Below are 140,549 nucleotides of genomic sequence, written 5' to 3'. Positions count from 1 at the left end.
GTTGGATGGGATCTGGGCAATCAGGAATTGTTCCCTGGGAGAGGCTGGGCTGGAATTGCCAGAGCAGCTGTGGCTGCCCCTGGATCCCTGGGATGTTCAGTTCCAGGTTGGACACTGGGACAGTGGGAGGTGTCCCTGCCATGGCTGGGGTGGCTCTGAGGGCTCTGAGGTCCTTCCCAGCCCAAACCCTTCCAGGATTCCCTGTGGAAAGCCCAGTCAGTGGTGGGAGCAGGGCAGGAGCCTCCTGCTCACACAGAACTCCCCTCAAGGCTGCACAGCAAAAAAATCCTGAGGTGCTCTGCTCCCTCCCTGCCCTGAGCCATGGGCTGCCCTCCCCGAGGATGGGAGTTGGAGAGATCTCTTCTCAGGGAGGATTTCCCCATGGAAAGGGAGCTCAGGGATTGGCACTGCCCAGGGAGGTTTGCAGTGCCCATCCCTGCAGGTGGCACCTGGAGGTGGCACTCAGGGTGACAAGGTGGCCATGGGGACAGCTGGGACTGCCTGGGCTGGGAGGGATTTTCCAGCCCCAGGGGATTGGGGATCTGTGAGCAGTGAAAGCAGAGGAGGAGTTCTCTTCCATCACCTCACAGCAGAACCAGTGGCCTTGATGGGCGAGCACCTTTCCCTCCTGCAGAGCTCCTTTCCCTCCTGCTGAGCACCTTTCCATCCTGCTGAGCACCTTTCCACCCTGCTGAGCACTTTTCCCTCCCGCTGAGCACCTTTCCACCCTGCTGAGCACCTTTCCATTCTGCTGAGCACCTTTCCACCCTGCTGAGCACCTTTCCACCCTGCTGAGCACCTTTCCCTCCTGCTGAGCACCTTTCCCTCCTGCTGAGCACCTTTCCACCCTGCTGAGCACCTCTCCACCCTGCTGAGCACCTTTCCCTCCTGCTGAGCACCTTTCCCTCCTGCTGAGCACCTTTCCACCCTGCTGAGCACCTCTCCACCCTGCTGAGCACCTTTCCCTCCTGCTGAGCACCTTTCCACCCTGCTGAGCACCTTTCCATCCTGCTGAGCACCTTTCCCTCCTCGCTCCCTTACCCTCGGCAGACCCAGGGCTCCAGGGACACGGCCCAAATCCTCTCAGCGCCACGAGAGGAAGGGCAATTTCCCGGACAAAAGGCTGGAGTGCCGCTGTGACAGGTCACTCCACACGAGCATCCCCCGCTCCGCCTGAAGAGGATCCCGCTAAGTAGGGACAGAAAACGGGACAAGGTCCTGACCCCCGCCCGGGGCGGCTCCTGAGACATCTCGAGAGCCACGGGGAGCGGGGCCAGCTCCGCGCGTCTCTGGGCAACTGCGGGGGAATGTCCCCGCTATGGCAACCCCGCGGCCGGGCCGGGCCAGCGGCGAGCGCCGGCGGAGCTTGGTGGCCCGGGAGGAAAGGTCAGGCTGCTCATTCTTCACGGGCTGCAAATCCCCGGGAGCCCCGGCCGCGATTCCCGGGGCGGTGCCGGCACCTGCCCGGTTCTGTATGGCTGAAACTCCGGTACCTGCCCGGTTCTGAACAGCTGAACCTCCGGTACCTGCCCGGTTCTGTGTGGCTGAACTCCGGTACCTGCCCGGTTCTGTATGGCTGAACTCCGGTACCTGCCCGGTTCTGTGTGGCTGAACTCCGGTACCTGCCCGGTTCTGTATGGCTGAACTCCGGTACCTGCCCGGTTCTGAACAGCTGAACCTCCGGTACCTGCCCGGTTCTGTATGGCTGAACCCTCCGGTACCTGCCCGGTTCTGTATGGCTGAACCTCCGGTACCTGCCCGGTTCTGTATGGCTGAACCTCCGGTACCTGCCCGGTTCTGTGTGGCTGAACTGCGGTACCTGCCCGGTTCTGAACAGCTGAACCTCCGGTACCTGCCCGGTTCTGAACAGCTGAACCTCCGGTACCTGCCCGGTTCTGAACAGCTGAACCTCCGGTACCTGCCCGGTTCTGTATGGCTGACCCCGGTACCTGCCCGGTTCTGAACCTCTGGTACCTGCCCGGTTCTGAACGGCTGAACTCTGGTACCTGCCCGGTTCTGTATGGCTGTGCTGAACCTCCGGTACCTGCCCGGTTCTGTATGGCTGAACCTCCGGTACCTGCCCGGTTCTGTATGGCTGTGCTGAACCTCCGGTACCTGCCCGGTTCTGTATGGCTGAACCTCCGGTACCTGCCCGGTTCTGTACGGCTGAACTCCGGTACCTGCCCGGTTCTGTATGGCTGAACTCCGGTACCTGCCCGGTTCTGTGTGGCTGAACTCCGGTACCTGCCCGGTTCTGTATGGCTGAACTCCGGTACCTGCCCGGTTCTGAACCTCCGGTACCTGCCCGGTTCTGTATGGCTGTGCTGAACCTCCGGTACCTGCCCGGTTCTGTACGGCTGAACCTCCGGTACCTGCCCGGTTCTGTACGGCTGAACTCCGGTACCTGCCCGGTTCTGAACCTCCGGTACCTGCCCGGTTCTGTACGGCTGAACTCCGGTACCTGCCCGGTTCTGTATGGCTGAACTCCGGCACCTGCCCGGTTCTGTATGGCTGAACCTCCGGTTCTGCCCGGCCCAGTGTGTTCTCACCACACCTGAGGGTTCTGTCCCCACCACTCCTGATCTGACCAGCCCCACACGAAGCACCTGTGCCAAACCAGCTGTGCTGACCCATTTGGCACCTCCAGGAGGTGAAACCACAGCCACCCTTCCCTGTACCTGTCCTGGGGTGACCGAGGGGACACGGCAGCCCTGAAGGGGCTGAGACAAATCCTGCCCTGTGCTCCCCTCCTGGCTCAAGGCGTGGCTTCACTGCCGCTCCTGACCCAAAACCTTTCACTTTGCAGGCTGGGACGCGGGGATGGGCAGGGCCCCCCATAAAAGCATCCCAGGATGGAATCACTGCCGTGATCCCAAGTCCCTGCTGCCAGGACAGTTGGTCCCCCATCCCAAAGCCGTGCTCCCTCCTCCCAGACACGCTCAGACATCCTCCCTCCTCCCGGGTAAAGCCCGGCTCAAACAGCCCCTGGGCAGGGCTCAGCTCTGTGCCATGGCTGGGATGGAGCTCCCCCTAAACCTCCCCAATTTCGGGACCAACCTGCGAGGGAGAACCGGGGCTGGGACCAGCCCAGAGCCCTCCCCGGCTGTCCTGGGCTGTTCCCAGCGCAGGTTTCCTCCTCCTTCGCTTCTCCCCCGGAATTCCGGCTCCAGTGCCACGTCAGAGAGCTCCTGGCAGTGCCACACCCGGGACAGGGTGGGATGCAGGTAAACGGGCCGGAATGTCCATTTCTGAGGAGCAGCAGCTCTGGGATGAGCACAGGGATCGCTGGAGGCTCCTCCAAGCGCAGTGTCCCGAGCTGGAATGGTTTCACAGCGCTGGAAGGGCACTCGGGAATATTCCATGGATAAATAAACTCCCCACCTTCCCCAGGTGAGTCAGAGCCCAGCCCTGATCCTCCTCCGAGGGCACACCTGGACAAATCCCAGCGAGGAGCAGCAAGGCCTGGCCCTGTCCCAGGGTCTGGAGCTGCCAGACAGGACTTGCTTGGAGTTTTCTTCCTTTTTAACCAGGAAAAAACGTTCTGCCAGCTCCTTAAATACTGCCAGGGGTTCCTGCAGCTCAGGATCAGGTTCATAACCACGCAGAGAGGAGCGGTGCTGGAACTGGGGACAGTTCATTTTCCCCAGAGGTTCTGCTCTGTGATGGATGAGTTTTATTTATCACTGTCAAACATGCCGTGAAATTATCCCAGGGACATGAATATGCAGCACACGGGGATATGGGATGTTAGAGGTGATCAAGAAAAACAACATCACTTAGAAGTTTAAAAGGGATATTTTAGCCTTCATTAAGAAATCGCTTTCAAATTATTTGAAAACCGCTATGAATACTCATGAGACTCAAAAGATTTAGAGCAGAGCGTTCAAAGGAGCCTGTACAAGAGATTTGTGTAAATGATTCCTTTAGCAGCTCTCATCTTGTCTGTTTGGAAACTCGGGATTAGGGATTCAATTGTTTTTGGGGAGGAATTTGTTTAAAAGTAGTAATAGACTAAATAAATAAATAAAATAAATAAATAGCAGTTATCTGTTCAGCTGGGCCCTGCAGGACAGGGACATCTCGGGAACTCCCAGCTCTCAGCTGCACTTCTCATGTCCTGAGCCTGAATTTCCACACACAGGGAAAATCAGTGCCCTGAATGGGAGGAGGCAGAGCTGGGGCTCTTCAGGCTGGGGCTTTCCCAGCTCCCTCCTCCTCCTCCTCCTCTCCCATCCCATTCCTGAACTCCTTGGGCTCAAACCTCCCCCTTTCCTGCAGCCACCTGCTTTACTCACCCCCTGCTCCGAGGTGTAAAATCAAAGAGCAGAACCCACAAAGGTGGGAGGGACCTCCAAGGTGACCCAGCCCGACCTTTGCCCGGTGTCTGTCCAGGGCCAGATGTTCCAGAGGCTCCTGTCTGTGCCTTGCACTGCGGAGTCCTGGCTGCTGGCAGCAAACCAAATCCCAAACCCCAGCCCAGGCTCCCTCAAGAACCTGGGGCAGCTCAGCAGAGCTCCTGCCCTTCCCAGCACCTGCCAAACACAGCCCACCCCAAAAACAGCACCGAACACATCCCTCCCCAAAACCAGCACATCCCAAACACATCCCACCCCAAAACCAGCACCCAGCACATCCCAAACACACCCCACCCCAAAACCAGAACCAAACACTTCCCAAACACACCCCACCCCAAAACCAGCACCTCCCAAACAAATCCCACCCCAAAACCAGCACCCAGCACATCCCAAACACCTTTCCACCCCAAAACCAGCACTGAACACCTGCAAAACACATCCCACCCCAAAGAGAGCATCCAAACACATCCCATCCCAAAAAGAGCATCCAAACACATTCCACCCCAAAACCAGCACCAAACACCTCCCAAACACATCCCACCCCAAAAACAGCACCCAGCACCTCCCAAACACCTTCCACCCCAAAACCAGCACCTCCCAAACACATCCCACCCCAAACCAGCACCAAACAGTATCCAAACACAGTCCTTCCCAAAACCAGAACCAAACACCTGCAAAACACATCCCACCCCAAAAAGAGCATCCAAACACATCCCACCCCATAAACAGCACCCCACACATCCCAAACACCTTTCCACCCCAAAACCAGCACCTGCCAAACACATCCCACCCCAAAACAGCACCCAGCACATCCCACCCCAAAACAGTACCCAGCACATCCCAAAACCAGCACCCAGCACATCCCAAACACATCCCACCCCAAAACCAGCACCAAACCCATCCCACCCCAAACCCAGTGCATTTTCAGTGACCAGAGCATCCAGGACTCGATTTTGTTGCTCTCTGTGGTGTCACCCCGGCTCTCCCAGCTGCCCATCTCACGGTGCTGCAGTGCCCATCCCTGCAGGTGGCACCTGGAGGTGGCACTCAGGGTGACAAGGTGGCCATGGGGACAGCTGGGACTGCCTGGGCTGGGAGGGATTTTCCACCTCAGGGATTTTTGGGGATTTACCCTGAGAAATTCATCCTGTCCGTGGCGACTGGAACTGTCATCAGAAAGTTTCACAAAAGACAATAAGAGAGAAATAATAAAGCAAAAGGTTGTGAGGGCCGGGTGTGTGGCGCTCAGCCAAGAGCTCACCTGCTGTTTTGGAGACACCCCTTAAATTTATTAGCTCGTTGCATATTCATAGACCCATCATGCATCTCTAAACTTTTCTACAAACTATTTTCCATATTCCAGGAACTGCTTTACATGGCCACTCCTTGAGTCTGCCTTTTTAGAGCGTGCATGTCTCTTGGCTCTGGTTTTAATTTATTGTTCTTATCAGTCTGAAGTTGGGCTGTGGATTTAATTTTTCTGGATGGTCGGTGCTGGTAGCTGTGTATCAGCAGGCAGTTCACTTTCCACTTTATCAGCCCGTGCTACTGCTAAGGAAAACCAGCTCTTAAAAACCATTCCAACACCACACACACAGTACCCACCTGGGAAAAGCCAATACCATAACAAAATGAAATATTTGTGACAAAAAATATTTATGACGATATTATAACAAAATGAAAGCAAAACCCAACTGCAGCAGGTGCAGAGGCTGGTTTAGGGGCAGCATGGCTGCAGGCCATCCCATCCCACTGATCCCATTCCATCCCACTGATCCCATCCCATCCCACTGATCCCCATCCCATTATCCCACCCCATATCCCACATCCCATACCCCACATCCCATATCCCATACCCCACATCCCACATCCCAATCCCATATCCCATACCCCATACCCCATATCCCATACCCCATACCCCATACCCCATATCCCATACCCCATATCCCATACCCCATACCCCATCCCATATCCCATATCCCATATCCCACATCCCATATCCCATACCCCATTCCCCATTCCCCATCCCATATCCCATGTCCCAATCCCATATCCCATACCCCACACCCCATATCCCATACCCCATATCCCATACCCCATACCCCATACCCCACACCCCATATCCCATACCCCACATCCCACACCCCACAACCCATATCCCATACCCCACACCCCATATCCCATACCCCATATCCCATACCCCATATCCCATACCCCATACCCCATATCCCATACCCCATATCCCATACCCCATACCCCATATCCCATACCCCATATCCCATTCCCCATCCCATACCCCATATCCCACACCCCACACCCCATATCCCATACCCCATATCCCATACCCCACACCCCATAACCCATACCCCATCCCACACCCCATACCCCATCCCACACCCCATATCCCATATCCCATATCCCATCCCATACCCCATATCCCATACCCCATATCCCACATCCCATATCCCATATCCCACACCCCACACCCCATTATCCCCCATCCCTCTCCCTGTCCCTTTGTCTCCATAGGTGCAGCGGGAGGGAGGCGGGAGGAGGGGCGGGGAGCGCAGGGGGGTCAGGATTTGATGATTTCATATGGGCAGAGGTTATTGCTGGGGCCGTGCCAGAGCCGTCAAGCCGAACCATCTGGGTTCGGGAAGGTTCCGCACTTCCCAGGGCCGGCTCCATATGGGCGGCTCTGCGGGCGGCCCTGCCCTCTCCCGGCCCGCCGTGAATCGCGCTGATTGTTATTCAGGTGGGATGGCCCGGTCATGAACTGCACTAATCAAAAAACAAACTGCACCAAAACACTGCGGCTCACACGCTGGCGCGGGCCTCCCCCTGACCTCTGTTCACCAGCCGCCACCAATGGATGTCACGCAGGTTGTTCTTCTGGATTTTTGCACCTTCCACAGTTACCAGACATCTGTGTAAATCCCCACCCCCTCGTGTTGGGCAGCAGGGTCAGTAATGTTCAACAATTCAACGTGGGAAGTCTCACTGAGGAAGTACCAGGCCATAAATTTCCTCCAACAAGAGCCACCTATCAAGCTCGGCCTTGTTAAGAAGCTTCCCAGATATTAATCACGGGGAAGGAGCTCCGGGAGCGCTGTGCCGCGGGAATGGAGCGGGAGGAGCTGCACAGGGAGCTGTGCCCTCCTGTGCCCAGGAGCTGCACAAGGAGCTGTGCCCTGCTGTGCCCAGGAGCTGCACAAGGAGCTGTGCCCTCCTTGGCCCTTCCCGGGTTGGAGCTCCGGCACTTCGGGGCGATGCTGGCGAGCAGAGCAGCTCAGGGTGCTCTGACATCTCTGAAATCTCTGAAAATCTCTGAAATCATCTCTGAACTCCAGCCCGGCTCACCCTGGGGGCGGCTCTGCCTCGGGAACATCCCCTCGGCGCTGTGGAATCGGGACAATTACCGAGCACTGCGCCCCTGGGGCTGCCCTGGCGCTGGCATCGGCCTCTCCCCGGCTGTTCGGGGCTGTTTGTGTCCCAAAATCTCCCAGAATCCCCAAATCCCTGAGGTGGAAAAGCCCTCCCAGCCCAGGCAGTCCCAGCTGTCCCCATGGCCACCTTGTCACCCTGAGTGCCACCTCCAGGTGCCACCTGCAGGGATGGGGATCCCAAACCCCCCTGGGCAGCTCTTCCTCCCTTTTCCATGGGGAAATTCCTCCTGCCCTCGCTCTCCGTGTGACCATGGGCGTGAGGAGCAGCTCGGGATGCCGAGGGTGGCGTTTGAGGCGGGGGCAGTCCCCAGTCCCCCCCTTCCAGTCCCCCCCATGTGCTGTGCTTGTTCCCACCTTGGAATTCCCGAGGGAATATCGCACCTTCACCCCCAGAGATCTCACTCTTTGGGGATGTAGCTCCTGCTGCCTGCCTTCCTTCACTCTCGAATAAAAGGGTTTGTCGGGACTGGAAGAGCCCAGGAAAACACAGCCAAACATTTTAGGGCCTGTTTGGCTTTGTTCATTTTTATTTTTTAAAAAGGGAATGATCTGGTTCGAGGATTACAGGATTGCTGAAGTGCAGGGGCTTCTCCCTGCTAGGGACAACCGAAGGAAAGCGGTGGCTGGGACGGGAGAGAATAAAGACAAACCACTATTTTAATCTCTTTTATCTGCAGAGGACCCGGCGAGCCCTCGGAGCCCCCCATGAGTGCAGGGTGAACAGCCGGGCCATTGATTTGGGGCTGGGCAGAGCCACAGCACCCCTGACCCCTGCGGGGCTGGAGCCCGAAATGAATTTATGCTCCTTTAATGGAGATCAAGCCACAAGGGGAGAACATAACTCAGCCAGACAGTTCTGCTCCGGCCTCCCCTGCCTGCTGAAGAGCAACTTTTCCCTCCTTGTGAAATAAAAAAGCCCTGAGAGCCCAGGCCCTTGAAGCACTCGTGGTGCTGAGAGCCTCATCCCTTTCCTTGGACAGGGAGCAGCTGGAGCCCGAGGGCAGCCCGGGGAGCAGAGCTGAGCTCCGCAGGGCAGGAGATGAACCTCGGCCCCTTGGGGCAGCTCGGGAGGGTGGAGGGAGGCTTTGGAACCCCTGGTGTGAGCACATCCCACTAATCCCAGCGGTTCCTGGTGTGGATCCGGGGAAATCAATCTGGGAAATCGGGGAAATTTGGGAAATCTGGGAATGTGGGAGATGTGGGAGCCTCCGGAGCAGCCCTGGGTGGGAGGATGAGCGGTTCAATCCCCTAGAGGGAAAAAGCCGCTCCTCTTTTCCCAAAGTTTGGCAAAGCTGGCAGGACGGGCACGGCGGTGCCACCCAGCCCTCCTGGCACCTGGGCACGCACAAAGCCCGGCCCGGGCTGGGCCAGGGTCCCTTCCGAGCCCTCCGAGGAATGCGGGGCTGCTGCCGCGTCCCCTCCTTACCCCCACAGCTCTGTTTTTGTGAGCCCGGCAGAAAATGACACTTTTTCTTTTGCTTAATTAAGTTGTTCAGAAGAGGGCTGGGCAAACAGTTGCGTCTACGTGGGGAGTCCTGAAGGGCAGAGAAAGCGCTGGGCGTTGCCAACATAAAAAGGGGGATTCTGTTATTGTTTGGGTGTAGACGGGTCATTTTTTCAAAGTTACTGCTGCCTGAGTGACCACAACCCTGCCGCAGCGGCAATGAAAGGACATAAAGCTTCTAAATGCAGCTACCTTGGGCTCCAAAGTGGGAAGAAAAGAAAAAAAAAAGAAAAACCGAACAAAAAAGCCCGGACGGAGCAGCGCTGATTTTCTGTCTCCGCAGAAAGCGGGGGCTGATTTCCATACGGAGCAGGGGGATTGGAGCAGGTCCCTCTGGCTGTGCTGTTCCAGGGTTTGGGTGGCAAAACTGGAGCCAGGGGAGCTCTAGGGGCAACGTGCTGAGTGTGTATCCCCATCCCTGCTCAGCATCCTGCTCCTTACCCACCCCTGCTCAACATCCTGCTCCTTACCCATCCCTGCTCAGCATCCTGCTCCTTACCCATCCCTGATCCTTACCCTCCCCTGCTCAGCATCCTGCTCCTTACCCACCCCTGCTCCTTACCCATCCCTGCTCAGCATCCTGCTCCTTACCCACCCCTGCTCCTTACCCATCCCCAGCCACAGGGAAAGGCCCAGGAGCAGCTTCCAGCCCCTCTGCAGCCGCCTGCACTTCCCAGACCGCTGCTATCCCAGGCCTCAGGGATGTTCCCCACATTTTGTCCGGTCTGTGGCCCTCAGAGTTCAGTGTCCATGTGCTGCCTCATGCTCTGAGATGTTTCTGGATGTTTCACCAGCGGGTTTTCAGGGTGGTGAAAAGTCCAGCATACAGATGGAGCAGAGTGAGGATTCTGCCTCCACTGGCACAGCTGGGATTTCAGGGCAAGGTTCTTCCCCAGAGGTGCTGGGCACTGCCCAGGCTCCCCAGGGAATGGGCACAGAGCTCCAGGAGCTGCAAGGGATGCCCAGGCTGGGATTGCTGGGGGCTGGGCAGGGCAGGGCTGGGGCTGGGTGATCTCTAGGGGTTTTTCCAGCTCAGGATGTTCCATGGTGCTCTGGCTCCAGCTGAGCCGTGGTTCAGGGGAAGGCAGCCCTGCCCGGCCCTGCCCAGCCCTGCCCTGCCCAGCCCTGCCCTGCCCTGCCCTGCCCTGCCCTGCCCAGCCCAGCCCAGCCCTGCCCAGCCCGGCCCTGCCAGCCCCGGTGCCTCAGGCTGGGTTCCAGCCCCAGGAGCTGTCTGGAAGCCGTGTGCCGTGTCCTGTGTCTCCGTGTGACCCGGGACCATCCCCAGGCTCACTCCTGGCTGGGATGAAGCCGCCACAGGGGATTTGGAAGGATTCGCCCCGATTTTTGGTGGAAGTTGGTGTGGGATGCGTGTCTGACACCTTGTCCAAACCCAGCTGCTCTTCCCATGCCGGGTATGAATTCAGGTGCCAGAGCCCGCTGAGTTCGGAGCCCTTCTCTGTTTGAGGAGCTCTCCAAACGCCTCCCTCGCTCTCCTGGGCTCTGTGCAGCCCCAGGGTGCAAATCCCCACATCCCTGAGCCCACGGCATCCCCGGGGCTGCTCGGGGGGCACCGCGGGGACCCTGCGCTGCTCCCCCCGCCCGCGGCAGCCGCACTTTATCTCCGGCAGCTCTGAACTCCAGTTCTGCCTCTCCTTCCTCCGTCCCCGCTCCCTCCCCGCTCCCCCGGCGCTGGAATTGCCGCAGGTTCCCGTGCTCGTCCCTCTCCAGCTGCTCCTGTTTGTCTGGCCTGCGCTGCCGGCGAACAGAAGGCGTTCCTTGACACGGGAACCCCAAAAGGCTGGGGATGCTGCGGGAGAGGAGCATTGCAAGGGCTGGACGGGAGCCACGGCCCCGCTCCTCCCGGCAGGACAAAGAGCGCGGCTCGGCCCGGCCCCGCGTTGTGCTGACGGCCGCACAATCCTCTGGCACGGGCACGTGGAGCAGAATTCCAAAATCGCACGTGTGGGCAGCAGGGAGAGGGGATGGACACTTTCCGCAGGTGCTCGGCCAGTGTCCCCTCATTTGCATACATTTGCATGCTGTCAAACAGTGCCTGACAGAGCCTCTGAGAAGGTCTGGACTCAGCCCAAACCTGTCAGGGACTTTCTCCTTGCCAGTCAAGGTTGGCTTGGGTTGCAATTAGAGGGAGGAAAGGAACGCTCCTGACATTGCCGCGGAGCAAACTCTGCGTGGGGGGAGTTTCAGAGGAAAACGGGCATTTTCTTTGGGGGAAAAACCCTCCGGTGTGGCGGTGTAGGGGGAAAGAACGGGGGGGAGAAAAGGGAATTTGTTTCTTTGGTGTGGAGGAAAATCTCTTTTTCCCTGCTCGGCTCCAGGGAGAGCCGCGGCCCGGGGGGAGCTCTGAGCGCTGTAAAACAATAAATCGTGAGACACGGAGCTGGCAGAGCTCTCGTACCTGTGCTGGGCAGCCCTGCAGGGAAATCCCGGGATGAGCCGGGCCGGGCCGGGCTGGTGCGAGCTGCAGAGCACAGGGGCACCGAGCGAGCCCCGAACCAGCCCCGCACAACGGCAGGGCACGCAAACACCTCATCCCGACCGAGGGGGAGAGCAGAAGGGACGATGAGGAAATGTTTTGGAAGCCCACACCCCTTTTGCTTGTTGTTTTACATATTCTTCCCTCAGCCGTGAAAATTTCATACTTCATCTTCGCCCGGCCGTGGCCACAAGAGTTTCACGAGCCGGGCACAATAGGTTCTGTTTATTCAGCCACAATAAAGAGCTTGTTTCACTCCGGACTGCAAGTGGCTGAGCCATCTGGCCCATATCTCCACAGTAAAACATTGTCCGTGGCACAAAAAATGATTGCATCCCCAGGACAAACTGATGTGACCTCGGAATAAAGGCTTCCTCTGAAGCTATGATATCATACTGCGGAGGGGACACCGGCACAATGGAATCTGCTCCCCCAGAGCACAAGTGAGATAGGACTATTTAAATCCAATTTTACAGGAGACTTTTTGTCCTCGGTGGCAAAGCACCCAGATCCGACGACAGCATTGAAACATCTTTTTTTATGCACTCTTAAGGCAACAGAGCGGTTCTGTCTGGCCTTGGCAGGCTCTGGAGCTCGCTGCGGAGCCCAGGAAGCGTCGCCCGGCACCTGCGAGCTTTTCTTCCAACAACATCGGGCTGCTGGGGCAGCACCTGCAGCTCCCGGGCCCCCGGCACAAACAAGCGCCTCTTTCTGCTCCGTGCCAGGCGGAAAAGGCCGGAGAGCCCGGGCTCACAAATCCCGGCGGGGCTGCAACAAGGAGCCTCAGCACGGCTCTACCTGAATGGGAACTGCTGGGGCACGGCCAGCAGCCGGGAACAGCCCCACAGCGATCCCAGAGCGGGGATGGATACCCGGGAACAGCCCCGCAGTGATCCCAGAGCGGGGATGGATACCCGGGAACAGCCCTGCAGTGATCCCAATGGACACCCGGGAACAGCCCCGCAGTGATCCCAAAGCGGGGATGGATATCCGGGAACAGCCCCGCAGTGATCCCAAAGCGGGGATGGATACCCGGGACAGCCCCGCAGTGATCCCAAAGCGGGGATGGATACCCGGGAACAGCCCCGCAGTGATCCCAAAGGGGGGATGGATACCCGGGAACAGCCCCGCAGTGATCCCAATGGATACCCGGGAACAGCCCCGCAGTGATCCCAAAGGGGGGATGGATACCGGGGAACAGCCCCGCAGTGATCCCAAAGGGATGGATACCCGGGAACAGCCCCGCAGTGATCCCAAAGGGATGGATACCCGGGAACAGCCCTGCAGTGATCCCAATGGACACCCGGGAACAGCCCCGCAGCGATCCCAGAGCGGGGATGGATACCCGGGAACAGCCCCGCAGTGATCCCAAAGGGGGGATGGATACCCGGGAAGAGCCCCGCAGTGATCCCAATGGACACCCGGAACAGCCCCGCAGTGATCCCAAAGGGATGGATACCCGGGAAGAGCCCCGCAGTGATCCCAAAGGGGGGATGGATACCCGGGAACAGCCCCGCAGTGATCCCAGAGCGGGGATGGGTACAGGGAACAGCCCCGCAGTGATCCCAAAGGGGGGATGGATACCCGGGACAGCCCCGCAGGGATCCCAGAGCGGGGATGGATACCCGGGAACAGCCCCGCAGTGATCCCAAAGGGGCCATGGATACCCGGGATTTTTTATTCCTATTCCTATTCCTATTCCTATTCCTATTCCTATTCCTATTCCTATTCCTATTCCTATTCCTATTCCTATTCCTATTCCTATTCCCTATATTACTATTACTATATTACTGTTACTATTATCACCACTTCTTAGTGTTTATCTTCCTTTTTCTTTTGCTGTTAGATTTGGGATTGAAGCACGAGAGATGAAGTTTTGTGTTTGGACTCGGTTGTTTATTAATTGTTATCTATAGCACAATGAGTGCTAAAACACTTCTAGCTAACAAGCTAAAAGCGAAAAAATTGATGTGGATCTTGCGTGTTATAAGGTTTTTTAAAGCCTAATTGTTGAATTAAAAACTAACAGCTACATTATTTTTATTTTTGGCCCTGTGACCTGCACTGAGGGATTTTCTGTCCAATTAAAAAATACCCCATAAAACTAAGGAGAAGGAACAAGAAGGAAGAAGCCAATGCCCTGAACGTCCATCCTGTCCCATACCCATTACTATATTGTAAACCCCAAACTCCAAACCCTTCACCACGTGAGGTCACACACTTCTGTTGAACTCCACACCCTGATTTTAACTCCACACCCTGATTTTAACTCCACCACTCAGATTTGGAAGCTTTTCCCAAGTCCCCATGAGCAGTGTTGTGTTGGGGTCAGTGCACACAGCACAGAAAACCAAAACCCCGGGTTTGGGGTTTGGGGGTCGCTGCTGCAGGGCTGGGGGTGCCGGGGCAGGACAGGACAGTGCTGAGTTTTTGGGGATTTGTGGGATCCAGGGGAATTCCCTGCACGCCCTCCCGGCTCTGGGAAGGGCTCCCGGAGCTCCCTCCCCGCGTCCCCTCGGGGCAGGATCGCATCCCTGGAGAGCGGGAGGTGTCAGAGGGGATAAAAACAGAGCATGATTTCACTTTGTCTGTGAATTATTTCGTGGTGGTAAATCTGGGATTGCCGAGATGGAAAGCAAACCTCATGCTGGGCACAAAAAAATTCCTTTTTTCCACCTCCCTGGCGCAGCACCTGCTCCTCCCTCACACCAGAACCGTCCTGACAGTGAAATGAAAACAAAACCAGGAGCAAACCATCCTGCCCAGCTTTATCCTGGCTCTTTGGAGCTGAATTCTGACCGGTTCAAAACTCTCTTTTCCCTTTAGCAGAAATCCCCTCTGCCCATTTCCCTCCCCTCAGACACAAAAGTGCTTTTTATGAGCCAGCACCTGAACCCCAAACTCCACCTTCCCCTATGAAAATACACTCTGCAGGCCCAAAAGATGTGTGCAGGGTGCCAGCCACACACACCTGGCTTTAAAACCCCCAAACTGCCCTGAATCCCCGGGAAACGCTGCAGGAATTTGTGCTGGCCGTGGTGACAGTGGTGACTTTGTGGTGACACTGGTGAATTTGTGGTGACACTGGTGACTTTGTGGTGACACTGGTGAATTTGTGGTGACAGTGCCAGCACCCCGGGAGCTCTGCTGAGGCTCTTTGGGCTGGGCTCCTTGGTCTCTGCAGGCAAGGACACAGATCCCACTGGAAACAGCCCCAAACTGCTTTTAGATGTAAATACAAACCCCATCATGCTGGAAGAAGGCTTTGCCAGGCCGAGTGTTGGCTCCTCAGCAGAAGAATCCATTTAAATGTAAAACCCCATTTTCTGGAGAAAGAATTATCAATAAAACAGAGCCATTTTTTGGTTTGGTTTTGCTTTTTTTTTCCCAAAGAGGTGGATTGTGTTTTGGCAGAAAAAAGGCACCTTTTCCTTTTGCTCTTTACTTTCTTCTTCCTTTTTCCTGCCTTGAAGCAGGGATTTAAACACCTCGTTGCAGCATCTCAAAGATTATCTCCTTGGAAAACTCCCTGGAGGAAGGACAGAGCTCCCCAAAGACAACCTTTTTTTGTTTCAAACTCCTTTCATTTCTGCTCTCCCCTTTCTGTTCTGTCTCGTTTTAATCCCCCTGAGCTGCAGCAGGAGCCGAGTGCAGCCCTGGATGTGCAGAATTCCCTCACCTCAGCCCAACAGCTGCACACAGATATTCTGGCCAGGGTTGGAAGGGAGGATGGACTTTGGTTTGCTCTTGTGGCACAGTGTCAAACGTTTCATTGCATTTTAAAAAGCTAAAGGGAACTTTTTAATGAGGTCTCGTTTTGTGACTCCTGGGCAAGGCTTGCAGCAAGCAAAGCTACTGAAAAAAAACTTAATTTGGATTTTCCCTTCGGGGATCTGGAGCAGGTGGGGCTTGAGAGAGACTCAGAATCCCAGAATCCCAGACTGGTTTGGATGGGAGAGACCCCAAATCCCACCCATCCCACCCCAGAATGGCAGGGACACCTCCCACTGTCCCAGTGCTCCATCCCCAATGTCCAACCTGCCCCCACCCCATTCTAGGGAGCAGAAATGATGGGAACGTGCTGGAGCTTTTCCTACCTGTTCCACACACCCCAGCACGAGCTGGGTCAGGCAGGGAAAGCACAAGGAAGAGAAAAAGGAGAGGGGGAAAAGTCACCTTGGAAGAAAACAACTGGGGAGATGCTGGCTGCAGCTTCCCACCCCCAGCTATTCCTCACTCACCCCTGGCACCCCTCAAGTGTCTTTAATTTCTCAAATCCCCAAATCCCTGAGGCTGGAAAATCCCTCCCAGCCCAGGCAGTCCCAGCTGTCCCCACCTTGTCACCCTGAGTGCCACCTCCAGGTGCCACCTGCAGGGATGGGCACTGCAAACCTCCCTGGGCAGTGCCAATCCCTGAGCTCCCTTTCCATGGGGAAATTCCTGCTGCTGTCCCCCCTGAGCCTGCCCTGAGCTCCCTTTCCATGGGGAAATTGCTGATGCCAAACCCTCCTGGGATATCTGACAGGAGGGGGGTCGGGCTTTGCTGCCCTGCCCAAGGGAAAGGAGAGGAAATGGCCTCAAATGGCACCAGGGGAGGCTCAGATCAGAAATCAGAAATGATTTCTCCCTCCCAGAGTGGTCAGGCCTTGGGCTGAGCTGCACAGGGAGGTTTGGGTCACTGGAATTGTCCCGGAGGAGCCTGGATGTGGCCTTGGGCAGGGTTTGGGGAGGTGCTGCTGCTGGAATATTCCCCTTTACACCCCCCAGTTCAGCCACATCCTCCTTGTCCCTCATCCAGAGCTGACAACATTAAACCTCCATTTCCCCTGGCTTTATTTACAGACTTTCCCCTTTAACATCTCCCCCTAACTCCATAAAACACCTTCCCAATTCCTGGTGGTTTCAGCTTCTTCCACCCTCAAAATCCTCCGTTCTTCGACTGATCTGAATCTAAAGCAGCATCCCTTGCCTCTGGATATGTCCATTTAATATATCCAATGCGAGCAGCCAACTGCTGTTCTCAAAGCCTATCTGACAGATCCTATTCACTTTCAAAGCAGCTCTCCATGGTTTGAATAATTATCTTTCATTTCCCCCTTTCTGACACTTTTCAATGATTTGTTGACATCTGAAGAGATATGTGCAATCTCACAAGAGGCAGCTGGACTTTCTCCCCAAAAGATACAAATACAAAAAGGATTCCCATACAGAATTGGAAATAACGATGTTCTTTGCAAATGGAAGCCTAAATCTGCATTTTAATGGGACATGTTTTTAAAAAGCGGAATTCATGAATAACCCTATGAGTTTTAACTTTTTCACTGCCAGGGACAAAGCAGAACCACCCCCGGGAAGGATTCCTACCTTCCCTTTGTCCGGTTTGCTTTCCCAGCATCTGCTCCTGTGGGGGCTGGAGATTTCCTGCAGCACCTTCCTGACACGAAGCTGAGCATGCAGCTCCCAGTCCTGGAATTTGGGACCCTCAGGGCTGGAAAACAAGGAGCCAAACTCCCAGGAAACTCACACCTAAATACCACACCCATGGAGGTCCCAATCCCCATCCCAGGGGTGTGGGCACTGCCCAAACCCTGCAGGATTTGTCCTGCAGCACCTCTGGGGATCCTTGGGAACGTTTTGCAGATGGAAAACAGGGAAAAAGGGAGCAGGATGCAATTCTCAGCGAGGAGCAGAGCAGGATTTGGTGACTGGGAACATCCAGCTGGTACTGGGCACCTCACCCATCCCTGAACACCCATCACTGAACACCTCACCATCCCTGAACACCTCACCATCCCTGGCCATGCTTTCCCTGCAGAACTGCTTTTCTCCCTTCCACCCCAGTTGTTAAACGTCCCTGGAACCCTTAAATAGCTTGATCCCCTTTTTATCTCCCACTGAGCAGTGCAAGGAACAGAGAGAATTCAGCAACAAGTTCTGGGTTTTGTTCTCAACTTATAAAGTCTTGGGTTTATAAGTCATAGAATCACAGAAAAGTTTGGGTTGGGAAGGACATTAAATCCCACCCAGTGCCACCCCACCATGGCAGGGACACCTCCCACTGTCCCCAATGTCCAGCCTGGCCTTGGGCACTGCCAGGGATCCAGGGGCAGCCACAGCTGCTCTGGGCACCCTGTGCCAGCCCTGCCCACCCTGCCAGGGAACAATTCCTGCCCAGGATCCCACCCAGCCCTGCTCTCTGGCACTGGGAGCCATTCCCTGTGTGCTGTCCCTCCCTCCCTTGTCCCCAGTCCCTCTCAGCTCTCCTGGAGCCCCTTCAGGCCCTGGCAGGGCTCTGAGCTCTCCCTGCAGCTTCTCCTTTCCTTCTCCCAGCCTGTCCGGGCTGTGCTGTGTCCCAGGATGCTGGGAGGGGTTTCTCTGTGTGCCTGAGGAAGGTTTCTGTGTGTCCCCCTGTCCCCTTGTCCCCCTGTCCCTGTGTCCGTCTGTCCCCGGGGAGTGAAGGCGCGGCCGCCCCGCAGCGCCCCCTGCGGGCCCCGCGGCGCCACTGCCGGCCCGGGCGGGACGAGCGCGCTCCCAAACCCGCGGCTCCGCTCCTTTCCCCTTCCCTCCGCTCCTTTCCCCTTCCCTCCGCTCCTTTCCGCTCCTTTCCCCTTCTCTCCCCTTCCCTCCGCTCCTTTCCCCTTCCCTCCGCTCCTTTCCCCTTCCCTCCGCTCCTTTTCTCCAGGCTGAGCCCCTTTCCAGCTCCCTCAGCCCCTCCTGAGCCTCCAGCCCCTCCCCAGCTCCGTTCCCTGCCCTGCACACACGAAGATGATTTTTTGCTCCAGCAGGGATTTGGTTTCTCCCTCTCTGCAGTTGTGGCTCGGGTCCACCCGGGCTGACCCGGGCCAAACTCCAGCACACCCTGGCACGCTCACCCGCCTTCATTTGTAGCTCAGCCCAAACTCCTGAAGCTCAGGGATGTCCCCACCGGGATTTTTCCACATGACCTATCCCAGCTTTAACGCGGCTCTGGCCCTCCCTGCAGCTTCCCCGCGGTTTTGCCAATTTTTTGGGAGCATGAGCAGCAGGCAGCAGTCCCAGCTGGTGTTTGCTGCGGAGGGAATGGGGCAAAAGCAGCCTCAGGAGGTGCCAGCTGGGCAGCACCACCCAAATCCTGCCCCGAGGGCAGAGGGGTCACTGGGATGGGATGGGATGGGCTGGAAAATGTCACTGTCCCTGGGAGTGTCAGAGGTGTCTGGATGAGCCCCTTGGGACAGGGTTTGGGTTTGGGGGTGCTGATGGGGCTGCCGGGGTGGGGCTGGGTGATCCCGAATAATTCCGAGTTCCTGTAATCACCGAGGAACGCGCTCGTTTTCCTTCCCGGCAATTCCAAAGGAACAAATCCCATGGAACCCTCAGTGAGTTTGGAGCTGATTGGGCTCACGCGCTGCTTTTCCAAACCCTCTGCCAAATTTTGCACCAACACTCGCAGGACCTGGGGCTTGACAAGGTTTGGTCAAACGGCCTCGATGATCTCAGAGGTTTTCCCAAGCCCAGCGATTTTGGGATTCCGTTCCTCAGGGATCACCGGCCTCCTGCCCCTGTTGTGCCACACCAGGAGCCTGAGCAGGGTAAATGCTTTTATTTCCCCTCCTTTTCCCTCTGGCTGTGCCTCATTACCGCGTTCCACACAAGTGCTTTCCAGAAAAACAAGCGGACCCGTGGTGTCTGCGCCGCCAGAATCCCGCAGGGAGCCCCGAAGCTCCCGTGGAGAGAGAGGTGGGTTCTTGTTAGGCCCTGGAAAGAGGCTGGAATGTAAATGTGCGCTCTCGCTGCAACACGCCTAATTGCCCATAAATGTCATTAAGCCGAGAAATGTTTTCCACCAAATTAACTTTGGCTCGCGGTGTCTAATTAGCCGGAGATGCTGAAAGATAACAACTTATCAGTCACTGTTTAACAAACCATCCTTAATGGGGCCTTTCTTGTGGCGAGCCAGGTACCGCAGCTGGCACCGGGGCAATTAAGGACAAAACCTCGGTGTCGCTTCCCACCAGGAGCGTTTGACAGCCCGTCCGCAGGCCAGGACTTCGCGGGGATTGGTTTGAGCTTGGAAGAAGCAACGATGATTTTTTTGTTTTGTTTTGGTTTTGTTTTTTATTCCTCTCCCCGCGTGTGCAAACCTCGCTCGCTCCTTTCCTGCTCCCTCATATCCAATCCAGGTCTCCCAAAGCAAAGGGTTTTCCATCCGAGTTTTCAAGTCTCCAAAAGGAGAGGGATGAGCTGGGAAGGGATGGTTAAACCCTCGCGTGTTCCCGTGTAAATCCGGGGATATTGCGCTCCCCACAGCAGAGGAAGCTGGGGAAGGGAGGGGTGATGAAATCCCTTCAAACCCCTCGTGTTTTGCTGGGATCTCTGTGTTTTTCCCCTTTCCAGAAGGAAGTTTTCCCTCGGGGGAGGGTGTATGAGGGGATGGCACCGAGGGAGCTCCCGTGCATCACCCGCGTTGTTTTCCACAAGGTTCTGCTGCAGGATGGAGCTCGAGAGGAGAAAATTCACCCGAGCTCTGGAACTGCTGTGTCTCAGCCGCGATCTCCCACCAGAGCTCTCGACTGATGAGTTCATTTCACGCTGTCCTTGCACACAGATGTTTATTCCAGCTCTTCACATGATGGAAACCCCCTCCCATTCCTGCTTTTTCTGCCAAATAACTTCCAAACTTTCTGACTCCTTGCTGAGCCCTGGTGTGAATAAGCCCAGCCGGTAAATCTGTAATTACTTGTGCACAACAAGCTCCTGATTCCTAAAACGCAGCGATGGTCTTCAGCATCTCCCAGATTCTCATCCCTGTGATTTCCGAATTTTTATCCATTAGGAGATTTAACATTCATTTACTCGTGTTGGTCTTTTCCTTTCCTTTCCTTTCCTTTCCTTTCCTTTCCTTTCCTTTCCTTTCCTTTCCTTTCCTTTCCTTTCCTTTCCTTTCCTTTCCTTTCCTTTCCTTTCCTTTCCTTTCCTTTCCTTTCCTTTCCTTTCCTTTCCTTTCCTTTCCTTTCCTTTCCTTTCCTTTCCTTTCCTTTCCTTTCCTTTCCTTTCCTTTCCTTTCCTTTCCTTTCCTTTCCTTTCCTTTCCTTTCCTTTCCTTTCCTTTCCTTTCCTTTCCTTTCCTTTCCTTTCCTTTCCTTTCCTTTCCTTTCCTTTCCTTTCTTTTCCTTTTCCTTTTCCTTTTCCTTTTCCTTTTCCTTTTCCTTTTCCTTTTCCTTTTCCTTTTCCTTTTCCTTTTCCTTTTCCTTTTCCTTTTCCTTTTCCTTTTCCTTTTCCTTTTCCTTTCCCTTTCCCTTTCCCTTTCCCTTTCCCTTTCCCTTTCCCTTTCCCTTTCCCTTTCCTTCCCTTCTTTTCCTGCTGGATTCCATCCAGTAACACCTCTACAGTAAAAACTGTCCAATCTTCACCCCAAAAAGGGATTTTAACCAAACACCCACATTTTTCCCTTAAACTGGAAGACCGTGGCCTTGCTCAGTTTAATCACGGATCCACCAGGATGTGATGGAACAAGAACAGAAATCAAATCCATGCCAGCAGAGAGGGGGATGCATTCATCATCCCCACAGCTGGGTTATAAATCAGGATTACATTCCTTGTGGCCCGGGAGGTTGTTTTAACCTGGGCACTGAAAATTCCTCACGGGCACCGCAGCTGTGCCACCCTGCAGGACAGGGAGCCCGTGTCACAAAGCTGGGAGCTGTAGGGAGCTGCAGAAATCACAGGCCGGGAGGTGCAGGGCGGTTCCTGGGATGTGACACAGCCTGCCAGGGGGATGGGCAGCCCCGAGGGGGGTGCAGGGACACCCAGGACACAGCTCTGGGGTCACACCGGGGTTTATGGCAGTTTTCCCTCCCCATTCCTGCCCTCTGCCCAGGCTCCATTGCAGCTCAGGGTTATTTCTGCCCACAGCCACGGTTTGTGCTGGCACAGGAGGTCAGCCAGAGCCTCATCCCCTGCAGCCTTTATCCCACGGGGAGTGGGGCTGGATGAGCTGGCACTGCCTGTCCTGAGCCCTCTGCACTGCGGGATGTTCCTGAAAAACGAGGGATGTTCCTGAAAAACGAGGGGTGTTCCTGCAGGGGAAGGGATGTTCCTGCAGAAGGGATGTTCCTGCAGGAGAAGGGATGTTCCTGCAGGAGAAGGGATGTTCCTGCAGCAGAAGGGATGTTCCTGCAGGGGAAGGGATGTTCCTGCAGGGAAAGGGATGTTCCTGCAGGAGAAGGGATATTCCTGCAGTGGGGATGTTCCTGCAGCAGAAGGGATGTTCCTGCAGGGGAAGGGATGTTCCTGCAGGGAAAGGGATGTTCCTGCAGGAGAAGGGATGTTCCTGAAAAACAAGGGAAAGGGATGTTCCTGCAGGAGAAGGGATGTTCCTGAAAAACAAGGGAAAGGGATGTTCCTGCAGGGAAAGGGATGTTCCTGCAGGCAGGAGAAAGGATGTACCTGCAGGGGAAGGGATGTTCCTGCAGGCAGGAGAAAGGATGTTCCTGCAGAAGGGATGTTCCTGCAGGAGAAGGGATGTTCCTGCAGGAAGAAGAAGGGATGTTCCTGCAGGCAGGATAAGAATTTGTTCCCGGCAGCAGAGGGATGTTCCTGCAGGCACGGCCCTGCTCTCTGCCTCATTCCAGCCCCACTTCCCAAACACATCCCGGAGGTTTTTCCCCTTTTTGTCCTCTCGCTGGATCCCTGCTCACCCTGCTCATCCCAAAACCTTCCCAATTTAACGATTTGAGCTTTTTTCCCTGGAGCCACCCGGGGGGAGCAGCCCCTTCCCGTCTCTGTCCCAGGAAGTTGGGATCGAGTTTCCCTGGGGACTTTTCCTTCCCGGAGGTTGGGATCGAGTTTCCCTGGGGATTTTCCTCCCCGGAGGTTGGGATCGAGATTCTCTGGGGGATTTTCCTCCCCCGGAGGTTGGGATCGAGTTTCCCTTGAACTTTTCCTTCCCGGAGGTTGGGATCGAGTTTCCCTGGGGACTTTTCCTTCCGGAGGTTGGGATCGAGTTTCCCTTGAACTTTTCCTTCCCGGAGGTTGGGATCGAGTTTCCCTGGGAATTTTTCCTTCCCGGAGGTTGGGATCGAGTTTCCCTGGGGATTTTTCCTTCCCGGGATGTTGGGATCGAGTTTCCCTGGGAATTTTTCCTTCCCGGAGGTTGGGATCGAGTTTCCCTGGGGATTTTCCTTCCCGAGCCTTTCCCAAATCCGAGCTCAGCCTTGGCCATTTCCCAGTGTTCCCCCACGGCTCTCCCAGGATTTTAACGCCACTGTGACCCCAAATCTCCTTTGGGGCTGAAAGCAGCACAGGACAGGAGCAGCATTCCCTCCCAAACCTGGGGCCAAAGTTTTTTCTTTATCCTGGGATTATCTGACCCCCAGGGAGCCTTGAACCAGGGCTGTGACTGCAGGGCTATCCTGTATAATTCCATTTTCCTGGAATAAAGGTGAAGGCTCTGATGGTCTTTTTGCAACAGGTGGGGTTGGGAAAATCTCCGTGTCACCTTTTTTGGGGACAATCCTCTAAAACCCTCACATAAACAAAAGAGTTCAAGGAATTCGGAACCAAAAATACTCCAGAGTGGAGAATGCCCTGAAGTGCTGTGGAAATATTTGGGTTTACACTGAGATAATTTTAAAACATTCCAGGTGAAAAGTAACAACCATTAACAAAGGGACATTCAAGCTTTGACTGCTATCTCCCAGGAAAAAATGTCTGTGGTATTAAAAAAATATAAAATAACTTTTACTCTTAAAAAAATAATAATTCTGGGGGAAAGTGAAGTTTGGCAGAAAATTCTCTATTGCAAAATTTTAAATACTCAGCACATTATATAAAATATAATACATTTTATATATATAACTATAACTATAAATATTTACACATCTAAAAATACCCACAGCTGTAGGTCAGCTGCAAGATATTTTGAAATGGACGGTGGAATTAAATTTTTTTTAAAATAAATTAAAGTAAGTGGAATAAAGGTAATTTAAAGAATATTAAAAGAGCTAGCATTTGGAAATTTGGAGTAGAAGTGGAAGCTTTGACTGTAAGGTTCATCCAAAGGAAATTGCTGATTTATGTCCTAAAACTAAACATCCTTCCTGAGGTTATCTTGGTCTCTTCTCTACCTGTAAACTGCTTTGTGCCATAGACAAAAAAAAAAAAAAAAAGTCTAAAATGGCCAGCGGTTTATGTAACACGTCTTTTGCATTCATTTAAAATGATCTCATTTGAAAAATTAGAATTATCTGAATTATTTTTTTAGCTTCACCACTATGAGTGAATCCTTCACTCTCAGGGTTTCGCAGAGCAGATATCGAGGTTTCTGTCACCTCTGTCACTGCAGCTCTCCCGGCTCGGCAGGGAAGGGAAAAGTCGGGAAGCTGAGAGAAGGAAATGAAATTCTCCATGGAATCATTTAGGTTGGGAAGACCTTTAGTCCGACTCTAGTGCTGGGTGTGAGGATTTTGAGAAGCTCCACATGAAAACTCCCGGAGTTACTCACGGAACCATGGGGTGGGTTGGGTTGGGAGGGACCTTAAAGATCCTCCAGTTTCCCCCCATGTCCCAGCTGCTCCAAACCCCAGCGTCCCTCCCCTGGGCACTGCCAGGGCTCGGGGCAGCCCCAGCCGCTCTGTGCCAGGAAAGAACATCCCCGAATTTCCCTAAATATCCCTCTGCACTTCCCAGCAGTATTTATTTATTAACCCCCAACTTGTGCCACTCCTCGCCAGCTCTGCTGCCCAGCCCCACCCGAGCCCGAGGCTGCGGGGCCGGACCTGTTGCTGTCGCTGTCGCTGTCACTGTCGCTGTCGTGTCCCCTCCCGTGTCGCTGTCGCCGCCGCTGCCCCCCGCGCGGCCGGGCTGGCCCAGCCTCATTAGCGGTGATGTTTAATTGAGCCCCGGCCCCGCCAGCTGCCGCTCGCCAGCCTCATCTGTGCGCTAAGTGCTGCTAATTGTCCCCATCGGCCACGGGGACCGGGAGTGTCCGTCGGGCAGGGACATCCCGGAGCTCCAGACCGGGAGTGTCCATCGGGCAGGGACATCCCGGAGCTCCAGACCGGGAGTGTCCATCCCCAGGGACATCCCGGAGCTCCGGACTGGGACTGTCCATCCCCGGGGATCAGGAGTGTCCATCGGGCAGAGACACCCCGGAGCTCCGGCCCCAGGGACCGGGAATTTCTATCCCTCGAGACCAGGAGTTTCCATTCCCCCGGGACAGGGAGTTTCCATCCCTCGGGACCAGGAGTTTCCAGCGGACAGGGCCATCCCAGAGCTGCGGCCCTGAGGCACCGGGAGTTCCCATTCCCCGGGACCGGGAGTTCCCATTCCCCGGGATCGGGAGTTTCCATCCCCCAGGACCGGGAGTTTCCAGCGGGCAGGGCGGTCCCGGAAATCCCCATCCTAAGGGATCGGGAGTTTTCAGCGGGCAGGGCCATCCCAGAGCTCCGACCCAGAGGGACCGGGAGTTTCCATCCCTTGGTACCGGGAGTTTCCATCCCCCGGGATCAGGAGTTTCCATCCCCAGGATCAGGAGTTTCCATCCCTCAGGATCAGGAGTTTCCATCCCTCAGGATCAGGAGTTTCCATCCCCCAGGATCAGGAGTTCCCGTCCCTCGGGATCAGGAGTTTCCATCCCCCAGGATCAGGAGTTTCCATCCCCCGGTACCAGGAGTTTCCATCCCCCGGTACCAGGAGTTTCCATCCCCCGGGATCGGGAGTTTCCATCCCCCAGGATCAGGAGTTTCCATCCCCCGGGATCAGGAGTTTCCATCCCCCGGGATCAGGAGTTTCCATCCCCCGGTACCAGGAGTTTCCATCCCCCGGGATCGGGAGTTTCCATTCCCCAGGATCAGGAGTTTCCATCCCTCGGGATCAGCAGTTTCCATCCCCCGGGATCGGGAGTTTCCATCCCCGGGTACCAGGAGTTTCCATCCCCCAGGATCAGGAATTCCCGTCCCCCGGTACCGGGAGTTTCCAGCGCTGTGACACCGGCCCGTGTCACACCTGAGCAGTTCCGGCGGGGACGATTCCAGCACCTGGGAAGTTTTGCAGCTCAGGAATCCCGAGCAGAATCTGTCACGGCCGGGACAAAGGAGGAGCGGGGATGTCCCGGGGCTGCGGGGATGTCCCGGCCTGGCCGGGCTGGCTCTGACCCCGCCGGGCTTGGTTCTGATCGCTGCTGCTCTCGGGGGTTCGGTCCCAGCAAATCCTGAATCTTAGAGCCGAAGGGGAAATTCCCAGATTTCCGGATCGTTTAAACACGCTGCTTCTTCAAGCATTGCAAGGCAGCTCCCTGTCCTGAGGAGTGCAGGATTTAAAAGGGGATTAAATTTCAGATCTTGAATTAAAGTGGTCCTCAAAAAAACCCAGATAAATACACAGATAAAATATAGCCAATAATGTCAATGAATAGCGGATCAGCTGTAACAATAAATGATGTCATAAAGAAAAAATGGGCAAAATTCGGGTTTTTCTGTGCACAGCACATCCGTGTCGTGATAGTAAAGGAGCTTTCCTGGATCTCTTGAAAAGAAATTCCCTGATATTCTGTAAATGCGTTCCAGGGTTTATTTTTTTTAAGAATACATAGTTATTGTAAAAAAAAAAAAAAAGAGCTATTTCTGAGCTAAACCTCCCTCACCACGATCCCACGAGGATCAATTCCTTTCCACCAGCACCTCCCCATCGTGCCTGAGCTGAGGGTTTTCCCTGCTCCAGGACTCTCCAGGGATAGCCTGCCTTTTGGAAAACCAGGAATTCTCCCCGGAGCACAGCTAAAGCCCTGCTGGGACAATCGTTCCCTCGGGAACTCACTTCCCATGGGCTGCGATGCCATTTTCTCCTATTCCCAAACCCCTCCCTGCAGCTCCAGGTGTGCCCACAGGACAGGACACTCCACACCCATCACCCCTCCTCTCCTGCTCCATCATCCTCCCCGGCTTAAAAATTCCCCGGAGAGCTTGTGCTGCCTCCGTCCTGGCTTTTCCAGCCCTTCCTGAGCCAAGCTGGGTCTGATCCCGGGGAACAGGAACCTCCAGGAACCCTTCCAGCCTAAATCCAGCCTCGGGTAAAGCCCAGCCCGGGCATTCCAAGGGAATTCAGTGCAGGGTTCAGGGAAAAGGAACAGTGAGCTCTGATCCCCGGGGGCAGCCCTGGAGGTGAGGACATCCCACCTTCCTGCAGCCTCTGGGAGGTTCAGCCTCTCCACTGACCGAGGAGATCCCAAAAATCTGTGGAAGAGCAGGAGCACGAACCACACACACAGCTCAAGGCTCTGCCAGGGAGGAAAATCCCTGTCTGGCAGAGTGGATTTTTCCCAAGATTTCCCCAGGCCATCCATGCATCCAGCTCGGGGCAGGAGCACAGAAAGGCAAAGCTGGGAGGGGTTTAGGAGTGGTGGTTGAAGGCTCTCACAAATTTTACTTTTTCTTTTCTTTTCTTTTCTTTTCTTTTCTTTTCTTTTCTTTTCTTTTCTTTTCTTTTCTTTTCTTTTCTTTTCTTTTCTTTTCTTTTCCTTTTCTTTTCTTTTCTTTTCTTTTCTTTTCTTTTCTTTTCTTTTCTTTTCTTTTCTTTTCTTTTCTTTTCTTTTCTTTTCTTTTCTTTTCTTTTCTTTTCTTTTCTTTTCTTTTCTTTTCTTGTGATAAAGTCATCATGGAATGGTCTGGTTTTGGAAAGGGATCTCAGAGCCCATCCAGAGCCACCCCTGCCATGGCAGGGACACCTCCCACTGTCCCAATATCCAACCTGGAACTGAACATTGCAGGGATCCATGGACAGGATCTGCTCTGGCAATTCCATCCCAGCCCCTCCCAGGGAACAATTCCTGATTCCCAAGATCCCATCCAACCCCACAGTGAAGCCATTCCCTGTGTGCTGTCCCTGCAGCCCTTGGGAATTGTCTCTCTCCAGGTTTCCTGCAGCTCCTTCAGGCCCTGCAAGGCCACCCTGAGCTCAGCCCAAAGCTTCTCCTGTGCAGGCTGAACAATCCCAGCTGTGCCAGCCTTTCCTCCCAGCAGAGCTGCTCCATCCCTCTGCTCATCCTGGGGCTCCTCTGGGCTCTCTGAGCAGCTCCAGCTCCTCCCTGCGCTGGGCCCCAGGGCTGGATGCAGACAAATCCTAAAAATCAATTCTGGATCATTTTACCAACACCCCCCTCACATTGCTGGGATGATACTCAGGGAGGAGAATAACAGGAATGAGGGATGTGATCTGCAGAGGAGAGTGGTGCTCCTCAGCCCTGCTCTGGGGGATGAGCTGGTTTAAAACACAGCAGGTAAATAAGAGTGAGCTGTGATCTCAACCACGGAATTCCAGGGGTGCTGGGGGGAAATGGAATGTGGCTTTAAAAACCTGGAACACTCAGCTTTTATTCAGGAGTCAAACCACGAGGAATCCCTTGGTGCACGCAGAAGCGATCCCAGCCCAGGATTTCAGGAGAGCTCCAACAAGAACCCCTCGAGCTGGAAGCTCTTGGAGCATCATTCCTCATTCCATTTCCTTTTCCCCCTTTTCCCACCTGTTTCTGCAGCCACCCCCAGCAGCAGTGGAGCAATTCTGCTTCAGGCTTCAGTCCCTGCTGATTCCCAGATTCCCAGAATGGAATGACAGAGCTGGGATTGTGGGTGTGTGGTTTGGATAGAAGTGTGTGATATCACAGTGGGGAAAACTCAAAGTTTAAGGGTTTAGAATACAGTGATATAGAGAAAACAAGATGGAGGATTTAGGGCAGAGGTTTCTTTATTCTTCAGCTTCTTCTTCCTGGGTCTGGGTGATATTTTGTGACTGGGTACAAAAATCTGCATTGTGGGTCATGGATGATTGGTTGTTGGGTTAAAAGTAAAAATAATTTAGGTGGCATTTCTTCATTGGACAATTTGTCCTTAAAAGTCCTTGTAGAGAGAGTTACAGCTCCATTTTTAGTGTGTGTGCTTGAGGTGCTGCAGAACTCAGGGTTTGTGAGATGTGATATAGACAGGAACAAATAAACACCTGAGTCCTAACAAGAAATTCCATCTCAATCATTTAATCCTGACCCTGGAAAAAGAAGATTCCCACTGATCCCTTGGTAAATAAAAGCAGAGTCCCTGGAAGGCCAAAGATCCAAAGAAGTTCCCTTTTAATGCAGACCTAAAGCTGCCCCATCACAAAACTCTTCTCTTTGCCTCGCCCACAATTTCTCTTTATTTCCTTTTTGTGGTTTTATTTACTCAGTTAAAGATTATCCTGACAAAGGAAAAGAAGGATATTTTATTTTTGAAGCATTTTAATATTTGAGGATGGAATGGATGAAGCGTTTTGTGTCTGAGGATGCTCTCACCACCCTCTGGGCAGTGTCCAGAAGATCTCACTGCTTTAAAGCCTCCTGATGAACTTCTGCAGCAGAAAATGGTCAAATGGTGAAGTCAAAAACTGGGTTTATAATTCCAAGGCTGCCCTAAATGTTTCACTCCGGTGTTTGAGTGCAGCAGTGAGCAGCTAAAAGATCAGTGTGGGTAATTTCTATATAATGAGACAATAAATATTATATAAATAGGGTTAAATATCGCATAAATATTATATAAATTTTACATAAATATGATATAATTATTTTGTAAATATTATGTAAATACTCTATAAATAGTATAGAAATATTGTAGAAATAGTATATAATATTATATTGGTTTTACATTATTATTATATAAACATTATACAAATATTATATATTATCATATTTATATAATATAAATATTATATTCGTATTATAGAAATGTTATATGAATATTATATGAACAATATATTAATATTATATGAATAATATATGAATATTATATATATTATATATTATCATATTGATATAATATAAATATTATATTTGTATTATATAAATGTTATATTAATATTATATGAATAATATATGAATATTATATGAATATTATATGAATATTATATAAATATTATGACTTAAACCCCTGATTTTTGCCACATTACACCGAGACCCACGAAGAGTTTTAGCTCGATGAGAGAAAGGAATTTCCAGCACGGAGTGTCAGAGCTGAGCAGGGGCCAGCGAGCATCAGCATCCCTGCCTGACATCCTGGCAGCTTTTCCACAACACTAAAACCTCTCTCTGAGATATTTTGATCGCGGCACAGAATAGAAATTTTTCCAAGCAATTGATGGAGCAATGTTAGATTTATAGAGATCCTCTGCTGCGGCATCACTCGCACCAACAGCAGAAAAATGGTATTAAAAAAAAAATAAAAGGGGAAAAAAAGGAATAAAAAAGGAAAAGAGCTTGAAGTGTTAGAGTACAGAAGTCGAGCTGTCCGGAGCTCGCTGCTGCTGCGGAATCCTCGATGTCCGTGATCCCCTGCCCGGGGCCGGGCTGGGGCCGGAGCGGTGGCAGCGAGAGGGACGAGAGTGGCAGGAGCAGGACCAGAGTGGCAGGAGCAGGACGGGAGTGGCAGGAGCAGGACGAGAGTGGCAGGAGCAGGACGGGAGTGGCAGGAGCAGGACCAGAGTGGCAGGAGCAGGACGGGAGTGGCAGGAGCAGGACAGAGTGGCAGGAGCAGGACAGAGTGGCAGGAGCAGGACGGGAGTGGCAGGAGCAGGACAGAGTGGCAGGAGCAGGACCAGAGTGGCAGGAGCAGGACCAGAGTGGCAGGAGCAGGACAGAGTGGCAGGAGCAGGACCAGAGTGGCAGGAGCAGGACAGAGTGGCAGGAGCAGGACCAGAGTGGCAGCTTGGCACGGTGCTGGCAGCGGGGCCGAGCCGGGCCCGGGGCCGCCGCTCCGCGCTCCGACAGCTGAGGCCGCATCTGCCGCGGGGCCCGGGGCCGCTCCATGCTGAGCCGCCAGCTGCCACCGAGCGGGGCAGGGCACAGCCTGAGAGCCCTCTGAAACCACCTGAAAACGGCTTTTGGAAATGAAAAATAAATCATCCGTAGGGGCGCGGTGTGACCGGATCCGCGCGGTTCAGCGCATCTTGCGCGCAGCGCCCGCTCGGTGCGGGGCTCTGTGGGTCCCACACACCGCCGGAGCAGCTCCCGGCACGGCAGGGCAGAGCCTGAGAGCCCTCTGAAATCACCTGAAAACGGATTTTTTTTAATTAGAAATGAATCATCTGTAGCGCAGATCCGCTCGCTTCAGCGCATCTTGCGCACAGCACCCTCGCAGTGCGGGAGTCCCGCACAGGGCCGGAGGAGTTCTGCGGCACTGCAGGGGGTGATCGGGCTGAAAACCCCCTTAAATCACTCTAAAAACGCTTTTTTATTTAAAATAAACCATCTGCAGGGATCAGGTGCGATCACACCCGCAGCGCTGAGCGCATCGCGCACGCAGCGCCCGCTCGGAGCGCGACTCCCGCACACGGCCGGAGGAGCTCCGCGGAACTGCAGGGGGAGAGCGGGCTGAAAACCCTCTTAAATCACCCGAAAATCGCTTTTTAAAAATTAAAGCTAGGTAATGTGTGGCGGCGCGATGGGATCCGCGCCGTTCAGCACATCCCGCTCGGTGCGGGGCTCTGCACATCCCGCACACGGCCCGAGCAGCTCCGCAGGGCAGACCGGGCTAAAAACCCTCTTCAGTCACCCCAAACCAGCTCTGTTTTGTTCTGTTTTAATTAAAAATGACCGCTCTGTAGCAGTGGGGTGGCACAGGGGACACGGCGGTCCCTGGGAGCGGGGCCAGCCCCTCCTGCCCGGCTCTGCGGGGAAACGGGGAGGGTTTGGCCATCCTGAAACGCACCGAGAGTCTGTGGGATCGGGCTGTGCTCACATCCATCGCTCCCTGCCCATCCCTCGGGGGTGGTGTGGGACGGGCAGCACTCCTGGGACACAAAAATCACATTTTTTTTACCAATGAGAGTCTCAGAGCAGCGCTGAAATGGGTGCTGAACGAGAGAGAATGAGAGCCAAAGGCTCAGGAGGATCTTCCCGGGGACAGATTCCGAAAGTTCCCGGCCTCCAGATGCCTCTGGCTCGGCCACAGCTCCCCTGGAAGAAACCCGGGGATGCTCGGAGCCTGTGGCTTTCAGGGAGGTGTAATTAGCCCTCATTAGTGTTTTTTACCTAAATGGAAGCAGAAGAACCCCACAAAACACATCTGAGCTGCCTTCAAGTATGCCCAGGTCACAAAAAAATCCCCTGAGTAAACAATGTGAAGAATTTAAAGACTCTCTGACAGTGACTGGAAAATCATTTTCCAAAATATAAATTCCTTTTTTTGTGTGTGTGTATATAATGACTGCAGCGATATTCTCAGCCTGTCCTATTTTCTGTTTCTGGGTGTCAGGATTATTCTGGTGCTGAAGAATCACAGCCAAGAGGGGGCAGGGTCAGGTGTGCTCTTGGATTTTGCTTCTGTCCCCTGCCAAATCGTTGAGGACAGAGGTGTAAGAAACATCAGGGGACACCGAGCTAAATTCCTGGAGGCAAAGTGGAGGAAGAAGAGGCATCCTGGGATCCCTGAGACTGGAAAATCCCTCCCAGCCCAGGCAGTCCCAGCTGTGCCCTGTCCTCACCTTGTCACCCTGAGTGCCACCTCCAGGTGCCACCTGCAGGGATGGGCACTGCAAACCTCCCTGGGCAGCCCCTGCCAAGGCCTGAGCTCCCTTTCCACAAAGAAAATTTTATCTGAGTAAAAAAAAAAGCTTCCTGGAAAGGCAGCTTGATCCTTGGGAATTCAGCAGCACAAGGTTTGAGGTGGATGATTCCACCCCACTCCCCTTGCAAGGGACAGGGATGGGGACACATCTGTGGCCACTGAGTGCCAGGTTCTGTGTGGCACAGGGTCCAAAGTCTGGTGTCCTTTAGACAGGACAAGAGGGAACGGCCTCAGGCTGGGCCAGGGCAGGCTCAGGGGGGACAGCAGCAGCAATTTCCCCATGGAAAGGGAGCTCAGGGATTGGCACTGCCCAGGGAGGTTTGCAGTGCCCATCCCTGCAGGTGGCACCTGGAGGTGGCACTCAGGGTGACAAGGTGGCCACAGCTGGGGATGGATGACCTGGGAGGGATTTTCCACCTCAGGGATTTGGGAATTTACATTTATTTAACCAAACCCCACCTGAACTCTTAGCACTGGTTTGGTCTCCACAGGCAGAACCCTCTGTGCAATCAGATTAAATTAATCAGATTTTGATTCCCAGAGTCCCTTCTCCCAGACATTTGTGGGTACAGAAGGAAGCATCATTTCAAACTCTTTCTTCCCAAAGGGTTCTAAAAAAGCTCCAGGTGTAAGATAACTTTTAAATGCTACAGTTCTAGGTAGTTTCATATTTTATTTTCTTATCTGACACCCTGTATGGAAAAATTAAAAATCCATGCTGGACATTCTGCACCACAGAGACTTTTGCACCAGGATCCTTCCATACTTTTAAAACCATCAACCCCTCAAATATTTGTGGTCCTGCCAGTTACTTTTTCTGACAAGGGAGGAAATATCAATAGAGAAAAAAAATTCTGTATTAATCCAGTCCCTCCACAAACCCCTGGCCCCACAGAACCCTGCAGCAGGATTACCTGTGCTCCACTGAGCAGCCACACCCCAGCACAGGAGAGGCTCCACTCGCTGTTTTCTGCCACATTCTGAGGGATTCTACTTTAATTAAACCGAGATTTTAGGAATGACCTCTAAACTTCCTGAAAAATCAAACCAGGCTGTCCTCCAGGCCAGCAATGACTTTCATCTGATGCTTCTCGTCTCGTGTAATAAATTCACAGATGGACCATCCTTGTCCTTCCAACGCCTAAGAATAACTCCTAAGTACTGTTCCCAGGGGATTTGGTCTGGTTTACACACATCTGCTGAGATACGTGTCTTTGAGCCCAGATTAAGTCTTTGTTTGACGATATTTGAGCATTTGTGAAACTACTTGGCAAGAATGTCCTGATTTTATTCATTCAAACCATGTGCTGATGGTTGCCGGTGGGATCCCGACACCTCCCACGGAATCGTTTCACTCCCAACCTACCCACAGGGAAAGGGAACGGCGGAGAACGGGGCATTGTGTCACCCTAAAAAATCAGTTGTTCTGTTTTCAGACATATAAATTTTGTATTCAAACCTTTTCCTGCTCCTGCTTTGCTGCGTCAGCCCCGAGGTGCAAAACCTGCTCTGCTGCCGGCTCTGCCACACCCAGCAGAGGTTTGTTTGCATTTCCCTTTTGTGGTTGAGACAGGACAGGGAAAAAACACGAGAAAAACTCGGGATTTCATACCGAGGGTGGAGAAAAGGAGGCTCAGGGGGGACCTTGTGGCTCTGCCAGGAGGGGCGGGGGGGGGGGGGGTCGGGCTCTGCTCCAGGAACAGGGACAGGAGGAGAGGGAACGGCCTCAGGCTGGGCCAGGGCAGGCTCAGGGGGGACAGCAGCAGCAATTTCCCCATGGAAAGGGAGCTCAGGGATTGGCACTGCCCAGGGAGGTTTGCAGCGCCCATCCCTGCAGGTGGCACCTGGAGGTGGCACTCAGGGTGACAAGGTGGCCATGGGGACAGCTGGGGATGGATGACCTGGGAGGGATTTTCCACCTCAGGGATTTGGGATTCTGCCATAGCAAAAACAAAACTTGTTTTCCAAAGAACTCGTGGTCCCTCCAGCAGCCCCCCACTCCCAGGTGACTTTTTGGACTTTTTTCCACCTTTCCTGAACCCCTGAGAGTTTGACAGGAGCTGCAGGGCTGGGGGCTCTGTGAGCACAGGAACCTCTGCACAAGCTCTCAGCAAGTGTCACCTGTCCCCACTGCCTCTCCCCCAGCTCCTGTCACTCCATTTATTCCAGCAGCAGCCGGGGAGGAGCAGCCCCTGCTCCTCACACGAGGTCCTGCCAGGTCACTGCAGCCAGCACAGTGACCCTGCTCACCCCAGGCCAGGCTGGACCCTGGGGCTGGAGCAGCCTGGGACAGTGGGAGCTGTCCCTGCCATGGATGGGGTGGGACACAAGAGGCACCACTGTATTGCATTTTATTTTAGTTTTTTGCTAGGGTTAAGATTAAAAGCACAAGAGACTGTATTTCTTCTTCTCAGGTGTTTATTAATTCTTATTTATATTGCAGTGAGATCTACAGCTAACAAGATAAAAATGGAAATACCTTTTTCTTTTTACGTGGCCTTTTAAGGGCAAATTGTCCAATTAAGAAATGCCACCTAAATTATTTTTACTTTTAACCCAATAACCAATCATCCATGACCCACAACGCAGATTTTTCTACCCAGTCACAAAACATCACCCAGACCCAGGAAGAAGAAGGTGAAGAAGAAAGAAACCTCCGCCCTAACACCTCCATCTATATTTTGTGTATATATATATATATACACATATATATATATACATATATATATATTATATATATTCTATATTCTAAACCCTTAAACTCTGGATTTTCCCCCCTGTGCTATCACACACTTCTATCCAAACCCCACACCCACAATCCCAGCTCTATCATTCCATTCTGGAAGCTTCTCCACAGCTCCAAGGCAGAGTTCTCCTGGGGGTCAGTGCACAGAAAGTCCCAAATTCCCAATTTCCAGGGTTCCAAGTGGGAATCAGGGAATCAGCAGGGGCTGCACAGACAAACCAGGGCTCCTCCAGAGCCTCGAACACGAACAAGCCCGGGTTCTGCTGGGCACTGCAGCTCTTCTGGACGCTGCTGCAGGCTGGAGAAGCAGGGCTGTGCAGAATTAAGGTGGTGCCACAGGTGGTTTCTGCTTTCTCAGCCGTGCTGGCGCCACAGGAAGCCCAGACAAACAAAGTCAGGCGCTTTGGCAGCCCTGTGACTTGTCACATTTAACCACAAGAGCCAGCCCGGGCTGCTTGGAGGCTCTGTCCCCAGACACTGCTCCCCACAGCACGGAAATGCAGCTTGGTGTGCACTCTGTGCCTGGGGACAGGGCTATGTGACACTTACAGGGACGGGGACAGGGACAGGGACAGGGACAGGGACAGGGACAGGGTTACTGTGACACTTCCAGGGACAGGGACAGGGCTATGTGACACTTACAGGGACAGGGACAGGGACAGGGACAGGGTTATGTGACACTTACAGGGACAGGGACAGGGACAGGGTTATGTGACACTTCCATGGCCAACTACAGGGTTATGTGACACTTACAGGGATGGGGACAGGGTTATGTGACACTTACAGGGACAGGGACAGGGACAGGGACAGGGACAGGGACAGGGTTATGTGGCACTTACAGGGACGGGGACAGGGACAGGGACAGGGCTACTGTGACACTTCCAGGGACAGGGACAGGGACAGGGACAGGGTTATGTGGCACTTCCAGGGACAGGCACAGGGACAGGGACAGGGACAAGGACAGGGTTATGTGACACTTACAGGGACGGGGACAGGGTTATGTGACACTTCCAGGGACAGGGACAGGGACAGGGACAGGGCTACTGTGACACTTCCAGGAACAGGGACAGGGACAGAGTTAGGTGACACTTATAGGGACAGGGACAGGGCTACTGTGACACTTCCAGGGACAGGGTTATGTGACACCTCCATGCCCAAGGACAGGGTTCTGGTGACACTTCCAAGGACAGGGACAGGGTTATGTGACACTTCCAAGGACACGGTTATGTGACACTTATAGGGACAGGGACAGGGCTACTGTCACACATCCATGGCCAAGGACAGGGTTATGTGACACTTCCAGGAACAGGGTTCTGGTGACACTTCCAAGGACAGGGACAGGGACAGGGACAGGATTATGTGACACTTCCAGGAACAGGGTTATGTTACACTTCCATGCCCAAGGACAGGGTTCTGGTGACATTTCCATGCCCAAGGACAGGGTTCTGGTGACATTTCCGTGGTTGGTGGCTCCAGGCGCAGCTGCAGCAGGACCTGCCCTGCTCAGGGCGGTGCAGGAGCTTTGGGAGGCAATGCCCACCCAGGGCTGCTCCCTGCCCAGTGCTGCCCCAGATCTCGGAGCAGAGCTGTGCCCTTTGTTCCACAGAATGCAAAACTCTGTGGTTTAGATCCCCTGCAACCTTTGTGCTGCATTTTCTTACGTTTGCAGCACTCCCTGCTGCAGAGTGGGAGTGAAGTTGGTCAGGAGCTGGGGTTGGCTGATTCTTCTTCCCACTCAGGAGATCTGAAACTTCTTCCAAATTTGTACCTTTGAGGTACTTGGTTTCAATCCTAAAAAATAAGAAGTGATCACAGAATCCTGGAATGTCCTGAGCTGGAATAAACCCCCAGGGATCACCCAGCCCCAGCCCCTCCAAAATCCCAGCCTGGGCATCCCTGGCAGCTCCTGGAGCTCTGTGCCCATTCCCTGGGGAGCCTCTGGGGGAAGAACCTTGCCCTAAACCCACCCTAAATCCCTCCTGGCCCAGCTCCAGCCTCTCCTTGGTGCTGTCCCTGTGCCAGGAGCAGAGATCTGAGCTGTCCCTCAGCTCCTCTTGTGGCCCCTCCAGACCCTTCCCCACCCCACAGCTCTAACAAGCCCAAATATCTGGGTATGGGTCACAAAGTCGGATTTCAAATAGGGACTGGTTGCACTGAGGTGATTATTCAGTGTCCCAGAAGTGTCCCCAGGCTGGTCAGGGCTGACCCAGCCCCTCTGGTTCCCTGTGAGGGCAGCTCCCAGGGAGGGGAGGAAGGGCTCCAAGGGGAACAGGGAGATGCTGTGGCTGGACAAGGATCTCCTGAAGTGCAGCTCACCAGGGCCTGGCTGCGATCTCCTCCTTGGGGATGAGGGTTTGGGTCTCAGGGATGGGGTTAAGGGCTGGTCATGGAGGGGCTGGGACTGCAGGTTCTGGGATTCTTTGAGCAGGGCAACAGCAAATGTGGCTTGGTACTCAGGAATCCTGCAGGGTTTGGGAATGCAGAGCCTGCCTGCCAGGAGGGGCAGAAAGGAGGGGACAGGGACAGGAGGAGAGGGAACGGCCTCAGGCTGGGCCAGGGCAGGCTCAGGGGGGACAGCAGCAGCAATTTCCCCATGGAAAGGGAGCTCAGGGATTGGCACTGCCCAGGGAGGTTTGCAGTGCCCATCCCTGCAGGTGGCACCTGGAGGTGGCACTCAGGGTGACAAGGTGGCCATGGGGACAGCTGGGAATGGATGACCTGGGGGAGATTTTCCAGCCCCAGGATTTGGGATCTGTGGAGCAGAGGAGCCGCCGGAGAGAGCAGGGGATGGGAGGTGCTGGAGCAGGGCAGGAGCAGCGGGGGCTCTGCAGGTTCTGCACTCCCCGGCTTTATCCCAGCACAGGGTGTTATCCCGGTCTATCCCGGTCTATCCCAGCCCTCGGCAGTGCCAGGCCGGCTCCAGGGAGGCAGGGCAGGGTCGCAGCCCCGCACTCGGGCCCGCCCGTCCATCCCTGCACCGCCGGGGGCTGCTCCTTGTCCGCCTGCCAAGGGGACGAATCGGCCGCACGATGTACCTGGAGCAGATGGGGCTTCATTAAAAGGGGGTTTCATTAAAATGGGGTTTCATTAAAAGGGGGCTTCATTAAAATGGGGCTTCATTAAAATGGGGCTTCATTAAAATGGGGTTTCATTAAAATGGGGCTTCATTAAAATGGGGTTTCATTAAAATGGGGCTTCATTAAAATGGGGCTTCATTAAAATGGGGCTTCATTAAAATGGGGCTTCATTAAAATGATCCCACCCGGCACAGGGTCCCTCCGGCCAGCCCGGAGCCCGAGCCAGGAAAAGCCCTGGGCAGCACCGGGATGTCACCCGAGCTGTGTCCCTGCCTCTCCTCTGCTGACACCGCAGTGTCCCCACGCTGGGGACACCGGGGGACCCCAAAGGCCAAGGACGTTCCCTTCCAGCCCAGGGGAAGCAGCAGGAGTGGCTCTGGAGCTGAAATCCTGCCAGGAAAGCGCAGCTCGGGACAGGTCACCCGTGGTGGCTCCGCTGCCGTGTCCCCCTGCACAGGGAAAGCTGCAGGGTTAATTCGGGAGTGCTCCGAGCAGATGGGGAGGGATGGAGCCAAGGAGTCACCGAGGGCTGCAGGGAGGCTCCTCACACCAGCAGAGGACAATCTCCTCCTCATTTCCCAGCCCACAGGCGCCAGAACCATCCCTGAGTCCCCGTGTGCCTCTTTCACAGAATCCCAAATCCCTGGGGCTGGAAAATCCCTCCCAGATCATCCATTCCCAGCTGTCCCCATGGCCACCTTGTCACCCTGAGTGCCACCTCCAGGTGCCACCTGCAGGGATGGGCACTGGCATTTCATCCCAAAGCTGCAGGAGTTGTTGGTTGTCAGCCCTGGCTGCGGCAGTGCCCCCATTCACACCGAGCATCTGCCGCCTTTCAGACTCACACACACTGCCTCACTTTCGTCCTTCACCTTTTTCTCAGCTTCAATAAAATCATTTTAAGGAGAGTCTCAAAGTCCCTCACACATCTGAATTCCTAAACAAGGGAGCCAGCGTGGCTTTGCCTTCAGAGCAATGGGGCTCAGTCCTTTTCTGCTCTCACCTCGCACTGCCCAGCTTGGAAATTTTAAATTTGCAAAACTGAAAGGATAAAGGAATGTGTGGGAGTTGCCCAGGGGGGTTCTCAGCAGGAATTTCCCCATGGAAGGGTGGAGAGACCTTGGCAGGGGCTGCCCAGGGAGGTTTGGGGTCCCCACCCCTGCAGGTGCCCCAGACCAGGATGGACGATGGGGCTGGGAGCAGCCTGGGACAGTGCACAGTGGCACTAATCAGCTTTAAGGTCCCTCCCAGAACACCTTCTGTCACCCTCTGATTCTCCTTTCTGTGATTTTTTATTTCTCCCCACAATTTAGGATCCCTTAGGGATGGCTCAGGTCACTGCACAGGCACCACAGGATCAAGAGTTTGTTTTCCCTACAAATCAGGCATTTGGGGTTTGAGCTGATCTTTGCTTTTCAGGAATTGCCAACTCCCTTTGAAGGTTGGGATTTTCTGTTCAGGTAAATCAGGAAATTTCTGTTATGCTGAGTCAAAATTAATTAGCTGCTGATGTTTTAGACTATTTAAAAGATGGGGAAATATTCCCTTCTCTCCTCTGTTAAATGCAGGTTTATGGGATGAGCAGGCAGCAGGGCAAGGTGGAGATCATTGACATTTCAGTCTAAGCAGTCACCTCTGGGACCTGGGGGCCACCACAGGAGGTCACAGCCAGGCAAAACCACGAGGAAAAACTCGTGAAAGGAGAACAGAGGAGAAGGGTGGAGAAAGGGGAAGAAAGAAGAAATATAGGAGAAGGAAGGAGAAGGAAGGAGAAGAAAGGAGGAGAAAGGAGGAGAAAGGAGGAGAAAGGAGAAAGAAGAAGGAAGGAGAAGAAAAGGAGAAGGAATAAAGGGGAAGGAAGAAGGATGGAGACCTTTTCCTTTCCCCTGCTCTCTGGTGCTGGCCTAGCCTTTCAAACCAAAACCTCGTGGCACAAGGCTGCAGTCAGAGCCTTGGGACGATCTCTGGATCTGGGAATGCGGGAGGAGCCACATCCCCAGGGAAAGGAACCTGGAACAATCCCCAGGGAAAGGGACCTGGAACCATCCCCGGGAAAGGGACCTGGAACCATCCCCAGGGAGAGGAACCATCCCCAGGGAAAGGAACCTGGAACCATCCCCAGGGAAAGGAACCTGGAACCATCCCCAGGGAAAGGAACCATCCCCAGGGAAAGGAACCTGGAACCATCCCCAGGGAAAGGAACCTGGAACCATCCCCAGGGAGAGGGATCATCCCCAGGGAAAGGAACCTGGAACCATCCCCAGGGAAAGGAACCATCCCCAGGGAAAGGAACCTGGAACCATCCCCAGGGAAAGGAACCATCCCCAGGGAAAGGAACCTGGAACCATCCCCAGGGAGAGGAACCTGGAACCATCCCCAGGGAGAGGGACCTGGAACCATCCCCAGGGAGAGGAACCTGGAACCATCCCCAGGGAGAGGGACCTGGAACCATCCCCAGGAAAAGGAACCATCCCCAGGGAGAGGAACCAACTCCAGGGAAAGGAACCTGGAAATATCCCCAGGGAAAGGAACCATCCCCAGGGAAAGGAACCTGGAACCATCCCCAGGGAAAGGAACCTGGAACCATCCCCAGGAAAAGGAACCTGGAACCATCCCCAGGGAGAGGAACCATCCCTAGGGAAAGGGAACTGGAACCATCCCCAGGGAGAGGAACCTGGAACCAACTCCAGGGAATGGAGCCTTCCCTCAGTGTCCCAGCCCAGCCCGGTGTCCCCAGCCCAGCCCGATGTCCCCAGCCCGGTGTCCCCATCCCGGTGTCCCCAGCCCATCCCGGTGTCCCCATCCCATCCCGGTGTCCCCATCCCAGTGTCCCCAGCCCATCCCGGTGTCCCCAGCCCAGCCCCGTGTCCCCAGCCCGATGTCCCCAGCCCGGTGTCCCCAGCCCTGTGTCCCCAGCCCAGCCCGGTGTCCCCAGCCCTGTGTCCCCATCCCGGTGTCCCCATCCCGGTGTCCCCAGCCCAGCCCTGTGTCCCCAGCCCTGTGTCCCCATCCTGGTGTCCCCATCCCGGTGTCCCCAGCCCAGCCCTGTGTCCCCATCCCGGTGTCCTCAGCCCAGCCCGATGTCCCCAGCCCTGTGTCCCCAGCCCGGTGTCCCCAGCCCTGTGTCCCCAGCCCAGCCCGGTGTCCCCAGCCCTGTGTCCCCATCCCGGTGTCCCCATCCCGGTGTCCCCAGCCCAGCCCTGTGTCCCCATCCCGGTGTCCTCAGCCCAGCCCGGTGTCCCCAGCCCTGTGTCCCCATCCCGGTGTCCCCAGCCCTGTGTCCCCATCCCAGTGTCCCCAGCCCATCCTGGTGTCCCCAGCCCACGCAGGAGCTCCAGCCCTCCCTTCACCTCCCTGGCGCAGCGCAGAGCTCGGGTCATTAATGATTCATTATCTGTACCCCTCCGTGTCCCTTTTGTCCCGACTGTCACAGTGTCGCTCTCTGGCTGTTTACCGTGGATTATTGGCCACTAACGCTCTGTAGGGCCTTTCAAAGGAGCTGTTTACTCCGAGTCAATAACGCATTGAGCACCAGGAGTTAATGCTCTCCATCCTCAGCTTCAGAGGCTGCACAAATCCCACGGCATTGTTCCTGCGGATTTGGGCTCCAGCTCCTGCTCAGCCCTCCCTGCAAATCTGCATTTAATGCCGGGCTGGATGGAAATGAGGGGCTGACATTTCCGTGGCTGGAAACCCAAGAACTCCATGGAATATACCTTTAATGTCATTGTCAGCACGGAGGGGGAGCTGGCTGTGTTTGGGTCACAGGGCAAAGGGGAAGGTTTGTCTGCAGCTGGAGATTCCTGACCAGGACAGGTGCTGCAGGAGATGCAATCCACCCAAAATAACCCAGGGCTGTGCCAAGGGCACAAGGGGAGACTCCTTAAACTGAAGGAAGGCAGAGATGGGTGGGACATTGGGCAGGAATTGTTCCCTGGCAGGGTGGGCAGGGCTGGGTGGGATCTGGGGCAGGAATTGTTCCCTGGCAGGGTGGGCAGGGCTGGGTGGGATCTGGGGCAGGAATTGTTCCCTGGCAGGGTGGGCAGGGCTGGCACAGGGTGCCCAGAGCAGCTGTGGCTGCCCCTGGATCCCCGGCAGTGCCCAAGGCCAGGCTGGACATTGGGGACAGTGGGAGGTGTCCCTGCCATGCTGGGGTGAGATGGATGGGACTTAATGTCCTTCCCAACCCAAACTTTTCTATGATTCCATGATTTTATAAGTCAAAGACTTTATAACACAGGACATTATAAGTTGAGAACAAAACCCAGAACTTGGTGAATTCCCTCCGTTCCTTGCAATGCTCAGGGGGGATAAAAAGGGGATCAAGCTATTTAAAGGGTTCCAGGGACGTTTAACACCTGGGGTGGAAGTGAGAAAAGCAGTTCTGCAGGGAAAGCATGGCCAGGGATGGGTGAGGTGTTCAGGGATGGGTGTTCAGGGATGGGTGAGGTGTTCAGGGACGGGTGAGATGTTCAGGGATGGTGAGGTGTTCAGGGATGGGTGAGGTGTTCAGGGATGGGTGTTCAGGGATGAGTGTTCAGGGATGGTGAGGTGTTCAGGGATGGGTGTTCAGAGATGGGTGTGATGTTCAGGGATGGTGAGGTGTTCAGGGATGGTGAGGTGTTCAGGGATGGGTGTTCAGGGATGGGTGTTCAGGGATGGGTGAGATGTTCAGGGATTGGTTCGGTGTTCAGGGATGGTGAGGTGTTCAGGGATGGGTGTTCAGGGATGGGTGTTCAGGGATGGTGAGGTGTTCAGGGATGGGTGTTCAGGGATGGGTGAGGTGCCTAGTACCAGCTGGATGTTCCCAGACACCAGATCCTGGCTGTTCTGTGCTCCTGCCTGAGGATTGCATCCTGCTCTCTTGTAATCCAATAATTTGTGGCTCAGAGAAGGGAAATTAAAATTATTTCATTTCTAAGCTAAACACCCAAGAAGTGCCTCACTAAGGTGCAGTTTCACCTGGAAAAAACCCAGCTAGCACTTTGATTTCCCATCTCCTCCCTTCATCCCAGGAATATTAACTGTGGAATTCTGTGAGGGCAGAATTCAGAGTTCAGCAAAGGCTCTGCAGGAATCACTGTCAGAGGGTTCAAGGCTTTTAACCAAAGCATCACAGGTTGGGCACATCCCACTGGGAAAAGTCTGAAAGGGAGAACCAAGGGAAGCACACCCAGAAGAGATCGACTGGAGTATTAAATACATTTTATCAAGGTTAATTGATTTAAGGCATATAGGTTGGAGTATTAAATGTATTTTCTCAATTAATTTATTTAAGGCATGTAGATTGGAGTATTAAATAGATTTTATCTATTAATTAATTGAAGGCATGTAGACTGGAGTATTATATGTATCTTATAAATTAATTGATTGAAGGCATGTAGATTGAAGTATTAAATAGATTTTCTCAATTAATTGATTTAAGGCATGTAGACTGGAGTATTAAATGTATTTTCACAATTAATTGATTGAAGGCATGTAGATTGGAGTATTAAATAGATTTTATCAATTAACTGGTTTAAGGCATGTAGATTGGAGTATTAAATGTATTTTATCAATTAATTGATTCAAGGCATATAGACTGGAGTATTAAATAGATTTTATCAAGGTTAATTGATTGAAGACATGTAGATTGGAGTATTAAATGTATTTTATCAAGGTTAAATTATTTAAGGCATGTAGATTGGAGTATTAAATAGATTTTATCAATTAACTGATTTAAGGCATTTAGACTGGAGTATTACATGTATTTTCTCAATTTATTGATTGAAGGCATGTAGATTGGAGTATTAAATGTATTTTATCAATTAATTGATTCAAGGCATATAGACTGGAGTATTAAATAGATTTTATTAATTAATTAATTGAAGGCATGTAGACTGAAGTATTACATGTATTTTATCAATGAATTGGTTTAAGGCATTTAGACTTGAGTATTACATGTACTTTCTCAATTAATTGATTTAAGGCATGTAGATTGGAGTATCAAATAGATTTTATCAATTAACTGATTTAAGTCATTTAGACTGGAGTATTAAATGTATTTTCTCAATTTATTGATTTAAAGCATGTAGATTGGAGTATTAAATGTATTTTCTCAATTTACTGATTTAAGGCACATGAACCCTGTCCCCATTTCTGTCCAACTGAATTCTCCAGCCCCGATGGGATGAAAGCTCTGGGACAGCAGAACTGCTGCAGGCCCCTGGTAAATCCCAAATATGTGCATTTAAGTGTTAAATACCTCAAATATGTGCATTTAAGTATTAAATATCTCAAATATGTGCATTTAAGTATTAAATATCCCAAATATGTGCATTTAAGTGTTAAATATCTCAAATATGTGCATTTAAGTATTAAATATCCCAAATATGTGCCTTTAAGTATAAAAAATCTCAAATATGTGCATTTAAGTATTGAATGCTGGAGATCAGTTGCATCCAACCCCCCTGATAAATTCTGGTAAGACAGAATTATCACACTGATCCGTGGGGAGCAGAATAAAGGAACCAATAAAGGTTATTTGGGAAGGATAACTGGATTTTTGCTGGCCTCCAGGTTAAAGGCAGGGGACTCCTTGAAGAAAACACAGACTCTGATTTGTTCCAGTAGTTACAGCACAACAAGATAATACAATAAAAATTATTTCTTCTTTATCTTTTAATGAAAGAACATTTCCCCCAGGAACAAAATCCAATCTCACCACAGAAAAAAGCCCAAAAGTGAAATACAACTAATGAAATTAATATTTTCTCCCTCCAAAAAGAGCTTTTTTCCTTGAATCCTATGAAATATTCCAAGTACAAAGCCATCCCAACCCATTTTCCCAAAAAGCTGCTGTGGGTTGTTTTCAATCCACACTTTCACAATGTGTTGTGACAGTTTCAGTGATCAAAAAAGTTATTTATAATCTGAGATAAATTTTCTTTGGTTTGGGCAACACAAGAGGCCACAGTTATTTGAGCCACTTAGAGATGTGGAGAGGATTAAGAATAAATATATATAAATAAATAAATAGATTATAAATACAATGCCTTGATTACCCTACAGGGAACTCAGAAATAATTTTATCCCATTTATTTCTACCAAATTTTACATTTTTAGGCACACCTCACCTGATGGAACAGCTGAAAAAAAATATTTACAAAGCAGAACTGGGATCAAACAGAGTAAAAGAGAGAAAAGTCTTTTTTGAAAGGCAGAATTGTTTTATTGTCATAACCCAGAGAAGAATTTGGGGCACAGGGAAGTAGAGAAATGAGGGAGAAATTAGAGAGAAACAAGAAAGAAAGAAGAAATAAATTAGAGAGAAATTAGAGAGAAATTTGACTGCACTAAATGAAATAAACTGCATTTAGCATAATGGGAATGCTTTATAATTATTATTTATTATAGTTATTATATTTATATATAGTTATTATTTATAGTTATTATTTATAATTATTATATCATTATAGTATTGTATTATTATAATTATACATTATACATTATGTAATATGATTAAATTAAATTATTATAAATGTACAATTTATCATATATTTACTATATATGTATAATTTGTTATATTTATATAAAATTAATTATATTAATATAATAATTATAATATTAAATATACATTAATATTATATTTATAATATTAATTATAATTATAGTAATAGAATAATTATACTAGTTATGTAAATATATTATACTAATATATTTATATTTATCGTAATTTATATTAATTCACAATAGTTTTATTAAATTAAATTATATAATTGAATTAATATAATTAAATATATACATTATATAAAATAAATATTATATATTATCTATCATATATTCTATATTCTGTATTCTATAGTCTATATTATATATATATCTATGGTTATTATATTTCAATTATAGTTATATTTCCATTATGATATTATTATATTTTAATCGTTTATAATTACATTTATTATTTCTAACTGGCCCAAAGCCCGTTGGTTTTGAATAAATCCTGGGTGTAAATCAACATGAAATCCTCAGGAGCTCCATGCAGAGATCCCAGTTCAGGGCTGGCTTGGTCTGAATCCCAAATCTCATAATCCTGGAATCCCAAATTTCAGAATCCTGGAATCCCAAATCCCAGAATCCTGGAATCCCAGAGTTCCCGAGGCTGGGAGAGCCCCCCAGCATCCCTCCTGTCAGGGAGTTCTGGCCCCCCCTTGACAAGTTAAAAATGAAGATCTATTTCTCTTTTCATGAGGCTTTTAAAGGGCTTCTCCTTCTTCTTCCATTTCTTCTTCTCCTTCTTCCATTTCTTCTTCCATTTCTTCTTCTTCTTCTTCTTCTTCCATTTCTTCTTCTTCCATTTCTTCTTCTTCTTCCATTTCTTCTTCTTCTTCTTCCATTGCTTCTTCTTCTTCCATTTCTTCTTCTTCCTCCATTTCTTCTTCTTCCATTTCTTCTTCTTCCATTTCTTCTTCTTCTTCCATTTCTTCTTCCATTTCTTCTTCCATTTCTTCTTCCATTTCTTCTTCCATTTCTTCTTCTTCTTCCATTTCTTCTTCCATTTCTTCTTCTTCTTCTTCTTCTTCCATTTCTTCTTCTTCCATTTCCTCTTCTTCTTCCATTTCTTCTTCTTCTTCCATTTCTTCTTCTTCCATTTCTTCTTCTTCTCCTTCTCTTTCTTCTCCTCCTTCTCCTTCTCCTTCCATTTCTTCTTCTTCCATTTCTTCTCCTTCTCCTCCTTCTTCCTCTTCATCCATTGAGCTAAACCCACCAATCTAAACCATTCCTCCTACACCTATCAGAGCTCAATTCTAGAGTACGAAAGTGGGGTCAGCCCTTACATACAATTCACACCCAGAGTTCTATTTATTCATGGAAATGGTTCAGCTGTTTTATTAGAAATGCAAGCCGTGTTCTGCTATGGTTTTGTTGTGTCTGGGGCTGAGTCACTGAACTTTAAACCAGGCTTGGACCTTAAACCAGGCTTTAGGGCTTTTTACTCTCTTAAGGCACTTAAAGCATTTTCTTACTTATGTAGCACTAAAACTTACACTTCTACACCGTGTCTGTGTGGCTTAATAATACTCACACTTACTTAAAACTAAAATTTACACTTCTATTTCATGTCTGTGTGGTTTAATAATACTCACACTTACATAAAACTAAAATTTACACTTCTACTTCATGTCTGTATGGTTTAATATTTTAATTTCTCTAAAGGCTTTAATTCAATCCCTGCATTCTTTCCTGTGACGGACGCAGAGAGGTTTCTATTTTATATTTTAACAATTCTATTTTACACACCAAACATATTTTATACATTCCATCACAGGATCAGCAGATCCAGCTCCGGGAGTGCAAAACTCCTGGAAGTTCCAATAATTACCCACAAAGAGTCCGTGCTCCTCTCCCCTAATTACAGAATCTGCCCACGCGTTCACCAAGGCAGCCACTCCTTAATTGGAAAAAGTCAAGGGCAGAAACTAATTAGCAGCATTAATCAAAAGCAGAGGTCTAATGATGATTAACAACACATCCCCACTACAATGAATCCTTTTAGTGGGAGGTGGTTCCAACTGTAAAATTAAAGGAGGAGTTTTACAATAAATGTTTCCAATTGCCATCTCCTGGCAAAGCTCTGCAGCATTTCCTCAAAATAAAGAGAGGGAATATCTGAATTTTCCATTTTTTTGTGAGCGTTTGTCCTGTTTTGCTAAAAAAAGAGAAATTCCTGCAGTTCCCAGGTCACTCTCCAGATGTGCCATGGCCACAGCAGTCTAGCCCAGAAATTGGGAATTTCTGAGTTTTCTGTGCTGTCTGGCACTGCCCCCCTGGAGATCACTGCTGTGACCTGAGCCTTGGAGAAAGCTCCCAAATTTAAGTGATGGAGTTAAAATCAGGGGGGTGGAGTTAAATAAGTGTGTGCTTTCACATGGTAAAAAAGTTTTAAATTTAAAATTTTTATAGTGTAGTAATAGGTATAAGACAAGATAGAAATTTGAAGTGGTGTCTTTTTCTGTGCTCATCTTCCCTCTTCATAAGTTTCAAGTAATAGTGTCGCACTAAAAGTCATAAAAATTAGTTATTAAATTTAAAAACAAGTAATATAAGTATTAATTCTCTATTAAAGTGTTCAGCTTTAAAAAACCCAAGCCTAAACCTGAGAAAATCTGTCCTTCCCTGGGATTCCCATTCCCACTGAAATGTTTCTGCATGGCAAGGTGGAAATTCCCATCCCAAGGGGACACAGGGTCAGCTGCTGGCTGCCAGCCGAGCTGCAAATGACATTATTAATGACATTACTGATAATGGTATTCATTGGTAATTATTGATAATGCCATTATTGATACCATCATTAATGACATTATTGATGCAATTATTGATGCCATTATTGATACCATTATTAATGACATAATTAATGCTATCATTAATGCCATTATGGATGCCATTATTGGTGTCATAATTGATGCCATTATTAATGACATCATTGATGCCATTATTGGTGCCATTATTAATCACATTACTGATGCCATTATTAATGACACCATTAAAGTCATCATTGATGTCATTATTGATGCCATTATTAATAACATTATTAATACCATTATTAATGTCAATATTAATGCAAATATTAATGCCAGTATTAATTACATAATTAATGCCATTATTGATGCCATTATTAATGCCATTATTAATCACATTATTGATGCCATTATTAATGCCATTATGAATGCAAATATTGATGCCATTATTGATGCCAGCATTAATGCCAATATTAATGCCATTATTAATTACATAATTAATGCCATCATTAATGTAATTATTAATCACATTATTGATGTCATTATTAATGGCCATTATTAATGCCATTATTGATACCATCATAAATACCATTATTAATGACACCATTAATGACATCATTGATGCCATTATTAATGCCATTATTAATCACGTTATTGATGCCATTATTGATGTCATTATTGGTGCCATTATTGGTGCCATCATTAATGCAATTATTAATGACATAATTAATGACATCATTGATGCCATTATTGATGCCTTTATTGCCATTATTAATGAAATAATTAATGACATTATTGATGCGATTATTGATGCCATTATTAATGCCATCATTAACGCTATCATTAGTGCCATTATTACAATATTAATATTATTAAAATATTAATATTCGCCTTCATAGGGCTAAGTAGTATTTTGTAATTAGATAAAAAACGTTGGCATTGCAGACCATGGGTATCTAGTTATTAAGTTAAAAGTAAAAATAATTTAAGTATCATGTCTTAATTGGACAGTTTATCCTTAAAAAACATTATTTAAAAAAAAAAAGAAGTCTCAATTTTTAACTTCTAAGCCTAAAGAGCTCTAAAACTCACAGTTTATAAAAGTCTCACTGGAAATTCAATTTCTCCACCCCTTCTGCACCTTTCTCTGCTCTTTCTCTACCATTCCAAGCCCTTTAAATAATCTCATTTATTTACTGAGACTGTGAGTAAAATCCAGTGAATGCTTGCAGGGCTACAGGAACACTGAAATTCTGAAATGCCATCACCTTGTGATGAAATTCCATGTTAGTCTGGCAAATCCTGAGGGAAAACTTGCCAGGACTGGAAATGCACCTGAAGTTTACAAAGGGGGAAAAAATAATATAAATAAATAATGTAAATAGAAGCAATAGAAACTATATAAATAGAAATAATAGAAACATAAATAATATAAATAGAAATATTATAAATAGAAATAATATAAATATATATTATAAATATTATAAATATAATTTATATTATAAATTATATAAACAATATACATCGAAATAGTATAAATACACAAATATTAATAGAAATAATAATAGAAATAATAGAAATAATGGAAATAAATCCCCTGAGCTCCAGGTTTCACATCCCCCACCAAGGCAGTTGGATTTTGGGATCCTCCTCCCAAAGGCCTCTCCTGAAACAGAACAAACCCAATTATCATTATTCTGATTTCAAGAACAATATCCACCCATATTGATTAACCCACAGAATTTCTGATTTATTTACACCCCACAGGCTGGGAAAGCCCAGCTGAACTCTGGCGGTTTGAGGGTTTTATTTTGGATTTTATTTTGAATTTTAATTTTTATTTTGAGTTGTTTTGCTTTGAATGTTTTATTTTGAATGGTTTGAGTTGTTTTACTTTGAGTTTTTTTGAGTTGTTGTATTTTGAGGGTTTTTTTTTTTAGTTGCTTTATTTTGAATGTTTTGAGTTGTTTTGAGTGTTTTATTTTGAATGTTTTATTTTGAACTGTTTCATTTTGAGTTGTTTTGTTTTGAATGTTTTGGTGCTTCATTTGGAGTTGTTTCAAGTTGTTTCATTGTGAGTTGTTTTATTTTGAATGTTTCATTTTGAATTGTTTTATTTTGAGTGTTTTATTTTGATTTTTTAAATTTAAGTTGCTTCATTTTGAGTTGTTTTATTTTCAATGTTTTATTTTGAGCTGTTGTATTTTGAGTTGTTGTATTTTGAATGTTGTATTTTCAGTGTTTCATTTTGAGCTGTTTCACTTTGAGTGCTCCATGTCACACCGAAGGTTCAATAACCGAGGTGAGCTCTGCTCAGCCCCAAGTTCCTGAGTTTAAATTTATTTATATTTGTCTGAGAGCCTGGGACACCTCTGCTGCCACCAGGGAAGGAATTGTTGTCATTTCCAGCCCTGGGCAGCTCCTCACCAGGGGCTCAGCAATGAGCAGAGTTAAACTGAGCAATGTGAGACAACAATAAAAACAAACAAAACAAACAGACCAGGTATGAGTTTGTAGCAACCCCAGAAAACATTCGATTTTTAATTTTTCCCAGGCATCATTAGCTCAGTGCTGGTTTTTAGTTAATATAATATAATATAATATAATATAATATAATATAATATAATATAATATAATATAATATAATATAATATAATATAATATAATATAATATAATATAATATAATATAATATAATATAATATAATATAATATAATTAATATCATATCATATACAATAAATAGATAATAAATAATTATTACATTATATATATAATATTAATATATTAATATATTGATATGGATGCAACACATAATATATAATATAATATAATAAATAATGTATATAAAGTATAGTATATACTATACAGTATACACTATACAGTATATAAACCATAATATGAAATGAAATATTAAATGTTTCATTTCAATGAAAATAAAATATAACAGAAACCAGCTCGGTGCTGGTTAAATATAAATATAAATATAAATATAAATATAAATATAAATATAAATATAAATATAAATATAAATATAAATATAAATATAAATATAAATATAAACAGAAATATAATGCAATTAATATAACATAACATAACAACATAACATAACATAACACAACATAATATTTATTATATTGTATATAATATAACATTAATATATCAATATATTAATATGTTAATAAATATACGCAATACTTAATATATTATATAATAAATAATGTATAATATATAGTATATAGTATACAGTATACAGTATATAGTATATAAACCATAATATGAAATGCAATATTAAATGTTTCATTTCAATGAAAATAAAATATAACAGAAACCAGCTCAGTGCTGGTTTTATATAAATACAAATATAAAATAAATGGAAATATAAAATAAATATAAAATAAAAATAAAAATAAAAATAAAAATAAAAATAAAAATAAAAATAAAAATAAAAATAAAAATAAATATAATGCAATTAACATGACATGATATAATATAATATAATATAATATAATATAATATAATATAATATAATATAATATAATATTATATTATATTATATTATATTATATTATATTATATTATATTATATTATATTATATTATATTACGTAATGTAACATAACATAATATAATCAATATAAATAATATATTCCATCCCAGGGAAGGAAGCTGAACCTGGAGAGGGATTTCGAACAACCTTGCCCAAAATAAAAGGTTCTGAGCAAAAAGAACCAACCAAGAGAGCAGGAATTTGCCTGGGTGTGAGAATTTCAAAACTCTGGCCCTGCCTGCACTGGGCAATCCCCAGAACAAAGAAATCAAAGCAGATTTTGTGGGGCAGGACCCACAGCTGGGGCAGGAAGGATGTGCACTAAGAATATAAAAATTTAAAATTTAAAAAATGAATGAGTGGCTTTTGTTTGGAGTGTGCTGATCCATGACAGGCTGGAAGGTTTCATAAACTGAGTTGTGCTCAGATAAAATTCAGTTTTCCAAAGAGCTGATGAAAACTGGCCAATACAAGGAACATAAATCAGTGTATATTGAACTTTAACACGAGTATTTCCCTCCAGACTTCCCAAAAGCTTTTCCAGGATTTTTTTCCTAGAGAAACAGCATCACCTTCAGGCCAATAAAAGACACATTCCGGGTTTTTTAACTGGGAAAACTTGAAGGAATGCTTCTCAAAATTTTGCACATTTTTTATTTCTTTCTGATCGGAGATTGCAAAACATGAAGATAAAAAAAGAAAAAATAAAAAAGAAAAAAAAAAGGACTGCACACAAATTTTTAAAAATTCGAGGAAAGGAGCACTGTCTTGTTTTTGATGACCTGAAGTTTCAGAACAAATCAAGACAAAAATAAAAATACAATTTTTTAATTCTCCATTTCTCTGCAAAGGCCAGTTTCACCAAGTCCTGTGGCAATAATTCTGCAAGCTGAACTCCCCAGAGACAAGAACACAGCACCTGAACAGGAGAAAAGAGTGGTGCATGAACAGAAAACAGGATGTTCCAGCCTCTGCAAGACGTTCTCAGCAGAAATCAGATTTCTGCTGAAAATTGAGACATAAACCACTAAAGCACAGCAGGAAATGCTGCTGCTGCTGCCCTAGAGTATTAGCTTTTTTTTTTGTTTTAATTTTTTTATTTCCTCCCAGTTACAGTTGAGATCAAATGCACGAGAAACAAAGTTTTGTGCTTTATCAATTTTTATTTATAATATATATTTTATGTATTTATTTAATTTATTTATAATACAGTGAGCCTCCACTTCTGGCTAACAAGCTAAAAGTGAAGAAATTCTGTCTTTCACTCACTACAAGGTTTTTTAAACAGTTTAATTAAACCTAACACTTCTTTCTACTTTTGGCCTGATGACAAAACACTTGTGACCTGCAGTGTGACATTTTAAATTTAATTTAAAAATATTATTTACACCTAACAAGAAGAACAGGAAAAAAGAACACATTAGAACTTTCATCTTGTCCTGTATTTATTATTATATTCTAAAGCTCTGAGCTCTTTACCATGTGCTATTGCACACTTTTATTTAAACTAGACATGGGATGGGATACAGGGATGGGATACAGGGATGGGATACAGGGATGGGATGGGATGGGATGGGATGGGATGGGATGGGATGGGATGGGATGGGATGGGATGGGATGGGATGGCATGGGATGGGATACAGGGATGGGATACAGGGATGGGATGGGATGGGATGGGATGGGATGGGATGGGATGGGATACAGGGATGGGATACAGGGATGGGATACACGGATGGGATTCCCAGAGCAGCTGTGGCTGCCCCTGGATCCCTGCAATGTTCAGTTCCAGCTTGGACATTAGGGCTGGAGCAGCCTGGGACAGTGGGAGGTGTCCCCATAGCAGGGGTTGGATGGGTGGGATTTGGGATCCCTCCAGCCCAAACCTTCTGGAATTCTCTGATTTTGGGAACGAGGCCCGGGATCAGCCACCGCTCCCGCAGCCTTCTCGCACAGCGAACACCGCAGAGCCGGGGGTGGAGCGGGCCCGGACGAGTGACAGAAAAGGAAATAAAGGCAGAGACGAAATAATAAATGCAGAAAATGAAACAATAAAGGCAGGAAACGCGTTCGCCGAGTGTAGGAAGAGAGAGCAGCTCCGACCACGCCCGGCCGCCATTTTTCCGGTGGGCGGGGCCTGGGGCGGGGGCGGGGCCTGAGGCGGGGGCGGGGCTTGCTGAATTGAGGCGGAGCCTGGTGTAAGGGGCGGGGCTTGCTCGTTGAATGCGGCGCCCGAGGGAAGGACCGGAGCTTGTTGGATGGAGGCGTGGCCTCATACTGAACGGGGCGTGGTTTGCCCATATGAGTGCATGAATGGGGAGTGGTTTGCAGATACGGGGGCGTGTTTTGTCCGTACATGGGCGTGGCCGTGCGGAGGGGGCGTGGCCACCCTCGCACCCCCACGCCGCCATTTTCCGCCGGGCGGGAGTGCGGGCGGATGGGTGGATCGATGGGGGCCGGCGGGCATTGATCGGGAGCGCTAAAGAAGCGATGAGGAGCCGCAGCGGAGCCCGCGGGGGTTCCCCGCCGCCAGGTACGGCTGCGGGCTGGCGGTGTGTGCGGTGTCGTGGCCTGCCGTGCCAATGGAGCGGTTCCCTGAGGGCAGCGGGCCGGGCTCCAGCTGCGCTCGCTGCCGGCGCTTCCTGGGAGGCTCCGCGGCTCCCGGAGCGCTGTGCTGCAGCCTGAGCCGCACATGGAGCCCCAAACCCGCCGGGTTTGCCCTTGGCATTGTCCCGCTCGCTGGATTGACCCTGGGAGGTGCCTGGGGTGGGTTTGCTGTGGGAATCGCATCCAGGCTGGTGTTTGTGGGGAACAGCGGCAGCTCTGGGCTCTCGCAGCTCCTCTTGTGTCAGGCGTGTTTGCTGTGTCCCCCAGCCGGGCTGGAGCGTCCCCGAGGGTCCCCGAATCCCTGGGACTGGAAAAGCCCTCCAGGCCCATTGATTTATTGGGCACTGTGGAGCCAGAAAGATGGGGAAATAATTCTGGGCTTTCAGGTTTGTGCACAGACCTCTGAACCCAGGCAGTGCCAGCTGTCCCCATGGCCACCTTGTCACCCTGAGTGCCACCTCCAGGTGCCACCTGCAGGGATGGGCACTGCAAACCTCCCTGGGCAGTGCCAATCCCTGAGCTCCCTTTCCATGGGGAAATTGCTGCTGCTGTCCCCCCTGAGCCTGCCCTGGCCCATGGAAAAAGGGCTGCTGGTGATGGCCTTGGGTTATTGAGGTTAAATGGTTTCCATATCCTTAGAAGTGGTTTATCCAAAGTCTCCCAGCAGTGAGGTGGCAATAATGCTGCAGGCACAGCGTGGTTCCCTGGCTCGGGTGGATTCAGGGATTGTTCAGAGCTCCAAGGGTGTCAGCACGGTGCCAGACTCTGCTCAGTGGTGCCAGCACGAGGAGCAATGGGCAGGAACTAAAACACAACAATTGCAGCCCAGGCTGAGGAAGAACTTCCTTCCCTGGAGGGGCAGAGCCCTGGAACAGCTGCCCAGGGAGGGGCTGGGCTCTGCCTCTCTGGGGACATCCCAACCCCCCTGGGCACGTTCCTGTGTCCCTGCTGCAGTGACCCTGCCTGGGCGGGCCTGGGGGGGCTCAGAGGTTCCTGTGCAGACTTGCCTGCTGTCAGTCAGTCTCTCTGCCTCTCTTAGTGTTCACATAAGCTGATTTGTGTAAATAAACAGACCATCTACTTGGTTCACTGAATTAGAGGTGTTTTCTGATGAACTGAGGTGGAGCTTTTCTGAAATATGAATCACTGGCTTTCAAAACTTCAAAACTGCCTTGTGTTTTTTCTTTTCTGATTGGAAATAAATATAATCTGAACCTGAGAGCTACTGAGAGATCCCAGGGCTGGAGCCAGGCTGGGACACCTGGGGGTGGCACCTGGGCAGGAGAAGCTCCAGGGAGAGCTCAGAGCCCTGCCAGGGCCTGAAGGGGCTCCAGGAGAGCTGAGAGGGACTGGGGACAAGGGAGGGAGGGACAGCACACAGGGAATGGCTCCCAGTGGGGTTTGATGGGATCTTGGGCAGGAATTGTTCCCTGGCACGGTGGGCAGGGCTGGCACAGCTGTGGCTGCCCCTGGATCCCTGGCAGTGCCCAAGGCCAGGTTGGACATTGGGGACAGTGGGAGATGTCCCTGCCATGGCAGGGCTGGGATTAAATGAAATTTAAGGTCTCTCCAGCCCTAGGCAGTGTGGGGTTCCTGCAGCTGTGATGCTGTACCAGTGTCACCCTGCAGCTCTGGGATCTCCTGTGGGCTCAGGGACACTCACTGGTGTCTCCTTGGCTTCCTTGCAGGCATTGCTGCAGCTCTGAAGAGGAGGAGTAACAAAAGCTCACCAGAGTTCTGACAGAGATGGTTTTCCCCTGGAGTCTCCCTGGCAGTGAGAGATCTGCAGAGGACATCCAGCTTCAGGCAGCTGTGGAACCCTGGAGATGAACATTTTGTCACATTTTGTCACATTTTATCACACTTTCTCAAGCATTCTGAGGTGCTGAACAAATGAATCTGCATCATGTAGGAGGCTGTGCAGTGCAGCACCCAGAGGGACACTGAGCCTGCTGTGCCCCCCAGAGTGGGGCTGTTGTTGTCCCTGGCAGCATGGGCAGCAAGGATCCAAGGTACTCAGTGGGCATGGAGAGCCCTGAGCAGGGCCTGGGATTCATTGCAGGGTTAACAGGGAGAGGAAATCATTCCCAAGTGAGTCCAGCATCCCCAAGGCTTCTTCTGAAGGGAACATTTTGAATAACCTGGAGAATCCCAGCCTGCAGATGCAGCTGCTCTCTGAAATGACTTCTGCTTGAGTGAATGAACAGAATGAGGGGAAGGGAACATTCCCTTAGGCTGTGGAATTATCGCTGGGATAGATCCCAGTTCCCAGCATTTATCCAGTGACTTCCTAAATCCTGCCAGAACTCTGAGCACAGGGGGATTCTCAAATTAGGGGTTTTCCACCTGATTTAACAGCTCTCTCCTGTGTTAATAGATGAATAGACAGGGTTAAGCTTGAGCAGGATGTGCTCTGGTTTTAAACCACTTGTTTTGCAGAGAAAATAATTCTGTTGTATTTGCAAATAATGTTAAATTAAAAAGCAATTAATTTTTATTAAACCTGAGGGAAAGATTCTTTAGAAACAGATGTACCCTTGCCCAGCTGAGTCAAAACCAGATCCTGTGGATATTAGCATTATGGGGATGTCAAATAGAGTGAAAAAATAACAGTGAAGAGAAGGATTATTTTAATAGATCTTAAGCATTTAAAAATTGTAACATAAACTTCCTAACTTCTTTGTAATTAATTCTTTCCAAAGCTCCCTTTTGATCTTTTCTCTTTCTGGAAACATTTCTTAAAGCAGTGATGAGTTCATTCCAAACAAAGCCAAGCAAAGTTTGTTTTCATTGTATTAATAAAGTTGGAATGAGTGGCATTGAATTTTCAGATACTAGCAATGCAAAGTCAATATAAATAATCATACAGTGCTTTCTGCTGTATTTCAAATGGTGAGAGCCCTTTGCATGTGGAAAAAGGAAAGAGCTGTTGCCATAAAATGGACAAAAATTGCCATAAAATAAGGATCAGTGTCCTCCCCAGTAACTCCTTCAGTACCACTGTCCTGCCTCAGACACTGGAGAGGGTAAAATAACTGTACAGAAACCTTGAGTTAGTTAAAAGTGATTTTAAGTGATAGATATGTGTATTTTAAAGTAATAAATATGAATAAAAGTGAGTTACTGAGGTAATTTACTGTGATAAGTAAAACGTGCTTGTTTTTCATGTGTTGTAGGAACAGAAGCAAAATGTTTCTTTTGCAAGCAGAGGGGTTTATTTGTTAATCCCCATGGGAACCCTGATGGATGTGCCAATGCCTCTCTCTCAGCTTGGTGAGTACCTGAACCTTGGCTTAGAGAGGAGCAGTGCAGGGGGCTCATGAAGTCATTAATAATCCTGCAGAGTTAATGAAGAGACCATCAGGGTATTGCAGAGCTGTCCCTGGAGTGATCCCCTGAGGGAGGATCTCTTGGCTTCCCTCTGCATCCTCCACTCTGGCATCAGCCTTGGGCTGGGAGGGAGGGACAGACACAGGGAATGGCTTCTGTAGGGTTTGATGGGATCTTGGGAATTAGGAATTGTTCCCTGGGAGGGGCTGGGATGGAATTGCCAGAGCAGCTGTGGCTGCCCCTGGATCCCTGGAATGTTCAGTTCCAGGTTGGAGCACCTGGGACAGTGGGAGGTGTCCCTGTCATGGCTGGGGTGACCCTGGGTGGGGTTTGAGGTCCCTTCCCAATCCAGGCCATTCCATTCCCTGATTCTGCCTCCCTGCACATCCAGGAACTCTCAGTTACATGGGAGGGGTTTTATTTTTCATTGTGATTTTTTTCCAGCACTCCTCAGTTTCTGGATTAGCAGGTGCAACAAGCACAGCTGTGCTGAGCTGGACTTGTTATAAGAAGGGTTTTGTTAGGATCCTTTAATTCTGTAAAAAGGGTGAGATCATCATCCCAAAACCCCAGACTGGTTTGGAAGGACCTCAAATCCCACCCAAACCACCTCAGCCATGGCAGGGACACCTCCCACTGTCCCAGGTGCTCCAGCCCCAGTGTCCAACCTGGCCTGGGGTGATAGAAACTCCCAAGATGCTGAAGAACATTCCCGTTGCAGTCTCCAGACCATCTGTATTTCCCCAGGCTGAATTTTCCCAGTGACTTGTTCCGAGCTGTTTGTTCTTGGCTCTGTCTCCTTTGTGAGAGTGTAACACAAACAGTTTTGCAACTGTTGAGCTTCCTTTGCTAAAGTTGTTTGTTGAAACAAAGTTCAGAGGCGGTTTGAACTCGACCTGAAAGGAACTTGGTTTGGGTACAGAAGAGACTTTAAAAAAATCAAATAATGCTAAGTGGAATTCACCAACAGTTCAGCAGACACAAATCATTACAAATCTGAGTTTGTGTTCAGATAATAAAAATAATAATAAGTGTTAAAATATTGCCTTTTTTTATCCTCACTGATTTATTTTTTCCCAAGTGGGTGATTTCCTACCTGGTAAGAAATTTATTGCTCTACATTTACCTGCAGTTAAATCCATTATTTGTGGAACTCCATAAAGATTGTTTAAATTTTCTAATCCAAGGCCCAGATTTCTCTTCTCTTTTCACAGTCATGCTGACATCTTGTTAAAACTCTCTTTTGTCTTGATCTGTATTAGGGAGGATAAGGAAGGAATTTACCAGATTTTTCCATGGAAAATTTTTCTCATGTAAAACTGAGAAGAAATGTGTTTGTAATTAAAGTATTGACTGCTTTGGCCAACTGGGTCTGGGAGTCAGCATCTTCTGAGTCAGAGGCATAACCACAAAATGCCTTAAAACAAGAACAGGAAGTTTCCTCTTGTTGCACTCAAAGCAGAAAGGAGGCTGAAGGGTCTTGAGGAAAAAATCAGAGGAATCAAAAAACTTCAAGTGTGCTGAAGACCTGTGTTGAAAAGATGGGAATGAGAGGAGCTGGGTTGGTGAAGGAAAGGAATCCTGGCTGCAGTGAGAGGCAGGGGGGGTCCCAGCCCCAGGGATGGAGGAACCCCTGGCATGGCAGGATTGCCAGAGCAGCTGTGGCTGCCCCTAGATCCCTGGAATGTTCAGTTCCAGGTTGGACACTGGGGCTGGAACACCTGGGACAGTGGGAGGTGTCCCTGCCATGGCTGGGGTGGCTCTGGATGTTCTTTAAGGTCCCTCCCAACCCAAACCATTCTGGGATCTATGAGGATGAGTCAAGCAATAATGGAATATTTTCCCAGATCAGTTCTAAAATTCTTGGGATGGTTTGCAATGCAGAGTCCTCTAAGACATGATTTGATGAGAACATCTTGGGTGGTTTTGCTGACACTGAGTCTTGCAGCTCACATGGAGGGAGCAGCTCCTCAGTTCCTCGTGGACACTTCTGCCAGGCTCTGAAGGGGGGGAGGTTGTAGGAAGATGTGGAAGAAAGTAACAGTTCCACCAGGAGTATGAACCCAGGTGTTGCACATGAATATTTGCAATAAAAATCAGATGCTGTGGATGCACCAGTGCATTAACCCAGAGTTTCAATTTCCAGTGTACCTCACCTTTCTGTCTACAGCAGTTTGCAGCCTGCCTGGTAAGAGTTTTATCATCTTTGCAATGCTTTTCCTAGCACATTTCATGGCTTGCCCATCCTCATCCATCATGATTTTGGAGCTTCATGCTTTTTGGAGAAAGAATTTGCAGAAATGTCATCCATGTGCACAGTGCTTTGCATTGCTGTGTCTGTTGTGCTGAGCTCTCCCCTGTGGCTGCTTTTTGGGTGTAAATCCTGTGCTACTCTAAATGGGTTTATTTATTAGAATTGTTGCAGAGCTCAGAGTTGTTTTTGGGGTGGTTTTTTTTTGTTTTTTCCTTTCTAGAAAGAACTTTGGAAGGGCGTCCTTACAACCTCCAGATGGAGTCCCACAACTTCCAGCACATTCTGACCTGGCAGGCAGGACAGGACCCAGCTGTGCCAGCATCCTACAACGTGCTGTACACATACCACAGGCAAGTCACACTGAATAAGGCACAAATTCTGCTTTCAGTGTTTATTGACCCAAAGGGGAGGGAGGTTTGCAGTGCCCATCCCTGCAGGTGGCACTCAGGGTGACAAGGTGGCCATGGGGACAGCTGGGACTGCCTGGGCTGGGAGGGCTTTTCCAGCCTCAGGGATTCTGGATTCTCTGAAAATACTAAGGCTGAGATTTTCTGTTTTTCTTGGGTTTTCCTTAGCTTTTCAGTTTGTTTTTTTTTTCCTGAGAAACTCCCATGCCTTCTCATATCAGAGAGTCAGGACTCCTTTGCTGTTTTCTGCAGGAGCCAGAGCTGGATGAGTGCTCAGCAGTGTTCAGGTACTGCCCAGCTCTCCTGTGAGCTGACAGAGGACTTCAGGAACATTTCCAATGAGTATTCTGTGTTTGTTCAGAGCCTTGGAGGAGCTCAGGTGCTCAATTCTTCTATGCTGCGTTTCGTGCCATACAGTCAGAGTAAGTTCTTCTCTGCATTTCTTCTTTTTGTGGTTTTTATGAGCAGCTGATGCCTGAATTCTGTGCTGATGCCTTTGCTGTAAGAGTCCACACTGACTGGGTTGGTGGCCATTTGTATGTAGTATTTCATATATCTGTTGCAAAGCTTCAAGTCTATAGGTAAATTTCTGAAAGGAGTAGTTCTGATTAGTAGTTCTGATAAATGAGTGAGGCTCTGGTTTTGAAATACATCTGTATACATTATAAATATAAAGGAAATGCAGCTGTGCATTGACAAACACCAAGTAAAAATCTCTTGACTGTGTAAGATGTGTAACTTATAAAACATTGGTTTGTGTGTTCAGATAGTGAATGTTGAGTTACAGAATGCCAAGTGTAGGGAAGAGTTTGTTTGTCCATCAATCTGCCCTTTTCCCTGCTGAGGATTCTTGTCTTTAATGCCAGAGGTGGCTTCACCCTTGGCTCTGCTTAAAATTGAGTTGTGAGCTAACAGAGGCAAAAATTGAGGAACAGTTGGAGAACTGTGGAGGATCAACTGATCATGTTCCCTCTGAATTCAGCAGAGGCAGCTGCTGTGTCCAGTTCCAGAGTCAGAAATGAGGGAACATAGGAGGGGAGGGGGAGAATGGAAGGGCTGGAGAACACTTTTCCAACACTTTTTCCTCCTCCTTGTTTTCCAACAGCAATTCTGGGACCACCAGAAGTGAATGTCACTTCCTGTCCAAACTGCATCAATGTCACCATGAAGCTACCAACCTCTCACCTCAGAGACAAGGGAAAGCTGCAGTCCTTGATTGATATCTATACAGAGCTGGATTATACCATCACACTGAAATCACAGGATGGAGAGCATAAGGTGGGGCCATCCTGAGGTTAGTTGTGCTTTAGGGGAGGAACAGAGGGCATAAAATGGTTGGTGGTTAACAGGTTCCCAAAAACAAATATGTGAATAGAAGCAAAAGAAAACATGGAAATAGATTTCTTAGAACAGAGTCTGAGCTTCCTTTCACTGCAGGGGAGCAGGTCTGGAGGAGTGAGCAAATAACTGACTTCAAAACATTGCTTTTCATGGCAGAGACCACGGCAGAGAACCACTGAAGAAGTGTTCAGTACTGTCATTGGAGACTTGTACCCCAGCAGGAATTACTGTGTGTCCGTGGAGATCACTGCATCCCTGAACAGAAACTCCAAACCCTCCCCCTGGAAATGTGTCACTGCAGACTCAGAGGCTCAGAGACAAGGTAACCCAGCTGTGGGCAGGGAGGCTGCTCTGAGTGTGCAGTGTCTGCTTTTCTTACAGTCCTAAAAAACAAGGGATCACAGAATCCTGGGATATCCTGAACTGAAGAGATCACCCAGTCCCAGCCCCCAGCAATCCCAGCCTGGGCATCCCTGGCAGCTCCTGGAGCTCTGTGCCCATTCCCTGGGGAGCCTGGGCAGTGCCCAGCACCTCTGGGGAAGAGTCCTGCCCTGAGGTGGCAGCTGAGGCTGCCCTGGGCCAGCTGCAGGCGCTCCCTGGGTGCTGTCCCTGTGCCAGAGCAGAGACTGGAGCCTCAGTGGCAGAGAGAAACATTCCAAGAGGGAAGCACTGTGGGTATTTAGGAGTGAAGTACAAAACCCCATTGACTGTGGGATTTTACACTAACTCTGCATATAGATGGAGTCACTTGTTTAATTCCTGGAGCTAATTTGAGATTTGGTCTTGTTTTGACTTTGACCTTCACAGGTCCCTTCTAACCAAAATGATTGGTGGTTCCTTGTAGCTGTTGTGACTGTGAGATCTGCAGTGTGGTCATGGGACACTCCCTCCATCTGTGTTTATTTGGTTTTTTTTTTTGCTCCAGGTTACCATGAAGCTGCAGTGGCAGGAGCTATCTGTGTTTCACTGATAATTGTTGCCGTCCTGAAGTGTGTGCATTCAGCAGGATTTCTGCTCCTGAGGATTTCCCTTCCTGAGACCTTGGTATGAAACAATACTCAGATGTGCCCTTTCTGGCTGGCAGGAGCAAGTTTAACAACTGGAATTTCCAATCCTGTGCTTTAGGTACAAGTTATGTAAGAGCACAGAATGTTTGCATTTGCCCTTTGCCTTGGCCACAGATGATCTCTAGGCTGCTGAGTTTTGTCTGATCTTCAGAACAAATATTCAAAATCATTTTTTGTACTTCTGTGACAAGTTACTAAGAGAGAGGATCATCCCACCCTACGTTGGGGGAATATCCAGGAATATTCCACCCAGTTCTGATCCTTACAGGGCACCAGAGGTGTGGACAGGCAGAGCCAGGGGGTGAGCAGAGGGCTGCAGATCCTGCCCTGTGAGGAGAGACTGCAGGAGAAGTTCCACTGTTTAATAATAATAAAATAATCTTTCTCTGTCATCAAGTGTTCCAGCACTTGAGGGAGCCAGTCCAGAGCCAACTGATTTTTTATTTTCATTGACTGAAGTGCCACTGAATTTCAAGCAAAAATAAGATGATTGCTTGTTTCTTTTCTTTGCTTGCTTGTTCTGTTTTTTATACTCTGACTTGTTTTACATTTAATTCTGTAGGTTTTTTCAGCATAAATATTTTCCATTTTCTACAAACATACCCAGAGCAAATGGGCACCACTTTTTTCTAAGACTTTTGTCTTTTGCTGTGTCACCACTTTCACATCCCAACAATTGCTTAACACTTTACAAAGGGGTATCTAAGGTTTATTTATTTTTTATTGTCAACATGATTAATGTTTCAAATATTGAATAATCCTGTGAAGTGCAGAGGGAAGATGGAGCTTGGGATGTTAAAATGGTGAGAATTGCTTCAAAGATCATTTCTAAAGGATGTGAAAATTGATCAGCTGAGAGTTGAGAGAGTGACAAGACTCATCCTGGCAGGGTGGGCAGGGCTGGGTGGGATCTTGGGCAGGAATTGTTCCCTGGCAGGGTGGTGAGGCCCTGGCACAGTGCCCAGAGCAGCTGTGGCTGCCCCTGCATCCCTGGCAGTGTCCCAGGCCAGTTTGGATGGGACTTGGGGCACCCTGGGATGGTGGAAGGTGTCCCTGCCATGGCAGGGATTGGATGTGATGATCTTTTAAGATCCCTTCCCACTCAAACCATTCTGGGGTTCTGTGAAAAGAGGGAGCAATCCTAGATACCCTGAACTCTTGCAGAAAGAGACAGAACTGAGGCACACAGGGAATCATTTGTTTGACAGCCTCATGGCTGGAGGTTATTTGGGTTTTTCTCATGGCTTTGTGTGTGTGTGCAAATGTGGCTGAGCTGATTTAATTCCTTTTGCTCTTGCAGGCACGCATCAGGAAGTTGGCCTTCTCACCTTGGGAGTCTGAGCCAGAAAAGCTGGCCTCTGTGGAGATCATCCCCAGAGAGGTGAAAAGCAAGGCCAGGGGCTGCAGAGGCAGTGACAGTGACGACAGTGACAGTGATGACAGTGACAGCAGTGCCCTGTGTGACCACGACTACACACGGCGGGCAGGGCTGGGCAGGGACCGCGTCCCCCGGGGCTGTGGCACCCGCAGCGCCCTGGGACAGTGCTCAGGGGACAGCAGCTGTGAGCATAGCAGCAGCCAGCCTGGGGACATGCCAGCTGCACCACAGCAGTGCCAGGAACACGGGGGGGACTCTGAAGGAGACACAGACACCAGGAGTGAGTTGCTGAGCCCTGTGGCTGAGGACAGCTGTGGCTCCCGTGGCAGCAGTGAGTGCTTCACCATCGGCCTGCACACGGTGCTGCTGGGAGCCCTGGAGCAGGACGGGCACGGCTCTGCAGCCCCTGCCCCAGCCCGGGAGGAGGCAGGGGGCTGGCACTGTGACCCTGCTCTGCAAGCAAAGCTGCTGGACGACACGGGAAGTGAGCAGGAAGCACCTTGTTCTAATGACTTCCATGAGTGGCAGAACTCTTCTTCTGAGGAAAGCGATTCCTTGGACTCAGACACAGAGCATGTGTCAGGGTACATGAGGAGATGAAGGGAGAGCTGCTTTTACCTGTAGCATAGGAGCCAGTATTGTCTAACTTTTATTTCTGCACTGAATGCACAGATACTGTCCTTTCATTGACATCCTGTGAGCATGGGCTCTTACAGGAAGAGCTGGGGGTGTTTGTCTGGAGAAGGATCCTTCCCCCAGAAGAGGGGCTTTGGACAAGGCAGAGGGGGACAGGACAAGAGGGAATGGCTTCAAACTGACAGAGGGCAGTTTTGGATTAGAAATTGTTCCCTGTGAGGCGGGGAAGAGACAATTCCCAAGGGCTGGAGGGACAGGATAAAAGGGAATGGCTCCCAGTGCCAGAGTGGGGCTGGGTGGGATCTTGGGCAGGAATTGTTCCCTGGCAGGGTGGGCAGGGCTGGGTGGGATCTGGGGCAGGAATTGTTCCCTGGCAGGGTGGGCAGGGCTCGGTGGGATCTTGGGCAGGAATTGTTCCCTGGCAGGGTGGGCAGGGCTGGCACAGGGTGCCCAGAGCAGCTGTGGCTGCCCCTGGATCCCTGGAATGTTCATTTTCCAGGTTGGACACTGGGGCTGGAGCAGCCTGGGACAGTGGGAGGCTGTCTCTCAACCAGACCACTTTTTCATTTTTTATTATTCTTCATCTCTGAGTGAATTTTTGTGAACCCTGTTCTGCCAGCCGGATGCTGTAATTGTGTAGAAGTTGATCAGGTGCAATAATGGAGGCAGAGACAGGAACGCTCAGCTGACAAAAGAGTGGACTCTTAAAAGAGGCATTAATACACTTCCTGAAATTTATTTTTATATAATTTTGTACAATTAACGACTTGTATTAAAATACTATTATGACATTTGAAATATCTCTGGTTTGAGCAGCCCCGGTGTGTGAGGGGAATAGAACTGAGGTGTGAGGGGAGCGGTCCCGGCTTGTGAGGGGAATAGAACCGAGGTGTGAGGGGAGACAGCCCCGGTGTGTGAGGGGAAAACACCGGGGTGTGAGGGGGAACAGACCCGGTATGTGAGGAGAGACCCCGGTGTGTGAGGAGAAAAGAACCGAGGTGTGAGGGGGAACAGACCCGGTGTGTGAGGGGGAGACGAACCCGGGGTGTCAGGGGAGCGGCCCCGCTGTATGAGGGGGAGCTGTGCCCGCAGCCCGCCCTGCCCGGGCAGGGGAAGGAGAAGCTTTGGGGATGTGGGGAAGCGGAAGGGTTCGGGCTCCCCGCAGCCCGCCCCGCCCCGGCGGGAAGCGGAAGGTTCGGGGTGCCGGGGCGGCCCCGCTCCCACAGCCATGGTGCGGCCGCCGCGCCGCTGCTGAGGGAGCCGCCATGGCCGCCGCGCTCTGCGGGGGGCTCCTGCTCTGCGGCGGGCTCCTGCTCTGCGGTGAGTCCGCCGGGGAGGGAGAGGAGGGATGGACGGAGCGAGCTCCCGCTCCCGGCTGGGAGGGCACGCCGGGCGGCGGTGCCCTCAGGGGGAGCGGCAGCGAGGGGCGGCTGAGGCGGCGGTGCCCTCAGGGGGAGCGGCAGCGAGGGGAGGCTGAGGCGGCGGTGGTGCCCTCAGGGGGAGCGGCAGCGAGGGGATCCTGAGGCGGCGGTGCCCTCAGGGGGAGCGGCAGCGAGGGGCGGCTGAGGCGGCGGTGCCCTCAGGGGGAGCGGCAGCGAGGGGCACCTGAGGCGGCGGTGCCCTCAAGGGGAGCGGCAGCGAGGGGCGGCTGAAGCGGCGGTGCCCTCAGGGGGAGCGGCAGCGAGGGGATCCTGAAGCGGCGGTGCCCTCAAGGGGAGCGGCAGCGAGGGGCGGCTGAGGCGGCGGTGCCCTCAGGGGGAGCGGCAGCGAGGGGATCCTGAGGCGGCGGTGCCCTCAGGGGGAGCGGCAGCGAGGGGATCCTGAGGCGGCGGTGCCACAGCGCTGCCCCGAGCGGCTCCTCGGGCTCTGGGCAGCCGGGCAGGGGTGCCCTGAGGGGCCAGCCCGGCCGGGCTCCGCGGGTCTGGCTGGCGGTGCCCCGGGGCTCAGTCTGTGCGGGAATCGGGATGGTCCTGCCGGGATCGGGACATTGAGCAAGTCCCGGCGAGGAAGGGCGGGTGTGGGGGCGAGGCCGCGCCCCGAGAGCTCCGTGTCACTCTACAGAGGGGACAGCCAGGAGATAAGGTTCTGCTCCAGGAGGAGAGGGAACGGCCTCAGGCTGGGCCAGGGCAGGCTCAGGGGGAACAGCAGCAGCAATTTCCCCATGGAAAGGGAGCTCAGGGATTGGCACTGCCCAGGGAGGTTTGCAGTGCCCATCCCTGCAGGTGGCACCTGGAGGTGGCACTCAGGGTGACAAGGTGGCCATGGGGACAGCTGGGACTGCCTGGGCTCAGAGGTCTGCGCACAAACCTGAAATTCCAGAATTATTTCCTCATCTCTTCGGCTCCACAGTGCTCAGTGGAGCATTTTACCTGGAGGCTTCTCAGGTAGGAAGGGCAGTGAGGGAAGTGAGCTTTTCAAGGAAATATGCTTTTTCCTGGGAATTTGCCTGCCTACCTCAGACCTCATCCTCGAAGCGTTGGCAGCACTCCAAGAGAACAGAGAGGGACTTTGGACAAGGCCTGGAATGCCAGGATAAAGGGAATGAATGGCTCCCAGTGCCATAGGGCAGGGCTGGGTGGGATCTTGGGCAGGAATTGTTCCCTGGCAGGGTGGGCAGGGCTGGCACAGAGTGCCCAGAGCAGCTGTGGCTGCCCCTGGATCCCTGGAATGTTCAGTTCCAGGTTGGACACTGGGGCTGGAGCAGCCTGGGACAGTGGGAGGTGTCCCTGCCATGGCTGGGGTGGCACTGGGGCAGATTTGAGGTCCCTCCCAGCCCAAACCACGGTGGGATTTGAACTTCTGTATTTGTGATATGCAGCATATTTTATATGTTTGTTGGGTGCAAGGGTAGCACTGTAGGAGCAGTGTCTGAAACAGGTTTTGTTTAAGCCAGGTTCAGATTTCAAACTCCTGCCTGCCCGAGGGAGTGACTGCCACATGAATTTCCTTCATTTGTGCATCAGCTGGGGACAGGCTCAGGGGTGCTGCTGGGTGACACAGGGTGACTTTGCAGGTCTGTCCCAGCCCTGGTGATTCTGTGAACCACAGCCATGGAAAATGTGTTATTTACCTTAGAGCACCTGTCAGCAGGTGTGACTCCTGTGACATTTAAGCCCTGCTCTATTCTGACAGGGTTTGTTTGCATTGCTCATTTGTGGTGCAGTAATGGGCTGGAATCTTTGATATTTCAGTCTCAATAACTACATTTATGTAAGAATAATTAAATCATAACAGTAATGGGCTTTTCATTGATACTTTACACTATTTTTGGGTTGCTTTCATTCAGTTCCAAGAAAGGAGAACAACTGAGGTTTTGTTACTTGTGAATAATGCTGATTAATGATACATAATTATATTTAATTGTATGTAATAGCTCTCATACCTTCAGAGGTGCTTCTGGTTTATCTGTTTGTCAATCCCCACACCCTTGTTATTCCCACAGTGCTGCTGGAGCACTGCTTAGAAAAATTGGGTTTGACAGTCTCAGGGAGAGTTCATGCCCTGAGTCCTGGGCAGCACCAGCTCAGTCATGCACAAGAAATGTTGGTGTCACAGAGACTTACTGGAAGTCACTGGGGCCAGTAATTTGTTTTGTTGCATAAGGAGGCATCAGGATTTAAATTAATTGGGCTCTGGTTTTAAATAAGCACCTAAGGCAAGGCAGAGGCTGCATTTAAATTTTGGATGAGTGAGAAGTGCTGGAGCAAACCTTGAAATGTTTGGTTCTGATTCCTCCCACAGTTTCTGGAGCAATCCCAGAGCCCCGAAACGCAAGAATCACTTCAGTCAATCTTCACAGCACCCTGCACTGGGATCCACCAAGGTTCCCCAAGGAGAACATCACCTACACTGTGCAGTACAAGAGGTGGGTCTGGGGCTGGGCTGCCTTCAATCCACAGCTCTGTAGGTTGGGATCTGTGTCCTCTGCAGAGCTGAGGGCAGGGCAGAGCCCTTCTCTGGCCTTTTACACCCCAGGCAGCTTTGCCCTGTTTATTTTGGAACCACAAACACATTCTGGCATTGGATGTTACTGGCTGTGGGTGTGCTTTTTGTCTCTCGTGGAACTCTGACCTGAGATTGAAGAGACCTGGTTGTGCTGAGGGTTTGCCCATCCCATTATCCCATTTTCCCATCCCATGCCATCCCACAGTGCAGTGGCCCTGGCTCAGTGTGTGCTGGCTTCTCTGAACTCCTGCCTGCTGAATGCTGTGGTGGGACCCTGCCAGGAAAAAAGGCATTTTTTACAGAATTGGGATTTTAATCCCTAAATTTATCATGAATTTCTAGATGGGTATAAAATCCTTAGTGTGAGTCTTACACTCACTGGATACATTTTTATCTCCATGAGTGCACAGGTAAAACCTTATAAAAGAAAGGCCTTACAAAATCAGGCCTTGCTCTGCTAAATTAACTGATTAATTAACTAAATTAACTGACTAAATTAACTGACTAAATTTACTGCTAGCATGTTAAGTTCCATTAAAAAAATCACAGGAATGAAAATCAATTTACATAACAATCTATTCTTATAAGAAAAACAGGTTACACCTATAAAAATAAAAAGTCTATCCCATGAGAATCCACAAAAAAGAAATCTAAGCACCTGCTAATAACACATACACACAATGAATTGAGTGGCACAAAATAGTACTCACCTATTAAACACAGTCTGTAAAAACTATATAAAAGCAGGCTGTGATATTAAATGAGGCTTTAGCCACTGAAACTCCCAAGAGTTATATCCATTGTTGTTCACCAAATTATTACATACCAGCTGCTTGTATTAACAGTTTTGCCTTAAATGCCTTAAATCCATTAGCAGCTGTGATTACCCAGCTCCTGCTGGAACCCTGGGCACTGGGAATTTGGAACTTTCTGTGCACTGACCCCCAGGAGAACTCTGCATTGGAGTTGAGGGGAAGCTTCCAGAATGGAATGATAGAGCTGGGATTGTGGGTGTGTGGTTTGGATAGAAGTGTGTGATATCACAGGGGGGAAACTCAGAGTTTAAGGGTTTAGAATACAGTGATATACAGAGAGCAAGATGGAGGGTTTAGGGGAGAGGTTTGTCCTTCTTCACCTTGTTCTTCATGGGTCTGGGTGATATTTTGTAATTAGATATTAAATCCACATTGCAGGCCATGGGTGGTTGGTTATTGGGTTAAAAGTAAAAACAATTTAGGTGGCATTTCTTAATTGGACAGTTCACCCTTAAAAGGCCTTATAGAGAGAGATACAGCTCCATTTTCAGTTTGTGTGCTCAGGGTTTATGAGATGTGATACAGATAAGAACCAATAAACACCTGAGTCCCAACACAAAACACCATCTCACACATTAATCCCCACCCTGGCAGAAGATAATCCTGACAGTGACACCGTTCAGCTGCTGAGACTGATTGTTTGTGTTCCCTGCAGCACGTACATGCTCCAGGACAGCTACGAGAGCCTGTGCGCGGGGCTGCGGCTGCCGCGCTGCGAGCTGTCCTCGCTCTCTGCCTACGGGGACTACGAGCTGCGCCTGCGGGCGGAGGCGGGGCCGGAGCGCTCGGGCTGGCTCGGGCTGCGCTTCAGACCCATGGAGAACAGTGAGCCATCCCTGCTGTATCCTAAAAACTGCCTGGTCTGCCTAGACACTGCCTGATCTGCCTAAAAACACAGCCTGATCTGCCTAAAAACACTGCCTGCTGTGCTCTAACACTGCCTGCTCTGCCTAAACACTGCCTACTGTGCCTAAAAACACTGCCTACTGTGCCCTAACACTGCCTGCTGTGCCCTAACACTGCCTGCTGTGCCCAACACTGCCTGCTGTGCCTAAAAACACTGCCTGCTGTGCCCTAACACTGCCTGCTGTGCCCTAACACTGCCTGCTGTGCTCAAACACTGCCTGCTGTGCCTAAAAACACTGCCTACTGTGCCCTAACACTGCCTGCTGTGCCCTAACACTGCCTGCTGTGCCCAACACTGCCTGCTGTGCCCTGACACTGCCTGCTGTGCCCTAACACTGCCTGCTGTGCCCCAACACTGCCTGCTGTGCCCAAACACTGCCTGCTGTGCCTAAATACTGCCTGCTGTGCCTAAAAAAACTGCCTGCTGTGCCTAAAAACACTGCCTGCTGTGCCCCAGACACTGCCTGCCGTGCCCAAACACTGCCTGCTGTGCCCCAACACTGCCTGCTGTGCTCTAACAATGCCTGCTGTGCCCTAACACTGCCTGCTGTGCCCAAACACTGCCTGCTGTGCCCTAACACTGCCTGCTGTGCCCTAACACTGCCTGCTGTGCCTAAAAACACTGCCTGCTGTGCCTAAAAACACTGCCTGCTGTGCCCCAACACTGCCTGCTGTGCCCAATGCTTTCTTCTTCTATGCTTTCATGACACTGAATGTAAAATCTTGGTTGTAACACTGGTAGAAAGCTGAATATTCACTCTCAGGGTATTGGTAACCTCTTTGAAAGAGATTTGCTAATAATGCCTAATTTTCTCTTAAGCTAAGGCACAATCTCTTTTCTAGCCAAGGAGAAGTTATTTTCAAGGAGCCAGACTTCCTGTATATCTAAATAAATTCAATTACTTCCTTATTTGTTGCTTTGCCAGACAAAAAACTTAATTTTAATTTTTTCTTGCTTCAAGAAAACCCCACTCTCACAGAGAAAGATTAATTTTTAGCCAAGAAATCTTGATTGCAGCAGGCAGAAATAATTCAAATGTTTTCATTTTTCAAGCTGATCATAATGAAAACCCACAAAACCCCACAATCAAACACTTTTCTGGGGTGTCTGCCCAAGCCAGACAGATGTTGTGACAGTTTGGCCCAGAAGGAGAAGTGAGTGACAGCCATGGAAATGGTCCTTCCTCTCCTAGAGTCACCACAGCTGGCAAAAGGGAACTGGGGTGGTTCAGAGGGTGTGGGAATGGAGCCTGCACTGGTACCTGGGGTTGAACTGCAAAACTAAAACCCCTTTGCAGAGCAGTTCTGTGAGGAAAGGATGGATTTATCAGGTTTATCCAGGACAAAAATGTAACACACCGTTTACAAGGTGACTTGTGGGCTGGGTGAAATGTGCAGCTGAGGCAGCTGAAGCTGAATGTCCTGTCCTGTCCTGTCCTGTCGTGTCCTGTCCTGTCCTGTGTGTCCCTGTGTGCAGCCACCATTGGCCCCCCCGAGGTGAGGCTGAGGTCGGAGGCCGGGGCCCTGCACGCAGATTTCTGGGGGCCGCTGGCCGAGCGCAGCCAGGGCAGGTGGCCCCTGAAGCAGTACTATGGCTCCTGGAAGTACAGGATCCTCTACTGGAGGAGAGGCAGCTCAGACACACAGCTGGCCTCTGCTTCCCAGGTATGGGCACTGCCTGCCCTCCATCCCTGCTGCTCCTGCAAACTCCAGCCTGGGAAAGTCCTGGCAGCTCCTGGCACAGCTCTGGAGCCAGCCTGGCAGAGCTGGGGTGGAGGAAAGAAGCTCCAGGGAGAGCTCAGAGCCCTGCCAGGGCCTGAAGGGGCTCCAGGAGAGCTGAGAGGGACTGGGGACAAGGGAGGGAGGGACAGCACACAGGGAATGGCTCCCAGTGCCAGAGGGCAGGGCTGGGTGGGATCTTGGGCAGGAATTGTTCCCTGGCAGGGTGGGCAGGGCTGGCACAGGGTGCCCAGAGCAGCTGTGGCTGCCCCTGGATCCCTGGAATGTTCAGTTCCAGGTTGGACACTGGGGCTGGAGCAGCTGGGACAGTGGGAGGTGTCCCTGCCATGGTGGGGTGGGATGGGTGGGCTCTGAGGTCCCTCTCATCCCAAACCAGTCTGGGATTCTGTGATTTTAAGGGTAAAAATGGATCTCTGCTAATTACAATTAATCAAGTGTGGTCACTGCAGCTGGGACTCAGAACAAAGGCAGGAGCTGTGTGGTTGTTGTGCAGTTACACAGCACCATGGACAGAGTTTTCCCATAATTATCAGTAACTCGGTGGTTTTTTCCCTCTTAGTGGGACTTTGGGTTTTACCCCCAAATTATCTGAAAATGGGTAAGGCTTTTATTCACTGTGGTCACCTGGAGCTCTGCAGTTTGTATCCACTGCAGTTCCCTTTCTCCTCTCAGGGACAGCCTCCTCCACATGCAGCTGTGCTCCTCCAAACACAGTGCATGGACAAAGATCATTAATCATGTATTAATTAGAGCATTATGGCCTCTATTCCAGGCAAGCAGGAAGCCCCTGACCAGCAGACCTCAGTCACACTTCATGAGTGCTTTGTACATCAGTGCAATTTTATATAATGGGGCTCCACCATGTGGAGTTGATTCAGATCTGTGTAATTCAGATTTAGATCTGTATAATTCAGATTTAGATCTGTGTAATTCAGATTTAGATCTGTATAATTCAGATTTAGATCTGTGTAATTCAGATTTAGATCTGTATAATTCAGATTTAGATCTGTGTAATTCAGATTCAGATCTGTGTAATTCACATTCAGATCTGTATAATTCAGATTTAGATCTGTGTAATTCAGATTCAGATCTGTGTAATTCAGATTCACATCTGTTACCTGCACACTGCTTTGCCATTCAGTTGCAGAAAAGGAGGAACTTTTCCATCATTTCCCACACAGCAGCCTGGCTTCCCATTCCCAAACTCCTGAGGAATGCAGGGATTCCTGCAGCTGGGATTCACCAGAGGAGCAGAGCTGCAGTTTGAGTCTGTGCCTGCAACACTTCCAGCTGCAAGGCTGGGACATTCCCTAGGGATCAAAGAGGCAGCAGGCAGAGGCTGGGGACCTGCCCAGGTTATTTGTGAGCTGGCTGCTTGCTGCAGGATGGAAACCTGTCTGCAGAGCCTCCTGTTCCTGCTGGGGATGCTCTGCAGTCACAGGGACATAACAATCCTGAGCAGCAAATTCATCTGCTCAGCCACCTCACAACTCCCAGAAATGTCTTTCTTTCCTGATGTCCAATCTAAAACTCTCCTGGCACAGCCTGGGGCCTTTTCCTCTTGTGCTGTTCTTCCATCCCCCTTGCTCCCTCTCCAGTTAATTGGTGTTTGTGTGGAACTGTGCTCCTGGCTGATCTCATTTGGTTTGGGACAGTTTCTGGCTGCCACCAGATCTCATTTATCATCCCTCATTAGTCTAAAATGTCATTAGAGCTGCTGGAAACAGCCCAAAGGTCAGTGATGGTCTCACAGAACAGCTGTAATTGTCCCTGCTTGGTTATTCCTTAGCTAATTCCATAGCTGAGTCACTGGTCTCACACACTGTGATTTTTGTGTTTTTCTGTGTTTTCAGGTGGCTCAGGTGGAGACCCAGCACAGCTCAGAGATCCTGGCCCAGCTGGAGCCATGGACAGTTTATTGTGTGCGAGTGCAGGCCGTGATTCCTGAGCTGAACAAGACAGGGGAGCTGAGCAGGGAGCTCTGTGAGCAAACAACCCACAATGGTAACGTGGGGAGTTCTGTGAGCAAACAACCCACAGTGGTAACGTGGGGAGTTCTGTGAGCAAACAACCCACAGTGGTAACGTGGGCAGCTGGGAACCAGGGACTCAGCACTGGGATGGCTGGGAGGGACCCCAGAGCCACCCATCCCACCCCAGCCATGCAGGGACACCTCCCACTGCCCCAGGCTGCTGCAGCCCCAGTGTCCAGCCTGGCCTGGGACACTGCCAGGGCTGGGATGTTCCATAGAGAAAGTGATAATTTGAAAATAATGACTCAGAAATGAATAGTGAGAGCTTTTGTTGGAACCCTGAAGCCTGGGGGTTTTGAGTTTTCTGTGCTGTCTGGCACTGACCCCCAGGAGAACACTGCTGTGACCTGAGGCTCCAAATCTGAGTGATGGAGTTAAAATCAGGGCTGTGCAGTTAAACAGAAGTGTGTGACCTCACATGGTGAAGGGTTTGGAGTTTGGGGTTTACAATATAGTAATGGGTATGGGACAGGATGGACGTCCTGGGCATTGGCTTCTTCTTGTTCCTTCTTCTTGGTTTTATGGGGTATTTTTTAATTGGACAGAAAATCCCTCAGTGCAGGTCACAGGTGTTTGGTCATTGGGTCAAAAGTGTAAATAATATAGCTGTCAGCTTTTAATTGGCTAGTTAGGCTTTAGAAGACCTTGTAACAAGCAAGATCCAGCTGCAGTTTCTCATTTTTATCTTGTTAGCTAAAGGTGCTGCAGCACTCACTGTAACATAGATAACAATTAATAAACATCTGAGTCCAAACACAAAATTCCATCTCTTGAGCTTTTAATCCCAACTCTAGCAGGGGAAAAAAGGAAATGAAAACATGTAAAGTTTAAATTGGTTTTTTTCTTGTCTCTTGCAGGTGTAACCCCTGTGTGGATAATTGTGACTGCTCTGGTGGGGTCCATGCTGGTCGTGGTCACAGCTGTCACTGTTTGTTTCTTCTGCAGTTTTTATCTGTACAGACTCACCAAACACGTTTTCTACCCTTCCTACGTTTTCCCACAGCACTTGAAAGAGGTTTGTTTTCTGTCTAGCACATGAATACCAGCCTTTCCAGCACAGCCACTTGGTTTTAAAAGGCTCTCAGTGCCAAAACATTTAGAGCTTCTTTTATTTTGCCTCCTTTCACTGGCACCTGATGGTCAGTGATCTGTAATTTGTAATCACCAGCTTTTTATGGCTCTGAAACAGGATGGGCTTGTTGATTTTGAAGTGAGAGAGTCAGGTGTCAACTTCAGTTCCTCATTTAGCCAGTGAGCAACAGAAATCTCTGTCTCTCCTGCCTCCTTTTAGACTTAAACCAGCTCCTTTTTGCTCCTGATCATGAGTGCATTCTCGAGTTTTAACTTCAGACAAGTGTCTGAGGCAGGAGCCTGGGCTGTAGCAGAGCAGAGCTGCATGGAGGCTGTGGAAGGGGCAGGATGGGATGAGCTTTGGGGCCCCATCCAACCCAGACCCTTCTGGGAATCTGTGATTCTGTGGAGTCTGAAGATTGCAGCTGGAGGAGGAGCAATGACAGCAGCCATTGCTGATGGGGACCCAGTGTCCCTGTCACACACCCAGCAGACAAAGGCTGCAGCAGGATCCCTTCCCAGAAACAAGGATGTACAAAATCCTCCTGTTCCAACCTGTGCTCTCCTGAGCTCCTGCAGTTCCTCTGGGCTTTCATTTTCACTCATTTGAGCTCAGCACCCCCAGGTTTGCAGCTGACTTTGGCTCCTTTGGGTTAAACACATGCTCAGCAGCAGGAGTGTCATTGAATCCCAGAATCCCAACTGCTTTGGGATGGAAGGGACCTCAAATCCCACCCAGTGCCACCCCAGCATGGCAGGGACACCTCCCACTGTCCCAGCTGCTCCAGCCCCAGTGTCCAACCTGGAACTGAACATTCCAGGGATCCAGGGGCAGCCCCAGGTGTGTTCCCTGTGCCCACCCTGCCAGGGAACATTCCCAACCCCAGTTTGGTAGAAAAGGGTCTGGTAGTGAAGATGTTTGTGCAGATTTTTGTAGCACTCCTGACACAGCAGCTGCTTTCTTATTCCAAATTCAGTTCAGAATTGTTTCAGCAGGATGAGCAGAGGATGGAGCAGCTCTGGGGGGAAAGGCTGGGATTGCTCAGCCTGGGGAAGGACCTGAAGGGCTCCAGGAGAGCTGGGGAGGGACTTGGACAAGGATGGAGGGACAGGACACAGGGAATGGCTCCCACTGCCAGAGGGGAGGGTTTTTACAAATCTCTCTGGGAACTCCTTCCCCTACACTCAGTAACCATTCGGTGTTTGTCCCCAGTCAAAGCTGTTTGGTTTTTTTCAAGTTTCTCTTCCAAACAAGACTCTGAGTCCTGGGGTTATTCTTGGAATTCTCTTCCATTTGCAGGATACTAGGGAGGATGTGACCCTGTGGGATGTGTAAGGCCTGAGAAAGGCACTTGGTGTGTGCAAAACAATGCCAGTGGTGAATAATCCCAGTATTTCTGAGCAGACAGGATGGGACAGCTGCAGAGACCTAATCCTCCCTTGCTCTTTGTTTCCCAGTTTCTGAGCAAACCTCCCAGTGCCCCACAGCCTTTCCCTCCACTTCCACAAGAAGAGCTGCTGGTTTGTGACAGGCTGACTGTGATTTCCCAGGAAAGCCAGAGCCCCAGTGAAGGGAGTGGGGATGATGAGGCCAGCAGCACCCCAGAGCACCCTGAGGACTCTGCACTGGCAGGCTGTGACTCAGGAGTGGGAGCAGCCTCAGGAGCAGCCTGAACCTCCTCCTCATCATCCTCCTTGGCAAAGGAGCAGCAAATGGACTTGGGTTTATCCACTGCTGCCTTCTCCAGCAGGAAAAACCCACAGACAGACACGTGCTCAGACTCTGGACAGAATCTTTTTATTTTTTTTAAGTATGAAGAATTAAATTTTGCCACTGTTGGTTGGGGCTCCCTGAGGAGTTGTAGCAATTCTGGCACTGATTTTGACCTTAAAAAGCAAATGTCTTATTTTTGTATAACACTAATTAATTTAACTTGGATGAACTATTTATTGCAAAACCTAATCAAAATGTTTATAAAATAAAATTGTATTTTGTAAGGAAAGACCTGATGTGGTTTATTTTTTTCTCATGAGAAATGAGGTGTTTTTAAGGATGTCCATCTTTCTATGGAGTTTATGTTTCCCTGATTCAAAGTTGTGAAGTTTTTAGGGTGGGATGAACTGATGTCAGTGGGAAACTTGGCAGCTGAAGTGGGAGGTAAATTAGGTTCATTTTAATTATTTACTGATGTGTATTCTGAATTTAAAAAGCCCAGGGAGCTGTGACTCCCTGCTCCCAACCCAGCCTGAGCTGCACAGGTGGGTGAAGGCTGCACCCAGCCCTGGGCCCTTGGCATTAACTGGGTTTGTGTGTTACTGCACCCAGGTGAGAGGGAGAAATTAAATTCTGTCACCAAAGGAACCTTCAGGAGTGAAGTTGTGTCTCAGCTTCATGTGGGAATTGCAGTTTTGGGAGTTGTCACTTGATGTGTAAATATCTCCTTTTTGGGAGTGGTTTCAAGAAGAAAACAGGAATTGATTCCATCAGTTTTCATCTCCCAGCTCCTCTCAGAGGATGCTTAGGAGGGAACTTCCCTTGTCCCCAAGTCCCTGCCAGGAGGGGCAGGGAGGGGGGGACAGGGACAGGAGAGGGAACAGCCTCAGGCTGGGCCAGGGCAGGCTCAGGGGGGACAGCAGCAGCAATTTCCCCATGGAAAGGGAGCTCAGGGATTGGCACTGCCCAGGGAGGTTTGCAGTGCCCATCCCTGCAGGTGGCACCTGGAGGTGGCACTCAGGGTGACAAGGTGGCCATGGAGACAGCTGGGACTGCCTGGGCTGGGAGGGATTTTCCAGCCCCAGGGATTTGGGATTCTATGGAATCTGTACCTGGTTTTTCCACACTTTTAAATTTCAGTCAAATTTTGCTTTCAGGGGAATGTGGAATTTATTGAATTGATTTTTTCCAAGGTATTTTATTCCATTGGTGCTTTTCTCCACCTGTCCCCGAGGCTGCTCTGGGAATGCTGATCTTGTGTCTGGATCACCCAGGAACAAATCCAGCTCCCTGTGTGTTCCCTGTCCTTCTTTCTATATTCTCTTCCCCCTCTTTTTTTCCCCTTTTGGCTTTCAGAGTGGCAGAATGCCCTCTGCACATGGGCCTGAGGAGGGGCTGGGGCACAGGACAGCGAGTTCTGGCAGCCCCCGCTGGCTGCAGTCCCTCAGCTGGGGCTCTGCTGGGCCAGATAAGGCACAGATAAGGCTGAGCCGCCTCAGGACAGGCTCCCAGTTGAGGGAAACCAGGGGAGGATGGGAATGGCTGCTCTGGGGGTTTCCATGGAAGCAGGGAAGTGTCTGCAAGGACATCCTGGCCTGGCACAGGTGCCCAGAGCAGCCGTGGCTGCCCCTGGATCCCTGGCAGTGCCCAAGGCCAGGTTGGACACTGGGGCTGGAGCAGCTGGGACAGTGGGAGCTGTCCCTGCCGCACACTCCCAGGGTTTAGGAGCTGCTAAAATCAACCCAGATGTGTTTTTTTCAGGCTGAGCTGCACTTTGTTTTTCTTCAGAAATCCTCCTGTCCCCCACTCAGGAAAGCTTTGGTAGGTGAGAGGCTCTTCCTCAGCTTCTGTGGGAGTCACAGAGCCAGCCTGGTGACAAGGGACAGCCTCTGCTGTCCCCACCTGGCTGGGTGGCCCCACAGGTCCCCCAGGGAAGAAATAATTTAGAAGAGGAGCAATAATTTAGAGGGAAGCAGCAATTCAGAGGAGAGTTTATCCTGGGCTGAACTTGTGGGCACTACAATGATGATAAATCAATAAACCAGGTGAACTTTAACCATGTGCTGATGCAAACTGAAGGCACAGAGCGATGCTGGAGGCTGCTCACTCTGTGTGTTCTGGCAAAGCAGGAGGGAAAGACACCCCTTGGAAGGCCTGGGAGTGCTTGGGAAAAGATTGCAGACCTGAAACACAAAGAAAAGTGGGATGATTAACCAATAGGGAAGTGGGGGAAGCTGAAGGAGAAGGGTCTGAGCTTGTGGTCTACAAAACAGATTCCAGAAGAGGGCAATGAGAGAAGGCAGAAAGGAACAGTTCAGAGAATTCCTGTCAGGGGAGGGAGGGAGAATTCCCCTGAGAAAGAGAAACCAGAGCCCAGGACCAAGAGGTCAGGGACACAGCCATCCCCCATCTCTGATCTCTCCCTGTTGGGAACTTTGGGATCTACCCTGGCCAGCAGGTCCTGGAGGTTCTGAGCCCCAATCCAGAACGATTCCCACTGAACAGCAGAGCCAGAGAGGCTTTCAGGAATATCCATCCCAAGCTCTAGAAAAGCTTTTAAATTGATTCTTAACCAGAAACACTTGTGCTTGTAAGTTTATGCTTTTTTTTTTTTTTTTCTGAAGCAGATTGGGAAAGAGCAATTATCACCTGGCAAAATGTCATTTTCTAGGACTGGTCATCCTAGAAATCCAAATTATGATTGAATAAATGGGGTTCAGAGGAAGGCTCCTTCCCCTGAGATTGTGCTGCAAAGAGCTGTTTTACAGGAAGAACTGTGAATAATGCACAGGCTTTGGGCCACCTGTGTGCAATGTACTGGAAATATTTCTGCTTTAGGGACTGGAGTTCCTGCAGTTCATTGTGCATTCTCCCAAGCCATTACTGCTTGAGAGGCATGGAATTAAATTACACTGAGGGCAGGGAATGATGATGGCACCACAAAGAGGAGATGCCCCTGGGGAAGCCTGAGAGAGGAAATCCTGGCTCCAGCATCACCAGTGAACATCACCAACCCCAGGATTCCCCACTGCAGAAAGCACCAAAGAGTCTGATTAACAACTTCCAGTTCTTCCATTTTCTGCCACCACGTCACTCAAATCTCCTCCCCAGTTTCCATTCCCTCCTCTCTGCTCCTGGGACAGTTTTTGAAACCACATTCCAGTTCCTCAGAGAGGGACTCTTCCCATCTGGGTATTGTGACAGAGGCGATGGAAATCCCACCAGGATTTCCAGTGGGTTGGATTTTCAGCCCTGCTCACCTTAGGGTGAAACCAGGCTGTGGAAACAGAGCAGAACTCACTGATCACTGAAATTCCAGCCTGGAGAGGAGAAGCTCCAGGAGAGCTGAGAGGGACTGGGGACAAGGGAGGGAGGGATGTGAGCAGGGCTGGGGACAGGCAGGAGCAGGACAAGGAGCAGATTCTGTCATGAAAATAAAGTCATGTGCTCTGGGGAAACAGGTGTGCTGGCAGAGGAATGCCAAGGCTGGGAATGAATCACCTGCACTGTGTCTGTGAGGGAGGTGAGAGCAACACTGCAATAAAACAGAGATGAGGAAAGTCATCTAATGATCAAACAGAAAAAAAATACAGGTGATATTGCCTGGGAAAGGGGATATTAAAAAATCCCTGGGGAATGGGTAGATAGATGTGACCCCTCTTGGCTCCCTGAGGTCCTTCCTTCCTGCCTGCTGTTCTACACTTTTCACACAAGATGAAATGCTGTATTAGCTCCTTTCATCCTGGTCCAGTGCTGACATGAGGAGAAACCACCAAATTACATCTGCTTTGTGTGTCAGCCAGCAGAAACAAACCCAGCAGATCCCAAAGGGCCTCGTTTCCTCCGTCACAGGAGGGTTTTGGGACAGACATCAATGGCCACAGGGACACACATTGTCCTCCCCTGGCTGCCTGAGCTCTGCAGATAGCACCCCCTCCTCACAGCCTGGGCAACATCAGCTTCTCTCCTTTCTTCTCTGACACCAGGGAGGAAGTTCTGTTCCAACTCAGCAGCAGAAAACTGTAAATATTTTAAGTTATAAAATGTTTCTTGCAGTGCTAGGCTGGTTCAGCACTTGTGGTTCATGGCCTACGTGGCACAGTGGTTACCCTGAGGTGTGGCTACATAAAATAAAATTTACTTATCACCCTGGGGCAGGAGATAACCAGTCCTCTCAGGATTGATCTCCTGCAGGCTCAGCAGTGCCCTCACACACTCACAGCCATGGATTGATCTCCATGCTCAGCAGTGTCCTCACACACTCACAGCCATGGATTGATCTCTGTGCTCAGCAGTGCCCTCACACACTCACAGCCATGGATTGATCTCTGTGCTCAGCAGTGCCCTCACACACTCACAGCCATGGATTGATCTCCTGCAGGATCAGCAGTGCCCTCACACACTCACAGCCATGGATTGATCTCCTGCAGGCTCAGCAGTGCCCTCACACACTCACAGCCATGGATTGATCTCCTGCAGGCTCAGCAGTGCCCTCACACACTCACAGCCATGGATTGATCTCCATGCTCAGCAGTGCCCTCACACACTCACAGCCATGGATTGATCTCTGTGCTCAGCAGTGCCCTCACACACTCACAGCCATGGATTGATCTCCTGCAGGATCAGCAGTGCCCTCACACACTCACAGCCATGGATTGATCTCCTGCAGGCTCAGCAGTGCCCTCACACACTCACAGCCATGGATTGATCTCCAGGCTCAGCAGTGCCCTCACACACTCACAGCCATGGATTGATCTCTGTGCTCAGCAGTGCCCTCACACACTCACAGCCATGGATTGATCTCCATGCTCAGCAGTGCCCTCACACACTCACAGCCATGGATTGATCTCTGTGCTCAGCAGTGCCCTCACACACTCACAGCCATGGATTGATCTCCTGCAGGATCAGCAGTGCCCTCACACACTCACAGCCATGGATTGATCTCCTGCAGGCTCAGCAGTGCCCTCACACACTCACAGCCATGGATTGATCTCCAGGCTCAGCAGTGCCCTCACACACTCACAGCCATGGATTGATCTCCAGGCTCAGCAGTGCCCTCACACACTCACAGCCATGGATTGATCTCCTGCAGGCTCAGCAGTGCCCTCACACACTCACAGCCATGGATTGATCTCTGTGCTCAGCAGTGCCCTCACACACTCACAGCCATGGATTGATCTCCATGCTCAGCAGTGCCCTCACACACTCACAGCCATGGATTGATCTCTGTGCTCAGCAGTGCCCTCACACACTCACAGCCATGGATTGATCTCCATGCTCAGCAGTGCCCTCACACACTCACAGCCATGGATTGATCTCCAGGATCAGCAGTGCCCTCACACACTCACAGCCATGGATTGATCTCCATGCTCAGCAGTGCCCTCACACACTCACAGCCATGGATTGATCTCCATGCTCAGCAGTGCCCTCACACACTCACAGCCATGGATTGATCTCCTGCAGGCTCAGCAGTGCCCTCACACACTCACAGCCATGGATTGATCTCCAGGATCAGCAGTGCCCTCACACACTCACAGCCATGGATTGATCTCCCACAGGCTCAGCAGTGCCCTCACACACTCACAGCCATGGATTGATCTCCATGCTCAGCAGTGCCCTCACACACTCACAGCCATGGATTGATCTCCATGCTCAGCAGTGCCCTCACACACTCACAGCTATGGATTGATCTCCATGCTCAGCAGTGCCCTCACACACTCACAGCCATGGATTGATCACAGGATCAGCAGTGCCCTCACACACTCACAGCCATGGATTGATCTCCTGCAGGATCAGCAGTGCCCTCACACACTCACAGCCATGGATTGATCTCTGTGCTCAGCAGTGCCCTCACACACTCACAGCCATGGATTGATCTCCAGGATCAGCAGTGCCCTCACACACTCACAGCCATGGATTGATCTCTGTGCTCAGCAGTGCCCTCACACACTCACAGCCATGGATTGATCTCCTGCAGGATCAGCAGTGCCCTCACACACTCACAGCCATGGATTGATCTCTGTGCTCAGCAGTGCCCTCACACACTCACAGCCATGGATTGATCTCTGTGCTCAGCAGTGCCCTCACACACTCACAGCCATGGATTGATCTCTGTGCTCAGCAGTGCCCTCACACACTCACAGCCATGGATTGATCTCCTGCAGGATCAGCAGTGCCCTCACACACTCACAGCCATGGATTGATCTCCATGCTCAGCAGTGCCCTCACACACTCACAGCCATGGATTGATCTCCTGCAGGATCAGCAGTGCCCTCACACACTCACAGCCATGGACTGATCTCCAGGCTCAGCAGTGCCCTCACACACTCACAGCCATGGATTGATCACAGGATCAGCAGTGCCCTCACACACTCACAGCCATGGATTGATCTCTGTGCTCAGCAGTGCCCTCACACACTCACAGCCATGGATTGATCTCCATGCTCAGCAGTGCCCTCACACACTCACAGCCATGGATTGATCTCCAGGATCAGCAATCCTGGCATCCTGGAGCATCTTTGTGCCCAGGAGAGGCTGAGGGAGCTGGGGCTGCTCAGGCTGGAGAGGAGCCCCAGCTGAGAGGAGCCTCAGCCTGTGTGTCTCTGTCTGTCTGTCTGTCCGTCCCTGAGTGTTCCTGTGTGCAGAGGGGGCAGAGCAGGGCCCAGGCTCTGCTCCATCCCACTGTCCCATTGTCCAGGGGCTGAGCCCAGAAATTCCCCTGCACAGGAGACACAAACTCCTGCCCCGGGCAGGGACCAGAGAGGGGCTGGAGTCTCCTCCCTGGATATTCCAGAATATCCACAGAGCTGTGCCCTCGGGTGACCCAGAGGTGACACCAGGTGAGCACTGTGGTCCCTCCCAACCTCAGCCATCCTGGGATTCTGGAATTCTGGGACCCTGAGATCAGCAGGCATGCTCAGAGAAGGTGCAGTACCCAATGTCACAAGAGGTAGCAGCAGCAGCCAGGAACATTTTTATCCAAAAGTCTGTCTGTGCTCTCCCTGAGGAGCAAAGCCTGTCGTGTTTGTAACAGCCATGATGTTGGGGTCACAGACCTTTGCCCACCAGAGTTTCAAATCCTCCTCTCTGCAAACACTGCTCTGCCCACTGAGGAGTTGGTGTTTGAGGGGTGGGAAGTGAAAGGTGAACACCTGACTTTACCTCCCCAAGCCTGCAGCTGGGCAGGCCCATGGAAAATATGAAACAAAAAAAAAAAAGAGAAGACGAGCTCTTTAATATTGTGATCAGAACCTGTGGCTGGCAGGGAGCTGAGCCCAAGCCCCAATTCAGAGGCTGTAACATTCACACTGCATTTATTGTTCACTGCAGCACTCAATGGAACATGGGAGAAATGGACACAGTGCAGCTAAAGAGAGATTTCTCCCTCCCCAGGATCATGGCAGGGTTTGGGTTGGGAGAGACCCCAAATCCCATCCAGAGCCACACCTGCCATGGCAGGGACACCTCCCACTGTCCCCAGTGGCCAACCTGGCCTTGGGCACTGCCAGGGATCCAGGGGCAGCCACAGCTGCTCTGGGCACCCTGTGCCAGCCCTGCCCACCCTGCCAGGGAACAATTCCTGCCCAAGATCCCACCCAGCCCTGCCCACCCAGCCAGGGAACAATTCCTGCCCAAGATCCCATCCAACCCCACTGGGAGCCATTCCCTGTGGGCTGTCCCTCCCTCCCTTGTCCCCAGTCCCTCTCAGCTCTCCTGGAGCCCCTTCAGGCCCTGGCAGGGCTCTGAGCTCTCCCTGCAGCTTCTCCTGCCCAGGTGTCACCCCCAGGTGTCCCAGCCTGGCTCCAGCCCTGCAGCAGCTCCCTGTCCCTGGGTTTGTGCCAGGGCCGTGCCGGGCCTGTGCCTCCAGCTCGGGATAAGCGGGGACTGCGACACCTCCCTGGGGCGGCACCGCCAGCTCCGGGCGGGTCCCGACACCGCCCTCAGAGCCCCCTGATACAGCCAGAAACAGCCATGAAACAGCCATGAAACAGGCATGAAACAGGCATGAAACAGGCATGAAACAGGCATGAAACAGCCATGAAACAGCCATGAAACAGCCATGAAACAGCCATGAAACAGCCATGAAACAGCCATGAAACAGCCATGAAACAAACAGCCAAAAACAGCCATGGGACAGCCTGGACACTGCCCTGATACAGCCCCGACACAACCCTCACAGATCTTCTTCACAGATCTCCCCTCACCGATCTCGGTCACAGATCTCCCTCAGAGCCCTCACGGATCTCCTCACAGATCTGTTTCCCAAATCCCTCACAAATCTCCCTCACAGATCTCTCTGACAGAGCCGGATCTCCCCACAGATCTGTTTCCCAAATTCCTCACATATCTCCCTCACAGATCTAACACAGCCGGATCTCCCCACAGATCTGTTTCCCAAACCCCTCACAGCTCTCTCTGACAGAGCCCTCCCGGATCTCGCTCACAGATCTGTTTCCCAAACCAAATCTCTCTTATCGCTCCCCCATCGCTCCCGCCCCTCGCTCAGGCGCAGGCGCCGCCGCCGGAGCTTCCGGCATTGCAGCCTGAATGGCGGAGCCGGGGGCTAGAGCGGCGGCGGAGCCCGGGGACGGATGGACGGGAGAGCCTGAGGATCCCGGGGATGGATGGACGGGGGAGCCCGAGGATCCCGGGGATGGATGGACGGAGGAGCCGTGGGGCGGATGGCCGGCGGAGCGGCGGCTGTGGGTGCCGGGCAGGCGCTGGCTGGCGGCCGTGCTGCCCCTGCTCCTGCTCCTGCTGGCGGTGCCGCTGCCCTGCTCAGGTGGGTCCGGGAGCCCTCGGGGAGCGGGGCCGGGCCGGGGCTCCTTCCCCGGGCCCGAGCGGGGCGCGGGTCCCGCTGCGCTCCCGGAGCTCCGCGGGGATGGCGCGGATAACGGTGTCGGGGAGATGTGCGCTGTTTCCGGGCTTTTCATGGAATCACAGCAGGGTTCGGCTTGGAAGGGCTTTAAATCCCACCCATCCCACCCCTACCATGGCAGGGACACCTCTCACTGTCCCAATGTCCAGCCTGGCCTTGGGCACTGCCAGGGATCCAGGGGCAGCCACAGCTGCTCTGGGCACTGTGCCAGGGCCTCACCACCCTGCCAGGGAACAATTCCTGCCCAAAATCCCATCCTCTGGCGGTGGGAGCCATTCCCTGTGTGCTGTCCCCCATCCCTGTCCCCCACGCCGCTCCCTCCCGTTCCCGGTGAATCGCAGCTTTGGGTTCGCGTTGTTTGGCTTGGAAATCACAGTCTGGCAGAGCCTAAGGGATAAATGAGGAAATTAGAGGTAGAATGGCAGGATGGGGGTTTTGGCTCGCAGGGCAGGAGCTTCAGCCTCCTCTTTTGTCCTTACACAGCAAAAAAACAGCTATTGCCCAAACCGTGTTGCTCAAAGAGGAAATACAGTGAAGCTTTAGAAAGGAGGGCGGGGGCACGGATTGTACGGGCAGAGAGTGGCAGGGACAATGGTTTTAGACTGCCCGAGGGCAGGGCTGGATGGATTTGGGCAGGAATTGTTCCTGGCAGGGTGGGGAGGGGCAGGGATGGAATCCCTGGCAGTGCCCAGGGCCAGGTTGGACACTGGGGCTGGGAGATGCCATCTGAACTCTGGAACTCCGAGTGATCCTCTGCTGTTAACAGCTCTGTTCCCTGCGCTGCTGCTCTGGCTCGGAGCTGTCCCGGTTTCTGCAGAGCCTTTCCTGGTGTCACATGTGCGGGGCCTCCTCTTCCTCCTTCTGCTGAAATGACTGAAATTTTCCATTGGTTCCAGGGGTGTTGTGAGCACCGAGCATCATGTGCTCTTCCTGGGGCTTCCCCTCACGCTGCCCTTTGCCGTTTCTTGCTGTTCTTGTTGTTGTTCTGTTGTTCTTCTGTTGTTGAGCACATCTTGTTACATAATTGTTATTTTCAACCATCACTTACTGACAGTATTGCTCAACATCTCATGGATGAAGCAGCGATTTTTCTGTGTTAGAACAGTTTGGGTTGGTTCAGTTTATTGGAATTTGACAGGGGAAAGAGGAAGGCAGATGTGCTAAAAGCATTTCTGGTTTTTAATCTCTTCTTTCCACAGAAGTCTAATCCCTTATAATGGTTTCTCAGAACTAAAGTGTCATCATGCTCAAATTAACAAACAGCAATTAGTTTTGAATGTCTGGCTTTTAATCATTAATAAAATAAGCCAGGAGGAAGTCTTGGTTTTTAGGTTTTTCTCTGCATATCAAGTTACCACAAAATTTCTCTGCAGATTAAACATCACTGAGCTTGCTCCTTCCTTCTTGCATGATGTTCATTGAGAAATTAATGGTTTGTGGAATTCATTTAGGGAAGCAAGCACAAAACTCATTGGAAATAGGGGAATACATGAAAGGCTGGATCACATTTTCCTGGCTGAGGGGTGGGGGATCCAGAAGTATCCTGACAAACTGGATCCACACTCCAGGAAACAAGAGCAGTGGTATTGAACAGGAAAATGTGCAGGGCAGAGAGAGGGGGGTTGAAATGTCAGCCCTGCAAGAAATGAAATTCCTACACATAAATGACATGGCAATGTTTTGTTGGGTGGTTTTAGAAAACCCCAAAAGCGTCAGAGCAGAGCAGTGCTAGTGAGAAGGAAAAGATTAGATATGTCTCATTTGAATTAGACTTCCATTAATTCATCTCAGCCAGTTCACTGTGGGGTTTTTACCCTGCTTCACCAAGCTGAACCATTCGGAAGGAATACAGAAGAGAACAATAAATTCCTGCAGGAAGCTGGGGATTTGGCTTGAAAGGAAAATTAAAGAGTTGCTGCTGCCATTCAGCTTTCCCTTGGTTGTGGGTTGTGAAGAAAACTTTTCCTGGGCTGTTTCCCACCTGTACAAAACAGGGCTGGGAGTGCTCTGCCCCCTGTTCCTGTCCCTGGATCTGGATCTGGCCAGGAAGGGTGTCCTGATCCCAACCTTCCTTTTCCTCCTCACCTGCAGGGGCTGGAAGCAGCACGGAGAGCCTCCTGCTCTCTAGAAATCAAGGATTTGAAAAGATGGGAAGGATACACTAAATATTTGAATTTCTACCCAAGGCAAACTGAAATACCAAAACAATTGAAATGCAGCTGTGGTTTTTATCAGCTGGAATCTGTGAGACCCTTGTTGTCACAAGGTTTTTGGCTGAATTGTAGTTAACTGTTGGATAAATATCTGAGAAAAAAATCTGGTTTTTCCTTTGTTTTTTTATTTTCCAAGCAAATGTCCTTTGGCATTCTCTGGGTTTGTCTTAGTCTGTCAGAAGAGCAACAAATTCCTGCCTTGTGGGAATAAATTCTGTGGTGGGAGCCACAAGGTTTTATTGAATTATTTGCCTTTCATGGTTTTGTGTTTTCAGGAGTTATTTCCCAAAATCCAGGGAAGGATTTTGCAGAATTCAGTCTGCTTTTCCACACATTCCCTTTGTAGAAAGGGAACTTGTGTAGAGAAATAAATGATGTTTGCAATGAAGAGCCTCTCCCAGGGTCAGGTTAATGGGATTTCCCCTTAATGCCATCGGATATCAGACTGATCTCACCCAGCAGTGGCAGATATGGCTCAGAGATTGTAACCCCTGGGAAGTAATTAATACATTCCTGCAGATAAAACAGAAACAGATAACATAGAAAGTCAAGGCCAAGGCGTTTATTTTATTTTATTTTTTATTTCATTAGCTTTTTTCTATTTTATTTTAATTTTATTATATTTAATTTTTTATTTTAATATTTTATTTATGTATTTCTATTTTTATTCAATTTTTCTATTTTAATTTTATATCTATTTGATTTTAATGGATTTTGATATTTATTGTATTTATTTTAACTATTGTGATATTTATTGATTTTAAATTTATTTTATAATATAATATTTTCTAATATTTATGTTATTATTTTATATTTATAATATTTATAATAATTTATAATTATAATAATTTCTAATATTTTGCTTTAATTTTATCCTAGTGTTTTGTTTTTTATTATAATACTTTATTTAAATGTATTTTATTTTAATTTTATCATAATATTTAATATTTTATTTTAACCTTATCCTAATATTTAATATTTTAATTTTATCCTAATGTTTTATTTTCTTTTTATTGTAATACTTTATTTTGATATTTTCTTTTAGCTTGATATTTAATATTTCAGTATTTTACTTTAAATTTATCTTATTATTTTATTTGCTTTTTATTATAATACTTTATTTTATTTTAATATTTTATCTTGATATTTAATATTTTAATATTTAATTTTATAATATTTTAAATTTGCTTTTTATTATAATAATTTATTATAATTTTCTTTTATTTTGTTATTTAATATTTTACTTTAATTTTATCCTATTGTATTTGCTTTTTATTATAATACTTTATTTTAATATTTTATCTTGATATTTAATATTTTACTTTCATTTTATAATATTTTATTTGCTTTTTATTATAACACTTTATTTTATTTTAATATTTTCTTTTATATTGATATTTAATATTTTAATATTTTACTTTAATTTTATTGTATTATTTTATTTGCTTTTTATTGTAATACTTAATTTTAATTTTCTTTTATCTTGATATTTAATATTTTAATATTTTACTTTAATTTTATACTATTATTTTATTAGCTTTTTATTATAATCGTTTATTTTATTTTAATATTTTCTTTTAGATTGATATTTAATATTTGACTTTAACTTTACACTATTATTTTATTTGCTTTTTATTATAATAGTTTATTTTAATATTTTCTTTTATATTGATATTTAATATTTCAATATTTTACTTTACGTTGTTACTATTTTATTTGCTTGTTATTTTAATAATTTATTTTAATATTTTATCTTGCTATTTAATATTTTAATATTTCAATATTTTAATATTTCAATATTTTAATATTTCAATATTTTAATATTTCAATATTTTAATATTTCAATATTTTAATATTTCAATATTTTAATATTTCAATATTTTAATAATTCAATATTTTAATAATTCAATATTTTAATAATTCAATATTTTAATAATTCAATATTTTAATAATTTAATATTTTAATAATTTAATATTTTAATAATTTAATATTTTAATAATCTAATATTTTAATAATTTAATATTTTAATAATTTGATATTTCACTTTAATTTTATACTATTATTTGCTTTTTATTATACTTTATTTTAATATTTTATTTGAATTTAATTTCAATATTTTCTTTTTCTTGTAACATTTTATTTTAAATTTATCCTAATATTTTCTTTCCTTTTAAACCCTTTAGGTACTAATTGTGCTAGGGTATTTATGTTGTGATATTTGATTTGCTTTCCCTAGGCCAGAGCAGCCTGCGGAGCCCCGAGAACGTGTCGGTGCAGGCGGTGAACACCAACTTCACCCTGAGCTGGGAGCACAGCGACAGCCACCCCAACGTCACCTTCTCTGCACAGTTCCAGTGGTGAGTGGGGCCTGGCCTGGGGGGCACAGCTGGGTGCTGGGGGGTGGAAAATGGGCCCCCTGCCCCAAATTGTTATTGCTTGGAAATCAAGGGGCTCTCAGGAGAGAGATGGGAATGGGAATGACATTCTTTACTGGGGAAATGAAAATGGAAATACAGAATTACAAACAAAACCAAACCCTGCAGAGTGAGAACCCAAGCTGGCACCCATCAGTCACTCAGGGTGTTGGCAGCAGTCCCATTCCATGGTGGCTGCATCCTCCTGCAGTGACAGATGTGGCTCAGCTGGAGCAGTGCTCCTGTACAAGGTGCAGTTTTCCTCTAAAGCTCCATTGATGATGTGGAAGGGCCTGGTTTTCCTCTGGGATCCAGTGGGAAAGGCTGCTCTGATGTTCCAAATCTCAGATTTTATCAGGGTAGGAAATGCTTGGCTCCTCCCCTGGATGGAGCATCTCAAATGGGATGATGGAATTTTATCAGCCATGCCCTGGGACTCAGTGGCCACGAACAGGAGAGATCTCCTGGAGGGAGGATGGGTGTGGAATAGATAAAGATCCTTGCCCCAGCTGGTTTTACACATGGCCATTAACAGGAGAGATCTCCTGGAGGGAGGATGGGTGTGAAAAAATAAAGAACACTGCCCCAGTTGGTTTTATACAATGCCCATTAACAGAAGATATCTCCTGGAAGGAGGATGGGCTGTGGAGAGATAAAGATCCTTGCCCCAGCTGGTTTAACAGAAGATGATAAAATACATACTTGTGGTTACATCCTGCATTGCAGCCCAAGACACCAGGAAAAGCCAGGAAGGGGAGGCAGGGAAGATGAATTTTTGGGGTGGGGAGGGTTCCTGGTGCTGGCCTGAGTTTGTTCCTGTGAGAAATCTGGTTATTTATCCCACAAGGAATGCTGGGCTTGCTGCTGATGCTGAGTCACCAGAAGGGTTCTTGCACGAGATTTACTGGCACACTTAGAAGTGGAATTTAGATTTATTTGTTCTCTGGTTTGTTTGGTTTCTGTAGTTGTGGCCACACACAGAGCATCTGAGGGAATTTTCAGTATAATTTTCAACTAATTGGTCAGAGTTCATTAACCCACATTTCTCAGCTGCAAGTTTAATGCCCAGATGAAAGAATTTAAAGTTTGTTCTTAAATATTTGCTTGGTTTCCTTCAGTTGTTCCGTATCCCAGTTCTTTAGCACACATTAGCACAGGCTTTTTGTGGCACTTTCCTGACAAGTAAATATTGAAAAACATTTCTGGGATAAAATTACTGAAATTCTGAGGGATCCTGGAAGGTTCCCTGCCCATGTTAGGGGTGGGATGGGCTTTAAGCTCCCTCCCAACCCAAACTGTTCTGGGATTCTGTGATTTTGGATTTTCTAAAAATAGCTCTTCTTTTCCAATATGTAGATGAGAACAGCTGCTTTGAAAATAGGTTTATTTTAAGAAATGTCAGGCCTGCCTGAAAGACAAGGTGAGGATAAACAATTGCTGCTTCACATCCTTTTTTTGGCCAGGACATTTTAAATGTCTCTATAAATCTTTACTGAGATGTGGATGTGTTGATTTAAAACGAGCTGCTGAAAGCCTGATTATTGCTGAACTCCATTTATCACCTCTGTGATTTTGTTTTTCCTTGATTTGCATTCCTGGCTCATGTTATAATTAATGTTCTGCTGCTTTTATGCTCCTTTAACCACTTTTGTTAAGACTTTAATATTTCTCCCCATGAATTATAAAATCATTGTCTGGCTGGGAAATACAATAATCCTGAGCATGCAATTCTGTGTTTTGGCAGTTGTGGGATAATTTCTAAGGAGATAACACTGATTGCACTGGTGATAAGGCAGCATGGAAAGGGGTGATGTTTATTAAAGTTGAGAAGAAAAGAAGAATAATTTCAGGGCTTTGACTGGATTTATCCTGGGGCTGTTATAAATAACTATACAGTTATTGTCTTTCACTATTATTGGCTTTTGTAAATTGTTTTGATGTGGTTCAGTTTGTAATCTCTTTTTAGCTGCTTTTGGCAGTATAATTTGTCAACCTTTTCTAGTTAACACCCTAATCCCTGTGTAGATTGTATATCTCAGTGTGATAAATACATATTACAAACTAGGCTTTGGCAAAATATTAAATTAGAAGATGTGTCCTGTGTATTGTAACATTAACTTTAGCAGGAGTAATTGTAGTTGTGAAATAATAACCAATGCCTCTATTTTTGTAACTGAGTGACAATAGGGAAATAGCAAATATTGATTGAAATTACTGGTAAAGATAGCTGGAACATCTGTGAGGTAACATTGAAAAGAAGCAGAAAAATTACACCAAAAGCACAAGGAGAAATTCACCACTGACCCTCAGTAACTGTCAAACCACAGGGCAGGGGGCCTTGTGAGGAAGTAAAAATCAAAATCACGTCAGCATTGTGGTGCACACTCTGAGGAAGTGGGTCAGGAGTCCAGATAAGAGAAAGATTTCCTGGGGCTTGTAAACTCAAAGGAATATTTGAATATGTTAACCTTCATGAATATGAGTTTGAGCAGTGCAGTGAGAGAATATCTGAGTTGTTATAGTTAAAGGTGTGCACCCCAGCACTGAAAACTGTCCCTTTTATCTCTTATTAAACCTCTAAAAATTTTAAAGAGTGAGTCTTGTTTATCCTGGGGCTGTTGTTTGTCCTGGGGTGTTGATTATCCAGGGGTGCTGATCCTGGGATATTTATCCTGATATTTAACCCAGGCTGTAGATCCTGGGGGTGTTGATTATCCCAGGATGTTGCATATCCCAGGGCTGTTCTGTATCCCGGGCTGTTGTTTATTCTGGAGTGTCTTTCCCAGGCTATTGTCTATCCCTGGGCCTGTTGTTTATCCCTAGGGCTGTTGTCTATCCCAGCCTATCCCAGGCTGTTGTCTATCCCAGGCTACCCCAGGTGCTGATCCCAGGACTGTCTATCCCTAGGGCTGCTGTCTATCCCAGGGCTGTCTATCCCAGGACTGTCTATCCCAGAGTTGTTGTCTATCCCAGCCTCTCCCAGGTGCTGATCCCAGGGCTGTCTGTCTATCCCAGGGCTGTCTGTCTATCCCAGGGCTGTCTGTCTATCCCAGGGCTGTTGTCTATCCCAGGACTGTCTATCCCAACCTGTCCCAGGTGCTGATCCCAGGTGCTGATCCCAGGGCTGTCTATCCAGGGTTGTTGTCTATCCCAGGACTGTCTATCCCAGGCTGTCCCAGGTGCTGATCCCAGGACTGTCTATCCCAGCCTGTCCCAGTGCTGATCCCAGGGCTGTCTATCCCAGGGCTGTCTATCCCAGCCTGTCCGAGGTGATGATCCCAGGAGTGTTGTCTATCCCAGGAGGGTTGTCTATCCCAGGGCTGTTGTTTGTCTATCCCAGGGCTGTTGTTTGTCTATCCCAGGGCTGTTGTTTGTCTATCCCAGGGCTGTTGTCTATCCCAGGGCTGTTGTCTATCCCAGGGCTGTTGTTTGTTTATCCCAGGGCTGTCTATCCCAGGACTGTCTATCCCAGGACTGTCTATCCCAGCCTATCCCAGGGCTGTTGTCTATCCCAGGATTGTCTATCCCAGGACTGTCTATCCCAGCCTATCCCAGGGCTGTTGTTTGTCTATCCCAGGGCTGTCTATCCCAGGGCTGTTGTTTGTCTATCCCAGGGCTGTCTATCCCAGGGCTGTTGTTTGTCTATCCCAGGGCTGTCTATCCCAGGACTGTCTATCCCAGGACTGTCTATCCCAGCCTATCCCAGGGCTGTTGTTTGTCTATCCCAGGGCTGTTGTCTATCCCAGGACTGTCTATCCCAGGGCTGTATCCCAGGGCTGTCTATCCCAGGACTGTCTATCCCAGCCTATCCCAGGGCTGTTGTTTGTCTATCCCAGGCTCCCCGAATGCTGATCTCCACTGTTTGATCCCCGCAGGTCGGAGCTGCAGGACTCAGGCTGGCAGGAGGTGCCCGGGTGCCAGGCTGTGGCTGTCCCAGGCTGTGACATCTCCTCGGCCATCTCCGAGTACTACGACGTGCACTTCGTGCGGGTGCGGGCCCAGGCCGGGGCCGCGCTGTCCCCGTGGTCCCACACCCTGGAGATGGTGCCGGAGTACGTCGGTACGAGCTGGGGGCTGGGGGGATATTGATTGCTTTGGCACCTCAGGGAGGGCTCTGCTCTCAGGTGAGACCCCACAGCAGAGCCTCCAGCCTGGGACACCGAGAGCAGCAGGAGCTGGAGCTGCAGGGCTGGAGCCCCTCTGGAGCCAGCCTGGGACACCTGGGGGTGACACCTGGACAGGAGAAGCTCCAGGGAGAGCTCAGAGCCCTGCCAGGGCCTGAAGGGGCTCCAGGAGAGCTGAGAGGGACTGGGGACAAGGGAGGGAGGGACAGACACAGGGAATGGCTCCCAGTGCCAGAGGGCAGGGCTGGGTGGGATCTTGGGCAGGAATTGTTCCCTGGCAGGGTGGGCAGGGCTGGGTGGGATCTTGGGCAGGAATTGTTCCCTGGCAGGGTGGGCAGGGCTGGCACAGGGTGCCCAGAGCAGCTGTGGCTGCCCCTGGATCCCTGGAATGTTCAGTTCCAGGTTGGACACTGGGGCTGGAGCACCTGGGACAGTGGGAGGTGTCCCTACCATGGCTGGGGTGGCTCTGGATGGGATTTGAGGTCCTTCCCATGCCAAATCAGAATTTGGAATTTAGAAAACCCACAGGTGGTTTCCCCTGCTGGTAACAGCAGGACAGGGTGGGTTCCCAACAGGAACATAACACCAGGAGTCTGCAGGTCATGGAATGCTGCAGTTCTGCCTTTTCTGGAAAGGGAAAACCATTCCAAGTGCTGCAGGTTTCCTGACTGAGTTCCCTGGCACTCTGTGTTTTCCCAGATTATTTCCTGGAAAAATCCTTTTGGACAATAGATTTTTGTAGAATCCCAAACTGGTCTGGACTGGGAGGTTCCTTAAAGCCCATCCCATTCCACGCCCTGCCATGGCAGGGACACCTTCCATAGAGCAGGTTGCTCCAAGAAGCCTTTTTTGGGAAGTTTGTGGCTTCTCAGCACTTCCAGTGTGGTACTGAAGCCCTCTTTTGATGTTGGGTTGATTGGACTGAGCTAAGTCTCTTGTCATGCAGGTTTTAGAACAATTCATACTGATTTTTTGGAAAACATTTGCTGGTAATATTTCATTTTAATGGCTTTCCAAACCAGGCAGTAGTAATTGGTTGTTAGGTTAAATTTCTTTTAGCAACTGCCTGAGTCATGAAAATTTAAGATCCTTTAGGTGATCATTCAAAAGAATTAAAAATAAGATGCCATAGGCAGGTATTTTAGGTGTATTATTGTGAACTGCTTTTGGGTGTATTTCTCAAAGCAATCATGTTAAACTTCTTTTTCTTTCCATATCTGCAGCTGAGATTGGTCCACCAGGACTGGAATTGCAGTCCATGAATGGAATTGTAAAAGTTAAGGTTTCTCCTCCAGAAGCAAATCAGAGGAAAAAAATGTGGATCAATGATCTGAGTTTTAAATATAACCTGGTGTTCTGGGAAAACTCATCACATGCTCAGGTATGAGCACTCTTTTTTTTTTTTTTTTTTTTTTTTTTTTTCTTATTTAACCTTGGCAGAACTGTCAGAGATGGACTTTAATTCATGCTCTGAGATGGAATTGTTTGGTTCTGTCACTGTGTAGCTGCTCCTGTGTGGTTTGAATTTTGGGGGAGGGGGTTATTTTGTTCTTACTATAGGATTGTTTGATTTGGATTACCCTGATCGAAGGATTTTTTTTTTTGAGGTGTTGTCACTGTGAACTGGTTTCCAAGGCATTATGTGTGTCCTGCAGAGCAGGGGAGAAACTCTTCCTTTTTTATCTTTTTAGGGAAATGGGTGTCATCTAAATTAGGGCAGGGATTGAAGGGCAATCTGCATTCTTCTGGGAGATCAGATCAAAATCATCACTTCAGAAAGGACCTGGAGGGACTGGAGCATGTCCAGAGCTGGGAATGGGCTGGAGAATTCCTGAGGGAGCTGGGAATGGGCTGGAGAATTCCTGAGGGAGCTGGGAATGAGCTGGAGAATTCCTGAGGGAGCTGGGAATGGGCTGGAAAATTCCTGAGGGAGCTGGGAAGGGGCTGGAGAATCCCTGAGGGAGCTGGGGAAGGGGCTGGAGAATTCCTGAGGGAGCTGGGGAAGGGGCTGGAGAATTCCTGAGGGAGCTGGGGAAGGGGCTGGAGAATTCCTGAGGGAACTGGGAATGGGCTCAGCCTGGGAAGGGGCTCTGCACAAGTGGCTTGTGGGCTCTGCACCTTGTGGCTCTGCACAAGTCCCTGCCAGGAGGGCAGGGAGGGGAAAACACAGGAATGAGGAAAGGACAAGAGGACACGGGCTCCAGGTGCACCAGGGGAGGCTCAGGTTAAAGACAATAAAATTTCCCTCCCAGAGGGGTCAGGCACTGGGCTGAGCTGCCCAGGGAGGTTTGGAGTCACTGGAATTGTCCCAGAGCAGTCTGGATGTGGCCCTTGGGGACAGGGTTTGGGGAGATGCTGCTGCTGGGTGATCCTGGAGGGCTCTTCCCTGCTCTGGGATTTTGGGATCCCACAGCAAAGGAGCTTGTACCCATAAGTACAGGCTGGGTGTGGTCAATGACCAGCAGGTGTGGGAAACCAGAACCAGGGGGGGCAGAGGAGTGGGGGGTGCTGGGGACTGGGAGTGTCCTGGTTCAGTTTGGAATATCTGTGGGGTCAATTCCTGGGAAATCTCATCCCTCCCCACATCCATGGCAAAGGAACCCAAAATGTTCCAGCCTGGCTGAACTGGAAACTTCCCTTTAGGATTTCTCCAGCTCAAACACTGTCCTCCTTTTTCTGATTTACCTTTTTAGGTAGGGTGTTGTAGAAATGGGCTGAAACCCTGCAAAATGATAATTTAAAACATTCCTGGGGAAGCACAGCTCCCCTCACAGGCTCTTTGTGTTTGTTTCTTCCAGCTCCAGAATAAAAACATTTTCCCTGTTGACACCATTGAGGATCTTGCCCCAAACAGCACCTACTGCTTCAAAGTTCAAGCAAATCTGCCCCTGGAGGGAAAGCAAGGCTGGTTCAGCCCCATCAGCTGTGTGAAAACCACCCAGAAAGGTACCCAGTAAATCAGGATATCTGCAGATGGTGCCCTCAGTTCCACTGCACTGTCAGTGCTTGTGAAGCAACAGGAACAGGCAGGAGGGCCAAATTCCTCCTCAGTTTGGTATTAAAAAAATAAATAGAATAGGAATGGAAATGGGAATGGAAATGGGAATAGAAATGGGAATAGGGATGGAATAGGGATAGAAATGGAATAGGAGTAGAAATGGAATAGGAGTAGAAATAGAAATGGAATAGGAGTAGCAATAGGGATAGAAATGGAATAGAATAGAAATGGAATAGAATAGAAATGGAGTAGAAATGGAATAGAAATAGAAGTAGAAAGAAGTGGAATAGAAATAAAAGTAGAAATGGAATAGGAATAGAAATGGAATAGGAATGGAATAGGAATAGAAATGGAATAGGAATAAAAGTAGAAATGGAATAGGAATAAAAGTAGAAATGGAATAGAAATGGAATAGGAACAGAAATGGAATAGGAATAATAGAATAGAATAGAAATGGAATGGAATAGAAATGTAATATAGATTTACCCTTCTCAATCCACAGAAAATGTGTCAAGGGTAGAGTGTTAATAGTACAAAAAGGTTTTTGCATTAGGTGAATTTTGGCATTAATTTGGAACAAAAACTTCTTTGTGTGTTTTGGAAATCTCGATTTTTCAGTCAGTGACTGAATCAGAAGGAAAAAACCCCCAAAGCCTCTGGGATGCTTGGCACTCAATGAGTGCACAGAAAGTTGAGCTGAGCTTAAAAAAATGCTGGGTTTATATAATCTTGGGTTAATTAATTGTTACAGCTGCTGAAAAAAGGCTTTGAGGGGGCAGTTTCCCACCTTGTTATAGAAAATTAAATTATTTTCTGTGCAGTTGCTTTTAGATATTTGTTTTAGGAAAAAATAACTGTAGAAAGTCAAAGATTAGATTGGACAGGTGGTACATCATAGTTAGTTGGTGTAAGTGATGGTAAAGAAAAATTAATTTATACACAAAATACACATCTGTGTCTTTAAAAATATTTAATTCTGTCTTGGTTTCAAAGACAGGTGTTGGTTAAGAAAAGCAGGAGCCTCTCTTGAAATGGAAAATGTAAACCTCCTCTCTGCAAATTATTATAATTTTGAAATTAAGGGGCTTTCAGGCAAAGAGATGGGAATCAGGAATAACAGTTCTTTACTAGGAAAATTAAAACAAATTAAAAGAAATAGAGTATTGCAAAAAACAAACCCCAAACACTACCAGAGTGGTTTTTGATCTTGCTGGAATACACACTGTTGACAGAACACATATACAATACATACTGTTTTACAACTAAGGCAAATTATTATTAAAGTATTTCATTTTAAAATTAAGTCTTTTTAAATATTTAAAGTTATGTTTTAATATAAAATTTTTAAAAATACATGTGTATTGTAAAAATACTAAAATCATTAATAGATGTCTATCTTAATAAAATATTGCAATAATTGATACATGCAAGTTTTAATTATTTTAATAAAATAATAATCACATTTGTGATATTAAAAACAAAAATATCAAAATGTAAAATAAATACAGATGTGTATTTTATAAATTTTTCTCCTCATTTTTTCCCAAACCAGTTTATTTCTGCTCCTCTCAATATTTGTGTGCTTTAATTTTTTTTCTGAATTAATTTTTAGCTAATTTTTAAATTGAAGGCCTGATAGGATGCTTTGCATACCCCAGCCTGTGACTTGCAATCTCTATAGTGACTGATTTCATGTTTTCATTATTGAGAAATGTCCATCCCCTGTCCATGACCTGAAGTGTTTTGGTAATTTTGTGTTTCCTTTCCCCCTGAGCAGTGCAGGACCTCCTGTGTGCAGCCAACCTGAGCATCCTGGCTTTGGACATGAGATTCCACCTGCTGTGGGACAAGCAGGAGGAGCAGGGGGTGACCTACAACGTGCAGTACCTCTTGTGAGTCCAGCCCTTCCCATCCCTGTGTCCTGCAAATATTTCCTGGAAGTTCAAACACAAAGCCACCAAAAATTTCATTTTCATGGGGACACGAACGGCTCGTGGCTGTTGAAAGAATTCCATGGAACATTCCTGGAGTTTCAGGGGACTGAGCTGCTTTTGGGGCTGTTAAACTCCTGGTGGGGAGGCACTCCTAAATGCTCAGGGACATTCTTAAAGCTGGGCAACCTGAATTGCTCAGTGGCTTTTTGAATGTGAAGAGATTCAGTGAGTAAAAGTGAGCAAAAATCCAGGTGGTGGAGGTTTCTGTTGTAGCAGCTTGGATTTCTTCTGTCACACCCAAACAGGGGAGAGAACCCAAGGTAGCACATCAAAAACACATTGTATCCCATAGGAAGAGGCTGCATCCCTTAGAAAGAAGGCTGCATCCCATAGGAGAAGGCTGCATCCCCTAAAAACCCCATCAAGTCACCTGAAGTAAGCCTTGTATCACCTCAAACCCCATCAAATCCCAGACAAGAACACTGTATCCCATAAAGCAAATCAGATAAAAATCAGATTGCATCAGAAAACAAGGAATGCCATAACCTCCCTCATATCCCATAGAAACCCATGGAATCACATCCAAAAACCCCACTGAAGCAGTTTTACAAACCTGTGTCTCAACATCCAGGTGTTCAGAAATGCTGTGGCCAGCACCTAAGAAGAGAGATCCCCCTGGAATTCCTTGGGAATTCTTTTGGCAGGACAGGAACCCAGTGGGCTGCACAGAGCCATGTGAGAACTTTTCCTTTGGGTTTTCACAACCTCTCCACCCCATATTTCATTTTTTCTGCTGAGGCTTGGCTAAAGCCCTCATTTCCATTTTCTAACCCTTTTATCATCATTGTTCCACTCAGAAATGTCTCCTATTAAAATGCTAAATTTTTATTTTTGATTTTTGTAATTACTTACAAATTTTTTTCCCAAACCTGAGGCGCGTACAGCACAAACAAACATGATTTTCATCAGGAGTTCAGGGAGCTCACATCACAACTCTTGCATTCTCCCTTGCAGGGGGTTCCTGAAGACCCTCAATGGTGATTACTCAGACCAGTGGCACAGTGTCCCCGGCTGTGAGAACATCACCAGCTCCTGGTGCAACTTCTCCTCCATCATCAACAACACTGGATTTTATTACCTGCGAGTGCAGGCCAGGCAGGGACACAAATCCTGCTTGTCTAGGGAACTCAAGGTGGATCCTCTGCAAACAAGTAAGGAAATTGTTTCCTGAGCTGTTCATTGCTCAGCAAATGCCTTTATGAGCTGACAGGAGGCTGGAGAGGGGATTTCACAAGAATATAGAGAAAAGAATTGAAATATTTCTCAGGGCTTGAGATTCTGAATACAAGTATGAAATTATCCTTTGAACTTTTTATCATGGATTTCACTGACAGTGTTTGATGCAATGTTTTTAGTTGTGATTTTTTCAGTTGGATTTCAGTGATTTATTTCATTGTTTTCAGATGGAATTGGCCCTCCTGGTGTGAGGCTGGAACACAGTGACACTTTGCTCCACATCTACATTACTCCTCCAGAAAGTGCTGAGGATGAACTCGTGAGGGACAGCTATAGCTTGTCCTACAGAATCCTGTACTGGAAGAATTCCTCAGATAAAGAGGTGTGAACTAATTAAATACAATATAAAATTGATTCTCACTTAAATCCTGAGTTTCCATTCTCCTGGAGGAGCTCCTTTCCAAAAGAGGCACATTTGTAGTGTGTCAGTCTTGAAAAGTCAATTTTTGGGGTTTTTGTAATGAAAGATTCTATCAAAACCATGAATTTTATCACCCAGTGGTTGAGATTTTTATGTAACTCTTTCAGAAATCTGATCACTGTGGTTTTTATCTCCCACTGATGGGTTAAAATCTCAATTTCCATGGATATGTGCAGTGTGATGGAAAAGGCTCCTCAAACACTGAAGTCCTGCATGCTTTTAGCTCACATTTTAATGGCTCTTCCCATGTTTTTTAACTATTTCCTGGGGTAAAATATTACAGTAATTGGTAAAAGGGGGGCAGAGGAGGAGGAAGCAAGCTGCAACAGGAAGGAGTTTCCTAAAAATTTTCTATTGTGACATTTCAGAACGGGGGGAGCACTTGGTTCTTGCCCAGGGAGTGTTTGCTGAGTTTTGCTCAGGAGCTGAGGGAGTGGTTTGTTTATTGATTTTGTTGAATCTGGGAGGTGGTGGAGTTCCAGACACACCTGGATGTGGCCCTTGGGGTGGTGCTGGTGGGACTGGAGGAGCTGGGAAGTCTCTGCAGCCCTGCTGGTTCTGACATTTCACAGATCCCTTCTCCATCAGAGCCTGTGGGGATCCCTGTGATCTGACCTCTCCTTCTTTGCCCTGGCAGGAGGAGCTGAGGCAGAAGGAGGTGAAGCAGACCATGGCCACGGTGTCTGATGTGTCCCCCTCCACCCTGTACTGTGTCAAAGTGCAGGCCTTCTCCAGGCCCTACAACAAGAGCAGTGCCTACAGCCAGCAGGAATGCATCCACACCCCTGCAGGTGGGCACAGCTGGCACACCTCCCCTGCAGCTGAAATTGTTATCCCTTCACTGCAGCTCAGAACTGAGAGCTTCACTCCCAGCCCTGCATCTTGGCAGGGAGCAGGAATCACTAAATCCCACCTTTTCAGGGGTGTTCTATCCTTAGTCCTTCTGGGAATGACTCTCTTGTGCTGAAGAGTGAGCAGATAAATCAGATTTGTTAGGGCTGGAAGCTCATCTTGGTGCAGGGGGAGAGGGGTTGGGTTGCACTCATTCAGAAGAGAAGAACAAATCATGGTGAACATGATTGGCCACATGAAATTTTATTAACACTCTGAAAATTTCTGACTCATCAAACTGCCTGGTCTGGTTTCAGTTCATAAACACTAATTTAGTGTAGTGGTTTTGCTGCTTCAATTTTAATTTTTTTTTGTTGTGAGATGGGATTAGGAGGAAGGCAAAATAGGCTTAACTTTAAATGGTACTAAGAGAAACTTTATTATTAGAAACTTGAAGAAAAAAACACTTAGAATAAAATTTTAGATCACTCTTTTTCCCCCACATATTTCTTTCACACTGAAAATTTTGAAACAATTAAATTGTGAAACAAATTGTGAAACACATGAACTTTCTCAGTCTTAAAAATCCAACACTGACTGGTCCTTGTCAGGTACAAAAAACTGCCCAGGTCTGGGCAGGTAAAAATTTCAAAAAACCTTTCCAAACCACCACACTGCCTTAAAGCTAAGAAAATGTAATACCAGCAGTGCCTGGCTCACATTCAGGGTTCATTTCTGTTGTGGTCCTCACTGCTGTGTCTTAGCAAGCCTAAAAAGAACCAAATTCTACCTTTTACCTGAGTAAGACAAATATTTAAATCTATTTTCCTAGGTATTACTCTTCTCTTTATTTAATGAATTTTAGTGAATCTCTGTAAATCCAAGCTGTGTCTCCAAGGCAGACCATGCCCTGTCTTTCCCTGTTTTTATACCCCAGAGTGAAAATCTTCCATTCTTTGATCATAAAATAAGACCTGATGATTGCTTTGGATTGCTTTGGATTACTTGCTGGTGCCAGTTGATTTCAGCATCCCCAGACTCCTCTCAGTTTGTTGAGATAATCATGGAATGGTTACTATTGGTTTTTATTCTCAATTTTAGATACATCTTTGCCTTGGATCATTTTTGCGATTTTCATGGGTGCCCTGCTGGTTGTCCTGCTGGTGGCTGCCCTTCTTGTTTTTGTGCTCTACCAAGCCTACCACAAAATCAAATATGTGTTCTTCCCCTCGTGCCAGCCCCCCCTGAACATCGAGGTGAGCTCTGACTCCTCATTAATCAGCTTCTTTTTAGGAAAATGAGCTTTCAGTATAATGGGAAAAAAGTGTTTATCTGTTCTGGGTTCATTTTAGAGGTTTTATCTGTGGTTTAACTCCAGACCTTTGGCACAGGTGGTGCTTAGCAGGGATCCTGTTCTGGAATGGAAAGGGCAACACTCAAGTGTGACTTGAGACCTCTGTACCTGGATTTTTAATTCCTGTGTGGCCTCCTCAGGCTCTAATGGATGAAATGTTGCAGCTCTGTGGTGGTTGAAACTGAGAGCAGGAAAAGGGCTGAGATAAAATGTTGGAGTCACCCTTTAGTGTGGGATTCTGTGAATGCAGCTGGGAGCTGGGATCTGGGATCTGCTCCAGGAACAGGGACAGGAGGAGAGGGAACGGCCTCAGGCTGGGCCAGGGCAGGCTCAGGGGGGACAGCAGCAGGAATTTCCCCATGGAAAGGGAGCTCAGGGATTGGCACTGCCCAGGGAGGTTTGCAGTGCCCATCCCTGCAGGTGGCACCTGGAGGTGGCACTCAGGGTGACAAGGTGGCCATGGGGACAGCTGGGAATGGATGACCTGGGAGGGATTTTCCAGCCTCAGGGATTTGGGGATTCTGTGAACTGAACTTCAACCTAAATTCTGAACTGGTGAACTTGGGGGAATAAGTGATGTGTTAGGGGTGGGAAACCACACAGTGCTGCTGAACATGAGCATGGAACCCCGGACTGGTTTGGGCTGGAGGGACCCCAAACCCCACCCATGCCACCCCTGCCATGGCAGGGACACCTCCCACTGTCCCCAATGTCCAGCCTGGCCTTGGGCACTGCCAGGGATCCAGGGGCAGCCACAGCTGTGCCAGCCCTGCCCACCCTGCCAGGGAAGAATCTGATGAATCACATTTGTGTGACTGTGGTGTTAAGCAGAATTAGTATTAAATTATTTCAATCCATATATAATTATTATTTATGAATGTTCATCTCTTCCCCCTTTGCTTCTCTCCTCAGGGATTTGGAGCACAGCCCTTCAGCAGCCCTTACCTGTCAGCTGCAGAGGAGCCAGTGGAAAGTTGCTGTGTGATTGAATCCATGATCACAGAAGAGGGAAGTCAGATTGATTTTACAGACTACAATCATTCCAAACAGAGCAGTCGAGACTCAGGGAATTATTCCAACGACGACAACACTTCTGGGAGCAAAGGATCCAAAGAAGCACTGGAAAAGGAAAGCCTGTAACTGGGAAACAAAATCCAGTTGTGGGATTGTCAACCTCACAAACACTTCAAACCTTTCTGTAATGGAAGTCCCAGCCTGAGGGGGACTCTGTGACCTTTGGGATCCCAAGGGGGACTCTGTGACCTTTGGGATCTCTGGGTTTGGGTTCCCAGAGCTGCCCTTGCTGGGGGAGCTCCTCACCCCTGGCTGGGAATGTCCCCACTGTCCCACCCCACCAGGGCTGTCCCTGTGCACCAGGAGCAGCTTTGGACCCTTCTCTACTTGAAGCTGATGAGCTGAACAAAACCTGGGTGCTCCACTTGCCTGTGGAGTCACTCCCACAGTGTTTACTCACCTAAGGAAATCCGTGCTGGACACAATCCTGTGGAATTTTCACTTCTCCTCCAGCCCCTGGGCACTGCTTGGTCAGCAGGTCAGAGCTGAAGGTGCCAAAGGAGCAGGAGGAGCAGCAGTGAGGAGGCTGGGGCTGCTCAGGGGTTCCTCCTGGGTTCCTCCTGGGTTCCTCCTGGGTTGCTCAGGTGTGGCTGGGGATGCTCCCAGTGCTTGTTCCATGTCACTCTCCATCCCTGGCAGTGTCCCAGGTTGGACACTGGGGCTGGAGCAGCCTGGGGCAGGGGAGGTGTCCCTGCCATGGGTTGGGATGAGCTTTAGGGTCTCTCCAAACCTGGAATGAGCAGACCCCAGTGGGATTGAGGAAGTGCCTTTAGCAGAGGGCTGAGCTTGGCTTAGTGCTGCTTTGCCAGGGGATTTTCCCTGGCCAGCTGAGCAGGGGGTGCTGCAGGGACATCTCAGTTGCCACATTCCACATTGTCCATGCTGACTCTTCCAGAGTCTTCCCTTTTTTATTTTTTTAATGAAGAAATTTTTTTAATGAAGATTTTTTTTTATTGAAGAAACTGCTTAGGAGTCAGCTGGGTTTGAGCATCCTGTGAGCTGCTGTTGTTTGTTCTGAGTAGGAACTCTTGATGTTTGTATATCCTTTTTTACTTTAGTTTTGAAGATGTTACCTAATTTTATAAATTCCCTATCCCTGTGTTCATTGAAGAACATGATAAATAAATTTTGCACCTTTGCTTCTTATCTCTCTATGGTCCTGTGTGTTTTTGGTGTGGAAGCTTCCTGAAAAACCCAGTAGGAGGGGAAAAATGGAATATCCCATAGAAATACCATGGAAATGGAATTCATGGCATGATTTGGATTCACAGGCAATCTCCATTTTGCTCTAGAATGCAGAACCAAATGAATGCTAATAAATTTATTATTGTTGTTATTATTATTATTACTGTCTTTTATGGTCTAAGTCAGGTTATAGAAAATCTTCTACCAGCTCTTACCAGTGAGGCCAGAAACAACAAAATCAGAACAGTGGGGTGGAAAAACTCCATGAGTCAATGGGTACTTAATTACTATTATTATTATTATTATTAAGAATTTCATTAATGTTATTAATATTTTATTATTGTTGTTAAAATAAAAATGAATATGTATAAATAATAGAATATATAGTGTAAATATATATTTTACCAATAATATTATTAATTACTATATTTAATATTTCTTTTACTAATAATATAATGATAATTCTCATTATCATATATGGTATTATATACAATATATTATGTTATAGTATTTATATATATAAAATTATTGTTAACAATAGTTATAATAATATTATTAATATTATTAATATTTTATTGTTGTTGTTAAAAGAAAAATTAATATATATAAATAATAGAATATATATAGTGTATATATTATACCAATAATATTATTAATTACTATAATATTTCTTTTACTAATAATATAATTATAATTATAATTCTCATTATCATATATAGTATTATATACAATATGTTATTTTATGTTCTAGTATTTTTATATTTATTATTATTATTATTTATTTATTTTTAAATGTTATTATTATTTTCAGGGCTGTGCTGATTTTGTGGGATGGCTCAATCCAGGGCTTTATTAATTATTTTATAATTATTTTTAAATTATTTTCTAATTATTTATTGTTGTTAGGTGTATTTTTATTTATTTCTCTTTGTTCAGGGGTTATTTATTTGTTATTAGGGTGTATTTAAAATTTGGTTAGGGTTTATTTATTTATTGTTGGGTTTTATGTATTTATAACTAATTAGGCTTTATTTATTCACTTATGAGGATTTATTTAGAATTTATTAGGTTTTACGTATTTATTATTTAGGTGTTTATTTATTTGTAATTGATTAAGTTTTATCTATTTATTATTAGGTTTTGTTTGTTTATTTCTAATTTATTAGGTTTTTATTATTGGGGTTTATGTATTTAAACTTTATTAGGTCTTATTTATTATTAGGTTTTGTTTATTTATTTCTAATTTATAAGGTTTTATTTATTATTGGGTTTTATGTATTTATAACTGATTAGGGTTTATATATTAGGAGGATTTATTTATTTAGCTGGAATTGATTAGCCAAATCCCTAATTATGGCATTTATGGGATTTCTCTCAGAAGAAAAGAGACAATAATAACAACAACAGTTATAGAATTACAGTTAATTTAAATTTAAAAATACAGAGTTTCCCATGAAAAAACCACGGTCCAGCCCAAGTTTCTTCAGTTCTCTGCCACACTGACCACACCATGTGCTGCTTTAATTGAGCTCTAATTACCAATTGCAGGAATTTTGCATTTTCTGTGCTGCTGGGCTGGTTCAACACCACAGAATAAACAGTCACTATTAAATAAGGATTGGCATTTTCTCACCAAGAAGCTCTCAGTGGCAGCTCTGCTTGGCTTTTGGGAATTTTATTTCCCTTCAGTGTGGATTCATTTCCATTTGGGGGATTCTGGGGAGGCTCAGGGGGCTCCTGGCCAACCTGTGCTGGTACCTGAGGCTCTGAGCTCAGAGCAAATTAAAACTCAGATCCAATAAAATCTGAAAAAGGTGTCTTGGGTTCCAATGCAAGATGATCAAAAGTATCTATTCTGTCACCATCTGTTCTTTCCCTTGGAAAATCCCTTCTTTCCCCTGGAAAAATTCTTTCCCTTGGAAAAGCTCTTCTTCCCCCTGGAAAATCTCTTCTTTCCATAGGAAAAATTCTTCTTTCCTTTGGAAGAACTCCACTTTCCCCTGGAAAATTTCTTTGCCTGGAAAATTTCTTCTCTTTCCTGAAAAGGGCTTTTTTTCCCCTAGAAAAACTGTTCTTTCCCTTGGAAAAATTCTTCTTTCCCCTAGAAAATCTCTTCTTTTGCCTGGAAAATGTCTTCTCTCCTCTGGAAAAACTCTTCCACCAGAAAATCTCTTCTTTCCCTTGGAAAAATATCTTCATTCTCCTGGAAAAATTATTTCCCTTGGACAAATCTCTTCATTCTCCTGGAAAAAATCTTTCCCCTGGAAAATTGACTCTTCTTTCATCTGGAAAATCTATCTCCCATGGACAATCTCTCCCTGGAAAATTTCTTTCCTCTGGGAAAACTCTTCTTTCCCTGGAAAATCTTTTCTTTCCCTGGCAAATCTCCTTTTCCCCTGCCTCCCCTGCACCTGCCTTGTTTATAGCAGCAGGGCTGTCCCTGTCCTTCACTGCCTCAGTCATTTTCTCCCCACTCGTCCCCACAAAACCCTTTTTTGGCTCTTGGGGTTTTTCTCAGGGCCTTGGTGGCCGGCTCGAAGCTTCTTCACTTCCCTGCTGGGACCCTTTCCCCTCCTCCCTCTCTCAGGGGAGGTTCAGATCAGAAATTGGAGATGTTTGTTCCCTCCCAGAGGGGTCAGGCACTGGGCTGAGGTTTGGGGTCACTGGAATTGTCCCAGGGCAGTCTGGACATGGCCCTTGGGGACATCAAAAATGTGATTTTTGTTACCAGAACCATTGTTCAGTCAGAGAAGGTGCATCCCTTAAATTAAAATTTTCATTTCCTACACATCACCTTAAATCCCAGGAGGGATCCTCATGCAGGGGAGCCAGGAGCTGCTGCAGGGCTGGGAGAGCTGGGGGCTCCCCTGGAGAAGGGAAAGGATCCAGGGGGAGCTCAGAGCCCTGCCAGGGGCTCAGGAAGGAGGGACAGGGATTTTTATATGGGCAGAAAGAGATGGGACAGCGAGCAGGGGCATCAAATTGCCACAGGGCAGGGCTGGATGGGAAATTGGGAATTAGGAATTGTTCCTGGGATGGAATTGCCAGAGCAGCTGTGGCTGCCCCTGGATCCCTGGAATGTTCAGTTCCAGGTGTCTGGGTGGGATTTGATCCCTCCCAACCCAAACCAGGCTGGGATTCTTGGATTCTCCCTAAATGTCACTTTTTGAGGAACTGACTTTCTTTGCTCTTTTGTTCTCTGTTTTTGTTTTTTTTTTCTTTCCCACTCTCAGTCATGCCCAGACACCCAAAATTAAGGATGGATTTCATACTCCAGGACGAGCCTTTTCTCAGAAAAGCTGACCAGGCAGACAAGTTCATTCCTGGGTAGGGATGAAGGAGTGTTTATCTCTCCACATGAGCAGATCTGTGTTTGCTCTGATCAGGCCCTGCCTCGCTGCACTTCCTCTGCCTCGATTTCATCACAGATTTACTGTAAGTGAATCACTAAACCCTTTTTTTTTTTTTCTCTTTTTTTTTTTTTTTTTTTTTAAGCCTCATGCTGAAATGCACACACACAATGGGCCCAAAGGCTTTAGGAAAGTGAATTCAGAGCAAACCCCAAATCCTGCTCCAGGTCAGAGCACAGAACTCTGAACACAACCCAGGGAGGGAGGAGTTGTTTTTTTCCTTCCTGATCTCTTTGTCACTTCTCCCCTCCTTTACAAACACAAACTGTGCCTCCTGTTTGTGCTGAACCTGAGCCTGGTGAAATCACAGAATCCCAGGCTGGGGTGGGCTGGAAGGGACCTTAAAAATCATCCATTAAAACTCCAATCTCCTCCTTGGGTTACCATCCATTAAAACTCCAATCTCCTCCTTGGGTTACCATCCATTAAAACTCCAATCTCCTCCTGGGGTGACAGAACTTCCTTGACCCTCTGTTCCTGGACCTTTAGGGTTGGAGAGGGGCTGGGACAGACCCAGGGATGGCTCCCACACCCAGAGGGCAGGGCTGGATGGAAACTGGCCCCAAAATCTCTGTCTGAACTGGAGGTGCCTCTTTGCACGTCTGAATAATTTTCCATCTGCCCCCAGAGGCCCCAGCTGGCACCCGAGGGTCCAGCTCATCAGAAACGTCAGCAGAGCCAAATTTGCAGCTGACCAGACCAATTTGGGTTTTCTGCAAGGAATTTTTTTCCTTTTGAGGTCAGGCCACTTTCAAACAACTCAGTTCTGTTTTTCTTACAGGAAGAAGCTCAAAAACCCAAGCAGCAAACACCAGGAGAGGGAAGGAGTGAGGTCAGAGTTTGAAGAGCTTTTGGTAAAATAAGTCTGGAGTTTGTTTAAGGCTTTCTGAAGTGTAATTTGAACAGGACAGGGGATCCTTCCTGGTTTTTCTTTCTTGCTTCAGTTTCCTGACTGTGTTACCTGAGGTTCTTTACAAACAGAGAGACAATTGAGGATTTCTCTCCCTGACCACTGTGGTCCTGAAATTGTTCACATTCTGAAAATTCACATTTTCACTGTCTGGTGTGGAACTGCCCCAGGGTCTGGTAATGGATTCATTTCCCCTCTCTTTCTGTGGTTTTTTTGGGGGGCACCTTCCTTGTCTTTTTGTAGATTCTTTTTTTTTATTATTTTTTAATTTTTTTTTTCCCCCCAAGATTCTGTGCTGGAAATTCATCAGCAGGAAAATCAGGGGATCATTTACCCCTCAGTGCCTGATTTGACATTGACTTTGCTTCCCTCTCCCTGGGCTCAAAGACATCAAGCCAACACACAGAATTACCCCTGAGCACCTGTAGGTTCTGCAGATTTCCTGGATTATTGATATTATTTTCTTATTATTTTCTTTGTGATGGGATGTTGCATTAAATCCAGCTCTCTCTTCCCTCTGTCTTCATTGAATCACTTTGTTCTCCCAGTTTTAATAAACCATCCCTCATCATCCCATGGTGGAAACCACATTTTCATTGGAAACCACATCTTCCTTAACCTCTCCTCACTCTCACCTCCCTCCCACCAGGCAGGACTCCAGGACAGGAATTTCTTGGGCTTTGGTTTACCAGGAAGCTCCAGACCAGACAGAGCAAAAAAACCCTGCCTGAGTTTCTCTTCTGGTTTGGCAAAGGGCAAACAAAGTTCTGGGATTTCTGCACTAAAACGTGTCCTTTACAGAAGGGGGAGGGAAACCCCACTGCACAAGTCACAACTCGAGTTTCTTTAATTTCCAGTTCCTTCATCAACCTAAATCTCATTAATTAAGGAGCCCCTCAAATTCAAGTCTCTCTGAATTTAGGGCTCCGCTGTTTAAGGTTCCTGTTTGCAAACAGGGAATGTCACACGGGAATTTTCCATGGGTTTGGGTCTTCCAAGAGACAGGAGCAGTTGTTGGTTGTTGAAAAGTTGTTTATTGCAGGAATGCATCAGTCTGGAAGGAAAAGAGTTCAGAATATTGAAGTCCATGTTAAAAGCTAAAAGCTTTCTGGCACAGAGTCCTGAGCAGAAGCAGCAGCAGCTGCCTGGAATTTTTTCTTGTTCTTCTTCCTCCTTTTCTTCTCCTGCCTGGTGGTGTGGTGGCCTCACCCCAGTACAGGGGAATTTATTCACAATCATCCAATGAGCTAAAACACAAATCTAAAACATTCTTTCTACACCCATTAGAATTTTAAAGTACGAAAGTTTTGTCAGCCCTTACACACAATTCACACCCAGAGTTCTATTTATTCATGGAAATGGTTCAGCTGTTTTATTAGAAATGCAAGCCGTGTTCTGCTATGGTTTTGTTGTGTCTGGGGCTGAGTCACTGAACTTTAAACCAGGCTTGGACCTTAAACCAGGCTTTAGGGCTTTTTACTCTCTTAAGGCGCTTAAAGCATTTTCTTACTTATGTAACACTAAAACTTACACTTCTACTTCATGTCTGTGTGGTTTAATAATACTCATACTTAAAACTAAAATTTACACTTTTACTTCATGTCTGTGTGGTTTAATATTTTAATTTCTCTAAAGGCTTTAATTCAACCCCTGCATTATTTTCTCCCTCTGAGGGGCTCAGAGAGGTTTCTATTTTATATTTTAACAATTCTATTTTATACACCGAACAGTATTTCATACATCCGACAGTCACAGCGTGTCCCCGAGTCCCCTGGGGCCGGGAATTAAAGGATCTCGGTGCCAGCACGGGCAGAATTCCAGGGGATTCCCGGAACTTCGGGGATGTGTCACCAGAGCACTCAGACTTTAAAGCTCCTTTCTGGGGTTCGTCCTTTGTGTCAGGGCTGAAGGCTGGGCGATTCTCGCCTGATTTATCGCGATTCTCACCTGGTTTATCGCGATTCTCGCCTGATTTATCGCGATTCTCGCCTGATTTATCGCGATTCTCGCCTGATTTATGGCGATTCTCACCTGATTTATCGCGATTCTCACCGGATTTATCGGTGCCTCGCCCTGCAAACAGCTCGGGGCGAGAGAGAGGCACAAATCTGCCCCTGGAGCGATTGATCCCTGGGGAATCCGAGCTGTCCGGCGCTGCTCCTGCTTCTCCGTGCACAGAAATCCCATGGCAGCGGTGCCATCCATCATCTGGATTCACTAGAGATATTTAAAGTACTCTGACCTTGCTCGGTTTCCTCTGTTGGCTGTCCTGCTGACTGATAATAACACTGCTGATAATAATGATGATGATGATGATGATGATGATGATGATGCCAGCACATTTCCTCCCGGAAGGGTTTAGGAGTATTTTGGCTGTGTTGAGGAAATGCCCTCTGCTTTCTCAGCTTTTACCCACAGCAGGGCCGGGGCTGGGCAATGCCTCAAACACATTTTGGGGTCAGTGTCACCCAAGGCTGCAGGTTTGGGGTCAGTGTCACCCAAGGGTGCAGGTTTGGGGTCAGTGTCACCCAAGGGTGCAGGTGTGGGGTCAGTGTCACCAGGGGCTGCAGGTTTGGGGTCAGTGTCACCAAAGGGTGCAGGTTTGGGGTCAGTGTCACCAAAGGCTGAAGGTTTGGGGTCAGTGTCACCAAAGGGTGCAGGTTTGGGTCAGTGTCACCAAAGGGTGCAGGTTTGGGGTCAGTGTCACCTGGGGCTGCAGGTTTGGGGTCAGTGTCACCATGGGCTGCAGGTTTGGGGTCAGTGTCACCAAAGGGTGCAGGTTTGGGGTCAGTGTCACCTGGGGCTGCAGGTTTGGGGTCAGTGTCACCAAAGGGTGCAGGTTTGGGGTCAGTGTCACCAAAGGGTGCAGGTTTGGGGTGAGTGTCACCATGGGCTGCAGGTTTGGGGTCAGTGTCACCCAAGGGTGCAGGTTTGGGGTCAGTGTCACCAAAGGGTGCAGATTTGGGGTCAGTGTCACCAAAGGGTGCAGGTTTGGGGTCAGTGTCACCTGGGGCTGCAGGTTTGTGGCCAGTGTCACCCAAGGGTGCAGGTGTGGGGCCAGTGTCACCAAAGAGTGCAGGTGTGGGGTCAGTGTCACCAAAGGGTGCAGGTTTGGGGTCAGTGTCACCCAAGGGTGCAGGTTTGGGGTCAGTGTCACCTGGGGCTGCAGGTTTGGGTCAGTGTCACCAAAGGCTGCAGGTTTGGGGTCAGTGTCACCAAAGGGTGGAGGTGTGGGGTCAGTGTCACCAAAGGCTGAAGGTTTGGGGTCAGTGTCACCAAAGGGTGCAGGTTTGGGTCAGTGTCACCAGGGGCTGCAGGTTTGGGGTCAGTGTCACCAAAGGGTGCAGGTTTGGGGTCAGTGTCACCAAAGGCTGAAGGTTTGGGGTCAGTGTCACCAAAGGGTGCAGGTTTGGGTCAGTGTCACCAAAGGGTGCAGGTTTGGGGTCAGTGTCACCATGGGCTGCAGGTTTGAGGTCAGTGTCCCCAAAGGCTGCAGGTGTGGGGTCAGTGTCCCCAAAGGGTGCAGGTGTGGGGTCAGTGTCACCAAAGGATGCAGGTTTGGGGTCAGTGTCACCAAAGGGTGCAGGTTTGGGGTCAGTGTCACCCAAGGGTGCAGGTTTGGGTCAGTGTCACCCAAGGGTGCAGGTTTGGGGTCAGTGTCACCAAAGGGTGCAGGTGTGGGGTCAGTGTCACCTGGGGCTGCAGGTTTGGGGTCAGTGTCCCCAAAGGGTGCAGGTTTGGGGTCAGTGTCACCATGGGCTGCAGGTGTGGAGTCAGTGTCACCAAAGGGTGCAGGTTTGGGTCAGTGTCACCAAAGGCTGCAGGTTTCTGTCACTGTCACCAGGAGCTGCTGCCATTCCCAGTGCAGCCGGAGGAACCCGGGGTGAGATGTGCTCACATCAACCGCAGGGACAGGGACGGGAAAAGGGACAGGGACAGGAATAGGAACAGGAATGGGGATAGGGACAGGGAATAGCGACAGGAACAGGGACAGGAATGAGGACAGGGACAGGGAATAGGGACAGGGATAAGGGCTAGGAAGGAAAGTGCAAGCAGGAAGGGACAGGGGCAGACACCAGGACAGGACAGGACAGGACAGGACAAGGGGCAGGAGCCGGTACAGAGCCAAGGCCAGGGGCAGGGGAAGGGGCAGTGCCCGGCTCATCCCTCCCCTTCCCGGCCCATCCCTCCCCTCCCCGGCCCATCCCCGCTCCGCTCCCCGGTCTGGCCCATCCCGGACACTGCCGGGCGGGGCCGGGCCGGGCTCAGCCCCCCGGGGGAGGTGACAGGGGAGGGGACAGGGGAGGGGACAGGGGCGGTGGCGCTGGCGGTGGCAGCGCCGGGGTCGGAGAGAGCGGCCGCCCCGGCCCGGCCCGGCTCGGCTCGGCCCGGCTCGGGGGACCCGCGGCCGAGCGGGGCCATGCGGGGCCGGGCTCCGCTCCGCTCCCCGCCGCTCCTGCTCCCGTTCCCGTTCCTGTTCCCGTTCCTGCTGCTGGGCTCGGCGCGGGCCGCGGCCGCCGGTGGGTGCGGGGCCGGGAGGGAGGAGGTGCGGGTCCATGCGGGATTTTGGGGATGCGGGGTTTAAGGGGATGCGGGGTTTAAGGGGGATGCGGGATTTTTGGGGATGCGGGGTTTTGGGATATGCGGGGTTTAGGGAGTGCCGGGGTCAGGGGGATGCGGGATTTTGGGGATGCAGGATTTTGGGGATGCGGTGTTTGGGGGGATGCCGTGTTTAGGGGGATGCGGTGTTTGGGGGCATGGGGGATTTTTGGGGATGCCGGGTTTGGGGATGCGGTGTTTAGGGATTTGCGGTATTTAGGGGGATGCGGGATTTTGGGGGTGCGGGATTTTGGGGGGTTGGGGTTTAGGGGGATGCCGGGTGCGGGGCCATGCAGGATTTTGGGGATGCGGTGTTCGGGGGGTGCCGGGTTTGGGGGTGCGGTGTTTAGGGCCATGCAGGATTTTGGGGATGCGGTGTTTAGGGGGTGCCGGGTTTAGGGGGGTGCAGGATTTTGGGTATGAGGTGTTTAGGGGATGCCGGGTTTGGATATGCGGTGTTCGGGGGGTGCCGGGTTCGGTGCCCGTGGCTCAGGTTCGGTGGCCCCGGTCGCGGTCGCGGTCCCCGCACGGTCCCGGGCCGTGTCTGTGCCCGCCCAGCCCGGCTGCTGCTCCCCAAAGCCCGGCCCAGGCTGCAGGATCCTGCTCGGGGTGTGCTGCGCTTGGGGTGACCCCGGTTCGTTCATTAAAGGCCTTTGAAAAGGGGGGAGGGACGCGAGTTTGGGGTTCGGTTTGGTGGAAAGTGCTGGGGAGGTTTGTGCTGCGGGATGGGCCTGGGCTGGGGCTCGGTAATCCCGGTCTGAGCTCGGTTTGGGCTCGGTAATCCTGGTTTGAGCTCTGTAATCCCGGTTTGAGCTCGGTCTGAGCTCGGTAATCCCGGTTTGAGTTTGGTAATCCTGGTTTGAGTTCGGTAATCCCAGCTCCAGGTGTGTCCCAGGCTGGGACACCTGGGGGTGACACCTGGGCAGGAGAAGCTCCAGGGAGAGCTCAGAGCCCTGCCAGGGCCTGAAGGGGCTCCAGGAGAGCTGAGAGGGACTGGGGACAAGGGAGGGAGGGACAGCACACAGGGAATGGCTCCAAAGTGGGGTTTGATGGGATCTTGGCAATTAGGAATTGCTCCTGGGAGGGGCTGGGATGGAATTGCCAGAGCAGTTGTGGCTGCCCCTGGATCCCTGGAATGTTCAGTTCCAGGTTGGAGCAGCCTGGGACAGTGGGAGGTGTCCCTGCCATGGCTGGGGTGGCTCTGGGTGGGATTATTTAAAATCCCTCCCTAAACCATTCCACACTTGAGTGAGGTGTCAGAACGTGGTGCTCACCTGGCACTCAGGTTCTCAGTGAATTCAGCACGTCCCAAACCCCACATCCCAAACCCCAGGTCTGTCCCATGTCCTGCTGGTGGCCGAGGCCTGGTGGCCAGCCTGTCTCTGGTTGCTCTGGTTGCCCCTGCAGTCAGCACTGCCCAATTCCATCCCTGGAATTCCAGAATGGATTGGATTGGGAAGCACCTCTTATCTGGTCCCATCCCTGCCATGGACAGGGATCTTCCCCCACCCCAGGTTACGAGGAGAAGCCACTTTGGTGCACTGCTGTTAGAGTCCATTGGGTTTTTTTCTTAGTTTTTAGTTAGAGTTGGGATTAAAGGTGCGAGAGGCAATTTTGTGTTTGGACTTGGTTGTTTATTAACTTTTATTTACAGTACAGTGAGTGCTACAGCACCACTAGTTAGCAAGCTAAAAGTGAGAAAATTGAGCTGGATTTCACTGGTTACAAAATCTTTTAAAGCCAAACAGTGTAATTAAAAGCTAACATCTATATTATTGGTACTTTTGAGTTGATGACTAAACACTTGTGACCTGCACTGCAGGACTTTTATTTTAACTAAAAAATACTAGTTAAAAAGAAGAAAGAACAAGAAAGATGCAGAGCTAACGCTTTAAAACCTCCCTCTTGTTCCATACCTGTTGTTATATTCCAACCTTAAATTCCCAACTCTTTACCATGTGGTGTTACACACTTTTATTCAGACTACACCCTGATTGCAACTCCATTAGGTGATTTTGGAAGCTTTTTCCAAGGTCACAAGCAGTGCTCTGTTAAAAGCTGGTGTCAAAAAGCAGGGAAAGTTTAGAACCCCAAAGATCCCATCAGCAGAAGTGCCCAGGGGATGCCCAGAGCTGGGAGTGCTGCCCTGGCAGGGCTCAGGAGGGTCTGGGCAGGGATGGGGAGCCCTGGGGAGCAGCAGGAGCTGGCACAGGGATGGGGCACCCGGCCAAGCTGCTTTCACTGCCTGTCATTGTGGCTTCACACTCTGCTGGGTGAAAGCTGGGGCTGGAGGTGTGAATCCTCTGCAGGAAAAAACAATCTGAGCCTTGCCTGAGAGCACAGCCCAGGGAGAATCCCTGCAGGAGGGGGAAGGATGGAGCTCTGTGCTGTCCCCGCTGGGATTTGGGGTTCCCAGGGTTGGAGCTGTGGGTTTGCAGGGTTCCTTTTGCTGTGTGAGCTCACCCACGGCACTGGGAAGGGCAGGGTGTGATTTCTGCAGTCTGTGAGGGAGGGATCTGCCAGGAATTTCACATGTCTGGGTTTTGGGAAGCTGCTGAGCCTCGTGGCAGCCTCGTGGCAGAGGCAGAGGCTGGGGAGCCCTGTGGTGTGTTTGATAAACCCTGCAGAGTGTCTGGGGCTGCCAGGGGAAGTGACTCATTTCTGAATGCAAAATAAACAGCCTGCACTCATGGGATCCCATCTGAGCTCTGCAGGGACCTCAAATCCCACCCAGAGCCACCCCACCATGGCAGGGACACCTCCCACTGTCCCAATTCCCAGTGTCCAACCTGGAACTGAACATTCCAGGGATCCAGGGGCTGCTCTGGGCACCCTGTGCCAGCCCTGCCCACCCTGCCAGGGAACAATTCCTACCCCAAATCCCACCCATCCCCATCCTTCATTGCTCCTTTTTCTTCATTTGAAGGTGTGCTGGGAATTGCAGCTGTGGTGCTGGGCTCTCAGTATCCTGGGATCCTGTAGGAGTGGCAGAGGTCTGAGGGCACAGATGGTGTGAGATAGCTCACCACGTGCCAGACCAGCAGTGAGAGTGCAGGGAGGCACCTTGGGGCTGCAGAGCCACGATTTATCACAATTTATCACCATTTATCACAATTTATCACCAATTCAGAGAGGGCTCCTCGGAGGGATGGCAGAGGAATGGTTTGGGAATCTCCCAGAGCCTGCAAAGCTGAGCAAACCACTGAGAGCACTGCTGGAGAGCTGAGAAATTAATGACAGGCCTGATTAAATGAACTCAAATGAAATTAATGACAGGCCTGATTAATTGAACTCAATTAAATTAATGACAGGCCTGATTAAATGAACTCAGATTAATGACAGACCTGATTGAATGAACTCAGTTAAATTAATGACAGGCCTGATGAAACTTTGACTGGCTTGGGTTGGCAGGGATGTCTCAGGGCTCACTCTTCCATCCCATCCATGGCAGGGACACCTCCTTGGGCACTGCCAGGAAAGGAGCAGCCCCAGCCCAACTCACTGCTTGGTGTTTTGGATTTAGGGTTTAATGCAACTTGATGTAGAAATAAAAAAAAACCCCAAACTTTTAAAATTCCCAATGAAGCTAGGGCAGAGTTTGACTCAAGGGCTTGATCTTCTGAGCCTGTTGATGTAAAAATGAACAGACTGTGTCTTGGGAGACTCTGTTATTCAGAGTTAAAGATTGCCAGCTGTGTGCGGGGTGGGTGTTTATCACAGTTCTGTGCCAGGCTGGGTGCTGGGAGGGGGGCTCTGGTGATCTCTGAATTCTCTTCCAGCAAAATGAATCCACAAACACCAGAGGTTCCTGTCCAAAAGGACACAGAGAATCCTTGTTCTTTATTCCAATAAAGGGAGAGGCCATGGGGCATCCCCTGGGCTCTCTCAGATTTTTGGAGGCCTCACCTCCCTTTTTATCCCAATTTCCCATCTGCATTTCCCTCTCTCTGTCCCCATTGCTGAGGTACTTGAGAGGCACAGACTTCCCAAACACTGACACCTGAGATTCCCCTCTAATGTACAACCCTCCCTTTGCATTTTTAATTCTTATGGAATTCATGGTTTTACCTCATTGCTTCTTTCATCTTTCAATATCCAGTTTCATTTATCAACAAACCTACAGTTTGTTTGGAAAGGCAAATATCTTTTCAATTCATCAATCAGTGGAACCCATCCCATTGTTTCTTTTCTCTCAGTGCTGGTTTTATCCACCAGCAGACCCACAGCTCGTTTGTACAGACAAATCCCTCATTCCCCTCCAGAGGTTCTGGTTCTGCTGCTCCTCCCTCCCCAGCCTTTCTTCCTCTGCACTGCCTCCATTTCCCTCCTGGCTCCTTGCCTGGGGCTTTTCCCTCCCTCCCTGCCTGCCCTGGCTCTGGCTCTGGCCATTTTTAGCACCAACAGCTTCCTGCACTGCCTGGGCTGTCAGGCTGTCCTTTCTGTCCTTTCCTTTCTTGTTCTTTCCTATCCTTTTTCTGCCTTTTTTTCTGTCCTTTTTCTGTTTTCTTCCTGTCCTTTTCTGCTTTATTCTGTCCTTTTTCTTCCTTTTTTCTATCCTTTTCCCATCATTTTCTGTCCATTTCCCACTCTTTTCCTTCTCTTTTCCCATTCTTTTCCTGTCCCTTTCCTGCCCTTCAGCCCAAACTCTTCCCTCTTGCTTTGCCCCTCGTGGCCAGGAGCCCCAGGCTGATGGTGGCCCCTGTGCAGTGACAGGGTTTGGGGTTTGGGATCTGGGGTTTGGGATCTGGAGTTTTGGGATTTGGGGTTTGGAATTTGGGGGTTTGGGATCTGGGGTTTGGGATGTGGGGATTTGGGGTCTGGGGTTTGGGATCTGGAGTTTTGGGATCTGGGGGTTTGGGGTCTGGGGTTTGGGATCTGGAGTTTTGGGATCTGGGGGTTTGGGGTCTGGGGTTTGGGATCTGGAGTTTTGGGATCTGGGGGTTTGGGATCTGGGGGTTTGGGGTCTGGGGGTTTGGGGTCTGGGGTTTGGGATCTGGAGTTTTGGGATCTGGGGATTTGGGATCTGGGGTTTTAGATTTGGGATCTGGGGTTTGGGATCTAGGGTTTGGGATTTGGAGTTTGGGGTTTTGGAGTTTGGGATTTGGGGTCTGGGGTTTTGGGATCTGGGGTTTGGGGTCTGGAGTTTGGGATCTGGGATTTGGGATCTGGGGGTTTGGGGTTTGGGCACCTCCCCACCCACAGAGCTCCTGCCAATTCCTGCCTGGTGCAATCAGCCCCAAAGCTGGCACAGCCTGAGGATTTTCAGGAGCAGTGTGTGGATGGAGGGTTTGTTGTCCAGGAGGTTTCATTGGAATGGCCTCAGAGCAGGGAAAAGTGCTCAGGATGTGCATGGAGACAAAAGGGATCTGCAGGGGGCTGGAACAGAGCAGGGCTGTGTCACCAGAGAAGGGGCTGGAAAACCTTGGAAACCTTCCAGGAAAATGAATATTCCTGTGAGGAGCAGCTGAGGGAGCTGGAAAGGGCTGGACAATTCCTGGTGGGATTTGGAGACCAAAATTTGGTGACTATGTGCTTGAATGTTTCAATAATTATTTTCATTCCTCTTCTTCCTTCAGAAACTTCTCCCCATTTGCCAGCTCCACAAAACGTGGAGATTTATTCCTACAACTTCCAGAGCTGGCTGAGGTGGTCTCCTGTGGCAGTGGAGAATGGCTCAGTGCTGTACACAGCCCATTACAAATCGTGAGTAAAACAGCTCCTGCTCCAGCCCAGGCTAACAGCTGCTTTAAAAACCCCAGAAAATGATTAAGCACGGAATTAAGGAATGTTTTTTATCCCAGATGTTGTTGTGTCTCCCCAAGAGCAGCCCTCAGCCCATGGTTGTGGCCCTGAGGACACCCAGAAATTCTCATTTCTCTGAGGGATTTCAGCCTTGCCTGATTCTCCCTGCTGGAATCACTTTGTCATGGGTTTGCTGCACCACCTCATCAGTGCCTTGTCTTCCTTTTCTTCTGCCTTCACTCAGAGCCAGGGTTAAAAACAAAACAAAAACAAAGGAGATGAATTTCTCATTTGGACTTGGTTGTTTATTAAATCTTATCTAAAGCACAGAGAGTTCTGCAACACTTCTAGCTACCAGCTAAAAGTGAGCAAAATGGAGCTGAGTCCAGCTGGTTCCAAGGTCTTCTAAAGCTAAAGTCCAATAGAGAAATGACACCTCTGTTATTGATCCTTTTGACCCAATAACCAAACTCCTGTGACCTGCAGTGCAGCACTGTCCAACCAAAAATTATTACTTGAAACTGGAAAGAAGGAAGGAGGAACAAGAAAAGGAAGATGGGGCAATGCTCAAGAGCTTCCATTTTTACTTATTACAATATTCTAAACCCCAAACCCTTCACCATGTGAGGTGACACAGTTGTGTTTATCTGCACAGCCCTGATTTTAACTCCATCACTCAGATTTGGAGCCTTCTCCAAGGCTCAGCTCACAGCAGGGTTCTCCTGGACAGCTCAGAGCTCCCAGGTTTGTGGGATCCAGTTTAAATCCTGGGCTGGGGGAGCAGGGAGGGTTTAACCCTTTAACCCCCAGCTGTCACAGGGAGCAGAGCAGGAGGGGAGGGGCTGTTGCTGATGGTGTTTGCTGTGCCCTGCAGAGGTTTCTTCGAGGAGTGGAGTGGGATGGGCTGTGCCCACACCCCCCAGACCCAGTGTGGGTTCCCCCCCGAGGTGGGGCGGCGCTGGACGGTGCAGCTGCGGGTCAGGGCTGAGCTGGGCAACCTCACCTCAGCCTGGGTGCTCACCCCTGCCTTCGTGCCAGAGGCAAACAGTGAGTGCTGCTGGGCTCTGCCCCTCTCCTGGGGTTTTTTTGGGGGGTTTCTGGGGGGGTTTGTGCTCTCTGGGTTTCCTTGGTGGAGCTGTGATCACTCAAAGGTCTCCCCCAGGGTTGGGTTCTGCTCTGCTCTCTCCGGTGTCACCAGAGAAACCTCCTGGGGTGCCTGAGCCTTCCAGGAGCCACAGTATTCTTTTTCACTTCAGGGTTTTTCTTGAGCCTTCCAAGAGCCACAATATCCTTTTTCACTTCAGGGTTTTCCACGTTTCATTTCCCCACTTAGCTCTGCCCACCCAGACTTTGGGGTTTGTGGCAGTCTGAGGCAAAACCCCCTTTGAAAAGGGAAAAGGCATTTATGGACTCTTCAGTTCCTGATCTCCCAGAGCTGCTGAGGGGCAGTCAGGCTCCAGAGTGTGACCCTTCCCCTGGTGCTAAATTGGGATTTTCTCTGCACTGGTGTGTGCACAGCCTGTGCTGCAGGAGTGGGATCCTCAGGGGAATGGGACAGCACTGGTGGCAGTGTGGGACAGAGGCTTGGGCTGGGAAAGGAGGAACATTCTGGGGTCATTCTGGTGTCACTGGAGATCAGTTCCCAAAAACCAGCTGCTCCTTCAGTGCTTGGCTCAGAGTCACTGGTGCAATGCACTCTAATTGGTGTTTTAATGATTTACACCTTCACTAAAGGAGCTCACCAATGGACTCATGGACACATCAAAGCAAGCAGGGGAGGAAATCTCATTATTCCTCTTCCCATTTAGGGACCAAACAATGGGGTTGGGGGAGTGTGGAAGGTGTGGCAGGCTGATCAAAGGGAAGGACAAGATACTGCTTTTGTGGCCTGCAGATAAACTGAGACACTTCCAAGCATTTACTGTTGGTTAATATTTACTGAATTTCCAGGAAATGTGAGCAAGTACTGTAAACGTGCTGAGTGGATGAGGAAATGTTTGTGCTTTGTGCAAAAGCTGTCAATGTTTGGGGTGTTTGCTGAGAGTGTCCAGGGCAGGGAAGGGGCTGGAGAATTCCTGAGGGAGCTGGGAAGGGGCTCAGCCTGGAGAAAAGGAGGCTCAGGGGGGACCTTGTGGCTCTGCACATCAGAATTAAATTACAGTAAGTTTGCTTTATATAGAATTGCTTCATCAGGAGGCAGAGTTCCTCTAATCATATTTAAATATAGGCACTGGAAGCCAAACATTGACCAGGGGTTAAAGGAATATTATGGGGGATTTAATGGAAAGCCATTTATAGAATCTGAAATCACGTTGGGGTAAATTCAGATGATCCCAAACGCAGCAATGAACTCGCACAGGCACTGCTGTGCCTTGGAAATGAGATTGTTTAAAACCAGTGTTGGGCTGGCTGTGGAAGTGTGAAAAACTGGTGAGAAAGGAGAGGGAAAATGGTGAACTTTGGCTCCAGGGCAGCTGAGATTTCCACAAGGTAAATCCAAAGTGTGTTTGTGGCTGCCAGGATTTTCTCTGGGTTTGCTCAGCACCAGCAGAGCTGGAACTCTGTGCTGGGAGAAGAGAGCAGGGAAGGGGCTGGGGAATTCCTGAGGGAGCTGGGAAGGGGCTGGAGAATTCCTGAGGGAGCTGGGAAGGGGCTGGAGAATTCCTGAGGGAGCTGGGAAGGGGCTGGAGAATTCCTGAGGGAGCTGGGAAGGGGCTGGAGAATTCCTGAGGGAGCTGGGAAGGGGCTGGGGAATTCCTGAGGGAGCTGGGAAGGGGCTGGAGAATTCCTGAGGGAGCTGGGAAGGGGCTCAGCCTGGAGAAAAGGAGGCTCAGGGGGGACAGCAGCAGCAATTTCCCCATGGAAAGGGAGCTCAGGGGTTGGCACTGCCCAGGGAGGTTTGCAGTGCCCATCCCTGCAGGTGGCACCTGGAGGTGGCACTCAGGGTGACAGGGTGGGGACAGCTGGGAAGGGATGACCTGGGAGGGATTTTCCCAGGGATTTGGGGATTCCTGCAGTTCTGCAGCCCAGGGTTTCTCTGCTCTCTCTCTCTCTGCAGCCACTCTGGGTCCCCCCAGGGTGAACAGTGTCAGTGCCAGCCCTGAGTCCCTGCTCATCAGCCTCAGCCCCCCCTTCCCCCCCGAGCACGGGGACCTGCTCCAGTTCCTCGTGTCCTACTGGGAGGACTCCTCCAGTCCTGCAGCCAAGGTGGGAATCCCTGGGGCTGTTCCTGTGCCTGGGGACTGAGGGGTGGCAGTCTCTTGGGTGTCTCTGGGCAGGACAGCAGATGGGGGCGGAAAATGGATGTGTTTTGTCACCCCAAAATGCAAATTTTCTCTTTTTTGGGGGGTCTTGGGAAGAGGATTCTGGCTTTGGCACAAGGATTCCTGCATTACCAAACTTGGGAAAGGATTAAACTCCAGAGCCAGGGAGGTGACTTTGGGTTCCACACTTTCCTCTGGCAGTTTGGAAAACTCTGGAATCTCCCTCCTCCTCTGCAGGAGCAGCTGCTGGGGCCTGATGTGCCTGATCCCAGGGCAGGGAGAGGAGGAACATTGAGCTGGGATGAGCTGGGATGAGATGGGATGAACTGGGATGAACTGCTCCTCTCCATCCTGAGGGGTTCTGGGATCACTGTGTGCTCCTGGGGCCCTGGGAATTGTGCTTGGGCAGGGCAGAGGTGCAGAGGAGGCATTGAGTCAGGCTTTAAGAAAAAAAAAAAAACTAAAAAAGAGGAAGAAGCTTCCAAATGACGTCAATCTGAAGTCAAACATTTGAAAAAAAAGAAGAAAAAAATTGTTTTGAAACCTCCTTTTGCTTCAAAGTCCTTGATAAATTATCTGCACTTCCTTCCTGCCCTGCACCAAAGTGTTTTTCTCACACACTGAACACCTTCAGTGAGAACCAGGACAGGAGTCACTGTGGTTTCATTTTCCCCTTCCCTGTGTTTGCTCCCTGCCTGAGCTGCTGCACAAGCTGCATCAAAACTCCCAGAAAAACCAAAATATTCCCCTGCTTCTGTTATTTGGGACAGCTGAGTGAGAGGAAATACAAATTTGGCTTCCTGAGTGAGGAACTGAAGTGGGGGAGGGATATTTGTGTTGAAAAGCAGTCTGGTTTCTGCAGTAACACCTTTTTTGCTGTGTGTGTCTTCAGCAGAGGCTCAGTGTAACTGAGACACTATTCCAGATTGGAAACCTGAAGGAATCCACAGTTTACTGCTTCAGTGTCCAGGTGCAGCTGAAGATCTTCTCAGGTCACCTGCAGGGAGAGCAGAGTGCCCCAGAGTGTCACAGGACTGCCCTCAGTGGTAGGGGATGGCAGGGGGGTGGCATGGGGTGGGATGGGGTGGGACAGGAGCCCTGGGTCACCTGGGCTGGGCATGGAGGTGCCTGCTCCCTTCTCCTTCCTAATCCTGCTGGAAATGGGAAAATGGAGCTGAGCCAGGGCTGGAGCCAGGCTGGGACACCTGGGGGTGACACCTGGGCAGGAGAAGCTCCAGGGAGAGCTCAGAGCCCTGCCAGGGCCTGAAGGGGCTCCAGGAGAGCTGAGAGGGACTGGGGACAAGGGAGGGAGGGACAGCACACAGGGAATGGCTCCCAGTGCCAGAGGGCAGGGCTGGGTGGGATCTTGGGCAGGAATTGTTCCCTGGCAGGGTGGGCAGGGCTGGGTGGGATCTTGGGCAGGAATTGTTCCCTGGCAGGGTGGGCAGGGCTGGGTGGGATCTGGGGCAGGAATTGTTCCCCGGCAGGGTGGGCAGGGCTGGCACAGGGTGCCCAGAGCAGCTGGGGCTGCCCCTGGATCCCTGGAATGTTCAGTTCCAGGTTGGACACTGGGGCTGGAGCAGCTGGGACAGTGGGAGGTGTCCCTGCCATGGCAGGGTTGGGATTTTGGGGTCCCTGGGGTGGGACTTGGAGTCCCTGGGGTGGAATTTTGGGGTCCCTGGGTTGGGATTTTGGGGTCCCTGGGTTGGGATTTTGGGGTCCCTGGGGTGGGGTTTGGGTCCCTCCCATCCCAGATTCCCTCAATCCAGACCTGCCAGGTACATTTGGATTTTTTTCCCTTTTTTTTTTTCAGAGGCCACCCGGGCTGGGTACATCAGTGCCCTGTTCCTCGTGGCGCTGCTGTTTGTCAATCTGCTGGCAGCTGCTCTGCTGCTCCTGTGGAAACACCGCCAAAAACTGAAATACTGGGCTCAGCCCCCTCTGCAGATCCCAGCCCACTTCCAGGAGGTACGGGGACATCCCCAGAGCCATCCCTGCTGGGCACACAGGAGACCAAGGCTGAAATGAAAATGTGCTTTTTGTGGGGCTCTGCCAGCCCTGGCACTCAGCCTGGGCTGGGCTGGGCTGGCCAAGCTGAGCCTGCCTGGTCCTGGCTCTGTTCCCTGCTGTGCTCTCAGCACAGACCCTGCTTTAGTTGGCTCTCAAAAGGGGTTTTCTGCCTGGGAACTCCCTCTCTGGAAAAAACAAAGTGCATATATTTATTTATTTATTTATTTCATATATATATATATATATATATTTATATATACACACACTTATTTATTTATTATTTATTTGAATTAATTGGCTCTTAAAAAAAGTTTTCTCCCTGAGACCTCCCTCTCTGACAAAACAAAGTATATATTTATATATACTTATATATATATATTTATATATATACACATTGGCTCTATATATATTCATTGGCTCTTAAAGGAAGTTTTCTCCCTGGGAACTTCCTCTTTGAAAAAGCAAAGTGTATATATAAAGTATATTTTTTTTTCATATATATATATTCATATTTTTATATATATATATATTTGTATTTATATATATACACACATATTTATTTATTTGTTTGAATTCATTGGCTCTTAAAAGAAGTTTTCTGCCTGGGAACTCCCTCACTGAATAAACAAAGTATATATATAAGTATATATATATTTTTTCCATATATATATTCATATTTATATATATTTGTATTTTTATATATATATATTTATATATATACACACATATTTATTTATTTATTTGAATTCATTGGCTCTTAAAAGAAGTTTTTTCCCTGGGAACTTCTTCTCTGGAAAAACAAAGTGTATATATATTTATTTATTTATTTATTTATTTATTTATTTATTTGCATTCATTGACTCTTAAAAGAATTTTTCTCCCTGGGAACTTCCTCTCTGAAAAAACAAAGTGTGTGTATATATATATATATATATATATATATTTTATATTTATATATATATTTTCATATATACATATTTTATACATATGTATATTTATATATACACACATATTTATTTATTTATTTGTATTAATTGGCTCTTAAAAGGTTTCTCCCTGAGAACTTCCTCTCTGAAAAAACAAAGTGTATTTATTTATTTATTTATTTGCATTCATTGGCTCTTAAAAGAAGTTTTCTCCCTGGGAACTTCCTCTCTGAAAAAAAAAGTGTATATATATTTTTTTTTTCATATGTATATATTCATATTTATATATATTTATATATTTGTATTTTTATATATTTTTATATATATATATACATATTTATTTATTTATTTGAATTAATTGGCTCTTAAAAGAATTTTTCTGCCTGGGAACTCCCTCTCTGAAATACAAAGTATATATATATATATGTATTTAAATTTATTTATTTATTTATTTATTTATTAGCATTCATTGGCTCTTAAAAGAAGTTTTCTCCCTGTAATTATATTAAACTAGTAAAATATCCTTGTACATGGTATTAAAATAATGAAAAAAAATCCTTGCACAAGGAATTAAAATAGTAAAAAAAATAATTGTGTACAGGGTATTAAAAATAATTAAAATCTCCTGTTACAGTTATTAAAATATTTTTAAAAATCCCTGATTATATTAAATAAGTAAAATATCCTTGTACATGGTATTAAAATAGTGAAAAAAAATCCTTGTACATTGTATTAAAATAGTGAAAAAAATCCTTGCACAAGAAATTAAAATAGTTTAAAAAAATTGTGTACAGGGTATTAAAATAATGAAAAAATCCTTGTACAGTGATTAAAATAGTAAAAAAATCATTATATAGAGTATTAAAACAATGAAAAAATCCTGGTACAGTGATTAAAATATATTTTTTAAAAATCCTGTAATTATATTAACTTAGTAAAATATCCTTGTACATGGTATTAAAATATTAAAAAAAAAATCCTTGCACAAGGAATTAAAATAGTAAAAAAAATTCCCTGTAATTGTATTAAATTAGTAAAATACCCTTGTACAGGATATTAAAATAATGAAAATCTCCTGTTACAGTAATTAAAATAGAAAAGAAAAATCCCTGTAATTGTATTAAAATACTAAAATATCCTTGTACAGGGTATTAATAAAACCCCAACCTTGTGCAGGGTGTTAAAATAGTAAAAAAAAAAATCCTTTTGAGTAAAAAAGTTGTGTAGGGTATTAAAGTAATTTAAAATTTCTTGTGGAAGGTATTAAAATAATTAGTAAATAATTGTGCAGGGTATAAAGAGTAAAAATCCCTTTAAGTGCATTAAAATAGTAAAGTCTGCTTGTACAGGGTATTAAAACAGTAAAACAAAAATCCTTGGGCAGGGTATTAAAACAATAAAAAATTGTGTAGGGTATTAAAATAATTAAAAACTCCTTGTAGAAGATATTAAAATCATTAATAAATAAGTGTACAGGGAATTAAAATAACTAAAAAATCCTTGTACAAGGTATTAAATTAATTTAAAAATAATTTAAAAGAGTAAAAAAATCCTTGTCAGTTAGAGTAGTAAAATACCCTTGTACAAGGTATTAAAATAATAATAATTTAGAAATCCTTGTGCAGGGTATGAAAATAGTAAAAGAATCTTTGTACAGAGTGTTGATATAGTAAAAAAATCCTTGTACAGGGTATTAAAATAATAACAATAAAAATCCTTCTAGAGGGTAATAAAATAGTAAGAAGCTCCATGTATAGGATATTAAAATATTAAAACTAATTGTTCCAGGTTTTAAAATAATTTAAAATAATCATAGAGGGTCTTACTAATAAAAAAAAATGCTGGATATTAAAATAATAATAATAAAAAAAGGAATTGTGCAGGGTATTCAAACAAATGTGAATTTTTAGAATGGATCAGCCTGAGATGGACAGGACACTGATGGGATAAAAAGGAAAAGAAGGGAACTGGCAGAGTGTTTAAAATGTGAATTTTTAGAGGGATCAGCCTGGGATGGGGCAGGCAGGATATTTAAAATGTGGATTTTTAAATGGGATCAGGGTGAGATGTGCAGGACACTGATGGGAAAAGAGAACTGGCAGGTTATTTAAAATGTGAATTTTTGGAAGGGTCAGTCTGAGATGTGCAGGACACTGATGGGATAAGAAGGAAAAGGAGGGAACTGGCAGATTGTTTAAAATGTGGATTTTTGTAATGGATCAACCAGCCTGGGATGGGGCAGGCAGGATGTTTAAAATGTGGATTTTTAGAGGGGACTAGCCTGGGATGGGGATGTTTTTGATTTGTTGCCCTTGGAAAGCTGAGCTTTGGAGGGGAGGGGAGCAGAGGGGGGACTCAGGGGCACAATGTCAGGAATTGCTTTTTAAATTTTTTTTTTTTTTTCCTTGCCAGGGTTGGGATTGAGTGCACAGGAGACAGAATTTCTTGTTTGGACTCAGATGTTTATTAATTCTTATCTGTGTTACAGTGAGTGCACAACACTGCAAGCTAACAAACTGAAAATAGAGATTTATCTCTTTTTCTACAAGGCCTTTTAAAGCCAATCTGTCTAATTAAGAACTAACACCTAAATTGTTTTTACTTTTAACCTGATAACCAACCACCCATGGCCTGCAATGTGAATTTTCTGTCCAATTACAAAAGATCACCCAAACCCACAAAGAAGAAGCTGAAGAGGAAGGTGAAGAAGGACAAACCTCTGCCCTAAACCCTCCCTCTTGTTTTCTATATATCACTGTATTCTGAACCCTTAAACTCTGAGTTTCCCCCCTGTGATATCCCACACTTCTATCCAAGCCACACACCCACAATCCCAGCTCTGTCATTCCATTCTGGAAGCCTTTTACTTAGTAAAAATAATTTAGGTGGCATTTCTTAATTGGCCCATTTACCCTTAAAAATCCTTGTAGAGATAAATCTCCATTTTTAGTGTGTTAGCTGGAAGTGCTGCAGAACTCACTGTAATGTAGATAATAATGAATAAACATCTGGGTCCTAACAAAAAATATCATCTCTTGAGCTTTCAATCCTCACTCTGGCAGAAGAGAAAAAGAATTAAAAAAGCAATAAATAATTTCCCAGCTGGAACATCAGGAAGTGGTTTGTTCCTAACTCAAAGGAATTTGCTTGAACTGATGTGCAAAGATTGGCCAAAATTTATTAAAAAAAAAAACAAAAAAACACCCCAAAGGAGGAACTGCAGCTGCTTTAACTCACTTGTGGGGATATTGAAGGGATAATTTATTTATTTTCCCCCACAGAAATAAGTTTTTTTTTTTGACATTCTCCTTGTTTAGTGTAGTTCCCAGGGTGGAATATCCAGGTAGCAGCTCCTGCTGTGATTCTGGGCTGGAATAACTTGTTGGCTCTGGGATTTCCAACCTGACCTGACCTGGTGTTTTGTGTTTTCCCAGTTCCTGAGGGACCCTGCCCTGGAGGAGCTGTACATTCCTGCTGAGGAGGAGCCCCAGGCCGTGCTGGTGGCAGAAGGGAGTGCCCTGGAGGGTGAAGGATCCTTCCCCCAGCTCCTGCAGGGCCAGGGCAGCCACTGAGGCCACCCAGTGAGTGTCACCTGGGCCAGCTCTGGCCATGGCTGCTCCCATGGGGGGGCTGCTGGCAGCAAAATCCTGGGCATGGAGCCTGGGATCACAGGGAAATCCTGAACACATCCTGGGAGCACAGGGAAATCCTGAACACATCCTGGGATCACAGGAAGGAAAATCCTGAACAATCCTGAGATCACAGGAAGGAAAATCCTGAACACATCCTAGGATCACAGGAAAGAAAATCCTGAGCAATCCTGAGATCACAGGACAGTCCTGAACATTTCTCCTGGGATCACAAGACAACCTTTAACACCAGTCCTGGGATCACAGGACAATCCTGAACACATCCTGGGATCACAGGAAGGAAAATCCTGAACAATCCTGAGATCACAGGACAGCCCTGAACGTGTCCCCTGGGATCACAGGACAATACTGATCCTGAACACCAATCCTGGGATCACAGGACAATCTTCAACACCAACCCTGAGATCACAGGACAGTCCTGAATATGTCTCCTGGGATCACAAGATAATCTTTAACACCAATCCTGGGATCATAGGACAATCCTGATCCTGAACACCAACCCTGGGATCACAGGACAATCCTGAACACAGAGCTTGGGATCACAGGATAATCCTGAACTGGATCACAGGAAAGAAAATCCTGAACAATCCTGAGATCACAGGAAAATCCTGAACGTGTCCCCTGGGATCACAGGACAATCCTGATCCTGAACACCAATCCTGGGATCACAGGACAATCCTGAACACCAACCCTGGGATCACAGGACATCTTTAACACCAATCCTGGGATCACAGGACAATCCTGAATGTGTCCCCTGGGATCACAGGACAATCTTCAACACCTGCCCAGCTCCCTTGGCTCCTCTCTGTGCCCAAAGCACAGGGAAGAGGGAAGGTGGAAGGGAAAGGAAAGGAACACTAAATTGCCTGAGGACAGGTGCATAAGAGGGGTAAATCCCCAGCCCAGCTTGGAGCAATAACTGCACTTTATTCATGTAACCACGGATTTTTCAGGGAGTGAACACTTGCAGTGTGAATTAATTCCATTTAGACTGGTTTTGGTTTTTTTTTTGTTGGCAAAAATACTCCCATTATACCCACCCCAGCCTGCTTTCCTGGATGATTGTAAGTGCAGGACAAACTAAAAAGAGAATTGTGAAGACTCTCCTTGGGATGAACCTGTGCCAAGAACCCCTCCCAGAGAGATCTGCTCTTATCTGCTTCCCCCCACCCTCCTGGCAGCCCTGATCTGCTCCTGCAGCCAGGCAGGGCCCTGCACACCACACAGACCCTGAAGGGAATTTCACTCTGAGTTTTTACAGCGTGGAGCAGTCACTGTCAGACACCAGCAGCAGAAGAGGAGCTGGCTGACAGTTCTGGTTTTGGTGCCTAAAAGCAGAAGAGCCCAAGTTAAACCCCCTGTGGGGACTGGAGTGTCCAATAAAGCACAAAGAACAAGTGAACCTCTTCTGTACTAAAATACTGGGTTATTTGATTTTTTTTCCCTGTGTTTGATATGAATTGTTTAAAAAACCAGTTAGAAATGTGTTTTCTAATTTGGAAGTGCCTGGCAGAGCTGAGGTGCCACTGTCTGAGCTTTTCCAGGAACAGCCCAGGCCAGCAGCTGCCAAAAGCTTCAGCAGCTGTTTCCTTGCAGAACAGATCTCATCCCCTGGGATTACACAGGCTGCTGACACAGGAGCTTCAGGGAAGCCTGACTCATGTGGGAATTGTCACCTCAGCACCAGGGCTGCTTTCATCACCCCCTCTCAGGCTGGGAACAGAGGGGGAACCACAGCTCACAGAGAGGAACAGCCAGACTCACCCAGGGGACAGAAATGGGGTTAAAACCCCCTGGGGATGTCTGTGTGTATTCCTCAATAAAGCCTGCACTGGACTTGTGTCAGGGACTCTGGTGGTAAATATTTTCACAATTAAAAGATATTTACTGGGAGTAACTGCAGGGTTGTTGTTGTCACTGAGCCCTCCTTGTGTGCTGTCCCTCCCTCCCTTGTCCCCAGTCCCTCTCAGCTCTCCTGGATCCCTTCAGGCCCTGGCAGGGCTCTGAGCTCTCCCTGGAGTTCTCCTGCCCAGGTGTCACCCCCAGGTGTCCCAGCCTGGCTTGTTCAAGTTCCAAGGTCCTGGCACTGGGAGCAGTTCCAGGGATTAGTTCCAGGCTCCTTCCTGACTTTCTAAAGAACCCAACAAACATTGCCAAGCTCCTGGGCAAGTAGCCTGAGAGCCAAGGCCAGGTTTTACTGTGCAAAGGTGAATTCCTGGGGAATTGCCCTGTGATTTCACTGTTTTGAGCACCTTTTATTGCAGCTTTCTGGAATTCACCCAGAGCTCCTTGGGATGGGCTCACTCCAGCCAGGGCAGCTCCAGCTCCTGCTCCTGCAGCAATTCCCTCCTGGAGCAGGGGACAAACAGCTCCCAGTTCCCAGCACAGCATTTCCACTCAGCTGGGGAAGCTGTAAAAGCCTTGGGGCCCAGGGGAGAGGCAAGTGCTGTAAAAAGCACAGAGAGCTCGTGAGCAGGACTCAGCCCCAGCACAGGGATCTGCAGAAACACTGCAGGGATGTGAAACAGCCTCAGCCTCACTTTCTGTTTCACTCCAGGGAGATGAAACTGGATCCATTAATGGGAACAGCCATAAATGTAAGAGATAAATACCTTTTAACTGAGGCAGCAGCAGCAGCTCTTAAACTGGGAGTGAGTCACTTCTAGAATTTATTGGAACTTGAAATTATTACAAGGTTGGAGTGTGAGCAATAAATCCATCTGTGCTGCACTTCCTTTTAACAAAGAGGGAACAGGTCAGGAAAACTCAATTACCAGCAAACAGCTTCCCCTGGGGCCAGTGACATGGCACAAGTAGCAAGACATTGCTCTGACTCATTTATTCTTTGTATCAAGAACAATTGGCATCAGTTTGTCGGAGTTTTTTTTTATTCTAATATCAGGAAATACATTAAATACAACTGGTATCTCTTACACTGAGCAGCATGAAATTAATTCCAGCAAATGTCCTTTGTGCAGAGCCATCACAAGTCAGGAGTATTCTGCTTTGCCATGCACAACCTGCTGAGTGTAGGGACTTGCTTAAAAACCCATAACCTTTTACCAGAAAAAAAAAAAAATGCTACTTGATATTTACCTGAACAGTAATATAAAATTCTTAAAATCAGCCTTACCCCTGCTCCAGGGGTGGGCTCTGTCCTGTTTGCTCACTAACTGTGGAGGTTTGGAAGATGACACTTGGGTGGGAAGCCATGGATTGGAAGGAGGAAGCCTGGAGAGTGCAGCAGGAAAGGCTGGCAGCTGCCATTCCCTTTGAAATGTCCTATGTACATATCCACAAGTGTGTCCTGGGAGAGGAGAGCCTGGACAGAGCCTGGAATTGTCTCAGTTCCACCAGTCTGGGGAGCAAACCAAGGACAAAGGGCTCAATTCTCTAAGCACAAGAACCACATGGCAACCAGGGACCAGCAGAGAGCTCAGCCCCACAGCTCTTCTGTCCTCCCAAACTTGTAGATCAGAGTGCTGAGGGGGAAAAAGAAAAGAAATAAAAATCACACCACACATCAGGTAATTTTAACAATACCCTTAAATCTTATCCTGTGCAAACCAACAGCCCAGCCCTGGGTTTGTAGCCAGATCAGGATTTGGGTTTGGTGTTTTTATTTATTTATTTATTTGTATTTATTTCATGTGCATGGCTGGAACTGTGGGAGCCAACTGAAGCTCAAACAAAAAACCATCCAATTTCACAGCCCCTCTGGAAGAAAACCCTGGCAGTTATGAAATTCAAGGAGTCCAGAGCAGCAAGTCTCACTCTGGCATCTGGGAATCAGCTCAACAAGACAGGATGGGCTGGGATAAAACCTGAACAATTCCATTTTTGTTAACAGATCAGAAAGATTATTAAGCCTGTGGCAGAGAATCAGATCCACTTTGCAATTTCAGCAAAATCAGCAATCTGATTTCCAGAATTCCACAAGCTGTGGCTGCCCCTGGATCCCTGGCAGTGTCCCTGCCCAGGTGGCACTGCATGGACTTTAAGGTCCCTTCCAACCCAAAACTTCTGGGATTCTAAACAAGACAATTAAAAAAAAAAAAAATTTCAAAATCTGCCTTCAGCAGTTTCCCTTCCCAGTCCCTGAGGGGATTTAGGAGCTGCTGTTTCCTGCAGGAATATCCCTCATTTCCCTGATCCAGGTCACTGCAGAGCATCTGGGGTGGGGCTGGAAGGAAAAGGATCAGCCAGGAACTGAAAAAAGAAGGGAGGTGAGATGGAACTTCCAGTGACTTTGGACTATTTGACACTTTCAGTGCCTTTTATTAATAAAATCCATGGATTGCAAAATGCATTCCACAGCTAAAAAGAGCTGGAGACTCCAAATCAATTTTCAACTGTTACATGATAGATTTAATAACATTATTTGAAATAAATCCACTGTGCTGATACAAAACACACCAAAAAGGAATGGTCACTCTTTCTAGCTGTGATTTCAGCCAGGGAAAGGAAACCCAGGGAATATCAAGTACCAGAGAATTGAGCCACTGGTGTGAAACAGTCTGGAAAAGGGGAATTGATTCCCCCAGTGGGAGGGAAGCCAAGGGATTGCAGGGCAGAGATGAATAATTGTCATTTTCCAAAGACAATCCTTCATGCAGAAATCTCTGTGCACCCCTGGCCATGCACATTCCAGAGCTGTGCATCCAGGGGGAGAGAGACAACAGCACTGGGAGGGAGCAAAGAGCCTGGGCAGGGGCAAAGCAAACCCTGGTCCTCAGCTCTGCAGCCAAGGGAGGGGAAAACTGAGCTGCTTTTCCAGGACTGCAGTGGAGGGAAGCAGGAAAAGCCCTTGGCAAGGAGGGGAGTGTGCCCAGGTAACTTACCTGAAAAATATTAGTGCATTCTGGAAAAACACTGCTAATCCAGGGTACACATTAGTGTCTGCACAGGAGGAACAGAGGAAAGCTCAGTTTAGTTCTGGCAGGTGGGTTTAACACAAAATTCCAGTTACTGAGGGCTGGGATTAACAGGATATTCCAGTTACTGGGGGCTGGATTTAACAGGATATTCCAGTTACTGGGAGTAGGATTTAACATGAAATTCCAGTTACTGGGGGATGGGATTAACAGGATATTCCAGTTACTGGGAGGAAGTTTTAACAGGATTATTCCAGTTACTGGGAGTAGGATTTAATACAAAATTCCAGTTACTGGAAGTGGGATTTAACAGGATATTCCAGTTACTGGAAGTGGGATTTAACAGGATATTCCAGTTACTGGAAGTGGGATTTAACAGGATATTCCAGTTACTGGGAGTAGGATTTAACATGAAATTCCAGTTACTGGGAGGGGATTTTAACAGGATATTCCAGTTACTGGGAGGGAGTTTTAACACAATATTCCAGTTACTGGGAAGGGGTTTAACACAAAATTCCAGTTACTGGGAGCTGCGTTTAACACAATACTGCAGTTACTGGGAGCAGGATTTAACAGGATATTCCAGTTACTGGGAGCTGGGATTAACTGGATGTTCCAGTTACTGGGAGCTGGATTTAACACAAAATTCCAGTTACTGGGGGCTGGATTTAACATGAAATTCCAGTTACTGGAAGCTGGGTTTAACAGGATATTCCAGTTACTGGGAGTAGGATTTAACCCAAATTTCAGTTACTGGGAGTAGGATTTAACAGGATTATTCCAGTTACTGGGAGCTGGATTTAACACAAAATTCCAGTTACTGGAAGTGGGATTTAACAGGATATTCCAGTTACTGGGAGGGAGTTTTAACACAATATTCCAGTTACTGGGAAGGGGTTTAACACAAAATTCCAGTTACTGGGAGCTGGGTTTAACACAATACTGCAGTTACTGGAAGTGGGATTTAACAGGATATTCCAGTTACTGGGAGTAGGATTTAACACAAAATTCCAGTTACTGGGAGTAGGATTTAACAGAAAATTCCAGTTACTGAGGGCTGGATTTAACACAAAATTCCAGTTACTGAGGGCTGGATTTAACAGGAATTCCAGTGACTGGGAATTGGGTTTAACAGGATATTCCAGTTACTGGGAGCTGGATTTAACAGGATATTCCAGTATCAATCCCAGACTAAAACCTGGATGCTGTGGCTCAGATTTTCCAGAGACCACAGGCTTCCATCCCTGTGCATTTCCTGCCAAAAGCTGGCAAGCAAAGCCCTTTCCCAGAGGAGAAAATATCCCAACTTACTCTGTGTAACATATGCTCCAAAGAGAATCCACATGGAAGCAATGAGAGATCCAAACATCAGCATGAAGCCAATGAAGAGCCAGATCCGAGCCCCTGCAGGAGAGTGGAATGTGGATTTTAATCCATAAATGTGAATTTTTATCCATAAACGTGGATTTTAATCCATAAATGTGAATTTTTATCCATAAATGTGGATTTTTATCCATAGGGCCAAGCAATCCAGCTCAGGAGGATGGAATACATGAATCTCACAAATAGGAAGAGTTAAACCCCAGGATCAAGGACAAAATCCACCTGCTCAGTCACTGGGAAGGGAAAATATTCCTGTGCAAAGTTCTCTGGAGCTGGATCATGAATGACACACAGAAAATCAGCACAGGCCACTTCACATAGCAGCAAACCCCTCCAAATTTATAAATGCCATGGAAAAGGCTGCTGGGATCCATGTGAGAAATGGAATTCTGAATGGAAGCAGAGAGGAGAGCAGGTCCTGGGCCACCCAGAGCAGTGACACAGAGGAAATGAAATGTTCGTGACATTTCTGCTCCAGAGCCACCCCAGGCAGGAACTGATTTCTCCTCTCCCAGCAGCTACCCAGGATTTGCAGGGAAAGTTCAGGAAGCCAACACATCCAGAAGTTGAATTGCACCAAGTTCCCTTTTTAAAGCCAGCACTTATCTCCAAGGGTTAATTCTGTAAAGAAACTAATTCACAGAACTTCTCTGCTACTCCTTATTTCTGATTATTTCTCTCACCACCACTTGGAAAAAAACCCTGCAGGTAAATGATCAGTGCTTCACCTGAGCAGGGTTTGTAGAGCTGATTTACCTGTTCTGCCTAAGCATCCATCACTGTAGCTGTCTCCTCTCACCTGTGCATTTGATACAGCATTTATCCTGGGGACAAAAAAAGAGAGATACACTTCAGATTACAGAGAAAATCAATGGAGAGCTCTAAGTAAAAATCAATGGGTGTTCTAAGTAAAACCCCAGGTTTTTTGGTTGATTTTTTTTTTTATGATGTGACAAATTCTGGGAAAATTCCCTGGCATTCTGCATAGTCACAAATCCCACATTGTTCTTTTTTCTTGCCAGTATTGAATGATTCAATAAAAGCTGTTACTTCTATTTACATCTCCATGTCAAAAGTCAGGCCATTGTTACCCCTCCAGTTTGAGGAAGTTTAGGGCAAGGAACAGCTATAAAAATGGTAAAACCAGAGGGAAGTGCAGTCAATTGTTCATATTGAGGTAGGTATTGGATTGTCCATCCCTGGAGTGTCCCAGGGAGCAGTGGGGGTGTCCCTGCCATGGCTGGGGTGGAGGGGTGGGTTTGAGTCCCTCCCAACCCAACCCCTGCAGGATTCTGTGACTGATCCATGCTGACACAGGCCAGCAGAGCCTGGCTGAGTGCTGCTGTGGCAGGGCTGCTGCCCCAGGACTCACATGAAGAAGGCCAGCGTGGAGAAGACCCCGCAGGTGTGGAAGGCGTGGTTGAGCTGCTCCGGCCGCGGGTAAACCACGGCAGCGTCGATCATGATCCACCAGCCTGTGAAAAACTGGGCACACACACAGGGCTGAGCCTGGCCAAGCACAGCCAGGGACACCAGCCCACTGCTCTGGCCTAGCTGGGCACCAATTCTAACCACCACCAATTCTTCTGGAAGGGGATTTAAATGTGATCAGTTCTGTCTGCACAAATCTCAGCGTTGTTGTTTTCAGAGGAGAATCAGTCACACTTTCTGTTCACATTAAGGAGTGGGGTATGAATAAATTTATTTTATTTATTTTAGCTGCCCAGGGCAGCTGTGGTTGCCCCTGGAATGTTCAGTTCCAGGTTGGACATTGGGGCTGGAGCACCTGGGACAGTGGGAGGTGTCCCTGCCATGGCTGGGGTGGGATGGGATGGGATTTGAGGTCCCTCTCAACCCAAACCTTCTGGGATTCTATGAAATTCCCTGTGCAATTTCTGTGAAATTCCCTGTTCCTTGTTCCCCTTAAGAACAAGAATCCAGACTCCAAACACACATGAGATGGAGATGCTGCAGGACAGAGCAGTTCCAACAGATCCAATTCTGCAGGAAATCCATGAGGATTTTTTTTCAGGAAGAGAGAGCAGAAATGGTTCATGATCAGAACCATCACAGCACTTGTGAAAATGCTGCTGACAACTCCACAGAGACCCCAGGAGGGAACAGGCTGGATTTGGGGAAATTAAGAGGGAGAACTGACAGAACTTGAGGCACAAGTGTGACTGTGCATCCCCTGATGCCTTAAGTTTTATCTTTCATATTTTCCAGATTCTGTCCTGCACTGGTGTGTGACTGAACTCCACACAAAGTGTTCCAGGTTCTCCCCCAGCTCAGGCACACAAACCAATCCTTTTCCAGCCCCAGAACCAAGGACACTGCTGCAGCTCCAGCCCCAAAAAGTGCAAACAGGGAATTGAGGAGAGAATCTGGGAGGGTGGGACTGCAGAGCCTGGAGCTGGAATTGGACAATGAACCCAGTATGGGAATGGATCAAAACTTATAAAGTGTGAAACCCATCTTGGGTGAGCCATGGCCAGGCTCTGGTGCTGCCCAAGGTGAATCCTCTGAAGGGCTTTTAATAAATCCCCATTTTATTATTTTAACCCTGTGCAGCCTCTGTCCCAGGCACCACCCCAGCCCTCTGTGCCCTGCTCACCAGCACCCCAGCCCTCTGAGCCCTGCTCACCAGCACCCCAGCCCTCTGAGCCCTGCTCACCAGCACCCCAGCCCTCTGTGCCCTGCTCACCAGCACCCCAGCCCTCTGAGCCCTGCTCACCAGCACCCCAGCCCCCTGTGCCCTGCTCACCAGCACCCCAGCCCTCTGAGCCCTGCTCACCAGCACCCCAGCCCTCTGAGCCCTGCTCACCAGCACCCCAGCCCCCTGTGCCCTGCTCACCAGCACCCCAGCCCTCTGAGCCCTGCTCACCAGCACCCCGGCCACGATGGAGGCGACGGCGTTGCGGCGCTCGCTCCAGTCGATGCACTCGCACTCGGGCCAGCGGAAATTGTCCAGGAACCCAGCCATGGCCCCAGCTCACACTGCCCTGGGGACAGCTCACACTGCCCTGGGGACAGCTCTCCCTGCTCTGGGCACAGCTCTCCCTGCCCTGGGGACAGCTCTCACTGCCCTGGGGACAGCTCACACTGCCCTGGGGACAGCTCACACTGCCCTGGGGACAGCTCTCACTGCTCTCCCTGCCCTGGGTACAGCTCTCCCTGCCCTGGTCACTGCTCACACTGCCCTGGTCACTGCTCTCACTGCCCTGGTCACAGCTCACACTGCTCTGGTCACTGCTCACACTGCTCTGAACACAGCTCACACTGCTCACACTGCTCTGGTCACTGCTCACTCTGCTCTGGTCACTGCTCTCACTGCCCTGGGCACAGCTCACACTGCTCTGGGCACAGCTCACACTGCTCACACTGCTCTGGTCACTGCTCTCACTGCTCTGGTCACTGCTCACACTGCTCTGGTCACTGCTCACACTGCTCTGGTCACTGCTCTCACTGCTCTGGTCACTGCTCTCCCTGCTCTGGTCACTGCTCTCCCTGCTCTGGTCACTGCTCACACTGCTCTGGTCACTGCTCACACTGCTCTGGGTACAGCTCACACTGCCCTGGTCACTGCTCTCACTGCCCTGGGCACAGCTCTCCCTGCCCTGGCCCCAGCTCTCACTGCTCTGGGCACAGCTCACACTGCCCTGCTGCCTCTGTTCTCACTCCTGGACTCTTCCATCAACAGCTCCTGAGTGCCTGAAACAGAGCAAAAGGTGAGGTCAGAATCAGTCAGGAACATCTCCAGATGTTCTGGGGTTTTTTACAGAATGCAGGTTTTTATACAGAACATTCCAGTGG

At 48.5% G+C, this 140,549-nt stretch overlaps 5 protein-coding genes and 1 long non-coding RNA gene across 8 annotated transcripts; 4 read left to right on the top strand and 2 right to left on the bottom strand.

Moving 5' to 3' along the window:
• Positions 1-5,292: 5,292 nt before the first annotated feature.
• LOC116993229 lies at positions 5,293-5,955 on the bottom strand. Its single transcript, XR_004417223.1, has 3 exons — positions 5,617-5,955; positions 5,488-5,521; positions 5,293-5,389 (listed from the first exon to the last, which is right to left on the bottom strand). It is a non-coding gene; the product is annotated as an uncharacterized LOC116993229 (long non-coding RNA).
• Positions 5,956-54,489: 48,534 nt separating this feature from the next.
• On the top strand, positions 54,490-65,077 carry IFNAR2 (interferon alpha and beta receptor subunit 2). Its single transcript, XM_033053266.1, has 10 exons — positions 54,490-54,536; positions 56,299-56,622; positions 57,787-57,883; positions 60,087-60,128; positions 60,415-60,544; positions 60,854-61,023; positions 61,707-61,879; positions 62,099-62,264; positions 62,868-62,986; positions 64,310-65,077. The coding sequence occupies exons 3-10, from the start codon at positions 57,841-57,843 to the stop codon at positions 64,985-64,987; spliced, it is 1,521 nt and encodes a 506-aa protein (XP_032909157.1). The 5' UTR covers positions 54,490-54,536; positions 56,299-56,622; positions 57,787-57,840; the 3' UTR covers positions 64,988-65,077.
• Positions 65,078-66,234: 1,157 nt separating this feature from the next.
• Positions 66,235-77,535, top strand: IL10RB (interleukin 10 receptor subunit beta). The gene is made up of 7 exons (XM_033053439.1): positions 66,235-66,343; positions 68,765-68,888; positions 70,439-70,608; positions 72,167-72,354; positions 74,283-74,433; positions 75,319-75,476; positions 76,991-77,535. The coding sequence occupies exons 1-7, from the start codon at positions 66,289-66,291 to the stop codon at positions 77,204-77,206; spliced, it is 1,062 nt and encodes a 353-aa protein (XP_032909330.1). The 5' UTR covers positions 66,235-66,288; the 3' UTR covers positions 77,207-77,535.
• An 8,239-nt stretch (positions 77,536-85,774) lies between these two features.
• IFNAR1 (interferon alpha and beta receptor subunit 1) lies at positions 85,775-105,930 on the top strand. The gene is made up of 11 exons (XM_033053016.2): positions 85,775-86,028; positions 90,575-90,695; positions 94,628-94,812; positions 96,100-96,257; positions 97,675-97,822; positions 99,652-99,766; positions 100,823-101,019; positions 101,272-101,426; positions 102,163-102,316; positions 103,458-103,612; positions 104,623-105,930. The coding sequence occupies exons 1-11, from the start codon at positions 85,794-85,796 to the stop codon at positions 104,848-104,850; spliced, it is 1,851 nt and encodes a 616-aa protein (XP_032908907.1). The 5' UTR covers positions 85,775-85,793; the 3' UTR covers positions 104,851-105,930.
• Positions 105,931-114,685: 8,755 nt separating this feature from the next.
• On the top strand, positions 114,686-131,058 carry IFNGR2 (interferon gamma receptor 2). 2 transcript variants are annotated; one of them, XM_033053143.1, is made up of 7 exons: positions 114,686-114,809; positions 120,465-120,591; positions 121,505-121,677; positions 123,689-123,837; positions 124,789-124,939; positions 125,707-125,861; positions 130,264-131,058. In XM_033053143.1, exons 1-7 carry the CDS (start codon positions 114,710-114,712, stop codon positions 130,399-130,401), a joined length of 993 nt encoding a protein of 330 aa, XP_032909034.1. In that variant the 5' UTR covers positions 114,686-114,709; the 3' UTR covers positions 130,402-131,058. The 2 variants fall into 2 exon arrangements, with proteins under 2 accessions (XP_032909034.1, XP_032909033.1); XM_033053142.1 differs by having other exon boundaries at positions 124,786-124,939.
• A 2,287-nt stretch (positions 131,059-133,345) lies between these two features.
• Positions 133,346-140,299, bottom strand: TMEM50B (transmembrane protein 50B). Of its 2 annotated transcripts, XM_033053216.2 has the most exons (7): positions 140,284-140,299; positions 139,621-139,782; positions 138,109-138,221; positions 137,493-137,560; positions 136,665-136,757; positions 135,321-135,378; positions 133,346-133,961 (listed from the first exon to the last, which is right to left on the bottom strand). In XM_033053216.2, exons 2-7 carry the CDS (start codon positions 139,717-139,719, stop codon positions 133,916-133,918), a joined length of 477 nt encoding a protein of 158 aa, XP_032909107.1. In that variant the 5' UTR covers positions 139,720-139,782; positions 140,284-140,299; the 3' UTR covers positions 133,346-133,915. The 2 variants fall into 2 exon arrangements, with proteins under 2 accessions (XP_032909107.1, XP_032909105.1); XM_033053214.2 differs by lacking the exon at positions 140,284-140,299 and having other exon boundaries at positions 139,621-139,806.
• Between the last annotated feature and the right edge of the window lie 250 nt (positions 140,300-140,549).

This window comes from Catharus ustulatus, chromosome 2, assembly GCF_009819885.2.
Source record: "Catharus ustulatus isolate bCatUst1 chromosome 2, bCatUst1.pri.v2, whole genome shotgun sequence".
In the NCBI taxonomy this organism is placed as follows: domain Eukaryota; kingdom Metazoa; phylum Chordata; class Aves; order Passeriformes; family Turdidae; genus Catharus; species Catharus ustulatus.
Note: the sequence above shows the minus strand (reverse complement) of the source record. Positions and strands in the feature narration are given on the sequence as shown.

Excerpts from the sequence above, each read along its gene's own strand:
- IL10RB (XM_033053439.1), top strand. The coding sequence starts at position 66,289 with ATGGCCGCCGCGCTCTGCGGGGGGCTCCTGCTCTGCGGCGGGCTCCTG. Across the intron at positions 68,889-70,438 it reads TACACTGTGCAGTACAAGAG|CACGTACATGCTCCAGGACA; the intron begins GTGGGTCTGGGG and ends TGTTCCCTGCAG. Across the intron at positions 74,434-75,318 it reads TGAGCAAACAACCCACAATG|GTGTAACCCCTGTGTGGATA; the intron begins GTAACGTGGGGA and ends TGTCTCTTGCAG.
- TMEM50B (XM_033053216.2), bottom strand. The coding sequence starts at position 139,719 with ATGGCTGGGTTCCTGGACAATTTCCGCTGGCCCGAGTGCGAGTGCATC. Across the intron at positions 135,379-136,664 it reads TGGAGCATATGTTACACAGA|ACACTAATGTGTACCCTGGA; the intron begins GTAAGTTGGGAT and ends CCTCCTGTGCAG. Across the intron at positions 133,962-135,320 it reads AATGCACTAATATTTTTCAG|CACTCTGATCTACAAGTTTG; the intron begins GTAAGTTACCTG and ends TTTCCCCCTCAG.
- IFNAR1 (XM_033053016.2), top strand. The coding sequence starts at position 85,794 with ATGGCGGAGCCGGGGGCTAGAGCGGCGGCGGAGCCCGGGGACGGATGG. Across the intron at positions 90,696-94,627 it reads TTCTCTGCACAGTTCCAGTG|GTCGGAGCTGCAGGACTCAG; the intron begins GTGAGTGGGGCC and ends TGATCCCCGCAG. Across the intron at positions 94,813-96,099 it reads GATGGTGCCGGAGTACGTCG|CTGAGATTGGTCCACCAGGA; the intron begins GTACGAGCTGGG and ends CCATATCTGCAG.
- IFNAR2 (XM_033053266.1), top strand. The coding sequence starts at position 57,841 with ATGGGAACCCTGATGGATGTGCCAATGCCTCTCTCTCAGCTTG. Across the intron at positions 61,880-62,098 it reads CACAGGATGGAGAGCATAAG|AGACCACGGCAGAGAACCAC; the intron begins GTGGGGCCATCC and ends TTTTCATGGCAG. Across the intron at positions 62,265-62,867 it reads CTCAGAGGCTCAGAGACAAG|GTTACCATGAAGCTGCAGTG; the intron begins GTAACCCAGCTG and ends TTTTTGCTCCAG.
- IFNGR2 (XM_033053142.1), top strand. The coding sequence starts at position 114,710 with ATGCGGGGCCGGGCTCCGCTCCGCTCCCCGCCGCTCCTGCTCCCGTTC. Across the intron at positions 124,940-125,706 it reads TCACAGGACTGCCCTCAGTG|AGGCCACCCGGGCTGGGTAC; the intron begins GTAGGGGATGGC and ends TTTTTTTTTCAG. Across the intron at positions 125,862-130,263 it reads TCCCAGCCCACTTCCAGGAG|TTCCTGAGGGACCCTGCCCT; the intron begins GTACGGGGACAT and ends GTGTTTTCCCAG.